Here is a 144,179-nt window from a genome sequence, read left to right on the forward strand (position 1 = left end):
TTTGAGCATGCGAAGAATGTTGAAGCAGGATGAGGAAACGGCGTTGACTTGTCTGTTCATTGAGAGTGAGGGATCCAGGATGACGCCCAGGTTCCGTGCGTGGTCCGTCGGGATGGGTGCTTTTCCAAGGGCCTCTGGCCACCAAGAGTTGTCCCAGGCAGAGGGGGAGGTACCTAAGATGAGGACTTCTGTTTTGTCTGAGTTCAGTTTCAGACGGCTGTGCGTGACTTCAATCTCCACTGGGGCGCACCGCAAGACTCCTCTGCGAACTCACTGGCCACCTTCCTCTCGGCAAATGATCTTATCCAACACTGCACTGAACCAACCCACTCTAAGGGCGCAATCCTGGACCTTGGTATTTCTAAAGCAGGCATGCTTTCTACTACTACCCCTATTCATGTAGATTGGTCTGACCACCACCTCATCCCATTCTCTCTTCAACTTTCACACTCTATAACTCTTGGCCAACCCAAGAGGGCCATCTCCTGGTTCCGTGATGCCATGTCATGACCTCTCCATCCTAAGCTCCACTCTCGACTCCATTCAAAACTGGATGTCATCTCATCAATTGATTCTGAATCCCTCCAAAACTGAATTCCTCCTCTTCTCCTCCTCACTCTCTCCTCCCCCGGTTCAATCATGGATGGATCAGATGAATCTACTCAACAATAAACCCATCATTGTCCACAGCGCAAAATCCCTTGGTGTCATTCTAGACAAAAAACTCAATCTTACTCCCCACATCAATTCTATTGCAAAATTTGCTCGCTACCGACTGCGCCTTCTTTGGGGAATCCGTCGCTTCTTCCCGGAGCAGGACCTTATAACCCTGGTGCAATCGCTGGTCCTCTCCAGACTAGTCTACTGCAATTCTCTTCTTACTGGCCTCCCCAAATCTCACCTGTCCCCACTTAAGTCTGTCTTCCATTCAGCAGCTCGTTTCATTTATGGGGCCAAAAGAAGCGATCACATCACACCGATGTTATCCACCCTCTGCTGGCTTCCCTTCCAGGCTAGAGCTATCTACAAGACCGCTTGTATCACCCACAAAGCCTTGCACTCCTCCTCTCCCCGCTACCTGGCGAATAAACTGAAACTCTCTGGAGGCTCTAGACCTTCACGCAATGCGGAGAATCTACTGCTTGAACCTCCCACTTTCAAGAAGGAAAGAACAATGGCCCAATCCTTTTCAGGCAACGCAGTAAGAATCTGGAACTTGTTTCCGCCTCAGCTCCGGACCACCGCCTCCTCCCAGGCCTTCAAAAGGGACCTCAAAGTTCTCCTCCTCCAGAGACACCTCCAAAAGTAATTCACGTCCTCTTGCTATTTGGAGGAAGACTTCCCACTACTGATATTTTCTACTTTCCATGACCATGGAAGTGCCTTCCCAGTGTTTGTCCTGTGGTTGGAGTGTCTGCCTTTTTGCAGTATTCTCCATATACTTGTGTTCGGTGCCCTTTTGTAACATGCACACACCACTTTGCCCTTGTAACACACGGTTGCTACCTCTCACATGTTTTGTTTTATTTGATTTTTTTACCTTTGATACTTGCACAAGTGCCACCTTGCCTACGTAACGCTTGTTCTTGTGCCTAGCACTTATTGCAGTATTATACCTCAAATTATACTCTGTTTTCTCTTATAACTACACACTTGTCACTTTTCCTCTTGTGCACTTTTGACTACCTCATGTATTTTTGGTTGCTCACAATTTTTACTACCTCAAGTATTTTGTTTGCTCACAATTATCACTATTACCTTTACTACCTCATGTATTTTTGGTTGCTCACAATTTTTACTACCTCAAGTATTTTGTTTGCTCACAATTGTCACTTTTACCTTTACTACCTCATGTATTTTTGGTTGCTCACAATTTTTACTACCTCATGTATTTTGTTTGCTCACAATTGTCACTATTACCTTATGTAAGTAACGTATGCTTTTGTAATCTGCTCTTTTGTAATGTTTCTCATTATGTTTCATTTCTGTTCCTAATGTGACGCGCTCTGACGCCTTCGGGTAAAGTCCGCACTATATAAAAATGCATAAATAAATAAATAAACATCCAAGTCCTCGAAATATATCTTTAAAATGTTCCGTTATCGACTCCAGCTCCTGTTAAAGTACTACTCCCACATCTCCCTTCGGAATCTACCATCGCAGTGTGTATGTGTGTGTGTGTGTGTTGGGGGGGGGGGGGGGTGTTGAGGATATTTCACCAAGTAAACCAAATTACTAATTCAACGTTCTTCAAAAATGGTCAGGCATGCCATTGTTTTAGGGCTTGCCTCCTGGTCAAGAGCCCCCCCCCCCGCGTTGAATTGGTTACTCTTGTATCCCTCCCTACCCCTTCGTTTCTGTAAATGGATTCGTCTACACTTGCATGGGCGGACAGACATGTCCTTTTAAATACCTGTACGGAGCATGCGCGATTTTATTTACGTAAGGAATTGCGTTGCTGATAGAAGTGGAGTTTAATCTGTCCGATCTGTAGTCGGTGATACTGTCCTGTAGCCATGCCGGTGAAAGTACACGTTGTCTACTGGTAAGAAGACGCAGTTCTGGGTGGAATTGCAGCAAGATGAGGGTGTGAAACGCGGCGGCTCATTAGAGAGCGAGGGTATATTTCTCTGTATTCCAAATCGAACGCACAAAATTCTGCATGTGTCAGTTTAGTAGAAAATTTAGGAATATGATTTTCATCTTAGGTTTCCAGAGCTTGGTAGGCTCCTGAGAGAATGCCTAATCTGAGCAAGATATTTTAATCGGCTGTCGAGGTGTAGTCAAGAAAATACTATAACGTTGATCCTCTGTGCAAAGGGTTCTGGGGTCAGTGATCGTGGGGCAAGCTCAAATATGTGATTACTTGGAACAAAATATCCTGTAACTATTTTGTTAGCCTTCCATACACCTCGTAACATGAAGAATAAATGCAAGTGAATCTTATTCGTGTGAACTTCGTTATTTTACGTTATGTTGGTTAATATAATCACTGCAGTCAACGTGGAAGCAGAGAGCCACAAAAATCAATCCTGGTTGGTGCAGTGGGGAAGTATGACGTGTATTTTTAGTGGTACGAGGTTATAGCCTGTGATAGAAAGCACTCTGCATAGGTCAGTCTTTATTTTAAACTTTAAACGGTTTATTTATTTTAAAGCGTATAAAACGGGCTGCAACCAAAAGCACAAAAACGTTTTAGGTTTAAGATGAAACTAAAAACGTGATTTCAAAATATAGACTTTAGTAGCACAATCAAACTATATTTAGTGTAATTTTATTTATATGCATCTATTAAAATACACAATCTAGTCAGCGTGTGACACAGCATAACCTTAAACAAGCATTTGCAATGCAATAGGTCTCGCATTAGGAAAGTTTGAGCTATTGGTCTTGTAAATGACAATTTTTTTATTGATGTGTTTGTTTTGAAAATAGATAATTTAATAGCTTTGTCATTTACAATGCCAATAGTTAGAACTTTCGCAAATGTGACACCTATAGCATTTGTAATGCAACATGTTTTGTATTCACGTGACTTAGATGTATTGATATTACAAATTACAATGGCTTTTAATTTTTTTAAATAATTAATACTTAAATAAAAGTGATTGTAATTTATAATGGCAATAGCTTAAACTTTTGTGAAGATTATGTTCAGTGTATTTTATTGTGACGAAAATCCAAGAACAGAAGTGAAATATTAACATCTTTTTGTGACATTTGTAATAAAGCTTGAAACATTGAGAGAACATATTTGAACCAGTTGTTGTTGAATGGGGCAACACCCATTCTAGGGGCCACCAAATTTGCCTCGAGAAAAGTAAACTTAACATCCATCCCAATCTAACGTAGGCATGGAGAATACAGCAAGCAGAATCCAGTTTTTTGGCATGGCACAATGCACTTTACAGTCAATGTTAACACTTAAAGCTTCCATAGACATACACCAACCAAAGTTCCGCCACAATAAGCTGCCATTGAGACATACTGCCATGAAGACTCTCAGACATCATATCAAGTAACCTTCGTGGGATCATCTTCAAGCATCAAATAAGCCAAAACACTCTACGGGCCTAAATAAGGTCTCACTGCTAACAAACTCTCACTGCCACCAAAACATTATTCATATGAATTAGAATTGAAATGGATCGTCCAGGCTTCATGAGAACGCTTTTTGGACACTTAAGAGGGCGAATGGTATGTTGGGGCCCTATTGACAAGCACTCAACTCAACAAGCAATCAGTTAAAAACATAGTTTACTCAGCGCGCAACCCTTGTATAGGTTATGAACAAGTTGTACTCAACATGCAACTTAACTGCAACCGCTGCAGAGCATACCTTATCTAAAATGATAAATCGTGCCAATAGGTTAAGGGGATATAGCAGTTGACGTGCATCGGTCGTGAAAACAAACCATATACTTTTATGCCCATACATGAAATGCACCCCTGAGAAATGAATCAACACTCTGTGGTTGGGAAACGTGCAGTCTGCTCTTGCCTGCCTGAAAGTAAGGCATGCGTTAATCAACTGAATGCCATTTCATCGGCTCGATGCCCCTGTGCCTCTCGTACCTGCTGCCACCTCTGCAGCTTTGCTGTCCTGTTGCCCAACCACAAACTCCTCCACCAGGCTGCAAACCCAGCTCTCCATCCCTGCCATGTTACTTTGTAAATGACAAAGATATCAATTTAGCGATTTAAAAAAACCAACAAATACAATATTTGTCATTTACAAGACCAATAGCTCCAACTTTTCTAATGCGAGATCTATTGCATTTCCAATGCTTGTTCACTATTGAAAGGCTATATGTCCCATAGGATACAATGAGAGATACTTTGCAACATCTTATAATTATGACTTCTCATCGGGGCAAGATGGAAGATTAAGGTTTAGGCTCTCAACTCCGAATTTAATCACACATCTTTTAGTAAAGATGGTTTTTAAATTGTGTGTTTAGAAAGTAGGTATTTTCCCATTTAACCATTCAGTGTGCCTCTGCCCGTTTGTGGATTGACTGTCTGGTTTTGAAGTGACAGGGGCTGGGGATGTGCATTCACTGTAGACAGCCACTGTGAGGATTGAGGTGTGCCTGGCCCTTCCTGGATGGCTTAGATCTAAGCTAAATAGACCTTGGCAGCATTTAGAGTAGTTTTCCTTGCACCTGAATAGGGCCTGTCTCCCTTGCACAATGCTGCCTCCGCCCGCTGTGGTCCTACTGCACCAGTGAGGACAAAACTTGTTTGGGCTGAGCTCAGAGACCCTTGCACAAAGAAGATCACCTCAAGAGAAATGTCTGCTTTTCTTTTAAGCCAGTCTGGTATCATTCACCTGCGTGTGGCTCTTTATCATCCACAAGCTAATGGTTTCATTCAACGCAATAACCGAATTTATGTAGAATGTATTCAATGGGATGTTTCTTCGAGAATTGAGATAAAGCAAGCAGAACAAAGTATGCTTTGGGCACATCGCACAACTCCCGAGTACGATTACAGGTTCAAGTCCTTTTAAACTCCTTAGGGGCAGAGAAGCTTCTTTTCACTTGTGTCCTGCTTGGATGAAGAAATGGGGTTCACTCACCAAGAGGGGATCGTCAGATGACGTAGCTTGCTCTCCTAAGCAATTCATTTCTTGCAATTTTAAAGATTTCAAGTCTAAAATTTCTGTGGGTGATTGGATCAAGATCAAGTCCCCTCACAATGTACCTAAAGGGTTATCAAAGTTCAGTCCACCTGTAAAAGTTGATGCTGTTGCAAGCTGTGCTGTAGGAGTCAATGGGAAAAGCTGGTGGAATCTCTCGCGTCTACAAACTACGAGAGAGTTGTGTCCCAGTTAGGTCTTGTTCCAAGCACTCTAGGAATTCGACTTTCTCCAAAAGCAAATCTGGATTCTGTTGATTTATCTTTGAAATATGTTCCACCACGTAGAAGTGGTAGGATTCGTGTTACTCCTTTTCGCATGGATTTATAATATGCATTTCACTATTATTTTTTATTATTGTATTAGTATTAGGATTTATGAAATCCTCTGTTCATTATTTGTATTTTATTTTTTTGGGAAAGGAGTTAAATGTTGTAGTAATCCCTCTACATAGGACCTATGATGTCATCCCCATGACAATAGAATGTTGAAGTTTGAATACTTGCTGTACTGTTACTGCCTGTCAGTATCCTGGGAGCTGTGGAGGCTAACTGTCATTAAACTAAAGGTCTACTGAATATTTTGTGTCAGCCTGATTACTTCACATATGTTAAAGGCCTCCACATTAGTTACCATGGATACTTTATCTATTATGTATTACTCCAGCGTGCATGTCTTTGTGTTTTTAGGGTGTTGTGTTACCAGGGGCGTGGTTTCTCATGGTAACTGCAGTTTAAACTTAGTGGTGCTACAGGTTAGGTAGGTTATGAAAGGCATTGTCAGAGCACGCAAGGTCTAATTTGTAAGTACGGTAGCATTTAGAAAAGCATGTTTTGGCAGCTTTTCACATTTCAGTAAAGGCTGTCCACTTGTTTGTGTAGTCAGCTTGCTCACGGTGACGTGGCATTGTGAGAAATGTGCAGTGACCACATTGGTTGCTACAAGTTTGGGTGGAATGCTGTTGATCTTCATTGTGACTGTTAAGCTGCAAAAAAAAAGGCTTTCGGGCACAGCCAGTCCTCAACATTGCAGATCTGTGAATCCTGCAACAAACCTATTTTCCTTGTAGCTGTGCATTGAAGGTGTTGGCACTCCAACTTCAGGAACTAAGTGTATGGAAGACATTGTATTTGACCAAGAGTCCTATGTTTTCTGTGTTATTAGAAAGCTGTTGCCTTGTCCTTATCAGTTAAGAGTTTCTGTATAGGTTCCTGTTTGAGAATCACCTGGTGTCCGAGTTGGGCTATAGATAATCTATGTTTTATGAAACTGTTTTATATCGCATAACACCCCACACCCCACACAAAAAAAGTTCCATACATTTTTACCATTGACAAGGGGTACTGTAAACTTGCACGACTTATGTAGTATTTTTTGCTTTTGGATTTTGTATAGCAGTTATTACCTGAGAAGGCAATGGTCTAAAGGGTGCACTTTTGCAATCTCTGGAACATAGACCTAACAGTCTGTGGTTTAGTGTGGAGCAGAGAATTCAGAAGATGAAGAAATTGTAGTCTGAAGAGTATATGGAGGACGTTTAACTTGTGAAGCTGCTAGTTGCCTTTAGAGCCAGGATGTTTTGACTCTTTACTGAAGATCAGGACAGTTTCTAGTCTAGGATGAGAACTGGATTCAAAAGGAGTGGAGAGAGCTGCCCCTAAATTGCTTATTTCGTAACTAAATTTTTAACTAAGATTTTAAACTGTGTACGCTGTTTTAGTATCAGCCACTTTAGGGAAAACAATAATTCGATAGGGCATGAGTAACAAAGCTGGGGGGCATGGCAGGCATAGTGGTTCAGAGCCCTTGCACCTTGCCATTGATGTATATTGGTTTATGCATTTTGGGGTTTGAGTTGTCAAGTTTGAACTATGTCACCAGGTGGCTTGGTGCAGATTGGTTGTTAATGGTCAGTGAGGGTAAAATTTCCTGTTGGGTTCAGGTGGTTGAAGATATTTTTAATCACTGTTTACCTGTAGTTTGGAGGTTAAGAGATGATCACTTGGAAATCCACTCTCTCCTAGAAAGCGTCCTATAGAACCTAACCAAAATACCTCCTGCTTGGACCATATGCCGGTCTGGAGGTTTAGTGGACCAATATGTCCACTGTAGGGGCCTGTGTTTGACCTCACAACCCCTCCAGTACTCCAAACACTTATCACCAAATAAGCAACTTTAGTGCTTCCCTAACTTTCTGTGGTGATTTTGCCTTTTCAAACTTGTCAACAGAGTACTTAACTCTGAACTTGGATCCCTTTCTCATGAGGGAAGTCATCCCTTTCCTACGTTCATATTACTCAGACTGACAAACCCTTCTTTCTGGCATGCTTTGACTAGTTTAACGTCAACTGTGGCTTTCTTAAGCTTCTTGCTGGCAAGACTTAATCACCAACCAAATTCGTCCTTACAAATGCAGGCGGGACGACCTAACTTCTACCATTAAAGACTTATTTGCTCCAGTAGATGCTAGGATCAAATTCTTGACTATGTACTTAAGACTCTCCTTATCAGTGAAACTAGCACTCCACAGCCCCCTACTCCTCTTCCCGCCCCTAGCATGTCCATCATATCATCTAATGTTCATTCAGTAGGATAAAACGAGGAAGAAGATTTTTGGGCGTACATGGATCAAAGATCTAGCTCCCTTAATCCACACCTAAGATCCAAGCTTATCCACTTGTGGTTCATCACACCATTTGGAACCTGAGCTTTTCAAGCTGGCCTTGAAATGGAATTCACCACAATGGTTCATGAGTGAAGATGTTTGGACTTTGAAAATGTGATCAAAATTGATCAAACCGCTTCAACGTCGCCATTGCACTAAGGCCCAGTGATGGAAACAAATGGTGTCGGTCACAATCTTTACTGCATTTAAATTTGGTAACAAAGGACAGGCCTGTGCTCTTTATTGAAAATATTGGGGCTGCTCTAATTACCTAGTCAAAGATCTTGGCTTGCAAATTGTTTTGTATTCAGCTATAATAAGCAGCCTTGGTAGTGCTGACCATCTTCATGTGCAGATACCTGAGCCCTTACCATCTAGGCTGATGATTTACGAACTTCAGACACTGTTTTGTTGATATCGTTTGTGTTCCATGTTATGTGCAGTTCACAGAAGGGAGAGGGTAGTGAGGAATGTAGGACAGCTGGATCAGAACTACACATGTTTTTCCCCATTGTTGCAAGTTCTTCTGCTGGGCTGCTTACCTATAATTCCTGCAGTATTCCTACTTGAAAAGAATTTAGTGTTGGCTTTTCAGCTGGTGATTTAAGTATTCTGTTTGGTGAAGTTGTGTGTATCATAAGATTTTGGGCATGGGCAACAATTTCCCTTGCATGCTGCCTCCAACTGTAAGGCTTTGCGGACCACCTGACAATCACAGAAAGACACTCCATGATTAGAATTCACTTTGCGCTTATCAGATCATAAAGTGTTAGGAATTGAATCCCATTGTTTCAAGCTGCACTCTAATACCCTAACAAAACGGTCATTCAGGTAGGTGTGATAGTGGGCCTACTGTAGCGGAGAAATGGTTTTTCCAGAACGAAATTGCAGTATTTGGAACTTGTTGCACAAGTTCCTCATGGTGTTGTTGATGATTTGTCTGTAGCCCATCCAGGCACGGATGTGACATTATCTTTTGTACTGGTCCAGATATGAGCTCAATCGAGGCCAGTGACTGGGCATGAGTCCACATCCTCAGATTTGCAAGGAGGAGAATCCAGTTTAAGTTATAGGAATCAAGAAATCTAAGCATTGCCCCCTCCCTTCTTCCAGAACTTGTCTTGAACCAAATGAATTAAACGAGTCCGCCTTAACAATGGTGACAGAGAATGCCGTAGAACATAGCTGTCACCCTTATTGTCAGAGCATGTGTTAAAGGCTTCCAAGCTAGTTACCATGGATTCTTTATCTGCCGTGTATTTCGCCAGCATACATGTTTTTGTGATGTGATTGTGTTATCAATCAATCATTTGTAAAGCGCACTACATACCCGCGAGGGTCTCAAGGTGCTGGAGGAGGGGGCGCTACTGATCGAACAGCCAGGTCTTGAGTATCCTCCTGAAGGTCAGCAGGTCTTGGGTCTGTCGTAGGCTCAGTGGGAGGGTGTTCCATGTCTTGGCGATGAGGAGGGAGAAGGATGAGGACCTCCATCTTGTCAGAGTTCAGCTTCAGACGGCTGGTCTTCATCAAGTCGGCAACTGCCTTCATTCCTTCGTGGAGGTTGGTTTTGGCGGTGATGGGGTCATTGGTGAGGGAGAGGATCAGCTGAGTGGCATAGGAGATTATGTTGAGGTTGTGCTGTCAGGCTACGTGTGCGAGCAGGGCCATATAAATGTTGAACAGCGTTGGGCTGAGGAAGGATCCCTGGGGTACGCCGCAAATTACCTCGGAGGCTTTGGAACGGAATGGGTGGAGGTGGATGCTCTGGTTTCTGCCGGAGAGGACGGAGGTGGTCCAATCCAGAGTCTTGTCTCTGATCACTGCGGTGTGTGCGGTGGCAGACTGTGCCGAAGGCGGCAGAGAAGTCTTGGAGGATGAGTGCTGCGGCCTCGCCTTTGTCCAGCAGGGTCCTGATGTCATCGGTGGCGGAGATGAGGGCAGTCTCAGTGCTGTGGTTGCTGCGGAACCCTGACTGGGAAGGGTCAAGGATTCTGTTTTCTTCAAGGTATCCTGTTAGCTGTCTGACGATTTTCTTGATGACCTTGGCCGGGAAGGGGAGCAGAGAGATGGGCCGGAAGTTCTTGAGGTCTGCCTTAGGTTTTTTGAGTAGGGCGTTGATCTTGGTGTGTTTCCATTTCTCTGGGAAGGTCGTGGTCTCGAGGTAGTGATTGACGTTGCGCAGGTGGGGTGCGATGGAACTGCTTGCTCTGTTGAAGACCTGGTGTGGGAATGGGTCTGACGGAGAGCCGGAGTGGATTGTGCGCATGGGCTTGATGGTGTCATCGATGCTCATGCTGGCCCAGGCTAGCAGGGAGTCGTGGTCGATGGTGTGCAGAGGGTCTGTTGGGGCTGTCAGGGTGTTGAAGCTGTCGTGGATGTCTGCTATCTTGCCGTGGGAGCGGGTGGCGAGGGAGTCACAAAGGGCTTATGGCGGCGGGATGTCGTTTATGTTGGAGCTGGGTTGGAGAGTTCCTTCACAATGTTGAAGAGCTCCTTGCTATTGTGTGCGTTGTTGTTGAGGCGGTCTTTGAAGGAGATCCTCTTGGCCGCCCTGAGGAGGTGGTGGTGGTTGCGGATGGCGTCCTTGTGTGTTGCGTGGCTTTGTGTGTAGTTGGTCTTTGGTGATTTTGCTCCAGTAGCGGCGGGGATCTGTTGGGTGCGGTGGTGTGTGGTGGGCTTATGGAAGGCGAAGTGGATGCAGCGGTGGTCGGTCCAGAGGAGTTCAGTGGTGTGGCTGACAGACGTGCGGGCTTGGAGAAGACCTGGTCGAGCATGTGGCCGGCAAAGTAGGTGGATGTTGTGACGAGTTGCTTCAGTCTGAGGTTGGCCAGGTTATCGATCAGGGTTGTGGAGTTGTTGTTGTTGTTCTCAAGGTGAAAGTTCAGGTCTCCGTGGAGGATGTAGTCGAGGAGGTGGTTGGGGTCTTTCTTGGCAGGTTGTTCGTCGGCTCTGAGGCTGGTGTAGCTGCAGTTCTGGCAGGTGAAGGGGTCGTGTGTGCGTTTTGGTGCGGCCTTGAAGCAGGTGTGGCTCCGTCCGGAGTTGAGAACGTGCTGGGGGTAGTCGTGGTGGCCAGGAGTTCTGGCTCTGGGCGTGGTCCAGGCACAGACTGGCGCAGACGGGCTAGCCTTGGGCATGCCTTCGGCGCAGCCGGTATATATTGGGAGGTGGGAGGGAGGAGCAGCTGGGAGGTGGGGGCAGCGAATGGGGAGTGGGCCATCAAGGGGGTGGGGCCACAGGGGATGCAGCGGCGAGGGCAGTGAGGGACAACTAAGGTAACAGAAGGAACATTTTTTACAAAATCGAGAGAGACGAGTGGCACAGAAGGCAAAAGGGCACAAACGAGTGGAACAGAGGGCAGATGGGCACCAAAACGAGTGGCACAGAAGGCAAAAAGGCACAAATACCGGAAAAATTAGTGGCACAGAGGCAAAATACGGAACACAGAAATTCAAGGGCACGTAAGAACAGAAGGCAGAACGGGCAGAGAGGCACGGGGGCAGCGAGGGGAACAGAAGGGAAAACCGGGCAGACACACTGGGGCAGTGAGGGGAACCGAAGGGAAAACCGGACGGAGACACTGGGGCAGCAAGGGGTACAGAAGGAAAGACTGGCAGAGAGAGCATGGGGACAGCGAGGGGAATAGAGGGAAGATAAAGGGGCATGGACCACGTACAAGCAGCGGGGGAAGACAGACCACAGCAGTCACAGACAACAATGCAGATACAGGCAATAAAATAAAAGCAATAAAGCGGAGGATGAACAAACCTACCTATGGCCTACCACTGGCCACCAGGGATGAGGTGCAGGTGGTAGCCTGCGGCTGGTGGAGGGCCTCGAACTTCCTCAGCAGTGGCAGCTGGGGCAGGGTCAGGACGCACGGGAGATTTCTTACTATATGACTATTAAGGGAATTTTATGTAATGCTACGGTGCAATTGTAAAGCACCCTAACACCTTTGGGTAATTTCTGCGCTATATAAAACTGCTTAAATAAATATTTGCAGCGCTCTGACCTCTTTTTCAAAAAAGCTTCCCAAATTGTTCCAAAAGTGCGAGAGACACAGCGTTTAACTGTGCAGAGCGCCTCATGTCTACTGAGTGAGCAACACGAATCTGAGCCTCCACCGTACACACGAGCTCACTTGCAATACCCGGGACATTGAAAAGCGTGAGACACAACCTCCGTCGTGGAATGGCCTGCCTTGCAGTGAACTGCTCTCAGCGAACCAAGCGAGGTTGAGACTGCACCAATTTTGTTGTTGCAAACATTATCCATTCAAAAGCATGAGACTCTCTCCCTGACGGGCAAAGTGAGACAGTATAAACTGGTTCAATAGCTCCAGGATCATGGACTAGACCAGCAGGGAGTGTGAAAACGCCTTACAGGGTGAAACAGGCTGACCTGTGCACGGGCGATACAAGAGTCTGCTCAAACTCTGATCAGTGTACTCTTAAGCCGGCGGCGACCTCTGTCTCCCCTCGCAGTCCTCTACCGGCGTCCCCACAAATCCCCTAGCGGACTGCAGATATATAGGACAAGACCCATCAGAAACCTTAATGAGCTGTGCAAGTTTAAGACTTACAAATGGCGGTGGTGCTCAACTGAGGCAGCGCTCTGGCAGGGTTACTATTCTCCCTTCTAGAGTTGAACCTCTTCTCCTTCTCTATTGGGTTCCAGGCCACTGTCCATCTGAATGTTTGGGGGACTATACTGTCCTCATAGAGGTACCATGCTGCACCACTGGATGGGTGTATTGTTAACCCTTATTTTTCTTGGTAACTCAGGGTACTATACCAGAACCTGAGGAGACCTGCCCGCCAGGGGGCATTCCTGGAGCTGTGAGCATCAGACTGTTTGGATGGTTCCATACTGTCTACGTTTTATCTGCCAAATTGCCTTCTCCAATATGGGTAAATAAACTAAGCCTCGAAAAATCATAAGTTACTAGACCTGAAGTTACAGTGACTTAAGTAATCTGTTCAACCTAATTATACATTTGTAGACCCATAAACTGCTTTCAAATTATGTGATCCTAGGCAAATATTTTAATTCATTGAGTCACAATTTTCTTGTCACATTTTGAAAGAGCACCTGCAAATATTCGAGTTCAGCGTGTCTGATGTACACAACATTTTTATTTGATTTAATAGACTAAACTTTTGCTCCATATATTACAAACCTAGCCACATATGTGATACACGTGACCACTGACTGCAGGGCGGAAGCAGGAATGTTTCTTAAATCGTGCTTAGAAACTATCCCTTTCAATAAATGCATACCTCAAGCATGAAGTGGTAGCACCCTCATTTGCAATCAGCAGATTTTCAATTGAAATGGCCACAATTTTCCTCTGACATGCTACCACCGATAAAACTGTATAGTGTGCAAACAATGTTTAGAAATTGAGTTTCTAAAATTGTCATTTGCACATCACCATGTAGTGTTCTGATTTGTTTTGTTGCTATTTAAATCTTTGTTTGCATCACATTTCTGAATTTCAAAACTGTCCTATTGTAATTCCTGAAATATTTTAAAATATTTGTACTGTATATGTACAAGCTGTTTAAATGTTCAGTTGGAAAAAAGCGGACACCTTATAGCCTTTTGTTTCACAATAATTGTCAGATCACTTCATAGAAACCTCTAACTGTAATAAGGGGAAAATTAAACCCCATTTGCCTTAATAAAATAAGCATCAATTAGTGAAAAGACAAACTGCCATTTGCCCTCTGTCCTTGAACAGACAGCAAATGTGTCACGAATAAAACCAATCAGTCTTTATTGCTTCATTTTTTTTTTTAAATGAACAGACCACCTGTTCTTTTCAGTTTAAGTTCAGTCACCAGCACGGAGGAGTAGGTCATATAAATAACTCGAGCGGAATAGATTGTTTTTAGGCCTGTAAACAGACACCAAACACTACTACCCGCCAATCCTGTTAGGACACTTGCTCTAGGCACACTTTCTGCCTTGCCCTGACCATGCTGTCCCTCATTCTGCCCTCTTACTGGGGTTGATCTCTTATCTCACTCCACTGCTGTGTCGGCACTGCGACCACCTATGTTGCCCAATTTATAGCGGGTACAGAGCATTCACCTTACTAATGCTTGTTTGAGTGTTGATTTGTGCGTGTTATTTTTCTTATGTGGTATTAACCATGTGTAGCTGTAACACTGTTGTAGTTAACCACTTTACTGAGGGCTGAGATTAGGTCCTCTCACTTGCAATATGATCAGCTTTTGCTTCTGCAATCGGAAGGAAAGCAGGTTGTCATTATAATACATTTTTTATAATTATGTATTTGATAAATCCAAGAGTAAAGTAATTGGGTGGCTTGAAAAAGATCTGGATTACTTCCTCGAGGGGATAGACCGGGACTATGCATTAATGTGGACAGGGGACTTTAACTGTGGTAAATGTACCTACGAAGTGGGGGAGCCCTGTGGATATTGTGACCACCTAGGAGACGGGATACCCCCACTTCCCCCACGATCTGTATGTGGAATCCATGAATAATGTGGTGCATAAATGTTCTGGCAATCTTGGAACCCACCCCTGTGGGAGGGGAACTAACCTACCAACATACGTAGGAGCAAGGTCATCCTCAACTATACACCATTTTATTTTGTTGGCTAACTGTAGCGAACTGGTGGAAAATGTACTGATTAACACCAGTTTATTTAGCGACCATCACCCCTTAACAGTATCATTAAGATTAAAACTGATCCAAAAAGAACAGTATAAGAGATTGGAAAATTATATTGAAACGCAGGGGAACAAGGGAGTGTCAATAAAATGGTCTGGAGTAAGCCCGGTCATATTTATGACAAAACTTGGAGACCAATACAAAATGATTTAGACACTTGTCTGGATAGTACTGGCAGAGCCAGGGGATCATAACTGCTTTTTATAAAATTATAATTGAAATTGCTGGCGATTTAAGTATTAAAAGATAGTATAAGGCACAAGATTCTAATCCTAGATGGTTCAATCATGAATGCTCTAAGCTAAATAGGGATTTGAAACTGGTTTTAAAGCAAACCCCTAGAGAACGTACAAGGATTTTTACTTTGCGGAAATTATATAAAAATACCCTGCAAGAAATATAAAGGGAAATCTGCAAAGGGGCGTGGGAGAAACTAATCCAGGCTGCAGAGTTAAAGACTCTTTTTTTGGAAAACAGTCACCCCTTTTTTTTTTAAAGTTAATACAACAATAAATATTGATACTGTGATACCCCCAGAAGACTGGGTTGCCCACTTTGAAGACATTTTTAACCCAGATGATGTGAAAATAAGTGAGAAAACAAAAGGAAACTTTATAATGGTAGAACCCATCAACTCTTTACCAATATCTCCAGAAGAGATTGAAGTAGCTTGACAAACGTGCGAATGGTAAAGCTGCAGGCCCGGACAGAGTACCAATCAATGTTTTTAAGCATGATATGGACTTATGAATACCCATTGTACAAATGTTTTTAATGCCACCATTGGGGGCTTTATTTACCAGCTACCTGGGTAGAAAGCATCAATGAAATGATTTTTAAAAAAGGTGATGGAGGAAAGCCAAATTGCTACCGCCCAATCTCTTCTTGACTCCACGTCAAAATTGATGGGCCGCATAATGCTGGAAAGACTTGAAATTTGGGCCAACGAGGAAAAAATTGTGACTGATGTACAGTATGCTTTCAGAAGAGGAATTGGGACGGTAGAGCAGTGTTTAAATTTAGAGTTAATAATAGGGAAGTATACTTTAGCAAAGGAAGGGGCGCTACACCTCTGTTTTGTTGACCTTGCTAGCACCTTTGATTTAGTCAATCACAGCAAATTATGGCAAACACAGAAAGGGTTAGGTGCCCCCTTGTTATAATTACATACTTATCACAGATCTATACCCATTTAACTTCTAGGGTACAATATGGAAAGAGGGGGAATGTACACCTGATTCAGTGTAAAGAGCAGCATTAGACTGGATTGTGTATTAGCACCCCTCCTTTTTTCTCTATATGTTAACAATGTAGACCCCTTTTTACAAAATCTTAGTGTAGATGCTCCGAAAGTTGGGACCCGCTTGACCCCCGTACTGCTTTATGCAGACCACGCTGTCCTTCTATCAAGGACAGCGAATGGCATACAAAACCTTATAGAATATTTTGCCCTGTACATGACGATTTTAAATTAAATCTAAAGTGAACTTTTGTAATGATGTGGGGGCGAAAAGCCTAAAAATAAACATCATGTAGGTGGAGTTTTAATTAATAGTCTCATCTTTCTCTTATTTGGGGTTGCTTTTTATCAAGAATGGTACATGGACTCCCATAACTAATATGTAATATGACATTTTTAAGATCAATAGAGAGCATTATTTAGATTTTCAGCGAAGATGGGTAATAAACCCATTTGCGAAATCTTAGCACTCTATCAGAGCAAATATGTCAGGGGCCTGTTATGGAGCTGCTATTTTGGGCAGGTCTAACATCCCCTCCCTACAGACCCAAGAAAATAAATTCTTAAAGAATATTGGCAGTCCCCAATGGGACCGCAACCTACATAATTCATAAAGAATTATCAGCTCTGTACATTAGTGACACAAATGTTGCAGAACTCACCTTTTGGCATGGCATTTGGTCTAAGGCCAAAACAAAACTTACAAAAGATTTAATTATATACTGCTAATCAGACACAGATAGAAGAGACCCCCTTTCTATACAGGAACTTAGCAAACCGGAACTTGAGCATAAATATTTAAAATAATGGAAAATGAAAGACCGGTCTGTCAGTCAACAATACACTGTCATGTCATATTGTGAATGACCTTTTGTGAGGGGCCTACAGCCGTTCTTAATATTGGTGAAAAACGTACAGCAGAGATTTTACCTTACAAGGCTAAGGATGAGTACATTACATCATTTAGTTGCTTTCCCTAGAGTGGAAAAATGGTGTCAAACTTCCAAATTGTCCTTGTGATGGAAAATCCATGCAATCCACGATGTACTTTATTCTGTTTTGTAGCTTTTATAAGGATCTCCAGAAATCTGTTTTAAAGCCTCCTTTTTATCAAACATGCTTTTTAAATATAAATATGCATTTAATTTTGTATGTAGTCTACAAAATATGAAAATTATAAGTACTGTAATCTGTTTTATACAACTTGCAGTCAGGAAACCAAAAGATTACTCACATCTTGATGCATTGCTATATGAAAATTTAGATGATTATCCCTAAATGCCGCTCTTTTTTCAACTATGTATTCCTTATCAAGGTGTTCATTTTGTATTCTAGGTCTTACTATGTATTCTTGCACCAGTACTTTAACTCCCACGACCGAATGTAGTTTGCCAATCCTTAGTCACTTTAAATTGCCAAGAATGATTAATGAGGGTTACACAGACTTTTTGATAAAATATTTTACAAATGTATTTTAAAAATTCTTTTTGTGTATTTGTATTTTAAATTATTCAGAATGACAATGTAAATTTAGGAATGTTTTTTATAGTATACTTTTATGGTGAGATTTGTTGCACCGAATAAAGCTGATTTTGATATGACCTCTCGTGTGTTTTTTTTTTTTTTTTTTTTTTTTTTTTTTTTTAACGAATGGAGAATGCTAGGCAGCCTAAAGTGAATTGGAAACACACAACATATAGTAAACTGACCATTGCTAAATAATAGCCAGTTTTGGAGGACTTTGCCAATGAGTGATAGCTGGAAGATCTAGGTTTATTACAGAAAAACTATGCTAAGCTGAGGAACTAGCACACAGACATTGTACATTTGGTAATTCAATTTGTATAATGCATTCCTGCAATGATACTGTTATAGGGTGATGGAGTAGAGTTGTACCTGCATGTGTTAAAAATCCAGATGCTTGGACAACTAGATGACGTCGAACAATGTGCATAGTGGTACCAGGAATTGCAACTTGATATGAATCCAGGGCATAGGTGGCCGGCAATGAGACAGTTGTACAGCTTGGAGTCATGTACATGATGAGGTCTGGGTGATTTAAGTGTAGGAGTGCGGTTCCAGTAACTTCCAGAACTGGGTTAAGCACAGTGGGAATGGTGTCCTAAATGTTTGTTTGACCACCAACCCACAGGTCTTTTGGAACTGTACACAAGTGCAATGCAACTCCTGAACAGCAATTCATTTTGTTTCCTTTCTATAGTAATTTTTGTATTCAAAACAAAATTGAAATGTCAATAAGATGTCTGCAGCATTACATATAAAATGTGCCAGGGCCAGACATACCATTGGTTATACAGGTACACTATGTCCATATAATCACACCTGCCTCCACCACAATAAGGACTCATGGTATGTAGACTGTGGGTTACAGAGCAAGCAACCCCTTCCCTGGTCAAAGGATGTGATGGTAGTCTTTAAAAATACTCCATATTTTAACATACTTATGCAGACAACCACTGGATCTATAAGCCGCCTCCTCTGCTATTGAGCTGTAATCCATACCCTGCAACCATTCCCGAAAGGAGACTGGGTAGGTGGAACGCTTTGGCTTGACAATGACTGGCAATGACCCGCTTGGGCAGTGTAGAAGCAATACCAGCCAGAGCGGGATCTGCACATCCTAACCCAGGAATACTCTGAAAACTACCATATTTGGCCCTTCCGAAGTGCAACCCAGTCACCTCCTGTAGTATTGAAAAGATTCTGGTCCAATGAGTGGAAATAACTGGACATTGCACTCCGTGTGACTCCAGGTGCCTTCTGCATCACGGCACCAGAGGCATCCCAGCGCCAAGGCCCTCCCTATCCTTCCAAAGTTTCTGGTGTATCGTATACTCTGTAAAAATGTTTTTGAATTGTATGATTTGCAATCTGTCGGGATGACCAACTGTCAGGCTGCCATCTTTGCCTTGGCCTAGTTTTACTTATTTAGCTCTCCTATGTCTGCTTCCTGGCGGTTCCGCCGTATAGTCATGGGGTCTGGCGTACTAATGATTACAATTCTATAAAACTGTGAGATACACATTCCTGCCAATCTCCACCATGGTAATCTTTGCTTCCAGTAAGTTATGATTGGAAAATAGGACAGGGTGTTTTCCTTGTATTCCAAAGCTTGTTGTATCAATAAATGGAGGATAAAAAAACTTGTAAATCGTACTTCTGGCTCAGTTGTGCAAAGGAGAACATATTTGTGGCTCCAAACATGCCCCAATATGGAGCTGAATATCAAAGGGTCTGGCTCTTAAGCAGCAAGATTGAGCTCACTTATACTACAACCAAAAACCATTGCCAAAACTGCTACTAATTCCTATACTATGTCCTCTCTGGTATAAGAATGAACCATCACTATACCATAAAGCTCATGAATTGCTTTTTATTTTGAAATCTTATTTTAATTTTTAGAAAAGAACATTTATCAGTTTTTTTACATATCACAACTAGCCCCCAATTAACTGTACGAAATACTCCAATAGGAGAATGGTTTCAATCGTTTGATCAGCAGTGTCTGAAAACAAGAACAGGTACGTATGAAGGTAACGTTCTGGAAACGTGAACACTAAACTGGTATGAGACGCCGAAGCCCGATGTCAATTACCTTATTAGAAGGCGTTCCCGGCTGTGCCTTTATGATGAATTGTATTCTGTCTCCTGGGGGGTAAAGAGCACTCGGTTGGTAAACTGTATAGTATCCAATCAAACAGTGATGTTTACCGATTTTAACAAAGTATCAAAAAACCTACCGGCAGAGTGGCAATAAAGCTAATCCTTGGTCTCAACTCGAATGTGGCCAATGAATGCGCCTAATGGAACAAGGTCCTGGCCGGGTTTTGGCCAGAGTGGTTCAGTCACGTGATGTGAGGAGATTAACATTCCCCGCTTGGATTGCTGGGCGATGTAGTTTCTCTCAAAAACCCGTTCTATATTGAATGATGAGGAGTGCGATCTGGACAAATCGTAGAGCATTCCCAATAGGGTGGCTGGGGAATGTGGTTATTTTGAATGGGCGAGCTTTATTGACGATAGTTATATTGATTACGAATATGCAGAATCAATTCACGCTGATCAATTCGAGCAGTTCGCTTATCGTCCCTGGTCAGCCTGAATTGCTACAAACTCACGTTCTTGTTTGATTAATAATGCCACATGTAATTGTTAAAATTGGGCAAACTTTATTTCTCATTGTCTCAACATCAAGTTTGTATCACGTGTATGAAAAATCAATAATGAGTTATAACGATGATCCTTTCATTCAGTGTCTTTTAGCAACCATAGTCCGCATGTAAGATATTTAAAGTCATTATGAACCCCCAGAAGATGATGATCTGCAGGACAGATGTTAAAGTGTCCCATGGTGTTAACTTATGTATTTATGAAACGTAGTTCTCATAATTTGTAGAATTCAGAGATCTCGTTTAATCCTTATACCGCCGTATCAAATTTGACTATTAAAAATGCTTCCCTTTTAGACTATTTTTGCTCTGTATCTCCTCCACGTTGGTCCATCTCCACATTTGCAATAACAGTCCATTTTATGTCCTTTTCCGTGTGTGATTTTCTGGTCCAATGGTTGACGAGCGGTACAGTGTCCACTTTTTTACGGATCCGTCACTTGTGTTGGGTTATTCTTTGACGGATCTCCTGACTGGTTTTCCCTATGTAGAGCATTCCACATGGGCAGGTGATTCCATAAACTACAAACTTAGTTTTGTATTTGGAAAGAGTGTCCTGTTTCCAGTGCGTTCCTTTTTGGCTGCAAATGGCGCCTTCAACAGTGCTTTCACAGCACGTACAGGATCCACATTTGTGGTGGCCTATGATAGGTGCCAGCCCCATGATTTGTCTTAAGGTGGCCTTAGGTTCTCTTTTCACCGCCGCCCTTACTATGTAGTTGGATATACTGCTTTCCTTTTTGAAGGCGAAAAGCGGCATAGTTTTAAAGCTTTCATCCAGGGGTTTAACAAGATGCCAATTTTGAGCAATGTTTTTTTTCAACATATTGGAATCTGGGCAGAAGGTAGTCACACAAACTTGTCTACACAAAGTTTTCTTCTTTTTTCTTTCTAGCAGAGTCTCCCTCGGGGTCCACCAGGCGCGCTTCATAGCCCCTTTGACCAGTTTTTTTGGGTAACCTCGTTCTTTCAATTTATCTTCCAGATTGGTAGCATGTTTGAAATATTATTCTTTGTGTGTACAGTTACGGCGTATTCTTAGAAACTGCCCATATGGCAAGTTTTCGCATAAACTCCTCTGGTGATTGCTAGTGAAAAGCAAAGATGTATTTGTCCGTTGGTTTTTTTGTATAGTGTTGTAGCTAATCCTTCGTTTTCACTATAAACCTCCACATCCAAAAATGGAATCCTGAAGGTAGATTGGGATATACTAAACTGTATATCATGTGTCCTTAAATTAAGCCAATTAAAGAAGGATTGTAATTGTTCCTCACTACCGGTCCAAACCATAAAAATGTTGTCTATAAACCTTATCCAGGTTGTGATATACTCAGAAAATGGGTTGTTATTATGAACAAATGTCTCTTCATACATGAACAGCACTGCCAATTCTGGGGCAAAGGGACACCCCATTACCACGCCTTTTATTTGAAAAAAGAAATCGTTGGCAAAAGAAAAGTAATTCTTTTTCAGTGCAAATGCAGCCAGGTCTACAATAAATTCAGTGGGTACTCTGAATGGGCTTTCTCTGCTATCTAGAAAATGAGTTAGCACAGCCAGGGCCTCATCTTGGGGAATCTGCGTGTACAACGCGGTGACATCTAATGTCACTAATAAATCTTTATCTCTTGTAAATTGGACATCCTGTATTTTAGTAATAAAATCAGTTGTGTCCTGGAGATATGATTTAACTTCAGGTAAAAATTGTTTGAGGAAACAATCAACATATTTTGAAATTGGTTCTAACAGAGTCACACCCTGAAACGATAGGGCGTCCAGGTGGTTGAGTTGGATTTTTGTGAACTTTAGGTAATACGTAGATTACTGGTGTCCGTGGATATTTATTTTGTAAAAATTCGTATTCCTTTTGTCCTAAAAAGCCTTGATCAAATCCTTCCTTTAGTAATGAAAAAAGCTGACCTTGTAGTTCTTTAGTAGGATCTTTGGAGATCTTTCTGTTACAATTTAAATAGTCTAGCTGTTTGCGCACTTCTTTGATGTAGTCGTTGGTGTCCCATACCACGATTGAGCCCCCTTTGTCAGCCTGCTTAATAGTGACTTTGGGGTCATTCTTAAGGGCTGACAAGGCTTCCTTTTCTTCTTTTAAAATATTGTATTTCAGGTATTTTCTTGTCTTTTCCATTTCTGAAATGGCTGACAACAGTCTTTTCAAAGTCAAGATTTCTTTTGGGACTTGGTTGGCAAGCGGACAAAAAAATCTATTTCCTCCATAGACCTGTCACTTCCATGGTTTTGGGATTGTTTTTATCCAAGAAGAAGAGTCGTAATCTTAGCTGTCAACAGAATTCAATAAATTCCATTTTGAGTTTAACAAAGTCCGTTTTTCTTTGTTGGAACAAAACTTAATCCTTTGTTGAGGATGCTTTTTTCTTCATTTGTCAAGATTTTGTTTGACAAGTTGTAAATAGGCGAGATCTCTAGTTATTGTAATGTTGGCGCCGGGTTGTCATTTCCCAGGGTTGGTTGTTGAACCTGGTTCTTCCTCGTGGTTTGGATTGGCCTCTGCCTAAAAAAGGCCCCTGTGAGTTTTGTTGGGTGTTCCATTTCCTATTCCTGTTTTTGCGGTTGTCCCCTCTATCAGATTCTCCTTCTGAAGAGGAAGAAGTCTTAGAAAATGAAATGGATTTTGTGACCGTCCCTGGTTGTCCGTCTGGTACCTCCTTGATTCTAATTTAGTATAAAAATCAGCTTGTAGATAAGGATAGACTATGTCCAAAGAAACGTTCTTTTGGTCTTCATCAAACTGATTATTTTTTTGATTTATAGTATTGTCCTTGAAATCCGAGATTTCCTTTTCAACTTTCTCAAGTAGTGTTTTAGAGTCTGCAATATCTTTGTTTCCTTTAATTTCTAGTTCCAGTGCTTCGATTTCTTCCAGTTCTTTTTTTAGAAATTCTTAGAGCTGTCTCTACAGTCAGGACCATTAGGTCATCCGTAAAAATCACTGGAATATTTTTAATTTGCAGACCTCCAGGGATTGTACCCTCCCTTAGATGTTGTAAAAGTGACCCTGCAGATCAGTCCTGATCTGTTTCTTTTTGAGTCGAAGTTTTGTCTGATTCGTTCTGAAACTTTGCTGTTGTACTAAGAGAAGCTGATGTGAACACTGGCGGAGCACTTAATAATTTTTTACTGTGATCTTCGCTATAGGCGAAGGTGTCTTTTTCGCTTATGGTCGGAGGGAAAGAAAAGTAAAATTAGAAAGGGACATGAACAAAAGTGAGTGCCCAAAAAATCACCACCACGAAGAGTGCAAAAAATATGATACAATAACACAAAAATCCTTAGTGACCAACAACCCATTAGTCTGAAAGAGAACTAGAGCACCCTAGTCTCCTATCACTATAGTTTACAGTGATCTTCAATAGACCTCGCGGAAAAGCTCCCGCTACAAAACCTAAATATCAAAAAAGGGTCTGGCTCAACCCCTTCGATGCTGGTGACGGAACCATTCCGTCATCAGTCACGGTTGAGCTGTGCTGATGACAGAATGGTTCCGTCACGACCACACCCTGTTCTGCATTGTCCAGCACAGGGGAGGAATTCAATCCGCAGCCATGAGGTTAAGCAGCAAGGCTGAGCTCACTTATACTACAACCAAAAACAATTGTCAATACTGCTACTAATTCCTATACTATGTCCTCTCTGGTATAAGAATGAACCATCACTATACCATAAAGCTCATGAATTGCTTTTTATTTTGAAATCTTATTTCATTTTTTAGAAAGAACATTTATCAGTTTTTTACATATGTACGAAACCGATCACAACAAGCCCACAATGAACTGTACGAAATACTGAACAATACGACACAATCACATCAAACATTCTTTATCAAACATACTACATTCATGCACATCCCTCTATAATACAACATATACAATAAACCAAACAAACAATTTATCAATAGGGAGAACTTTTTCCTACAAGTATGCGAATATATATATATTTTTATACATTTTTATGGCATTCTGATAAACTTTATCAACTTGCATGAATCATTAATCATGAACAAATCATTTCGTGCAAGAAAAAATACAAATGATAGTTTGGCTTATCTGAAGGTCTACGTGTTTCGAACCCCGCCAATGAGGGGGTTCTCATCAGGACCAAAGCCTCATGGAGGTGTAAGCAGTTGCTGGTGTTTGCTCGGGTGGAGCCTTATTCAGTTTCTCAAAAATGGTCATTTTTTGATTTAGTGCCGCTTTCTTTTTCTCTTCAGTGACACCAATCTAGACAATCAATCGGCTACCTTATTTTCTGTACCCGGAATGTATAAAACTTTGAAATTCATATCTTACAGGGCCACCACCCATCTACAAATTCTTGAAGAAACGACACCCAGAGTTTTCTTTGCAAACATATCCTTCAGGGATTTATGATCCGACTTCTACACAGGGTCTCTTTCTCGATCAGATTAATGATTTTCAGAACTAAAAAAGGCCCTTGGGTACAAAACAGTCACCTCTTTGCCATTGTTTTATTTGCACAAGAACCTCACCCAAGCCTTTTTGCACTGTCATCCGTTACAAGTATAAAGGCACATGTTGTATCTAAACATTTTAAGGACCGGGCACAAGTCAAGGCTTCTTTGACGTCATGGAGCTCCGAATTAAATTGCAAGGTCCATGACAATCTGACCCTCTACTTCAAAAGATCCCTCATGGCAAAAGTGTGAGCAGCCAAGTTCAGCAAAAATTTGTTATAATAATCTGCTAGTCCAAAGAAAGTGACCAAGTCTTCCCTATTCTGTGGAGCTAGAAGATTGACAATGGGGCTAACCAGACACTGTGTTTGATCCCGGCGTTGGTTAACCTGTGTCCCAAATAATTATTTTCTGAGAGACTAAATGTTCAAGGCATGTGGGCTGCTGAATTTATATGTTAGCATAGATCGGCCCCTAGTGTTGGGTCCGGATGTTTGCACCTTGTAGTCTTGGAAGAGTCTTCGAAGTATCACAAGATAGGTGACTCCTCCTCTGGACTACAGTGCACATGGGCATCTTCTCCATCTTCAGATTGTTTTCCTCCGCCATTGGGTACGGATGCACTTCAACAACTTCAACTTCGAGACCGCAGTTTTTCAACTTTCTAAGGCCAAAAACCTTCTACCTTCGTCGGTATTGTTTCCGCTCGGTATCCCTCGACTCAACACTTTCCGTCTTTCTTCGGTCGTCGACGCGGGCCGTTGGGCCTTTTCGACGCCACGTGGGCCTCCTGCCGATGAAAATGACCCCGTTCAAAAGATGCCCACAATGTGGATCCAAATTTCCACATAGCGATAAGCATACAGTTTGCTACAGGTGCCTATCTGAGGAGCACAACAAAGAAAACTGTCCAGCTTGTGCCCAGTTCCGGTCGAAGAAAACTATCCGAAACCGAAGAGCTGCTCGACAAGAGATGCAGCGACAGGCGCCTGAACCAGAAAACATCTTCAATGGCGAACGTGAACTCCCAGAAGCGACTGACTCCGACCTAGTTAGTGACCGCCGAGGACCAGTCGTACTCCGATTACCAGATCACACCAGGGCAAACTCGTGAGTACCAAAGCCCCTCCTCCGCTTACACCTCCAGACAAGGCTCCGGTCAAAGCATCGCCTAAAAGTCTTAGCCGAGACGACATACTGCTTCGGAGCAGAGCCGGAAGGCGGGGCTTCTGAAGACCACACTCAAGCCTTCCAGTAGCCCGGGACCGAGCAAGACCGTCGACCCGACTAATGTAGTCTATCCCAAAAAGGGCGCCGACTCAAACTGCAATCGAGCCGACCAAGCCTGCCGAGCTGAAAAAGGCTATCAAACCGAAAAAGGCCATCCAACCGTAAAAGGTCCTCGATCCAAAAAAGACCGGCGAACCAAACAAAGCTGTCGAGCCGAAGGTCGCAGAGCTGAAAAAGGTCGTCGACCCAAAAGATGCAGCAGAGCCGCGAAAAAAGGCCGGCGAACCAAAGAAAGCCGTTGAGCCAAAAAAGAGCACTCGAGCCGACAAAGCCTGTCGAGCCGAAGAAAGCTCCACACCCAAGAGTCCTCGAACCAGAGACTCACCACAAATCAAAGAATAAAGACAAACTAGTGACCGATCCCAAAACCTCAGCACCAAAGCCAGGGACAGTTGAAGAACTTTTCCATCCAGATCCAGTGAACTCACAACAACAGACTGTATATGCACCCTGATACAGGACATACAACAGTTTACAATAAGAACAAAAGATTGGACACTGAAACCCCTTCTCCTGTTCCTCCTAAGAAAAAGGACTTTGGAACATCTCCTTCTAGACCTTTTACACCTCCTCCTTTCACACCTAACATGCCTTATGTTCCATATTCTCCTAAACCCTTAGATTATGATGAAACAGAAGACATGGGGGAAGATCCTCAGGATGACTTTATGCAACATGACGATCAGAGAAACCAGGATGACACATGGATCATATGGGCCATTAGGGTCATTGTACTCACTCCAACACCCATACCTGATCCCTCTCCATACCCCACAAAGCCATCCCCTACTGACGACACTGTCGTTTTTAACCAGCTACTGGACCGGGCAGCATCATGGCGTACACATGCACACTGACCCTATTGAGGAAGATTTCCTATTTGACACCTTCCCAACATCAAAAAAGTGTACCTATACTCCCTATGCTAAAGAGTACTAAAAAATGTGCGAGACATAAAGACCCAGCCAGAGCGTGTGTCCTCAATCCACGGATTGAGAGAAAATATAAACCAGCCCCTACAAACCCTTCTTATATTAAGGCTCAGCTACCATTAGTCTCACTAGTAGTCTCTAATGCTAGGAAACGGGCGAATTCACAAACAGGTGATGCTACCCCTTCCTGACAAGGAGTCAAAAATCTTAGAAGCCTCAGAGTGGCCTCCCATGCAGAAAATACCTGGAAAATTGCCAATACTCAAGCACTCCTAGCACGTTACAACAGAGCGCACTACGACCAACTGGAGGGATTTTTACAACACCTACCAGAACCTTAAAAGGCAAAAGCAAACAACCTAATACAGGAAGGGAAATTTATCACCAACGCATCCATAAAATGCGCCCTAGATGCAGCTGATACAGCCGCTAGGTCTGTCAATACTAGCGTTTTACTACGCCGGCCGTTCCTGGCTCCGCATTTCGGGTTTTAAGAATGAAGTGCAATCAACAATACTTAATCAACCCATTAACCAAGATTTCTTGTTTGGCCCTGCTGTAGATACCATCTTAGAGAAGATGAAGAAAGATACTGAAACCGTTAAGTCCATGGGTGCACTACAGTTCCAACAATCTAGGGGCTCCTTTCGTCGCTGCTCCATTCGTGCATCAGGCAGAGGTAACACTTCCCAAACTTCCTCATCATTCAAAAGCACCATACAAGGCACATTTAACAAAAGCTCCAATAGAGGAGGTTATGGAGGAAACAATAACTAGGGCAGAGGACGTGGTGGTGACAACACCAGAGCCTCCACCGCCACTAAACAGTGACTTGTTCACACTCCCTCCAGACCATTTAACACCAGTCGGAGGGTAAATAACACAATTCCTACCAATGTGGAACTCCATCACCACAGACAGGTGGGTGAGACAAATTATCCAGTATGGTTACTGCCTGGAACTCATTTCTACTCCACCCAACATACCGCCCAAACACCGTACAATGTCCAAAGAACACATCACGCTGTTACAACAAGAGGTGCTCTCCGTGCTACAAAAGGGTGCCATAGAGCCAGTCCCACTTCAACATCAAGGGAAAGGAGTATATTCTGTATACTTCCTCATCCCCAAGAAAGACGGATCCCTCAGACCAATATTGGACATAAGACCTCTGAAACAATACATACTCTCGGAGCACTTCCATATGATCACTTTACAAAAGTGCTCCCACTGCTCCAGCAAGGCGACTTCCTCACCACACTAGATCTAAAGGATGCTTACTTTCACATCTCCATACATCCAGCTCACAGAAGATACCTCAGGTTCACAATACAGGGTCAACACTATCAATTCAAAGTTCTCCCCTTCGGGGTAACTACAGCACCAAGGGTTTTCACAAAATGCCTAGCAGTACACCTCAGACGGCAACACGTCCATGTGTTCCCCTACCTCGACGACTGGCTCATAAAAGCCAACTCATATGCACAGAGTGCCAGCCATACCTCACAGACAATCCAGCTACTGCACAGTCTAGGGTTTTCCATAAATTATCCAAAATCACATCTGCAACCCTCCCACATACAATATCTGGGAGCAACAGTAGATACCTCAGTGGGAATGCATATACAAATCCAGCGAGGATAGTCAACATACAATCGCTCATTCAAAAATTTCAGCCAAACACTCCCTGCCAGCTCGAGTGTTCATACAGCTTATAGGCATGATGGCCTCCTGCATATTAATCGTCCCTCATTCTCGCCTTCACATGCGTCCCCTACAAGAATGCCTAACCCGGCAGTGGAATCAGGCTCAAGGACAACTAAAAGACCTAGTGTTGGTAGACAGTGGCACTTGCAGCTCTCTGCAGTGGTTGAATCCACAAAACCTTTCCAAGGGGCGACTGTTCCAAGAGCCAGTTCCACAAGTAGTATTAACAGCGGATGCATCACTAACAGGTTGGGGCGCCCATCTCCTTCAATACGCAGTCCAAGGTCTGTGGACAGTCAAACAAAAGACAATACACATCAACCACTTAGAGTTACTAGCAGTATTTCTAGAGATTAAAGCATTTCAGAAATACTTGTACAACAAGGCTGTTTTTAATCCGGACGGACATGACTGCCATGTACTACATCCAAAAACACGAGGTGGGGGACCCATACTCTTTGCAGCTATCTCACCTAGCACAGGGCATATGGAAGTGGGCGATTCCACAAAACATTTATCTCCTGGCAGAAAACCTCCCAGGAATAGACAAATCAGATAGCAGATCTACTGAGCAGACAGTCAACAAGTACACGAATGGGAGATTCACCCTAAAGTTCTTAAACCATTCTTTTAAGAGTGGGGACATCCAGAAATAGATCTGTCTGCCACAAACAAACTCAAAATGCCTGTCCTTTCCCGCCAGGTTCCCACACCCTTTGTCACAAGGCAATGCGATATGGATGAACTGGTCAGGCAGATTTGCGTACACTTTTCCACCAACCCCACTGATTCCATTAGTGGCACGCAAACTAAGGAAATAGTCACTCACAATGACCCTGGTTGCTCCCACGTGGGCAAGACAGCCATGGTACACGACACTGCTGGAACTCTTTGTAGTCCCCTACCAAAGGCTACGCCTTTCGCCACAACTGCTAACACAGAACCATGGGGAAATCGGGCACCCAGATCCCAATCAGATGATCCTAGTGATCTGGCTCCTGAGGTCTTAGTGTTTGGATATCTTAACTTACCTCCCGACTGCATGAACATTATTAAGGAAGCAAGGCGTCCCACTACCAGAGCATGTTACGCAGCTAAATGGAAAAGATTTGTAATCTATTGTAATAATAATCAAATCAATCCATTGACTGCCTCCATCCAAAACCTAATTTGTTACCTGCTACATCTTCAAAGATGTAACCTAGCATACTCCTCAATAAGGCTACACCTTGCTGCTATAGAAGCATATCTTCAAAACCGACAACATGTCTCTCTTTAGAATACCACCGATCAAAGCTTTTATGACAGGACTTAAAAGAATTATCCCTCCAAAGCATCCACCTTCTCCAGTCTGGAACCTAAACATAGTACTTACCAGACTCATGGGACCACCCTTCGAACCACTTCATTCATGTGAACTATAATTCTTACCATGGAAGGTGGCTTTTTTAATTACCATTACCTCCCTTAGGTGAGTAAGTGAAATACAGGCACTAACCATTCAGGAACCTTTCATGCAAATACACCACAAAAAGGTAGTACTCCGTACAAACCCTAAATGTATGCCAAGTCATCTCCACTTTTCACATCAATCAGTCCATAGAATTACCAGTTTTCTTTCCAAACCCGCAATCAGTAGCTGAAAGAGCTCTACACACACTAGACGTTAAGAGAGCTCGGCTATATTATGTTGACAGAACAAAATCATTCAGAAAGACAAAACAACTATTTGTTGCCCTATGACATATGTAGGGCAGCTACATGGTCTACCATACACATTCACTAAACACTACTGTGTTGACGTGCAAGCTAAGCAACAAGCTGCTGTAGTCCAGGCTGTCCTCAACTTTTTCAAACCACTGCAGCTGGTACAGGTGACCACCGCTAGAGGAGAAACTGCTATACAGTCTATGCTAAGATATGAATTCAGCAGCCCACATGCCTCGAACGGAAAATGCTACTTACCAGTATGCATCTGTTCTTGGCATGTAGTGCTGCTGACATTCATATTGCCCACCCTCCTCCCTGGTGCCTGTCACAGCTGCAGGGTTACCTTCTTAACATACATTTACATGGTCATCTCTTACTGTTCTATAATCAATCTTTGCCACAATGGCGAAAAACAATCTGAAGATGGAGAAGATGCCCATTCGCACTGTAGTCCTGGGGAGGAGTCCCCTATCTCGTGATACTTCGAAGATTCTTCCAAGACAACAAGGTGCAAACATCTGGACCCAACACTAGGCGGCGATCTATGCTAAGATATGAATGTCAGCAGCCCTACATGTCTCTTTTTAGTGTGACTCTCTTTAAACCTTGTCAAAACCTGTCTTGCTGTCAAATCCTGTTCCTCCTAAGACAAACCATATACCAAGTTGTTGTCCTGATAAATCTTTACCCCAGAAATGCCTTGCAAAACGTCCTCCATGCCCACTGAAATACAGAGACTGCGGAATAAAACCTGAAAGGTAGCCGTGGATATCTAAACACTCCGAACAGAGTTGTGAATGAGGTCCACTTTGAGAAAGTGCTTTTGAGTTTTGTCTGGTGGTAAGCGGCTCGCAGGTCTAGTGTTGAACACTGCAGCTCCCTTCAGCAGAGCCAACATCTCTGCGACATTAGGGAGAGGGTACTTATCCATGACTAATTTTCTTTTAAGGCCCCTCAAATCCACAGCGACCCGAATCTCACTGTATGGTTTGCTAGCTATCACAATGGTCAGACAATTCAGTTGCTACGGCCTTTTTGCTAAAGGTACACCTCTCGTTTTACAAGCAACTGGCTCCGACAGTTCTTTCATCATTTTGGGGCATATGCATCAAACTCCTGATTTGCAATTACCGAATAGCAAATTTTAAGGAATCTCTATTTGGTAATTGCAAATGGCTATGCATGTAGGAATCTCTATTAAATTAGCTAATAGCGATTCAGAAGTTGCGAATCGCTATTAGCTAAATAGACTCTGTTCATTCCTATGGGCCTACAGGCCCATAGGACTGAATGGTAATGCATTTTCAATTTGCGATTACCAAATTGGTAATTGCAAATCCAAGGCTGCCTGTGGGCTTAAGGACCCCCTGATGCACCCCCCAAAAAAGGTAAGTGTGCACATGTGAAGAACACACATGCCATAAGTGCATGTGTTTGTGCTAGCTGGCACTTTCAAAAATGCATTTTTGTGCACTTTTCAAAGCATGCACAAATTACCATCAACTTGAACTTGATGTTAATTATAGTTTCCTACATGCACAGTTCGCATTTTAGAAAGGCTACATTCATCGGCAAACGGGATTCGCAAATGGCGATTCCCTAAATGCATTCGGTATTTAGATAATCGGAAAAAATTGCGATCACCTAAATTGCGAATGACAAAAAGTACATGCATCTGAAAAGGCCTTTTTCCATTCGCAAACAGGCCGTTTCTACGAATCGGCCCATTTACGAACGGAAAAAGGCTTGATGCATGTGCACTTTTGTGTGTGCAATTGGTGAGATACTAACTTCTCATTGACTAAATCTTTCAACTCGTCACGCAAACACTCCACCAAACCACATTAACCCCCATTCCGGAACTAGGCACCACCATATGCCATTACATTTGGTGTCACCTCTCAAACAGATGAAACGTCTTTCAACACATTACACGGATCGCTGTTTGGGTAAAACATCACATTTAAGCCTTTCTGGAGGGACCAGCTAACAATGCTGTCTCCCTTGCATGAAAGCTATACCTTCCCAGCTGTTAAATGACCCTTGTTCTCTAAATCAACCCAGAAATAGCCCAGCAACTTGATGGGCTGACCACCATATTCTAAAGGTCTTATGTCCGGTTTAAAAAGCTTAATGTTGTCCTTCAAAGTACTTAAGTATAACTGTTTTGGTACAAGTGTGATTTTTGACCCGGAGTCAAACCGCATTTTCACACTGACCATTTACGAGAGCCCCATCGGTGGAACATTTTCTTTAAAATTCTCTACTTGAAGTACAGGTTCAGCACAATGCAGCATACTTCACTTCTTCCACACGGTTGAGATCTTTCTTGGAATTGCAGCACTTAGCCAGAGGACCCTGCTTACCACATATGACGTTTGACCAAAATGGCAGAACAAGATTTGTCATTAGCTAGATGGCCAATGATTTTGCATCTGAAACCCCTTCCCTTAACAGGCTTCCTGTGATGTGAATCGGTGGACTCATTACCATTGCGGGAGCATATGCTTCTTCACCAGGCAATTTCTCAGAACGATTAGACTAGGTCTTAGACAGGCAAAAAATTATTGGTAGCCCCAGAGAAGTTGTTCCGTTTTCAAACCTCTATACAGGAAATGGAGTGGTTGACTCACTTGGCAAACACCTAAAGTCTTCTAACTTTGGGTTGTCTTTCAGACTCTCTAAATATTGAACCCCAGCATGAATCGATCATATAACCGCTCTTCCAAACTACCCCACAACTTGGAGGTTGCCGCCAACTTTTGTTAAATCAGTTATGTAAGCCTCTACAGACTCTTGCTGTTTTTGTACCCTACTGCCGAAGTGACAACGCTCTAGAATTATGCTCACCTTTGGCAAGTAATGCGTATGTAATTCCTTCAAGCATATCTTAAATTAGTGAGTCATCCTTGTCATCTAGATCAGGCAGGAGCTCAAATACTTCCTGGCCCTCTGACCCCAAACAATGCAATAATAATGACGCTTTTCGCTCTGCTGTGAGAGGTCCCTGGGGGGAGGAGGGGAGGTGCAGATGCATTATATAGAGGTGCCCTGTAGTAAATTGCAGAAGCTTATATAATTCCCTGAGCATCCCGTACCACTCTTCCACAGGCATCTCTTGGCATCAGCACCAATCTAGACCAGGTCTGCTGGTTGGTTAGCCAGTAGATGAGCTTCCTGGATTTGTTGCCAAATTCATAGATCTGATGCTACATTGCTGACAGCACTACTTTTACACCATTGAGCAACAGCTGCCTAAGAGCCTGCCTAACAGGCCTGAGTGTAGTTCGCGGAGTTTTGCTATGTGGAACTCAGCGAAGTTACGAAAAACCTCAGCGAAGTTCCGCGAGCGGCGGAGTGCAGTTCAAATTGCAGTTTGTGCTGGTATTCCTACCACTCGGGTAGAAATTAACCCAAGCGTCAGCTCGCGCTACAAACTCCACTCCACTGCACATCGCAAAGCAGAGCTTTCTGCACTCTGCGAGCCCCGCAGATTGCAGAAAACACTGCGAACGGAACAAAGTTCACCAACCAGTCCTACTAACTACCTCCAGTTCGCGCGTCCCTCTACATTATTGCCTCTATCACCTTAAGTGCATAACACTACCAACAATAGTTTTGCAGGACTTACGTTTTGGGAACATTTATGCGTTACTACAGGGTGCTAGAATTGTCACGCAAATCGTTTGACTGATATGACTGCATGCTTCTTCTCCTTTCACTACAGCTTCTTGGATTTAGCCAAATTTCTTCGTGCCACATGTAGCAAATGAAGAGGGTTTCTGGATCTAGAGTTGATGGGCCGGCCGCACATGATCCTGAAACACTCCTTGGATCTCAGACTAGGCTTCCTCTGTGACAGGCACTGTGATTTGGTGATGACCTTCAGCATAGTCTCTTACATGATGATCCTTGGTGTAGCAACTGCCCACAAAAATCAGCTCATAGGAGCTTGCACGGAGATGGCACACTTTAAAGTATTGTGGAGTATTAATGCTCAGATTTGGACTGGGTGTGGACTGTGTACCTTTGTACCATCTCTACCCATGTTGCTGAGTTGGCACCACGAGATCAGCAGGCAGCTGTGCATGAGCTCTCGGCTGGCTCTCGCAGGCTGTTTAGCCAAGCGTGCATGATACCTGTGCAACTTAAAACTGATACTGCAGTGTCCCACCATGCACAGACAATGACTAACAGACTTCAGGATTTCTGCCATTGGTAAGTGCTGCTTTCATTAGTCTGAGGGCCAGATGGACTGATGATTGTGACTATAGATGGGCTGATACGAGGTGGGCCCTGTGGGTTGGGGTTGATTGGACTGAAAGTTAGTACTATCTGAACATGCTTTCATCATGTTTTGGCCATTAATTATAAATGCACTTGACTTCCTTTAGTCCGTGATCTTGGCTTCTGCATGGGGCAGTTAATGCAGGACTACTGTAACATAAAAGGCTAAGGCCCTAATTACGATGTTGGTTCTACGCAACCGCACCGTTGCAGAAAGGAACAGCCTGACCTTAGGTTGGCGGTTCTGATCGCAGTATTACGATGCCACTGTCCATAGGGCGGTCGCAGACCTCCATTTGTCTATGGAAGCTTGTGCAGTGGGCAGAAAAGGCCCGGAGCACAAGATTCCATTGACAAATGGAGGTTTGTAAACATCCCTTCACCATGTGGCCGGTGCCTCACGGTGCCTGCCACACGGAGGTATATTTAGTGGGCACCAGAGGTGCCCCACCCCCATTGCGGAGGGTCGGGGGGAAAGGGGGCCCTGCTAGGGGCCCCCCACAACGTCGCTTTCAAGCAGCCTTTCTATGTCGGAAAGGCCAACATGGAATGGCTGTCTGAAACAGACATAATTCCGATGGCGGAGCTGATGTCATTAGACGATCATGCGGTCTGTCCGACTCACTGACTGGCTCCTTGAGCCAATCGATACCACGCTGGAATCCCCCGCAGGTTACACTCAGACCACCATCATCCTAATACGGCGGTCGGACCGTAAACCTACTGTGTCGGTCAGAAAGCCTCTGACCACTGGTTGGAGACTTTCCACCCGACATCGTAATGAGGCCCTTGCTTCATGTTGTGTCTGGATCCAATGATGTATGTCATTGGTGTCGGGAGACTCTAATATATAATGTGTGTGACTAATCGATGATTCCAGTTGCAGTTTAGATGGCTGACTGCTTGCTTTGTGCCCTTGCTGTAGATTGTGGGCTGTGGTAAATTACCCCAAAGAGGCGCATAATTTGTGTGCTTCAGTCACTAATCCATGTTCTGGGAGAGACTACTGATGAGATCCGGTTAGAAGAGAACTAAGTTAATCCTTCGCCCACATCAGAACACTGTATAAATGGTCATCAAAAAGCCTCCTCCTGTTATAGAATGATCACACCATATGTCCAAATCTCTAATTTCGTTTAACTGTCGTCCTCTATACGGAGAGTTGTGCTATAAACAAATGATTGATTACGTTAGAGAACCAAAATATATTCTACAAACCAATGCTGCCCCTTATCAGAGTTCGTTCCATTGGGTCTCTGCTCGCCATGCTGAAAACAACCCCCAAAATGTATGCAGGAAATTACAAGAGTCCATACTTTCTGTTAGGCCAATGGGATGAATTATATTTAATTTCTCAATCCAGAATAATCGTAATCTACTAAATTCACTCCGCAAACTTTTGCAGCATCACCTCTAAAACTTGAAATTTCAATTAAATTCTCTGCCTAGCCTCAGAATAGTATCTGAAATTCTAAGAAGTGAATTAATCAATTTGAAGCATTAAAGTACTATGGAAACAAATAATGCTTGTGATGCTCATTTGTGTAGTGTCTTTGTTTGGAATAGGATTAAACGTTAGTTTAGGTCTGATCGAAATTCACACCTACGTCTTTGTGGCGGAAGTGTCTAGTGGATTACAAACTTGTTTTTTTTAGTTTAGTTAATTTTTTTAAACGGGCTAAAATAGGTGTGTAAAATCTAGTGACTATTGCTTAATTATTTATTTTCTGTAAAGATGCAGGGTTGATCTTTACCTGCTAAATGATAAATAAATGTGAAAAGAATGTTGCTATCTATTTGGTGACCATTTTGGTAATGTATCTTAAGTAAGGTAGGACTGTAGCCACCTTCATTGACATTGTAGACTAAAGGTTATGTGACACATTACACAACTTTTCCAATGATGACTTTGAGGGCTCTGGACTAAGCCACAATCAGAAAACGAGGTTGATCTCGGACAGTCCTACATTTGTGTTATTCCAAAGTTAGTTAAGAAGGTAATTTGATTTTCATATGAATGGTTACTACTTATTATGCTGTTCTTAGTACAAATATGGGGTTTTCATTAAATTGAAAATGAGTCTAAAGATTTTAGCATTTCCGTTCACAAATGCGTCCGATAGCGTGCCGCTCAATGACACGTGAAACTAATAAAGGGTCACGAGAACACGCTCAAAACCTAGAATTCTAACACATTTTTGTTTATTAATAAAGATGAAAACAAAAGTAATTTTTCTGCATTTAAAATAAGCCTTACGCTGTTACTTTTCATGAGCCTGGACAGACGGGCCCTCCAGCTTTCATGAGGTTTTTAGGGCCTGCTCTTAATCCGGAAGCAACGCACGTCTGCATAAGGTGTAGGCACCACGTCAAACGAGCACAGCCCAACGGCCTTGGTTTTTGTTAGTTTTAGAGTAATTGCGCTTTTCACGGTTGCCACGAAGTTACAATCCCGCATTGATTTTGATCTGCCTGAGGCCCAGTCTTGCTGTCCAAGACTTGAGCAGCGATTTGAATGAAATGTAACATTAGTTTAACTCCTCTGCTGGTGGCGATACACTAAATGTAGGATTCTGTTTTTCTTAATGGCTTGACTGCCACGGCCATACGTGGAATTCTGCCATTTTGAGTGGAAGAGAGATGCTTCAAATTGTTTGACTCGCCTAACCTCTATCTTCTCTGCCATTTGGGAGTGTGCTTATTTGGGATTTTAGCAGTTCAGGGAGTTTTAGTAATTTAGTGGCGGTTAGTTAGAATCCCGCTCAATGATTTTCCACTGTTGCCCACTAATGTATGAATAAAGTAAAACTAATTTGAAAATGTAGTCCTGTGTGCTGGTGATTGCTCCTTTGGAGCATTTGCACTCGCACTGCCAGTTAATTGATTGATTAGCCGCAAGGACGTACCATATCTGTGCGGCTGGGGCCGTGGATCAGAGGCCCAGTGCCCTGAGGGGTGCTGTGAACCCTGATTAGATTATCTCTGTATTGTAATGCCCCAAAATCTGTCAACCGGGTAATTTTCCCTTGCTTGCACCAGGGGCTATGGCATTCTTGCTACACTACTTGGTCAGTGCAGGTTTTCCTTTCCAACTGAAAAGCTTCGTTTTTAGAAAGAAGCCTGCCAGACTGCACAGCAGTCTGGTTTGCTAACTACATCTTTGGGACGTTTACAAAGCTACCCTGGGAATACGTTCCATCTGTTTACCATTGGCTTTTTGGTTTGTAACTCACATTTTCTCGCTTTCTTTTGTTGGGTTTATTTGTTGTAGGCTGTCCAGCTTGAGTACGTCCCTTCCCTAACCTGTGTTTACAGTGTCATTCTGAGGGCTCCCTTTCTGTAAACAGGCCTTTAAATATTATTCTTACCATGTCACTTTTTCTGTGCATTCAAAGACTGAGGTCCAGTATCAGGCTTTGTATTCAAAGGGAGCTTAGTGTTAACTTTTCTTTCTCTGACTTCGAAGTGAGTGGATTTGTGAGCATCATTCTGGCTACTAGAGGTAATTTTGAAGTGTGGCGGACACCTATATTTGAATACTATGAAAACAAAAAATACCCTAGGTGATATTTCCATATATGTTTGTGCACTGTAGGCTTTTAGCAGTATAACTTAGTCTGTGCAATTTGTAAGGGTCATTTCGATTCAAGATGTGCTGTCTGTAATGGGAGTGTGCTACCCCACCATGCATACTTTACCCCATCCCACTCTAATCTTCACCACTTCACTGTACTCTACTCTGTAGTACTCGCACTACAACATTCCATTCTGCCACTTCAGTTTACCCTGCTCTATTCTGTATCAGTCTAAGGCCAATTCTCTCTACCCCTCTCTCTACTCCATGCCATGCCACTCTACGCCGTGAAGTGGGGAAGTGGACAGTAGCATCTAGATGGAGGGAACATTTTAGATTGGCTCCTCAGCAGTCACAATTTATTTTTAAATTTATTTTTTTATTCAGAACGGTTACATTTTCTCAGGAAACTCTCTGGATCTGGAACTAAATCGCTTCAGCACTTTGGGGTGCGGAGAATGTCTTCGAGGGAGCCAAGTGTTTGTTGTGTTTTCGGCTGCCTTCAAAGTGAAAGCTTTTACAGGAAAGACAAATGCAGCATACTTTCTCCGTGGAGCCTGATTGTACCCCTTTTTTCTATTTTTTATTTTAGAAGTTAACATCTCAAAAGGTATCTCTTTTTAAAAAAAAATTATTTTATTGATAAAAATGGTACATAAATGGACAAATTTCAACAATTATTACATACATGATAAGAATTTGATATATATTCATTTTTAATTACATCTTGTTAGCGGGAACGAGAAATAAATAGATAAATAGGGTTAGAAATCATTTTCAATTAATTGGACACGAACAACATTTTTATCCATTTCTATCTGTTCTCCAATTAGTTACAGGAGCCCATAGGCGTATATCCTCCTTACGCTGCCTCATGCCTTTATATTCATAGGCAGGATTCTATGTTATGAATTCCTAGAAATCTCGAGAGCCACATCTGAAAGGATGGGGGGTTCGTATCTTTCCACGCCGCAGAAATTAAAATTCTAAGTACAGCAACAGATAAAAACATTAGATCTTTCAGCCTCGCCTAAACCCAACTTAGAGTCTAACCAGTAAAATTAAGGTAGGGGATAGGTCGATGGACTGACCTAGCAGCCCCTCCATAAATTTCATTATTTCTTTTTTAACATTTTCCAACTGTTTGCAGGAAGAAAACATATTTATAATGTCAGCCTGGCTTTCATTACATCTGGGACGATTATCATTTTCGCTTAGACGATTATCATTTTCGCTTAGACCCCAGGCAAATATCTTCGCGGGTGTATGGTAAAGATTAAAAATAGTCTTGTAGTGTTGTGCGTAAAGGTTTGATGCCCGGAATATTTTTTTATTCAATACGAGAGCAAGATCCAGATCGACATCAGAATCTCCTAATTTTGTCGCCCAGTTAGACTCAACCTTCTCAATATCTGGGATTTGGTCCAATAAGCTATTATATAATATCTTAATCTTCCTACAACCTCTATTTAATAACTCAATCAGTGGAAAATCTGCTGTATGTGAAATCTGTGGCCTGACTGCCTTAATTGCCCTGGTAACTTGACCATAAACCAGCCATTGACTGTCTGGAATACCAAATCTTTCCTGCAGCATTTCGAACCCCAGAATTTCACCTTCTTCCATTAAATCTCCCAAGGATCTAAGCCCCAGCCTTTTTCCACATCAGCAAATTATTATCATTTTTTAGTTGAGGAAAGAGAAAAGAGTTATACAGTTGCAGATAGGAATTGATTTTCGGGATATTAAACCTTTTCATAATTGCTTTACAAACCTTCCATGCGCCAATCAGTGTCTTCAATCTTGTTTTTTTATAAAAGCTTCATTCCAATTCACACTGAAATACATCAATAGTCTTTTTTTCACCCAATAGCATCCTATATATCTGGAGCGGACATTGTTGATCTACAAACCCAAGTGTTATATCCGGTACAGATGTAGATTGAAATAGAGTAGTCATTTGGGTTAGCAAGCAGGCCCAATGATATAACTTTAAATTCGGCAATCCCATCCCACCCCTTTCTCTGGGCAGTGCCATTAAGTTTGTAGAACGCCTTACCCTGCCATATTGCCATACAAATCCGATAAACATAGATTCAAGTTGTTTCATGATCCTGTCCTCTATTGCTAAAGGGATGGCCCAAAATAAGTAGAGAACTCTAGGGAACATAGACATTTTAACTGCATTTACCCTTCCTATTAATGAGAGGTGTAGCACATCTATTCTTTTTAATTCCTTCTCAATATCCTTAATAAGTGGCAGATAATTCTCACTTACAATTTTCTCAACATTGGCATTGATTTTTACCCCTAAATATATGGCAGAGTCGACGAATCTATAGTCCGTTTTGGCTATATTTTTAGAACAAATAACCTGCGTTTTTGTTTCATTTAGAAGATAGCCTGACTCTTCCCCAAACAGTTTAGCCATCTGAATTAGAATAGGAAGAGTTTGTTGTGGATTATTTGTTAACACTGCAAGATCGTCAGCGTAGGCCAGTATTTTACTTGAATAACCATTGCAAATCACTGGAGCGATCTCTGGGCAGTCAAGAATACACAGTATAAGGGGGTCAATATACAGCGCGAATAGAATAGGGGAACAGGGACAGCCTTGCAGAGTCCCTCTTTTTATATGTATAACCCCTGATTTCTCGCCCATTGCTGTTACCTTAGCTGTTGGTTCTACATACATGTCTTTAAGGGCCCCTATAATATTGGGACCAAATCCCCTCGCCTCTAAAATAGCCCAGAGAAAGCTCCAGTCCACACGATCAAACGCCTTCTCTGCGTCGAGCGGGATCATAGCGACACCTCCCCCCCCCCACCCCACGGCAGCCTGGGCATCAAACAAAGATATTGCCCTACAGGTATGATCCGTTGCCATGGTGATACTAGACCGCCAATGACCCTTCCCAACCTCTTTGCCAAAATTTTAGAATAACGCTTAGTATCGGAATTTATTAGTGAAATGGGTCGGTAGGACCCGCCTTTTCCGCTGGTTTCCCCTTTTTATGGAAGATTGCTATATTTGTTTCTTTCCAAGAGGAGGGTGTTGATCCTGTACAGATAACCCCATTAAACAAATCTACCAGAAGCGGAGTTATTTCAGTTTCTATTGTTTTATAGACTTCTAAAGGTGGGGGTGTTTTCGTTGGGCCGACTTTAGGCGCCATCTTGCAGTGGGTCCAGTAGTTTTACTCCCGCGAACTGGAAGGGTATTTAAACCACCACCAACCTATTCTTGTTAGGCCACTTGCATTTATTACGCGCGTGTTCCTCAGCGCTGTAACTGCCTTTTTTTTAAATCACTGTTTCGTTATTGCGCTTTGCGCTTTTATTTGTGGGCGTGTGTGACTGTATTTGAGGGGCATCCAGGGGGTTCCTAAGCAGGGACTTACTTGCACCATAATCGGCATCTTCACCCGCATTTGCGGGGTTTAGGTAGTGTTAGGGCTTCATCTGGGCGCTGTGTGTGACTTTATCCGCCATCTTAGGTGGGGGTGTTTTCGTTGGGCCGACTTTAGGTGCCATCTTGCAGTGGGCCCAGTGGTTTTACTCCCAGGACTCCCGCGCGGGACACCCTAAGTAGAGCTGTCTAGGCAAGCGCGCAGCTGGCTCGCTGGATGTGCGCCGGAGGTGCGCCAGAGGTGCGCCTGTTGGCGCTCTGGCCGCACTTAGCGCTAGAGGCGCTGCTCCAGCACGCCTGACATACTCCAAGGAAGAACTCTGTCTGTTGAACCAATTCCCTAGCGCGGGTGACCGCTCAGCCCCTCTACCGGCCCCCCTGGTGAGCGTTAACTGCGGTCTATTGAATGTCCGCTCACTCTGCAAACATCATGCAAAGACTGCTCTTCTTATCGACTCATTGCAGCTCGATATCATGTTTCTCACTGAAACCTGGACCAGGGCGGAGAGTAATGTAGAGTTGGGATGGGCTTGCCCGCCAGGGTATTCTATCAGGCATATCCCACGACCCAATGGGAGAGGCGGTGGAGTGGGCTTTATTTTTAAGGACTCTCTCTCTCTCGCTCTCTCATCTCTAAGTCAAACCAGTCAAGGGCTTCGAGCTCATGGGCTTCTCTCTAAAAGATTTGAGTGGAACACTGGTTGCGAGGCTACTGTGCTATCGCCCTCCCACCAGTGCGACATCTGTACAAGATCTGATAGATCTAGTTTATGATCTAACATCCATGCTAGACTATTAATCCTGGGTGATTTTAATCTCTGGCCCAGCGGCCCTCATGACCTTGCATATCGATCTGTATCAAGCCTGCAATAATTTGCATCTTATGCAGCTTGTGGCCGCCCCGACTCATGTTAAGGGCCATGTGGTAGTGTGGCTCACTGGTTAGAGGCGGCAGACCCGAGAGCAGAGGACGGCCCGGGACCAGGGTTCGATTCCAGGCGCGGCAGGTTTCTGGACCAGGGTCAGCGGACTCGATAATTCTCTCGCCTCGGTGCCCACTCTGATCAGCGATCACACTCGGCAACTCTGGGCATTAGCTTGCCTCATCTTCACTAACGGCCCCACCAGACCGCCGGGGATGCCTGGTCTCACCCTGGAGATACCCATTAAGGGACCATCTCTCAGGGAAGCCAGGAAGGGTTTCGCAGCGGTCGAAGCGCGGAGATACTCCCCCTGGAGTGATTCTAGCGCTATATAAACACGCAAATTAAATTAAAATGTCCTGGACATGATCTTTGCAGCGGAGCCGCTGGTCTCGATTAAGGAGGTCGCGGGCCAATGCTGGACAGATCATGCTTTGATCCACTTCTCCATTCTGCTACCTGCTGGATCGCTGAGTAATAGCGTCCCGGTCAAGCCTAAACTTAGGAGACAATGGGCTCGGCTACTTACGGGCTCCACTATACCCACATTACTGCCCAGGGCCTTTTCTTTGGGCCAGAATGTGGAGGAGAGTTATTCAACTCTGTCATCAGCTCCTTGAATCACTTGATGGGATGATTCCAATGCGTAAGGTGAAAGTTAAACCGCAGAAAGTCACTCCCTGGTTTTCTAGTGACCTTCTCCAGCAGAGACTTCGTTGCAAACAGGCGGAACGGGTCTGGAGAAGACACTATTCAGAAACAGACTGGTTTATAAAAAAAAAACCTCCAGGAGTATAAATATCAGATTAGGTTGGCTAAAGCTAAGCTTCTCGAGGCAACATTGGCCAAAGCTGGTAACAAGTCACAAACCTTGTTTAAGTTGGTTAAAAACCTCTCCAACCCAGCCTGTGCTACATCTGCCATTCCGGCCTCACAGGAACTATGCGACTCATTAGCCCTGGCTTTTGAGAAAAAAATGAATACCATCTTGGCGGGACTCTCTGCCCCCGACCTATCTAGCCACCCTGATTTGTGCTCCTTGGAATTAGTCAGCGGAGTAGCTCGGGAGGTGACTATGGAGGAAGCAGTACAGCCTCGGCTGACCTGCTTTCCTACTCCTTCCCTGGAGGATTTCTGTCTGTTGGCGAATGGTGTATCATCCGGCTCCCCGTTAGACCCCTTGCCACACAAGTTTTGGAAGGCGTTCCAGGCAGAGCTCTTCCCTCCGCTCCATTCCATCTGTTGCCAGTCGTTGGCCACGGTCCCGGATAGCTGGAAACTGGCAGTAATTACCCCACTGCTAAAAAGTCACCTTGGACCCTTTATGTCCGACCAACTATAGGCCTATTTCACTCTTGCCTTTCTCAATAAAAATCTTAAAGAAATTGGTCACTAGGGCCTGTCCAGCTTCCTTGAATCCAACGACCTTTTGGACGTGGCCCAATTTGGCTTTAGGCCGGCCCACGGTACGGAGTCTGCCTTGGTGGCCGTTTTGAACGACCTACGCTCGCGTTTCGACATGTGAGGAGTAGCGTTTCTGGTGTTGCTTGACATGTCGGCCGCGTTCGACACGGTTGACCATGCGGTTCTATTAAGCAGGCTCCGGGAGTCCGGGGTAACTGGCTTAGCCTTGGACTGGCTGGCATCATACCTCTGTAACAGGCGACAATCTGTGGCTATGCCGCCGTTTCGTTCGGTGGTGAGAGAGGTAAAACGGAGTGCCGCCGGGGTCTGCAATTAGCCCGATTCTTTTCAACTTATACCTTCGCCCTCTAATAAGTCTGATTAAGTCATTCGGCATGTCTGTAATCAATTATGCCGATGACACTCAGCTTATTTTTTCCATCGAGGGCAGGGATGCGGTCTCCCTGGAATCCTTTCACCAATGCATGTCGGCAGCTGCGGATTGGTTGCGTCAGAACTCGTTAAAGTTTAATGGGGCAAAAACCTGAAATCTCTACTGTTCGGTAGATCGTACGCCTCGCCCTCTGCCAGAGGGACTTTGGCCTTCTTCTACCTTAGGCACAGTCACAGCGGCAGACTCAGTCCGTAACCTAGGTGTCCTGCTCAGGCCTAGTCTCCAGCTGATTCAGAAAAGGGGGTGGTGATGAACAGAGTGTCTGAATTAAGCAGACCACTCTTACCCAGTCCAAAGATCAGGGCTTGATCCATCACCGTTTATCTCACTGCACCATCCCAGCTCAGAACCTGGCTATATGCAAATCAGTCTGCCCCTGGCCCAGTGCATCATGGGAACAGGGTAGACTAAACTACCAAGCCAATTCTTCACCAGAAAGGAGACAAGCTACCGGGGACCGGTTTCTGGCATTTCAGCCGTCTTCGGCCCGGCTTGCTTGAATCCTGATGGTGCACCCCCTTTTCTGAATCATTTTTGTCCACCATAAGCGTGGAAGGGTATACTCAGATGTGAGTCCCTTGCTCATTGCACCATCAGGATTCAAGCAAGCTGGGCCGAAGACGGCTGAAATGCCAGAAACTGGTCCCCGGAAGCTTGTTTCCTTCCCAGTATAAGAATTGGCTTGGTAGTTTGGTCTGCCCTGTTCCCATGATGCACTGGGCCAGGGTCAGACTAATTTACATGTAGCCAAGTTCTGAGCTGGGATGGTGCAGTGAGCTAAAAAACGGTGATGGATCAAGCCATGATCTTTGGACTGGGTAAGTGGTCTGCTTAATTCAGACACTCTGTTCATCACCACCCCCTTTTCTGAATCATTAGTCTCCAGCTGGACGCCTTTGTTAACAAAACCACGGCGACCTGCATGCTGCTGTTACGCATGTTGCGGAAGATTCTGCCACTACTTCCTCATTCAGCGAGGACAGCAGCAGTGCGGAGTATCATCCTCAGTAGGTTAGACTACTGCAACGCACTGCTTCTGGGAGCCCCCAGTACTCTAATTATGAAGCTACAGCGGGTACAGAATATGGCCATGGTCTGCTTCGTCCTCTCTTGGCCTTTCGGACCTACACTGGTTACCGGTGCAAAAACGGATCTGCTTTAAATGAGCTTGCTTGGTCTTTAGAGCCTTGCATGGGCTGGGTCCAGTGGTACTGCAAGGTCTTTTTTCCTGGTACTCTGCTGCCAGACTTTTGAGATCCTCCTCAGCCTTCTTGGTGACTGTTCCTAAGATAAAAAGGGTGAAGATGGGCGGCCGCTCATTCAGCTTCACGGCCGCCAAGCTTTAAAACTCCCTACCTCTGGCCCCAAGGTGCAAGCAGGATCTCCTGTCTTTTAGAAAGGACCTTAAAACCTAACTTTTTCCTAAGGCAGTGTAATTGACATTGGTAGGAATGTTCTGTGGTCAAAGCGCCAGGATGCCCTTTGGGTGACAGTCGCTCTATATAAGTATGCATGCATGCATACATACATACATACATACATACAAGGTGGAAGAGCAAACTTTGTTCCCAGCGGGTAATATCCCTTAACCCCTTCGACGCTCATGACGAGCTCAGCTCGTCACGAGGTACACCTCTCGTACACTCATGACGAGCTGAGCTCGTCATGAACAATGGGTTTTTAAAAACTTCAGCCTACGGGGGGAATCTGCAACGCACCGATGGTGTTAAAAGGTAACTAGCTAGTAAGTAAGAGGGAGGGCCTCTGTCGTCTACCATTGATGTCTAACGTGCAACAGAAGCTTTGGAGAGCGCTTGTGCGTTTCTTATGTCCCCATAATATTTATATATAGCTTCTCTAATGGTCTTTCTGTTCCATCTAACTGGTCTGGTTTATGAAAAATATGTCCGATTTACTCTAGTTAGACTTGCCTTTACTTCTCCAAGCCACAGTATATCTCCGCCCTTGTAGCATTTTAAACAATCTACTATAATTTCCCTGGTTAACGAAGCTGCCAGGTTTTGCCAAACCTTTAACCAAAACGCGGCAGGGCGGGACCTGATGTAATCCTCTAGATATAATAATTTTAGCTCGTTATGGCAGACAAAGGATGAAAAAGATCGGTATCACTAATATTCTCCTAACAAATCTATTTTCTTCGACCTTGTCGCCTTTAGAATTTATAAAGCCCCAGATTTCAGCCCCATATGTTATAGTGGGTACACACTGTGTTTGATAGATTTTGAGTAGGGACAACACTACCTCAATTCTTTTTGGGTGGGGGTGATTTAAAATTGAATTAACTGCCTTTTAAAATTTGTTCCGACTATATGACAAATGGGGTGCCCAGGATCCATTGTCTGAAAATTGTAGACGCAAATATGGGAAAGTGCGAGTATGTAGCAAGGTTGCAGAACCAGAAGTAATAGCATTAATAAGACATTTTGTTAGTACCACAAAACATTAAAAAAATTTTTAAATTCGTACAAAGATTCAGGATTAGGATCGACAGGTGAAAGACAAGTCTCACAGAGTGATTGATGGAGTTTTAAAACGTTTTTTAGAACACACCGCTGTTATCAATACCTTTCCATTTGACCCTTAAATTATCTGTGGAGGATTCTAGGTTACAGGCCCCTAACTCTTTTCTAGGATCAGGTCTGGAGGCAACCCTAGATAAAACTGAGATTGGGTTATGATCCCTAAAAGTGGATGGTTTAACTTCTGCTTTAACTAAGTACTCTTCTAGTGTGGCCGTTATAAAAACGTAATCTATTGTTGAGGTGCAGCAATAACCTCTATAAGTGGGTATTGAGCTATCCCCATGGTTTGTAGCTGCAATGTCATTACTATTTAATAGATGGTCCAATAACTCAAACCACCTTTTACATGGATTGACCAGGGGAGGATAGAGGGGAGTTGGAATATTTCCCCCTGCAATCTTTGCGTTGAAATCACTACCCAGACAAATCCCTGCAAGTCTTTGATTTCCTATAAAATTACGTATATCCAAAATAAAGTTAGAGGTCTACAAAATTCATATTAGGTGTAGTTAAAAAAATCTTTATTATAAAAATTAATAAAACAAATCGAGACCCCCCCCCCGTGTGTGGATCAAGGCTTGAAAATTTGCATTTTTGGTGGGTATGTTTTTACACTGCCACCCAACGCCATGCTTACCCAGATGTTTAAATCACCCTGAGGTCTGCCTTTGTTTAGGGGGGAATGAGGTAATATTAGACATTCATACCCTTCAAGATATAACTCTAAATGTTGGCCAAGTCTCCTGAAACATAAGGATATCCTATTTATTTACCATCTTGACCCATTCATCACTACTTAGTTTAGAAGCCAAGCTGGCGACATTCCAGCTTAGCACATGTAACATTGGGTCATAAGGCTCAGAACCATCATTTTCTGAGGTAACCTCAGGCTCAGAACCGTCATTTTCTAGGATGACCTCTGGCTCAGAACCATCATTTTCTGGGATAGCCAACATGGATGTCACTGGGGCAATTTCAGTGGGTTTTGGTATAAATGACGGTCAATCTAAGCTATCAAGATCAGAGAGGGCAGAGAACCTGTTTACAAACCTGTATAAAGGAGTAATTGGAAATTGCTGCTCGGGGTTGTTTTGTAAAAGAAGCCAAGAGGCAATGCCCAAATATTTGTAGGTAGAGAGCACTAATCTCCTTTGCCGTCAATATTGATCTAACAAGTGTTGGTCGTCGGAAATTAATAACAATGCTGTCTCCCTCAATGGTCTTTTCGACGATCCAACCCAACCAACCCTACGTACCATTATGATATCATTTATATTAAACCTCCTATACACTTTGTTTAGCCAGCCAGTCAATACTTTTATTCCGCAATTGGTCCCGAGACTCAGATTTATTCTTCTCTAGTGTTGGCACCCCAACGAGAATCAGGACATACGGACACGCTGCTGGTAAGCTTAAAACCCCTTTACTTAGCTCTGCATACCTACTAGCATTTTTACTCACCATATTGGCGGCAGCTGTAGAAACCGCTTGATCGGCAATTTGGCTAGATGGATGAAGTGTGGTGGTAAAGGTTAAGTTTTGGGTGTTAGCACAGTCGGGGCGAGGTTTAAGGGGCATACAATCTTTAGCTTTACGACAGGTGTCACAAGAGACCAGAGGCTGCGTGGAAATTCTAATCCCAGGTAGGGTCTTGCCACTCAGTTAGCTTAACTCACTCTTGTCTAACACCACTAGCAGTGGCACCATGATCATGGACAATGACGTGTTAAAATGGCACTAACTGTATTATTTTTATATACGTTGATGGTAAGAGCATAGTCTCCAGATTTACTCCGTGATTTAGATCAAGCCATACATGCTCATTCGTTACCATTAGTTACCAAGAAACTGTACGAACTTCCAGTATATTCCCAGGATGTTGGCGCTTAGCCTGTAAAATAGAAGGGGTGGATTGCTCTGTACTTTGTCTTTTAGCCGGGACATTTAGTGCAGGGCTCATTCGCTGACAATATGGGGTATGCATAGTATTGACGCCATAGAGATCGCAGTTAATGGTTTGGACAATTTTCCTGGTATAGTCTTAAACCCATTGATCGTAGTATCTCCCTTGTTTATTAGTATTGGGCATGCACGAAGATAGACATGTACTTGCTGCGCATGCCCGTTAGTGAAACGGGCATTTTGTGGGGTCCTGGAGATCCTCGAGGCATAGCTCCACATAGTGTTTAAGTCAGCCATCCGCTGGCGCCATCACCTCCGGTTGCAACTTTTGCACTGCCTCCGAGTACCGACAGTTGAATGGTGTGGGGTACACTACCAGCATTATTTTGACTTTGGTATTTGCTTGAAATTCGTAGGTCCGCGTTTGTATGCTTCACGAGTATGTGCACTAGAGTGTTGCATTTAGAAGTTAATGGAGATATACGTAACAGCTTTTGCAGAGTACAAAAAATGGGTCGGGGCACGTCCCCAGCAGTGGCCTGTGTTATTGGAAAGAAATAGTGCTTACACGAGTACAACGATAACGCATACTCGTGTCACTGAGCTTAGAAGTTGCAGGCGGCATATGCAGTGAGTCGTGTCTGGTCCAGCGACCGGCAGATGTTTCTTTTCAGAGCTACTTTGCAAGGAATCATGCTGATAGCTATATCACCTTTGAGTGTTTGTGCATAGCGGAATACGCTTTGCAAGGTTCCTGCTGCCATAGCTCAAATGAGTATTTTATCCACCATGTTGAGTTATAGGTTCTAACTTTGCTGGGTTCGCCACCTTCGCTTAAAAGATGGATTTAGACTGCTATGTTTCACCATGGTTTTAGGAGACAGCTTAATGACATTTGACCCTTAACATTGTACCCTATATTGTGAGACAGGAAGATATGCTCTGACCATTCTTTTACCTGTCTGATTCAATTACATTATCTTGTTAGACGACCTCTTTACCATGAGGTCTCTTTAATAGCATCTGCCCGCAACGCGTACCTTTTACATTTTGTGTCCACTTGGTCTGTTTTAGACACCACTATTACACTAATGGTATTGGCATAGAAAAACGTGCCTACTACATGTTAGTCATGTGATGCTTTTTTATTATTTTAGAGCGGGGCTCCCTTCCCTGAGTTGTGACCAGGTTGAGGTGAGCTAGCTTGTCCTACAAAATTGGGTGAGTAGACCTATCTTCGAGTACCGCGTTGGACTTTGATGTGCGGAATGATTATAGTGTCATCTTCACACTACAGTTAAATTGAAATGATTATGATTGATTGTGTTCTCCTGCCTCTCATTTTTCTTTAGATAAGTTCCATTTGATACCGAATATCAACTACGATTGCTGGTTTTATATTGGAATTTATTTTTCTTTCTTTTCACTTACACAGCAGCAGCTTTGTTTCTCGGTCCTTAAGAAAGCCAGACATACTTGTTAGATGACAATTGGCTGAAACATGTTGATTTAATTTCGATCTAGCAGTTCTAATTTGATACCCTGTCAGTCCAGATGAGTTAATAAAGGTTATTTTCATCTGCACTAGGCAGTTTTAACTCACCCTTTTTCTCGCGTACTGCGCTACTCCCTCACTTCACTACATTGCTCGCTTTTGGGATTTTAGCATCCATACTTGCTGAATATGACAATAAATAATCCCTGAGCTCCCAGTGAGGTGGTTGTAGCCATCAGTGGGAGTCTGTTTTACCACTGGGAGGAGAAAGCCCAAATGATGAAGCATGTCACCTTTGGTGATTGAGGGCATTTGTCCTGAAAGGGATCATTCCCCGATTAGGTTCTATTTGTGAGCCACCGGTTCACCTTTTTTTCTTTGCTAGTTATAAGCAGTTACAAGACCCAAGTAGTTATTTGTGATATGTGGAAATTATAATCCCCTGTTGCTCTTCGGGATCTTTAGCGATACCATCACACGGGGTCTGTTTTTTTTTTGAGTGCTGCCCTGTAAGAATGACTGCTTAGATTCCTTGTTGGGCGAGTTAACTTAAAAGTTAAGGATTCTAAATGGTCTAAACGCTTCCATAAACTAGAAAAACTCTTGTCTATGAGCGATTTAACTCGATCGTACATTGTATCTATGATATCAATGGCAGTATCCCCAAGTGTAAGATTAGAAAAAGGTCTCGGTGTAGATTCAGTCTGAGTATATACAGAGTAATTTAGTGTCTCTGAAGATGTTAGATCAACCGGATTGCTACCAGATACTAGGTCGGCTGGAACTGTCGAACCCTGAATCCATGTAGTTAGCGTGCTGCATTGGGAGTTCGAACACGGAGGTTGTTTCCGTTTAGAACCAACTGGTTTAGCTTTTTTCCTTTTCCTTTTTGCCCCGGAAACTTCTGGGATCTGTGATAGTCACAATTGCCTATACAGGAGTGTTCCTAGAGCAACTCATAGAAAGTCTTTTATTGCCCCAATTGCCCCAATGTGTCCAATTTCCACAGTTCCCTCAGCGCCCAATACTCTTTCTCGGACCAGTAGGTGTAAGTTATGATCAGCTTGTGGTGGCAATATTAGTTGAGAGTCGCTGATATCAGTATTCTCGAATTGTAGAGGAAGGTGGCATTTTGTTAAGCCCAGGGACAGGCGCCTCATTTAGCTCGATTTCAGTGCTTACAATGTTGACTGCTCTCCAGCATACTATCTATGGACATGGTGTTACGCAGTACTGGTGCAATTTTGTTTGCCCATGTCTTTTTCTGCCCCAGACATGGAACTAATATAATGCCCCACTCACCACTGCAGGACACAGCTGATAGGAAATGTCAGAAGGGTGGCCCGACCCGGCCTCTGACGGTACCGGATGGACACAGACGGACCCACCCTTGGTCCGAGCTTCGTCCCACGTAGCGGTGGGAGAGGCTGCGCTATGAGCACGTTGGCCCCGGCTCCACCTCACTCATGGCGGCTGCAGGGAACAACGAAAACAGCGATGCACTCTGAGTTGAAGTCCACCCCAGAGTGTAGGGACCAGTGCGGATGGCGCGCATTGGTAGATTTGCCCCTGGGACCCTTGTCCCACCAGGGGTATTTGTCAGGATGGTTGTGTTGTGGCGAGCGGCAAGGAAAGACCAGGCAGGCACAGAAACTCCCATACTAATTTAGTCTAAAGTACTACTCGGATGAAACCGTTCTGCATGTGAATAGAATAAGTTTTAGGAATTTTTGCAGAGGCTTATTCATATTTAGTGCGTTTTTTCTTTTCTTCAAAATACCTCTTCTTTGAGTCCATTTAATTTGTGAAACTTCCTTTTTAAGAATAAAGTACAAAACCGCATTTCTATCTCCGTGTCCGCCTAACATATGGTGATCTCGGCCAAGTTACACTGTTTATGGCCCATTCACTGTCAAACCCAGGATAAGATGAGAGCCAGCCAGATTGTAACACAATTTAACAATTCTTGGTTTTCACTTTGTGTAAAGGATATGCTTTATGCCATCTGTAGCAACCCTTTTTGCAGAGTTGTAGTACTTTACTGTCACTTTTTATGGAAGCTTTTGTATATGTCTAGTTATACAGTTATCTATTCTATCTGCAACTCCGCCTTTTTCGGAACACATATATTTCTGGATATAAACAATTTTCCTCATTTGTCCTTGAAGGTACTAGGGTCCTGAATTGAATGGTGCAGTAGGTGCAGTAGCACAGGGGCCAAAAGGTCTAGAAAACCCACTGAACCGTGATGATTGCTATAGTTTACTACTAAACAAACGGTCACAAATGCAATTACCTTGCAGGCACTAGGGTCCTGATTTGAATGATGCAGCAGGTGCAGGGGCCAAAAGCCCTATCAAACCCACTGAACACAAATGACGGCTATATTTTACTAATATTCCCAACTCCGAACCAGATCTGGCCGATATCTCCCTGCTCCCTACAGACCATCTGCTGCTCCCTACAGACCATCTCCCTGCAGACCATCTGCTGTCCAGGGGCGGCTCTGCCATAATAGCAGAGGAACGTCGCCCCACTTCTCAGTCAGTCAGCGAAAAATGAAATAATAAAACCATATTCTCATTTTATTTTCCACTGACTGAGCCGTGGAATCTAGGGTGGGCCTGGCATGGCAGAGAGGAGAAGCGTTTGGCTCTGTGTGCTCATGTTGGTTTTGCCGGGTGTCCTTGGATGGCAAAACTGACATGCACTTGCATTTCTCAAACCAGCTGTGTTGCGTAGCTGGATGGAGAAATGGCAGAGGCTCTCTGTGCCTGAGCGAGCGTCAGACCGGCCCGCTCAGGCCAGCCCCGGCGCTTCACTCATGCTTGGTATAGCATTAATGCTGAGTCTGGACTGGGTTGGGTGCCTGTGCTTTGTGTCCTAGTGACAGCCGATGGAGAGGAGCATCAAATCAGCTGGCAGCGATAAGTAAGGTGCGTGTTGTGTGATATTTTTTAAAAATATTTTAGCAATTATTCCCCTAACACCCACCGCACCACTTTAGATGTGCGGCAGCCACCACCGCTTCTGGCCCAGTACTCCTTGTGGTGCAGTGTGAGCGCTGTCTCGTCCACTGCCGCCACACTTCCCGGCCCTTCCTCTATCCCCTCACGGCTTCCTCTTCTCCTCTGTTGGGATGTTGGCACGCCTTAAAAGTGTATGGATCACCTTTTTTCTCAGTACGTGCAGCTTTAATAAAAAGCACTCCAGTTCTATAAAGTATTTCAGTGCTTTATAAGAGCACCAGTTATATTGCATAAAGACACTTTGTTGCACTGGGGCGATTACATGGTTTGGCCAGGATCACAGGATGTTGAGCCATCGCCGAGACTCAAACATGGCTCCCCAAGTCAGCAGCTCATTCCGCTATTTCACATCTTTATTATAGTTGTCAATGTTTTATGTACATGTTTCAGATAAAGACAGTACATTTCATATTGGCGAACCCTATAGGATTTGCCTGTGCTTGTTCTTTATTACATTACAAAAAACAATTTGATGGACAGAATGTAGATCAATGTCTTACATTCACCCCAGTACAAGGCTCTGGGCCTAAATCCATAGTTTTTTGCACTCCACACCACCCTGGGTCAGATAATGGCTTTATGCAAATCAGCTCTGACCCTGTGCCCCATGGGAACAGACCAGTCCGAACTACAACAGCCATATCTTTCCCAGACCGGTCCGGTCCTCGGATGCTTGATTCCGTTCTGGGAAGGACATGGCTTTTGTAGTTCGGACTGGACTGTTCCCATGGGACACAGGGTCAGAGCTGATTTGCATATCGCCATTGTCTAACCCAGGGTGGTGTGCAGTGCAAAAAAAGATGGATTTGGGCCCAGATCTTTGGACTGGGATGAATGTGTGACATTGATCCACATTCGGTCCATCACCTGTTTTGTTTGCAATACCGCCATAAGTGCGCTGGGGATGCCCAGACGTGGGTCCCAGGCACTCCACACCACTGGAGTCAAGCTAGCCGGGCTGATGAGAGGTGTTACCTCGAAACCGGTCCGGTCCTCGGATGCTTGATTCCGTTCTGGGAAGGACATGGCTTTTGTAGTTCGGACTGGACTGTTCCCATGGGGCACAGGGTCAGAGCTGATTTGCATATCGCCATTGTCTAACCCAGGGTGGTGTGGAGTGCAAAAAACGATGGATTTGGGCCCAGATCTTTGGACTGGGATGAATGTGTGACATTGATCCACATTCGGTCCATCACCTGTTTTGTTTGTTCTTTATTACATATCAAACAATCTTGAAATGCAGATCTTCAGTTACTTTGACTGACTGACATCCCTTCAGGATGTGCCCCGTACGAAAACCTCCAACATTTGATTTTATTATAATGTTGTCTATGTAGAATGGCAACCCAGGCCATCCAAAGGGTGCACATGCTGACCAGCCTCTTAGTTCAATATTGCCATTGTCAGGGTGGGTGGAAGCATGAACGTTTAAAAATTCAGGCTGGAAAAATATTGCTTAAATATATATATCTTCGCTGATTTAGTCTGATGTGCTACTAAGATGAAACTGTTCGGCATGTAAATAAAATACATTTTTGAAGAGACTCATATTTTACATGATTATTGCAGAATGTCTTTAAAAGTGAAGGTGGCCCAGAAGTTAACTGTGCAGAACACCCTAGTTAATTGCTTTCCTTCATGTCGATTAAGTTGTAATTGGCATGTTTTCCAGGTTTGAATAGGGGGCCGCATGCAAAGGTCAGAACTACGCTTTCGGCCCCCAGACCATAGATGTACAGGGGTGTCTAGTGTAGACTGTACAGCAGTTCTGGCTTCAGTACAGCATAGCTGCTAGTAAAAAAAAAACTCCACTAGAACGCAGTTAATGCTGACGTTGTCATACACCCTTTTTTTTTCTTTACTTTTTACCATTTGCAACATGGCTTAAAAACATTGGCAAAGAAAACAGATTTCGAATAGGCAAAACCTATTGGCTTTGCCAATGCTTGTTTAATGCTGATCTGTTTTAATAGTCTACTTTGTTCCTTGTGTACCTCCCTTGGGTAAAACAATCTGATACGTTCATTTGTCTGGTTCCTGCTATTAACTGCAAATAAAGATACAAAACTGTAAATTCTTTGAAATGTGGGCTATAACTGTTGAAAGAGTAACTGAATGGTTTGAGACCTGGATGTGTTTTCGGTTTAATTGTACTGTCTGCATAAACATAAATAATGCTTTTTCCCCATGATTCTTTCTATGATGATCATTGCAGCCAGCTTTAAGTATTCAGTCCTCTAAAAAATTCCCTCGAACATCTTTCTCGATAAGCATTACTGCTACAGTCACGTTCATATACTCTGTAGTTTTAATGGAACTAATGTGATCACCTTCTGACCGTGCTATGAATCGCCATAATTCTTCGACCTTTGACACACTTTATTATGCACTTGTTCTTGCAGCCTCTTGAAATGGATAAAACTGGAGCTATACTTGTAACAGAGTGAAGGTTGCAACAATTCTGGATTGTTTTGTTTAAGTTCAATAAAAATCTAATTTCTGCCAGAGATCTAGTGTAAGGTTAGGAAAGTTGTTTCATTGTGTGACCTTTGGCATACTGTGATCATTAGAATGTTTCTAAATATTTCCAATGACGGACGTTATATTAATTGTTTTTGTTTCTTTTTCTCTCCCCCCCCCCCCCCCCCCCCCCCACACACCCACCCAATTTACTGCTGTTCCTTCAGTGGAGCCTGAGGGTACCGCCCCAAGGTAAGTTTAAATAACTTTCTTCTTGTCAACACATCTTCCTTTAAGGAACCTCAGCGGCTTCATGACCACATGTGTGAAGTTAGAAATTATGAAACGATCGAAATTATGGCAAACAAATGGCATTGTTTTTTGTACATATCTTGATTTGTGGGAGCTGCAAAAGTACAGCAAACAGAATCTAGAATAGACAATTGGTGACCTCAAATGAACCGTTTTGCACCCACAAAGAGCATGCATTGGAGAAAAAAGTATAACATTATATATTTGCAAAGGGCATATATGACTGTCTTTTAGAAATGAAACTACATTCATTTGAAATCGCCGAACTTCCGAAAAAAAATTGAATTTGAATTGGATGTTTTTGTTTCTGAATTAACATTTTCGTAATGTGTACACTTGTTTCTGTGACGTTTTGAGATTCAATTCATAGAAATAGTTTGTGGGGTTTTTTTTTGGGGGGGGGGGGGGCAGGTTTCTGTAGTGATTTTTTTTTGGGGGGGGGGCTCAGAAGACCAGGTTAAGAACCACTTATTTAGAGCACTCATAGGTTGCAGGCAAGGTGGTACTGGAAAATTCGTCAAAAAACAATACACTTGCCCACTTATCCAGATCTGCCCTCTTTACATTGTATATATAGAAAAACAGGAGTATGAACCCATCAACCTATTGGGATTGGGGTATGAGAAGGTATGCACAAAACAGTATCCCAAGGGGTATAATTGAACAAATTATTAAACAATATCTAGTCAGGATACCTATACAGTATTATCCTAAAAAGGATCAAGGAGTCATTATTTTGTTCATGATAGTGCTGAAAAGCATCATTTTATAATTCAAAGAGCATAGAGGGTGGGGGAAAAAATGAATACAAAATGGTTGCAACACTGTGTAAACAAATAAACAAGTAACAGATATCAGCCCAAAGGTATGTACAAGGTGCACGAGTGCAGTGGGTTGTGACACTACAGCAGCGCAAGTGACAACGAATACAGCGTGAGCGGCGCAAGGTGCAAATATATACAGTGAAAATACACAATGGTTTCAGATTCAATGATGGTTTCTTAGTTCAATGTTCACATGAAAAACCACTGTGGAGGGGCGCCTAGAGTCTAGCTGATAGGTCGACGGCGTTTCGATCCATATAAATGAGGATCATCTTCAGGACATGGTGGGCTGGGTACAGTGCATGGTTCAGTGAATTTCTGACCAGTAAGCGGGGGCCGGTTGGAGTCAAGTCAGTGATGATCCTGATCCAGATAGCACGTGAAGGACAGTAAAATCCTGGGAAAGCGAGTTGTCCAGGCGGGGCAAAAGGCCGTGAGGTGGCGTGGAAACGTCCACTTCGGCGTCAAGGAAATCGGTAATCTTCAAGCTGTCCGAAGGCTCATTCAGAGGAGGAGTAAATCGTCTTCAGTTCAGGAAGTCAAATGAATGGTGGTGCTCCGCTTTCTGTACAGTTTGCAAAATAGTGTTTGAATCATGGTGGGCAGTGCTAGTTTGTCATAGGTTTTGTGACCATAACTAGGCAAATGTCAGTGGTTTTGCACATTTGAGCTAGGACTAAAACCCTGTTTCAAACTTTCTTTTCACTGAATTTCTGTGTAGTTTAAATGATGTACTTCTTTTCAAACCTCACTTCCCCTACCCCAAACTAGGCCTGCGGGCAAGCCCTGCTCCCAACTTGCTACAGGTGTCTATCCGCCCTGCTGTGCACAATGCAGGTAGGCCACAGGGCTTGGCCTTTGCCCAGGTCCTTCGCTAAGACATCTACCACAGGCATAACCCCTATTGCTTATGGTCTTTGCAGTAGATATTCCTGCTGTTTGCTATTGCTTCTCTGCCATTTTCCTAAAGCAGTTTGTTCAGCCAACTGATCCACCCTCTTGTTAAAGTGAAAATGTTTGTTAACTGTTTTGAGGAAAAAGGCAGGGTTTCTGGTGTTAGACAATCACAAACTGACTGGTCTGTCTTTTTCCAAACCTGTGAATGTTGGAGAAAGTCCAGGCTTGTTGCTAGGCGTGACTAGGTCTGTAGTCTGGCAACTGGGATGCAGACCCAATGTACTTTTTAAAACTCTATAAAGTTTTACCTCCAAATGTTTGTGTTTGAATCCAGGGCACACCAGAGAGGATTATTTAGGTTAATATTTTATTTATTTTTAAACTATCCATTTTGCTTCATTACATATGCCTAACCGCTACCATCAGTTTATAGTTACTTCTGTGTAACACGGACATAGATGATTACAGCATTGAAAGTGTTTGACATGCGTGATAGAAAATAGAGTTATCAAGTTGGAAGAAGCTCATGGATAGACGGAAAATAGAATGAGCCAAGAGTGCCTTTTCTTTAGATAAGTGTAGAATCTTTATACTGACCCATGGACGCCTGAGGTCCTTATAAAAGAACCCCTCTTACTGCTTAAGTAAAAAAACAAAAAAACTTGTGTAAAGCTAACTGGAAATATGGAAAAAATAAAACCAAAATAATGGAAGCATGAACACTGATGCAATCGTACCAATCATTGATCAAGGTAAGTACTTCCATTTTAAAACAAAATTGTTTATATATTGTTTTTAAAGGGAATCGTTGTTTGTGAACATATGCTCATTGGTCCAAATGGAAACGCCCAGATACCTTTTTGCATCTTTATAATTTACCCTTAAATTTAGTGGCAGAAGTCTGGGATAATATTGATTAATAGACTGCCTTTGATCCATTTATTCTGTAACCTCCCACCCACTCCCCCCAATATGGCACTTCTAGTTATAGCCAGTAACATTGTTTACACATTCAGTCTATCTGGTGTCCAATCAGGGAATTATCGTCCACGTATAACTTAATCTTTGAGGAACCCAGGACCGGTTTTGACACTATTTTCGGCCAAAGGCTCAATTTAAAAAGAGCAAAAGAATGGGAGAAAGTAGACAAACTTGGTGAGTTTCTTTATTGGGGAAAACAAACTAGTCGATTATGGTTACCAGAGCAAAACTACTGTAATAGTGATGCAATTGATTTTGAGAGCTGGGCAGGAAATGTACATTTTTCCAAGATTTTAAACCAGAACTTTCAGGTCACAAGATCAAACGCTTTTTCTAATAGAGGAAAATTGAGCAGAAATTAGATCTGGAACAGGCGTGTGTGCGTGCGTGTGTGTGTGTAATTGTATTTATGTAGCACTTACTACCCCTGGCGATAAGTCAATGCGATTTTTCGGTGAGTAGCACGCTACTCTGGAACCCATAAAGGATTAGTGGTGAATTAGTATAGTAAAGTGTGTGTTGCGTGTGTGTGTTGCGTGTGTGTGTTGCGCGTGTGTTGTGTGTGTGTTGCTTGTGGTGTGTGTGTGTGTGTGTTCTGCGATTTGCCGACATTGAAACTGGGTAACCAGGTTACAGTCCCTGCATCGGCCAAACATCTTCGGGCCAATCACTTAATTTCCCAGTATCTAAAAAAACAATTGTGTTCTTGTGCAATGTAACTGGTGCTCATATCAAGTGCTGTAATACTTGGGGTTGAGTTAGCGCTATATAAAACAACATAATTAATATCTGCAACAGTTTGCTTTACCTCATTAAAAAAAAAAAAATCTACAGTGGTGGCTGGAGCGTGTAATGATGCAGTGATCAATGCCCAAGTAACAGGGGTAGTGAAAATAAACAAAACGCCCAAACATTGCAGTTGTTAGTAAATGTTCAGTAGGGCTTCTTTACTAGCAAAGGGTCACTAATTGCTGAAGGCTTTTCCTCCCCACTTGCGGAAGTTAATGGGGTGGTCTTCAGAATAGTTTAATGCTGCCGCCGCCAATCGAGTCCCCGGTGTGATGGATTAATAAATCAGCCCAAAAAACTGAGGTGATACTTTGATCAATAGAACAGATCCAAGCAGATGGGGGTGGACATTATCTCCCATCAGTAGTCTGAAAAGATCTAGGTATCGCAAGGTACAAATGAATTCCAAACTTGCAGGGCATGAGAATGTCGGTGCAGGTTGCTCGGCAAGAGTACCAGAGAATGACAAGATTCTTAGGGGTTGCAGTATACGAGGCCTTTTTAGAGGTCCTCCATGCTAATATTAATCTCAATACATATAGAAAAAGTAGAAGAAAGAACATGAAAAGGTAGAGAACTAAATCCATCAGGTCTATGGTGTTGTCCCTTCATGGCGCTGCAATCTGGCACCATTAATTACTTCTCACAGGAGTCGGTTCTGTTGTCCTACATCAGCTGGAGCTCTGCCGCATTAACCTTGATTTTGTTTTTTTTCAGTATCAACGGCTCAAGGCGGAACTGGAAGAAATGTTCCCAGGCAAGCTGGCGATAGTAAGTATTTTCTGCGGCAGCATCTCTTAAAGGCAAGATTTAGTGTAAAGCAGTTCATCAGATTAAAATGACATTTAAAAATTATTTTTTTTTATTTCTTTTAATGGCAGTGAATTGGATTCGGTGATCATATAGATTATGAACATTTTCTGAAGCAGATTTAAAATGGATACTTTTAGACTATTTAAGATTCTGGTGCATACGTTTTATTAGTGGGAATGATTAGGGAATATATGTTGGATTATTTTAAATGTACGCTTTCTACAGAGGTCTGTAGTTTCCAGGCCTTTAGTGAATTCTGGGTGCTCCTGTTATTTAATGGGCTTTGTTATTTCATCGATTGAATGGACTTCGTTATTATTTCATAGATTGTGTTTAAATTTGATACCACTTGTGGATTCTTAACTGCACAAACTGAGCCCCACAAAAGGATATTTTAAGAATGGTTGGAGGGAAGGTACACACTGGAGGAAGACTAATAAGTACTCAAAAAAAAAAAAGATTGTGGTTGTATCCGCCAGCTCATGGAGTCATGTAGAAAGATTGCCACAAGTCTTACATGCATTACTTTATAATGCATGTACCTATATGCTTAATTAAACACAATCTTGATAGTCTCTCACCAAAAGTGGTGGTTCATTCTTCTTTAAAGTGATCGTTGCTCTCTAGTCTAATGCCAAACATTTCACCATCTCCCTTCACTTTATCAAAGGAATGGAACTGCCAATTTCCCAACAAAAGTTAGAAAGTACATAATTTGGTGTTCCTGTAGATGATGCAGGTTCTGTAACTTAGCAATGTGGCGTGGACACACCAGGGTGTCTGTTTGCTTTAAATGCCCATTTTCATTGTTTGCGCCAAGAGCACCTTTTAAAAGGTGCGTCCAACGCAAACAATGAAAATGTGCTGCATTATGGGGAATGCGCAGTCACTGGGGCAGCCGTGAACTTGTGCTGCCCTGGGGCCTGCGCATTCCTGTGAAAAACAGAGCAGCTGCTTTAAAGCTGCTCTGTTTATAGGTCTCGTCGCAAAAACAGCGCATAAGCGCTGTGTCTCGCCAGCTCGCTCAGCTGCTGTCTCCTGAGAAGCTTCAAACACGCATGCGCATACACGCATACACACACACATCCACCTTGTCTCCTCCGAAAACAGAGCCCCACCAATACGAGAGCCGCCCGCCCCCACAGATGCGCACCTACGTCTTAGCCACAACAGGCCCTGCAACTTATGTGTCATATACTAGAGGGATGTACATAGCAGAATAACTAAGAGAAAAGTAGCTCCACTGAAAAGGCACAGATTTTCTGCGGCTCATTCCATACTTGCCAGATATCCATATTTATACTCTGAATACAACTAATTTCATTACACGCAAGAAAAACCATCCACGGGTTGGAGTTAAACACCCCAATATCTCTACCAGTCGTTCAGACTCGAGTGTGCCCTCCCGTTTACAAGGCCTCTAACTGAATGCACACAGTCACCCTGTGCGGCTGACTGCTGCTGTCAACATTCCAGTAATTTCCCAACTGCAATGGAGCCTGTCATGGCGGATCGCAAAACGGAAACAGTTTCTTTAACATGTAGAAGGCTATGACCACGAGGCAGCAAAAGCCCAGCCAAATATTTAAAATGTTCCAGAGTTTAGTAGTTCCTTAATTTAAAAGACTACATGCTAAAACCTAGCTCAGTTTTATCAAAAACAAGATGCTCGCTTCGAAATCAATAGACCAAATTACATAAGTCTAAAGGCTTTCTGGTTGTAAGATGTAAGCTTCTGGTCAGATTCCTGTGCAATAGGCACCTCTGCTGTTTACTCAAATGTACTAAGCAGCAAGGCTCTGCCTATGCGAGAATCTTGCACTGCGATGTTGTTCCTGCTTCAGACAAGATTCCTGAACCATTAAGCAAAATACAAAATTTAGACATATTTGCCCCCCCCCCCTCCCCCCCAACAGATGCGCACCTCTAAACTCTCCAGCAAACGGGCCCCTTATGCCGTTGCTACTCCGTTAATCTTGTGGGAAATGCTCTTCACCTCGCTGATCTTCAATTGCCCACTATCCCGGCACCTCTCGCCCCCCTTCGCATGCCGCCCACTGCCTCGCCCGCTCTCTCCTTTGCCCACTATACTGCACCCACCCCTCCCCCACCTCGCCTCACACTGTCTAGGCCGCACCTCTTCTCCTAACAATTCCCCCAAGCGCCCATGCATGCACATACACAAACACACACACACACGTGCACCAAGGCCCCCCCCCATCTCTCACATGCATACACACAAGCGCACCCCCCCCCCTGCCGCCCCCCTACAAGTAAGGGCACTTACTGCCACTCCGGAGATCTGCAGCCCCGCGTCACTGCTGCTCCTCGGGCAAGGCAATCGCGGGTGCGGGCTTCGCGCACAAAGCGGAAGTCCCGCCCCCACCATAGCTTTCGTTTTCAGGACTGGCGCGCGCCGTAGCGTCCTCCTCAGTGTCAGCAACTCATGGCCCCTCGAAGCTTGTTATATCTATATGCCAGATACTGCTTCCCTGGCAGTTGTTTACTAGCGATATCTACTATTGGTTGTGATCTTTCCAGAGTATGTGGTTTGAAGTGGAGTCAGTTTGGCTTGCTCGTTTCCGATGCAATCTTAATAAACCTTACTGCCCTCGCCCTAGTTGAAACTACTACTTTTGTTTACCTAGCCAGTGTGTATCTGCCCTCCACTCAGCAGGTTTAGGCTCCCAGAAGGGAACTGTCGGCAACACACAGGGATGAGCAGGCTGTCCAGTGTCTTGTGTCCGCCCCCCCCACCAGGCTGTTCCCCATAAATGGAAAATACATGTACAAATGTTAGCGCTGTTGGGGAGAGGCTGAGGGGGTAGGATTGCAAGGAGCCACTGCCAGCGTTGCTCAGTGGGACTATGCAATACGAGTGGTGTGCACATGTGTATGAGTGCTGTGTGATCAGTATGCAAGGTGTGTCTGCTTAAGTGCTGTATGGGGGTCGTGCCTGTGTGAGTGCATTGTGAGCAAATTGTCCGAGTTTCATGCCTTTCCTGTATGCTGCAGAGAGACCTGCGTGCACTCTGTGTGAAGAGTGAGGCCTGTAGAGGTGTGGGTTCAGGGTGAGGAGGTGTCTGTGCGATTGTTGTTCCTGTACTTTACCGTCCTTTGGAATAAACCTTCGTCAAGATAGCTCCGTGATCAGGCATCATATTCATCCTTTCCAAAGGCTGATTGAAGGCAATCATATGCATCCTTAACTAACTGTATTGCAAAATTTAGGATGTGCTATACGTCTGCTTCATGCAGTTTACGCTTGAGCTGTGGACCTTAGGGAAAGTTGCGCACTATTGTTGCTGCGTAGTTGGACAGCGTATGATTGGCTGGCAGCTGTGCTATAGGACTCTGGTAAAGTGTGTCAGTTGCTCTGCTGATAAATGTCGGATGTTGGAAGGCATGCGCTCCATTTTTAGGTCGAGCCAAGCGAGCTGTGAGCCCGTGCGTGAGGTGCATCATCAGAGCTGTGTGAATAATAACAGCTGTGAGGCCGTGGCTGAGGTGCATCATCAGAGCTGTGTGAATAATAACTGCGTCAGCCCCGTGCGTGAGGTGCATCATCAGACCTGTGTGAATAATAACAGCTGTGAGCCCGTGCCTAAGGTGCATCATTAGAGCTGCGTGAATAATAGCTGTGAGCCCGTGCATGAGGTGCATCATCAGAGATTTGTGAATAATAACTGCGTCAGCCCCGTGCGTGAGGTGCATCATTAGAGCTGCGTGAATAATAACAGCTGTGAGCAACAGCACTCTTGCACACTCAAACTGCTCACCAATTCAAAGTATGCTAAAAAAAATTATGCAACGCATTGTCATACACAATGCCAATAACTCAAACTTTAATGCTGCGAGACCTATTGCATTCCAAATGCTTGTTTACAATGCTGCCGGCTCCCGCCTGCACTTTCAAAGGGGATTGGAGATCCCATTACAGGGGGGTGCAGTCACTGACTGCACCCGCCTCGAAGAGGATGTCTGGATGGTCCATAGGGCCCCCTTTTCTGCCTCCAGGGGGCTGCTATTGGGGTGCGTAGACAATGCATTACCTTTTAGGTGGCACGCTGTCAGTGCGTCTCCTGACGGCTTCTTTGCTTCTGCGCCTGTGTCTGTAATACAGCGCAGGCGCAGAGGCAAAGGGCTTCCCTCATTTGCATGGGGCACGCCCTCATGCAAATGAGGGAACGTCCCCTGCAGATTATGCCGACGCTTTATGTTTACAAGTGCTATTGGTATTACATGGCCACTTCTGTACTAAAGTGCCCCGGGGGCACTCCAAGTGGTCGCAAATGCCCACTTTATCCTCTGGGCACTCTATGGAATACGGCCCCAGGTGAACATTGAGGTCTACCCATTTTTTAAATTTATTTTATTTTAATAAAGATGAACCTACTACATATTTGTGATGATATGTATTGCAAATTGGTTTAATGAAATAACTAGATTAGGTTTTATCTAATCAGTTTGCCCCTTGCCAGCACGCCTATGTATCGGACTATTATATGCTAATCTTTTGAATCACACATGCTGTTATTATGTTTGTGTATGGGGAAGATACATTGAAGCAAGGTTCAAATACGTGATGACCATTTGCTTTTCTTTATCTCAGACTGGAGAGGGTACTCCAACATCAACAGGGTGGTTGGAGGTCACAGTTGAAGGTCAACTGGTACATTCCAAAAAGGTACGTTTGGCCTGCTACACACTAAGACTTGATTTTTCTTGTTGGGCGCAAAGTGTCGAATGCATGTATTTAACTTGCCTTCTGACTGGGTGAACACTGAACATTGAAACTAAAATGGTTTGCTTGTTTGTTGTCTGCAAATGCAAGACCTGCAGACAGCCCTGCCTTGAAAATAACTTGTTTACAATAAACGAACATGGTGGCAGCATAGTTTGATATAGAACATAACCCTTTGAATTATAAATTTCTAGTCTATTGCCAACTCTTGATTAAAAGCTTGTGGTAGTGTTAAACCCTGCAAACGCCCACGCCCCGCTAAGTTTACTTTTTTGGTTTTTCAAATTGAGAATTCAGGCAGAATGTGTTTCACCAGTATTCGTAAGCAGTTGCTTGATTACTTGCTTACCATGCAGATAAAAGAGAAAGCCCTCAAACTAAGGGTACAAGGCTACCTAAGCCAAACCAAAGTATGCTCCCCTCAGTATATTTAAAAAAATACAAATCTAGGTTTTTAAAAACACACTTACAAAACTCTCTCACCCATGTTAAAGTAGTCCCCAACTCAAAAGAATAGCAGAAATTAATGTCAAAATACTAAAATTATACTTTTAAACTTATTTTAATCTGATAAAAATCTAAAATATAGCAATGATTAAAATCTAGTACATACCACCATTAAAACATATTTTGCACAACACTAAAAGGAAGAATTCGATCACGCGCCACTTATATGGGGAGAAACATGGCGGCAGCAGGCTAACTGCTGCGTTACTCCGCTCCGAGCCCTAGCAGAGAGTCGCAAGTAGTATGCATAAGGGGAACTAGGATCATGTTAATATGAGTTGAGAGACTCTTGCTTTAGCTTTCGGAGGAGTGTAAAGTTATCCAAAACCTACTTACAAGCTTTTCTTTCTCCTGCTTCCCGTTTTTTGTTTGACCGGCATCGCAGTGCTGCGGTCTTTCTTCCATTTTCATGTGCCTCTGTCCAAGGGGCGTGCTGCAGTCTGGCCCGACAGACCCCGGCGTTCCACTGCCCTCACCGACGCAGACTGAGCCTCTGGAGAGACCCACGTATAGGTGTTTGTGTCGCCGCTGACTTGAGTAGCTCTGCGGGTTCGACCACAGTACCAGCAACAGCGGAGAGTGGAGCGGTAAACAAAGCAACGGCCTTTGTGGCAGAGGTGAAGGGGAAGGTGGAGGGGGTGAAACGGAGAAGTCTTCAACATCAGTTTTGGGGCTTGGTGGGCCGAACCTACACAAGCTGTGCCCCAGAGAGGTGGCGGTTTAGTAGTGGTTAAGTTTAAATTGCCTGTTAATTTGCGGCCCCCTCCACACATCTCCACAGCTGTGGCTCCAGCGGCAACAGCAAGTCAGGAGGTGCGGGGCAAAGGTAAAAGCAGGGGGAAACTGATTCACACCAAAAAGGAGGAAAAAGGGATTTGACAATTGAACAGGTTGCCCAAGCCTTCCCAGAGCTGAAGTCAGGGGCAGTACCCCTGGATAGTGCTACACCCTCAGACAGCTTTCTACCAACTAAGACTTCATCATTTCTTTCAACTGAGGTGAAGGCTAAACTGTCAAATAGGAGTAATAAGGCTGTTAAGTCCGTGCTCGACCCCAGCTCAAGGATCACGCCCTCTCTGTGCTCTTATTTTAAAGTTGTCCCGCAGGTATTGGATTTGGGTCAAGATCTTTTCCCCCTAGCGAGCGACTGTTCAGCTCTACCTGCCACTCCTGGTTCATCTGGGAATCGAGCACTTCTGGATACTTGCACCCCATCATCACCCGGTCTCGCGTCAGACCTTTGATCAGACCCCCCCCCCCCCCCCCCCCCACCAGTCTTGGCATCAGATACCGCACCAGCTCTCCTTTTAACTTTACCTATGGAAGAGACCCTGAAGGCATTGGATCCCTCGGTGGAGGTGTGGGGTGAATCCCCAAGCTGCACTATGCAGAATAATTTTGTTAGGTTACCAGCACTACAAACTTGCCCAAACCCAAGCGTTTCTACGTTAGAGGCACTACAGGATCCCCAGACTAAGGCTGGGAGTGAAGCGGGTAACCTTACTCAACCAGATGATTTAAGCAGGCTTGGAGAGCAAGATGCGGCTATCAACTCGGGCAACAGGGTAGGCGCAGAACTAGTGCCAGAATGCTAGTAGGGTCAAACTCGGGAGGTGCACCAAAATCTAGGTACCTCTCAGCAAGTAGATTCTGGCACTCCTTTCACAGTAGAGAGTCGAAGCGATACTATCACCACTGCATTTATCTCCGTTTCTTCCTTACCGCGCATGTTTTCTAATCTATCAGCTGACATTAAAAGGGGGTTTGAAGAGTCCGCATCAATCCAGAGAGAGATCAGAAGCTACTGTGAATCCTTAGATAGCAAAATCGATGGCCTCACCTCAAGAACGGGAGTCTTGGAAGAGACGTTGGCTGGGCTATCTTTACACCTGGATGTTGCAAAAGACGAAATATTGAAACTCAAGAAAGAGGATTTTGCATTGGAGGAAAGGATGCAAGTTTTGGAAAATAATGCAAGGCGCAGTAACATCCGAATCTTAAATGTGCTGGAGGGAAGCGAGGGCTCTGATATTAAACGCTTCAGTATGTCTCTCAACCTGGATCAATTCGAAGAGGAGTTATCTAAAGACATCCAACGAATACACAGGGATCCTTTCAGACGTAACCCCCAAAGAACTAAGCCAAGAAAGATCCTAGTGAATTTTCACACATATTCTATCAAGGAACACATCCTAAACCTAGCCCTTAAGCAAAAATCCCTATCAGGAAATGGGTTCATCTTTCAGATACGGTCCGACCTATCTAGGGCCACTTTGGAAAAACAGTGGGAACTAGGTAGGAGGATGGATGCGTTCAGGAAATTAGGTGCAACTGTACAGATGGGTTTTCCCGCCGCCTTAAAAATAATGTACAATAAGATGTATAACATCCGCTCAGTACAGGCGGCGGATGAGCTACTGTTGTCCTTTGGGGGGAGTAAGGGTGGTTCTGACTGAAGGATAGCGTAACGAAGGGAATAAACTAAAGCCCTGCATTTCTTTCTGCTTTGTCCCTACCCTTTCAGCTTGGCATATGGCAATAAGGTTAGGCTAAATAGAGGGGTTAAAAAAGGAATAAAATAAAAAATAAAAGCAAAGGAGGGAACCTCTATAAATAAGGGGAATCAAGTTCAAGGGAAAAAAATAAGTTGTAAAAACCAAAAATATATAATGGTACAACAACCTAGTTCTGAATAATTTAGACTTTGTCACTCTGTAGGGGCTTGGGTAGGATAAGGGGTACCACCAGCCGGATCTGTTCCGGTTAGATAGTACAAGGGTTTCTCATGGGAGGGCGGTGGAGGGGGGGTAGGTTGGGGCACGGGGGTGAAGGGGGCAGGGTAAAAAAGCATAAAATATTCCTCATTTCCAGATTGGTTTCTGACAAAAAAAATTTTACAAAGCAAGGGCAGTTGTTTTACTATTGGTAAGAGTTCGAGGCAGTATTTTTTCTCTATCTGGTTACAGCTGACTGGGCACGACACATGAGCAATCTCCGGATTCTCTCCTGGAATGTTAATGGCCTGTGTACCAAACCAAGAGCAAATAGGATCGTACAGTATCTGAGAGACTCGGATGTGCAGGTCATTATACTCCAGGAGACACATGTAATCGAGACTGAGATACTTGACTTGGTCAAGAAGAACAGGTGGATAGACGTTTCAGTATCCACTTCACAATCGCTCAATATAAGGGGTGTGACTATTCTCTTTAAAAAAAACATTAACACAAGAGTAATTTTGCAGAAGGTAGATCCCGGAGGTAGGTGGGTTATTACCACAGTAGATATAGGGGGTGCACGCTTGTTAGTGGCTTACTACGGGCCCAACCGAGATGATCCTACAGCTCTGGAACTTCTATTTTCTCAGTTACTACACTTCCTGGAGCCGACTATCATAGCAGGGTATTTTGACATCGTGCTTGACCCCTTTTTAGATAAGAGCCTGGGGAGTAGGTGTGGATATTTGGAGGGTAAGAGCAGGACAGCAACCTGGATTTTCGTTTCGGAATTACAAATACAGTCCTCAATCTAGAATTGCCTTTTTTTTAAAGACGCAAATTGGTTGATGCTGTTAAGTGTGTTGGCTACTCGCCTTCGCATCTGTCAGATCATTCCTCAGTATATTTGGTTCTTGAGGGAGTTATTAAACCCTCTTCCATATCTTGGTCTTTTGACCGATCCCTTCTCTTGTCATTGGAAGATGTCACATTTTATTAAATCTGAAACTCGGAAGTTCATGCAAGAAAATATCGGCTCTGCTGAGCCCAGTATAGTATGGGATGCTTTTAAGTGCTGTCTGCGTGGCATAATCAAGAACAAGGTTGTATACAGAAGGAGGCAGTACGCACAAGAAGTTGCGTCTATTGAAGCTAAGATACTCACTACGCAAGTTGAAATAGAAGCAGGTAGCAATGCTTCTATACCTAATCTATTACTGCATGAGAAATTGCTTGCACATAAAGGGGAAATGACTTCCGTTTGAAATCAACGCATCCAACAGAAATGGGAAGCGATCAAATTAGCCCACTTCGAATACGGAGAGGGGGCCAGCAAACTATTGGCCTGGAAGTCCAAAACCGATCAGGCACGTAATAATATTGAATTAGTTACAACTAATGCTGGGACTTTCTCGTCGGACATAGATATCAGAACAGCCTTCAAAGAATTCTTTCAAAACATATATCAGGAGGACAAGAACATCTCCCTAAAAAGCATAGGCAAGTGGCTGAATGGTATCTCTTTACCAACACTATCCTCAGAACAAAGCACCTCTTTGGATAAGGTGATTACAGAGGAGGAAGTTGCGAAGGCTATTCAGGGTAGCAAGGGGGGAAAGGCTGCAGGCCCTGATGGCTTGCCAGCCGAGATCTATAAAAATTTGGTGGAAGAAATATCCCCTTTCCTTGAGGTCTTATTCAACCAAATTTTACAGGAGGGGGTGCCTCCACCAACAACCTGGAACAATGCATCCATTACGCTTATTTTGAAACCGGGTAAGCCAGCTACTAATAGATTCTGAATGCAGAATATAAAATCTTTGCATCCCTCTTAGCAAAAAGGTTGGGCTTGGTCGCTCCAGATATCTTGCATCCCAGTCAGAAGGGTTTTGTCAGGGGTCGCCAACTCTTTGAACTAACTTACGATTTAATTGGCGCCATAGGTATGGGGACCATGGACTCCATGCCACTGGCTATCCTCATGTTGGATGCCACTAAGGCCTTCGACAGGGTCAATTGGTTGTACCTGTCGGGGGCCTTGGCCAAATTCAATGTGGGTGAGGGTTTTCGTGAGCAGTAAAACTGTTGTATCATAGTCCTACTGCCTGTGTACTGATAAATGGGGGCTTATCTGAACCCTTTGCAGTTACAAGAGGAACGCGGCAGGGCTGCCCTCTATCCCCTTTGTTATTCGATCTCTATATTGAGCCTTTTTGCTCATAAATTAAGAGGATAATACCATCAAACCTTTTATTTGTAGAGAATGGGAAAAAAAGGTGGCCCTTCACGTGAAGAACGTAATGATCATGACATCCGAGATTAGCACCGCGTTTCCTGCAGCCATTAAGTTAGCACTGGAATTTGGAGAAGTCTCAGGATATGAGGTAAATGCCTCGAAGACTGAGATAATGGTGTGGAACGAGTAAGTATCGGGATTCAATGAGCAACTTAGTACAAGTTTACGATATCGGGGGCTAAACATCGTCAAAGATATTTATTTGATCGCTTCCTCGAACTTTGCTGCAGTTGCAAAAAGAATGTCGAAAGCTAATGGGAGCTTGGTTGCACCTTCCCCTTATTAGGTCGAGCAAATCTAGTGAAAATGTCTATTCTCCCGAAGGTTTCGTTTTTATTTAATACAATCCCACTTTACTTTGACCCATCTTGGTTGGCTAAGTTACAGGGCGATATTACCTCATTTTTCTGGAATAAGAAAAATCAAAGGATAGCGTGGAAGAAAATCAGGCGCCGCAGGGAGAAGGGGGTGCTGGCAGGTCCCGATTTGCAGATCTATTCGTAGGCATTTCAACTATCACACGCACAAATGCTGCTAAAAATGCCGACAGATGAGGGATTGGGGAGTATGTTTCCTTATTGGGTGAAGGTGTAGGGCAGTTGGGTTTCTTATTCAAATTTGGGGACCCCAAATTCTTTAAAAATGTGAAATTGAAGGTGCTGCAGGGCCTGGCAAGAACTTGGGCTAAGTTGAGGTCTTCAATAAAATTAGGGTACTACTCTAGCAGATCTCCAATATGGGATCTTCCTGTGGCTCCTGGTTGGGTGGGTGACACTCTAGCACTCTCACTAAGAGGCCGGAATAGTAGCTTGGGGGATCTATTTGTGGAAGGGACCCTGCTTCCTTGGGAATATCTAGTAAACCAGGTGGGGCCCAATCTCTCTAGATTCAAATATTTGCAAATATCGAGCTGGGCCCAAGCATTTACCACCCAAACCCCACGCTGGAATTATTTGCCACTAGGGGGAGGTTGTCATCTTGAATCTCTTTTGTTGGATAAACCACCTGTAAAGAAAGATATCTCTATGGTATAATCTAATTTTGGAAGAAATTGATGGGGAATTCATCTTCCCGAGCTGTTGTGGGGTTCTTTGATGCCAGGCCTGAATGTGAAAGATCTGTGGCTAGGGTCCTGCAACGTTTTGTGGGACTTGGTTACATCAGCCTGGCTCTGTAGAAATCATCTCTATACCCTACACAGTGCATATTACTCTCCACAGAGGTTGTCCAAGTTTTCCCCGGGGGGGGCTTAGTGGTTTGCGCACAGTGTGGCTTAAAAGAGGCCTCTGATGTGCATATGTTTTGCGACCGTCCTTATCTGGCATCATTTTGGGACTCAATAAGAAGCAAGCTCACATCCTCTCTGGGCTTTACAGTAGCGATCGACCTCCGCCTTCTAATCTTTGGAGTCGTGGACCAGACTCGAAGTCCAGCCAAGAACCTTCTGTTTTATTCCATCCTGGCGACTCGTAGAGAGATTTGCAAGCGATGAAAGGATGCTTCCGCTCCTTTTCATGACTGGCGTACATCAATCCTTCAAATCTCGAAATTAGATCTTGCCAGCGCTGGAAGACCAGCATTCTGGCATTTTCTCGACTGATTCCACTTACCATACCGCCCTCACCCCCCCCCCCCCCCCCCCCCTCCTCTCCAGGTCCGATGATTACGTAGCCATGGTACAATCTCCCTGCTACGCCATTTTGTCTCTTCCTGTGGACACTTTGGCAGGTAACAGCAATGGTGGAAATTGGCTCAATGGTTGGTAGCTGCTAACTGGGTAACGGGGTGCTCGGATTGGTATGGAATCCGTCGTCGCTGTGGGGAATAGGTTATCTTTCGATACTTACTATCCCTGCCAGTCCTGACTGAGGCAGCACAACTGTATTCTTTTGTGCCTTTCTCTCTTGTTGGGTAGTTCAGCAGCTTGAAACCATCAAAAAAAAAAAACACTAAAAGGAAGAATTCTATCAGACCAAATGAGCCTTTTTGACATCTACACTAATCTTCATCAGGCACTTGTGAAGCGTATTTCTCATAAGAATTATCAGTGACAGCAGATAATGACAGTGTTTCCTTAAGTTTTGGTGGATAATTTATATGGGCTCCACATACTTCAGGACTATATCTTCCTTACTGATAAAACACATTACAATATCTGCAAAACAAACCGAAAAACAATTCAGTCCATCATTAATAACATGAATAACATCCAGACACATCAACTAAAGCAGACCGTTTCTTTTTATATTAAGGAAAAAAAAAACTAAATGTGTAGCCCTGCAATGGTATGCAAATCGTTATGTACAATATTACTATGTGCACGGTTTATATTTTCATCCCGTCTATTTTAGGGAGTATACCACCGTTCATCCTTCTCATACATCTATAATTACAGCAGCACCCCACAACACACACTTTTTCACCTTACCAACCAGACTGAGTCAGTATCTCAAATTCTACACCCTCATAAATCCTGTCCCACCATATAGGAATCACTAAATTATTAGCCAATAAATTAAAAACCTAGCACTCCACCTCAGGTCTTTTTAATATTGAGAAAATATAACCATGGTCCTATGAATAAGGGCTCTATATCACGTCTTATAATAATAGTGGTAAATATTATCTCTTTTCACCTCCTCTCACCTGGTCTCAAAAAATACCACAAACGATGGATTGATATGTTTTCCAAACGGGTAAGGCCTCATATGTTGGACATCTCCTATCCACTGGTCATTCTTAGGAGAAATAAGCTTTATGTGCCTGGTGACATGTAAAGAAGAGTACAGGTCTAAAAGACACACTGTTTGTTCTGATAATTTCTTTTTTGTTTCGCAATATGTTCCTACATGCTTATATGTACTAGGCCTTAATCATAGCTATGTTATTTTTATCGGATTAAAAGTACATATATTTATCTGATGACTACTAGCTGCAGATTGCTTACTTTGGAATATTCCCCAGGGGCCAGACTGGATCTGTTAATGTTTTAATGTTTTTGCAGTTCCCTTGCGCACTGGTAAGGGACCTCATTTGGCACTGTGCGGTGTCGCCTGCTTCTAATGTGCTGTGCATTTTACCTATTGAAGGAGTGCCCCAGCATGCTGACCTCTCTTTTTTTGTTTTCCACACCATCAGTGCAGTTCCAGACTACCTCACCTCAGTCGTTTTTTGACTGACCTTTTTTCGGCCATTTTGTCGAGTTTCACCTTATTTGGAGTATGCGTCTGAAAAAAAAAAGCTGGTTTCACACCTTGTGCCTGTCACTGGCAAATGTCTGTGACAGACCCACATTTGGTGTGTCTGTGCTGCTGGAGTAGGACCACGACTCAAAGGCCTGCTAGAATTGCAGGACCATGAATCAAAAACCCATTCGCTAGCAGACCATTAAGCTTATGGCCACTATCCATTAGATATAACTGCTCTGATCACTGACTGCAGTCCTATCCACTATTTCAGATTTCAGGTAAGTCCTGCAAGAAGAAGTTGAAGGATTCTTCGACTTCTATGCACTGGTCCATTCATTGGACAAGGCCTGAGAGAAATGCCTCCAGGGCCTGCTCCCAGGTTGTCCATTTGGAATCACGCCTGACCTTGTGTCTGCTCTGTGCTTCCCTGAGTTTGTGCAGTGACTACCCATACCATGTCTGACACATCCCTCCTCACAACTTTGTTTTATAAGCCATTGACCATCTTGTTGGGCGGCTGGATACCTCCGCAGCACCCATAGGTTCGGAAGTAACTGACTAGGGCTCTGCATGAGGGTCTGCCCTCTGCATCAGTTGGGCCCTCAAGATCTGTTGGTGGATCCTGATCCGCACCATTCCATTGTGATTACCGACTCTGACAAAGGCCATACAAGTGTCGCTTGACGTCTGTTCCGGCATTGACCAGGCCCACACAGCCTGAAGAGGAGATGGAGTCCTAGTTCCCTGAAGGACACTTAGAGGAACACCAATGGGATCAAAGTATCTTAATGGCTGTACCAACCCTCCCCATCCCGTCTCTTTCCATCCTCATCGGAGGCCATGGCCAGAGTCACCTGGCATGAGGACTTGGCCAATGCCAGTGGCTTCGACACCTCACAAGACACTGGCCGCCTCTCTCCTCCTGCAGTGGCTACAGGGAAGGGGCTTCTTTTGCGAAGGTGGTCCGGAGGGCGGCTGAGGTCATGGACCTCCAGCTGCACATGGTTGAGGTCGGGGCCAATTTCTTGAGGTGCTTCAACCCAGGGTACACCCCTCAAAGCCCTTACTCCCCTTCAATGAAGCCCTCACTAATTGCCTGCTCAGGGCCTGGGACAAGCCCTGCACAGGCACTCCTGTGCACAGGACTAACTCCTGCTGCTATTGCCCTGCTCCCAGGGACCCAGCCTTCCTCACCCATCATCCTACCCCTGAGAGTCTGGTTGTAGGAGGCTGGCTTAATATAGGGTGCACACATGCAAGTAGTGCACCTTCAGTTATCCAGGCAACCCTTATGGTAATTTAGTTGTCTTTGAACATAGAAAGTTCTCAAAGTGGTAACTGTGGAGAGCAGCCTTCAGGATTATCTTGAGTGTTCAGCATCTTGTTTTACCTGTTTAATCCTTAGTGGAAGTTGTATGAAAAGAAACCACACCGTCATTTGCAAAATAAGTATATTTATTACACATACAATCACTAACCCATTGGTATCTTCTGTGGCGTACCCCAAGGATCATCCCTCAGCCTGACACACTTTAACGTCTCCATGGCACGGCTCGCCAACATTGTGCGATCGCACAACATCAACTCATACACCGACAACGCCCAAATGATCCTCTCCCTCACCAAGGCCCCCACCACCGCCAAATCCAACCTCCACGAAGGAATGAAGGCAATCGCCGAATGGATGATGAACAGTCACCTGAAACTAAACTCTGACAAGACGGAGGTCCTTATCATTGGATCCACCCCCGCCTGGAACGACTCATTGTGGCCGCCTGCACTGGGAGCTGCACAAACTACCACCAACCACGCATACAACCTGGGCGTCCTCCTGGACTCTGTGCTGTCAATGACCCAGCAAGTAAACGCGGTCTCCTCTTGCTTCAACACCCTCCGCAAGATCTACAGACTGTTCCCCAACGGAACCAGAAGGACGGTCACCCAGGCCCTCGTCAGCAGCATACTGGACTACGGCAACACTCTCTACGCAGGAACCTAAGCTAAACTCTAGAAACAACTACAACGCATACAGAATGCCTCATCCTCCACATCCCCGCCACAGCCACATCACAGCCCACCTGAAAGACCTGCACTGGCTCCCCTTCAACAAGAGGATCACCTTCAAGCTCCTCACCCACGCTCACAAAGCACTCCACAATACCGGACCAGCATAACCCAACGAACAACTCACCTTCTGCACCCCAACGTGCCAGTTTCTCTCCGCTGAACTCTCCCTCTGCCACCGTCCCCTGCATCTGTTGAGCAACTGCCGACGGCAGATAATTCTCCCACCTCGCCGCAAAAAATCTGGAACACCCTCCCCATCCACCTACGACAGAACCAAGACCTGCTTGCCTTCAGGAGACTCCTCAAGACCTGGCTGTTATAGCATTAGCAGCCCCCCCCCCCCCCCCCATCCCCCCTGCGCCATGAGACCCTCACCGGTAAGTAGTGCGCTCTACAAATGATTGATCTCCTACCCAGAGATATCAACACAATACACACATATACTTAAAAAAGCAATTGGGCAAGTAGCACAATATAGATCTCAAACCATATACTAATAAAGTGAAATATGAACTGCAAAGTGGAATGGAACTTGGACCAGAAGATTCAGAGGAGCTGTAGACCAGTAACCACCCAAGGTATTTATCCAAGAACCCCCATGAAGGCTTTGTGCAGAGTGGAAACAGTTGCGTGCCCAGTGGATGTCGATGGTGAAGTCGCGGTTGCAGTTTTGAAGATAAAGAACCCTTAACGGAGAACCCCGAAAAACTCCCTTGGAGGGCTGAAGGTTGGAGAGCCATGGATGCCCCGGAAACAAGGTTACCTACACAAGGGAAACCACGTGCGTAGGGATGAAGAGACATCAGAGCCTGCCATTAACGACAATGGGAGTCTTTGAAGCCTGGAAGAATCCAAAGGTGGATTCTGGAAGTGAAGAACCTACAAGAAGAGACGACTGAGTCTATGCCTCTGGGAGGTGACCAGGAGGTACGAAGATATAATGCCCACTGATTTCTGGAGGTTCAGAAGAGTCAACTGTGACCTTGTTTCTGCAGCTGTGAGGACCAAGTGATGCTGGGGAAGACCAGGAGCCGTGCATGAATTGTCCCGCGTCGGATGTCTATGACTAGGTGATCAGTGTCTGGCTTGAGCACCAACGAAGCCTTGGTTGCCGCAATTTATGTGAAGAACGAAGACAGGCAAACTTGCCAGCATCAGGAGAGTCCGAGCAGGCCCAAGCAAACAGGGGAGCTTACTGAAGCAAATGAAGACCCTTGAGAGATCTCTCTTGCCGAAGGCACAGGAGTCACAAGAGGACCTCGGGCAGATCTCCAAAAATGGAGGCCCAAGATGCAAGGACTGCAGGGAGGACACTGATCTTCAGGAAGTGAGGTGCTAGAGATTCTTGTATCCCGAAGATCTCTTGAATGCAGAGCTAACAAGCCTTGGCAATGGCAAGTCAACGCGGTGTACATGGGTTTGGTGCCTGCAGTTCTGACAAGGGATCCAGCCCTCAAAATTGCAGGGAAAAATGGTCAGGCTTAGGATTTTCAGAACCACAACCCGTGTTGCTGAGCCTTGCGAAGTCCGTAGGACGACCGGAGCAGCGGACCGGTCAGCTATGTTGCAGTACCTGCAGATGCAGGGGAGTGACTTTAATTCCAAGGGAGATTTCTTTGGATGTCCTTGATGCCCACAGGTCTAATGGAGAGCCTGGATGAAGCACAGGCACAGATGATGCAGAAGACTTGAACAACCAGACCAGGAGTCTTCCTTGTTGCAGTCTCTGTTCCAGTCGAACTCAAAGTGTCCTATCCAGACGGATAAAGAATGATGTAGATTCAGGGTTGAATATGCTCCCATGATTAATCTGAGGACCCAAACACAGGGGAGCCCTTAAATACCTTACGGAAAGGGTTGAAAGCAATTTGGTTTCCCTCCCAGAGGAGGGGCTGGGCAGAAGGGGGGGGGGGAAATACTCCTCTGTCCTTTGTCCAGTTTCGTGCCAGAGCAGGAGCTAAGGGTTCCTGAACTGACTCAAACAGGAGTATGCAAGTGGGGCACCATCTGGGGCATTCAAAGCAGTCTGGTGGCGCTTTCCAACGCTCCCAACCCTGCATAATACACAAAGTCCTGTGACAGGAAGCCTATTCTACCTTCCCCTGCTCGAGCCTGGCTCAGCAGCAGGAGGTGATAATCGTGTCTGTGGTCTGCAGCAGTACTCTAGTTTGCTGGCAGGCCTGAAAGCCTGTTACCAGGTGTACAGGGGAAGGGTCCCCTAAGGGGCCTCCAAGTACATGGATCATACTACCGACACTGGAATCCATGTTGGGGTATGATTCCAACATGTTTGATACCAAACCTGACCAGGTTCGGTGCAGCCAATATATAGTTGGGCAACTCCTAATGACTGGCCACAATGTCTTAAAATGGCTGACTGCAATTACGAAGCCTGGAGAATAGACTCTGGGGTTTGTAGGGGTGTCCTGCTCATGCAGGGGTATCCTCACACTCATAACCAAGCATCCTACCCTCAGGACTGAATAGCCTGCAATGGGGTTGACTTCTAGGTTTTAAGTGCAGTGACATTGGATATAAGGAAACACATCTATTGTGAGCGATACAAGCACCAACTCACACAGGCTGCAATGGCAAGCCTGTAGTCCATGTAAGTGGACTCCCATGGGTGACTGAATACATGCTGCAGCCCATGGGAGACCAATGGTGTACCTATGCCTTGGGAACCATATCATACAAACTTATAAGGGTACACCAGTTGCCAATTGTGGAGGTACTAAAGTACTTGCCGTGTCAATTCAGGGGAGACCGCACAATTGCTGGGTTCCTGATTTGCAGGATACCAGCAGCCTAGGTTAAAAACACACCAACATCAGGCAAGAAGTGTGGGTAACCGTGAAAGCAGATCCTACTTTCCTACACTGATGGTCCATGCTTCTACCTCCAAAACAAATCCTGGGGTGTTCTCTACCACAACTGGATAGGAAATCCAAGAGGTGGCTGGTGGAAAAAGAAAATCCTCTTTTCTAAGCTAGTCTTGCACTGTGGCCTGTGTACACTGCATGCTTATTGGGCCAATAATCCATACTGTATGAGATGAGTTGTGCAAGTGCTGCCTTTGGTCTTGGAGGATGCCTGAGCAGTGCTCTCTCAATCTATTGCTGTCGGGAGAGAGCTGCAGAAAAGTTCACAATCTGGTGCAGATTGGATACGACCAATTCATTGGGCAGAGTCATTGCTTCCATGGTGGGAGGACTATTCGCTTTTTGGGGGATGTCCAGGCAGCTCTTATGGACATGCCCTTTGACGGCACGTGTTTTGGCAACACAGTGGATTTGGCAGTTGAGGACTTCAAAGAAAGTATTGGCACTGCTAGGTTACCTACTCACCATGGTCCCATGACAGCCACGTTCTGCTTTCTGTCGGTAAGCCAAGAGCACTTGGTTTACTGTGCTCCATTTTGGCCTTAACCGCAGCCCATCTATGGTAGTAAAGAGTTTGTCTTCTCCCTACCTTGATGACTGGTTTAAGGAAGAATCGCCCCAGGCAGTACTCGCAGCACCAGACTATGGCAGAACTTCTGCAATTGCTGGGGTTCACCATCAACATGCCGGTCACACCTGACTATCTCACTGAAGCTCTTTTTCATTGGGACTGTCTGGCTGCAGTGCAGTTTCAAGCCTAGCCTCAGGCTCTATCCTGGATTACAGTGAGACTGACTTGAAGACAGCTGTTTCTCATTGGCTCCCTGCATCTTGATGGTAAAGCCTGCCCATTGGCATATGCGGGCTGTTCATTGGGATCTAAAGTCCCAGTGTGCACAGCATCGGGGGAATCCCTCCGACTTAGTCCATATATCAGAGGAAACTGTAAACATTCTGCAGTGGTGACTCCGACCACTATCAGGTAACCGGCAAACCCACCCCCTCCCTCCACCCAAACCTCTCAGTAGTGACAGATGCATCACTTCTGGGTTTAAGGAGGGCCATCTTTGGCAGGAGGAGATGAGAGGAATCTCGTCTCATGTGGAGAATCCGCTCAACATCAGTCTGTAGGAAATGAGGGTGATTTGCTTGGCATTGAAAGCCTTTGTTCCTTCCTTCATGACCAAGCGGATTCAACTGTTCACGGTTGTTGTATTGCAACAAATTGGACTGGGTGGGATAACAGGCCCTGTTCGAGAGGCCCTGTGTCTCTAGACATGACTGGATTGCCAGGGCATTTTCTTGGTGGTTCAACATCTGGTAGGCTCTGAATGCCAAACTACACGAAGTTCACCATCTGTGTCACGTACCACCCCCAGACTGAGAGACTATCTGTGATCTAAGATCTCTTCAGAGATTGGCGAGAGCCTTAGTTGGATCTTTTCATCATCGCAGAGAACACACGTCAGTGCTTCAGTGCATTGGAGTTTCCAAGGCGGCTCTCGTCTTCAGGCATTGAGTACTCCTTCCGCCGTTACCACTCCTGCCCAGAGTTCTCCCGAAAATCTGGAATAACTGCGTCTATGTAATTTTCTTGCCTTCGAATTGGGCAAGGAAAGTCTGGTGTCACGAACTCTTAAGAACAAGCATCTGTCCTTCGATGAGGCTGCCCCTTCAGGAGTATCTTCTAGCACATCTATTGTGCAGGGTGCTGTCCCAAAACCTGCGCACTCTCAATCTGCTTACGTGCAGATTGAGTGGCAACTGTGTTTGATCTCCCTCTGGAAGTGTCATTTTGGCAGCCTGGCGTGCCTCAACAAAAAAGGTATTCCTACAGATGGGAGAAATTTGTGGTTTGGTGTGCTGCAATATATTGATCCTCTCTCTGCACCCTTGTCTGAAGTCCTTTGCTCTATCCCTTGCCCGGCAAGGCCTTGCTTTGGGCAAAGTGAAAGGGTATCTTTCCTCCATCTCGACCTTTTTGACATTGCTGGATCAGTCCTCCCTGTTAGTCCTCCATTGTGACTCATTTATTGAAAGGTTTGCAGCACGTTTCCCCCTACACCTTTCATTATGCTCCAATGGGATCTTAGTTTAGTTCCCACTTTCTTATTGTGGTCACCATTTGAGAGTGCATGCACAGCTGTCCTCTAGCACGGTTTACCACAAGTTTTCCTTGTGGCTATAGGTTCTGCCTGGAAGGTTAGTGACATTAATTGGCTTTCTCTTAACCCCAAGCCCTACCAGGCTCCCCGCCCACACGCACACCAAGAAACCGCTTATCTGGAAAAAAGGTAGGATCAGTGCCGCCTCCTTACCCACCAAGGTGGATCAACATTTTCGTGGGGCGGGCTTTGAAAGGAATAGGAGAGACTCCACCTCCTGGATTCAAAGAGTTTCTGTGCTATATAGGTTGTATCTAAAGACTTTCGGGGGGGACTAGTGCTTAATTTGAGCCAGTGGTTTCCGGTGCCGGCACTGGCACTTAATTGTCATCACTGGCTCTAGAGACAGTCCACCACATGGTGGCGTTGTCTGTCAAATTGTGAGATGAGACCACTGTGTTGAAGTCCAAATATTTTTAAATGAATAATATCTGCCACTCGCACCATTAATATAGCTTTGGGTGGCTGGAATTTTCCGAATTGTCACACTTGTAGGAGCCCGATGGTTAGGAGATGTGTTGGTACAGTCATTGGCAGCGCAGGCAAGGGCAGTGGGGGGAGCAGGCTGCAGTGGCCTCCAAGTAGTGCCTGGCACTTACTTTTTTACAAATTAACACCCGGGTGGACTATCCACTCTTTATTGGATTTGCGGGTGGGAAAAAAGGAGAGGCCCGCCACTAGTGCCATCTCCAGTTGGATTGTCCTTTGTATGAATCTGCATGCAGTGGACTAGGAATGCCCCGAAGGGCTTGCACGCTCATTCCACCAGAAACAAAGTAGCAACTACTGCGTTAACTAGAAGTCTCAGTCCTGGATGTCAGCGAGCTGGTAAACAGTCTAAATATCGAGTTTTTAATTTCAAATCTACAAGAATATAGAGTTGGAAATATCATAGGGACAAATATCGAAATCAAGAATATATATACTACCCGAATATCTATCTGAAGGTAAGAAATATAGTTTTTGTAAATATCGAAGTTAGTAATATTGATAGCAAAAATATTGATGTTACTAATATAGATATTAATATTAGTGTTATGTATTTTTGCTTTTATAATTTTTGTTCACTATTGTACTAGTTTTAATATATATATATATATATATATATATATATATATATATATATATATATATATATATATATAAAATACATTTTTAGAAGTTAGAAATAATATTTTTAAATACATTTTACATTTTAATTGTTGTGGGTTTATAGGGCAATAGGGTGGGATGTAATCTAATTGTAATTAAGTAATTATTTAATTTTTGTTTATTTGTATTGATTACTTATGTTAAATAATAACTAATTGGAATTTTTTTTATTAATTGCTAATTCATTTTTATTGATTGGTAATTATAATTAGTGTATTATTGAAGTGTGTTGTGAGGTTATAGGGTGGGAAGTAATTTAATTATAATTAAGTAATTTATTTTAGTGTTGAGTATTGATTAGTTTATTGTTAATCCATTATTAATTGGTAATAACTTTTTAATGTATAACATAATTTTGATTATAATGTATTGGTATTTATTAATTTATTATTTGCTAAATGTTAATACTTAGTATTGGCACAGAAAATTAATTTTGTTTTTATCTGGTAATGCATTTTAATTGTATTCAATTGTATTTATCATCCATTTAATTGTTAATTATTAATTGGTAATTATTTGTAAATTATTTATTGGTATTAATATTATATATTGTTACAATTTGAAAAAAAAATATTAAGTTATTTTAACCCCTACGCCATCCAACACTTTCCCTACTGTTGCACCCTCTGGAGTTTCAATAGTAAATTTAACCCCTACGCTATCCAACACTTGCACTACTGTTGCACTCTGGAGTTGTAATAGTATTTTTTACCCCAACGCTATCCAACATTTTCCTTACTGTTGCACTTTCTGGAGTTGGAATAGTAATTTTTACCCCTACGCTATCCAATATTTACTGTTTTAGTTAATGTACTGTATAATTAATTTTTTTAAATTGTTATATATAGTTTTGATATTTTTATTTATATTATTGGTGTATGTATTAAATTTTTTTTAAATTATAATTTCGAATAATTATTTGTAAATAAGTTTATATATTATATTTAAATGCATGTTTATTTTTTTACATGTATTACTCATAATTGTAAACCTATTTTTTAACTATTTTAATTCTATGTATTTATTTAATTTTACATTATTTTTAAACATTTAAAAAAAAATTTAATTGAACAATATTTTCTTCGATATTTTTGTGCTTACAATAATGTAGATAGGACTTCGATATTCTTGACATCGATATTCCTCCTCCGATATTTTTTCTGTCGATGTCAGACATGCCAGCCAACTACATGGGCATCACTGCACCCATTTGCCAAGCATTACTGTCTGGGCAGTCTAGTTTGAGATGGGCATTTTTTCTGTTCTGACTTTTTGGTCTAACAGATTTGCAGACCCACCCAAAAGGAGGGATTGCTTTGGTATGTATTCTAAGGTAAGGAATCTGCGGCTAGAAATCTCAGCTGAACAAGTTACTTAACTTTGGTAACCCTTATCTTAGAGACTCTATCTAGTTGCAGCTTCCTTACTGGATTACCCTCCTCCCATCTGCTTCAGATCCTTCAGGACTTCATGTTGGCACACTGGTAATCCAGCTCAGTATGGCTTTGTGCTTCTGCTGCAGAGTATTTGCAAACTGAGGACCATGGCCTTGGGTAGTGCCTTAATAGGCAAATCCAATTGTTGCTTCCGGTGCAGGTAACCCCACGCGGAGCAGATCGGAGCGCCTTCTACGGGCACAGAAGGGGAGTGTTCCAAAATTTGCAGATCCACACTGATGCCTGGAGATTAGTCTGAGGTAAAGAATGTGTAGCTAGTTAGTCTCTACCAGATAAGGCGTTACTGAAGGTAAATAACTGCGTATATACATATATATGTAATATCATTTATTCTTTTTTTACACCTACTAGCAGTCACCAGTTGGTAGGTATATTTAGGGTAGAGTTTCTATCAAAAAGTCAATTTCCAGGTGGCTATATCTGTGGAGCCGCTTGATGAATAGCCTTGAAATTTCCCCCCAAAATGTGTCTGGTACTTGGTATGGAGTTTGCAAAAGTTTCCATGTGTTTCGTGTAGCAGACGCTATAAAAAAAAGAGGGTGCTCAAAAAAATGTGCTTTTTCCCTCTTAATTCCCATAGGACCTTTAAACAAGCCTACAGCTCAAACAGCTGGAAGTAATTACACCAAATTTAGCAGGAAGCTAGTTGTTGGCACCCAGTTCATTCTTTTTGTATTCTTGTGTAAATATGTTAAGTAGTTTTGGAGATATTAACTGGAAAACATGTTTTTTTGGGGACCCAGATTACCCCCAGATCCAACAGTCCTCCTGCTGTAATCTGATTAGCTGCCAACACTTCAACCAGGATGTGTTTGCAGCCATCTTGGGACTTGACTTGAAGCAGAGTCCTAAACACAAAACAAAATAAAGGGTGGGTAGTGTAGGAATACCCTGACCCCCTAGGAGTGGTGGTAGGGTACCACAGGGACCACACCTGGTCTTAAAAGCATTTTTTAAATCAAATTTTGCCTTGAAGTCACAGGTGGATCGGCTGCAACATTGGTTGGAGGTTCGTGATCTCCCGCCTGCCTTTCAGGAAGCCCCTGGGTGTGCCAAGTCCTGGGGGCATGTAAAAAAATTGAGGGTGCAAGGGGCTTCCCTCCTAGTTTTTATAAAACCCCGGGACCACCACCACCCCAGGGTATTAACAATTAAATATGCAGAGGGCATACGGACCCCCTGCAACCCCATGGACCGCCACCTCCCCGGGGCTATGTACAAACAAATGAGGGGGGGGGGGTCATGCAGCCCTTAGTCCCCAAGTCTATATATACAGAATTTGCAGGCCCCTCGGTTCCTGTGTAAAAAAAAAAAAAAATAAAATTACATTGCGATATAGATAATGAAATCACCCTGGGGAGCGGGTCCTCTTGACCCTTCTCGCCTAAGTACAAAAAAAAGAATGTCTGGCCCCTTGGGATGTGGTCCCTGGGTCACAAATCGGCCCACGAAAGGGAGGGGCGGGGCATGAGTAAAAAAAAAAGAGAGCCTGGAAAATCGCTGTAGACCCTTGCCTCCTTTCACCGCCACTCTGCAAACGTCCTGCCACACTAGTAGTTCAGAAGTGATTTCCCCTGGGCTCCTGAGGGTCTTTGGGGACCCACTACCACTCCTGTTACTTCCAGTAAGTTCCACACAGCAGGATTACTGAGAAGTCGTCGGAGGCCACACACCCTTTTTTACACCACTCTACAAACATGCCTCCTGGCGCACTGCTGGTTGGGGGATGAAGTCCTCTTGTATGCTAATGGTCCTGGGGAAGGGGGCGAGAAGCCCTTCTGTTGCCTCCAGTAAGTCCGACATAGCTGGTCGGATGCCCCTGCTCCTTTTCTCCACCACTCTGCAAACACGACTACGAGTTTTTAGAAATTCACTGAAAACAAAGGTTACAGGACCGTCCTAGTTAAATAGAATAAAAAAAAATTAGAAATTCACTGAAAAACACAAAGGTTCCAAGGACGTTATAGTTGGGCTCAGATTTCACTTGTAGAAAACCATAGGAATTCAGCAGTTAGTTATTTGAGCTAGCTATAACTTGCTCACCCACAATGCACTGCATATGACCTCACATACTACATCACTCATGACCTGGTCAGTGACCTCTCAAATTACATCCTGCACAGAACCACTCATACCGCCATACAACGTCTTCTATGTATGCCCACTCACACACCCGCACAACCACTCACTCCAGTACTCACACACTTACTTAGTCCTCCATAGAGCTACTAACACACTCACTCGTACAGCAGTTCATATACCGACTCACTCATACAACCATTCACTCACCCATACAGCCACTCATACAACTAGTCACTCACCCGCACACCATTCATACAGCCACACCCTCGCCCATACACCCTTTTATTTACTTAGTCACTCAAGCACCCACTCACCCAACCACTTATATACCCATTCACTCATCCATACATGCACTTACCTAGCTGCTCACTCGCCAAGTTTTCCACACACCCTCCTCTCCAATACAGCCACTCACACATCAACTCACCTACCCAAGCACCCACTCTCCCTCCCCTATACAGCCAGTTACACACTCAGTCACTCATACACCCAATGACTCACCCATACAGTCACTGACATACTCCCACTACAGCCACTGTCACACCCATACACACAGATTCATACAGCCACTCGCATAATGTTAGTAGTATTACTCAGTAGTAGCGCACCTAGCATACTAATTTAACTTTTGTAGTAGGTTAGTATATATCTGTAGCAAACTCTTAAACACTTACTGAATGATGTTATCAGCGATGTCCTTTGAGATGTCGCCAGTGATGTCATTGACCATGTCATGAGTGATGTAATATGTGGGGTCATAAGCAGTGCATTGCGGGGGCATAAGTTATAATTTGCCCAGGTAACTATATAACTGCTGAATTTCTATGGATTTGTATGAGTGAAATCTGAGCAAAACTAACGTCCCAAGTGAAGTTTGTAATTGTGTGTGTGTGTGTGTGTGTGCGTATATTTGTGTTGTAAAGACGTGTGGTAAAGGCATTGCGTTGTAATGGATGTGTGGTAAAGGCATACAACCTACTCGGAGGTATCAAGAAAGCTTGGAAACACTTAATTGTAGGACTGTTACTGTACTGTTTTGCACAATTTCCTGTATTATTTAGGTCGAGCTTCGCTTTGCAGGGCATGCGCTGCACGCTTTGCGAGGCATATTGTAGTAGGGACCGATGTGGAAGTGCCGTGGAAGCTCTGCCCATATTTTTCATTGGCTGGCGTCATTGTCCATGGTAAATGCTGGCTTCTGATTGATAATGAGGCTTCTTTCTCCCTCCTTGTTACCGCCCGGTCTCCTTTTGGGAACGCCCATCAGGGCTGGATCTTTCCTTGCGGCGTTATTCCTTTTCAGCCGGGGTGTGCTTTGAGGTCACTTCCTGTTCTACGGAGCCTTTAATTAGTGTCCCTCCACTGATCGGGCTGTAATCAGGCGCGCAACACCCATTGGGCTCACCGGGCTTCAGCCCCCCCCCGTCGCCTCCTCTGCCCGGGCTAAGATTACACGCACTGAAATGGTGCAAGAAGGCTGCGCATCCAATCGGAGAATGTGATTTTTTAAATGCTTTCTGAGAGGCCCAGCAGCCCGAGCCAGACAGCCAGCCTCTGAACAGTTTCAGCGAGTTAACCCCCCTGCCCCCACCTCTTGTTTTCCTTTAGGGTGGCTCAGAGGCGAAATCTTTGCCTGAAGGCAGGGATTTCACCTAAGCACTTGATGGGTTGTGAGAATGGGGTGTGAAGATGTGCACAGCAGGGGGAAGGCATGGCCAGTTAAGGTGATGCTTTTCCTTTGTAAAGGAATTTCTGCTGGCATCTTAGCCCAGGGTGTGCTGTCTGCACTTGTATAGATGTGTATTCCATACAAGTGCACAGACAGCAAACCCTATGACGCCAGCAGGAATTAATTTACAAAGGAAAAGCTTCACCTGCAGTGGCCATCCCTTTCCCCCTGCTGTCTGTGCATTTGACCCACATTGATCTACACAGTGAGACCTTCGGGAGGGGCTGGATGCCAGGACACAGTGCTGCTGATCAGCCATACTCCACAGTATAGTATCAGAAGAGCAGGCAGCAGTTTTTTGTGTAAGTTCCAGTAACTTTAATGCATTTTTCAGCACAGCATTACCTACTGCCTGCATATCTAGGTTACTGTGAATGTTGTTCTTGACTTACATACATAGAAACGTCAAAGAGGACAGTCCCCTCCAATTATGCAAATGTAGTGTAAGTTTGTAGTGTTCATTTTTTTTGGGGTGCTAGTGGGTAATTTTAGAGTTCAGGGTGGGTGTGGGTTTTATGGTGCCAGTGAGTAATTTTATGGTTCAGGGTGGGTTACGTGTGGGTTACGGATTGGGGTGCCAGGGGGTAATTTTAGGGTTCTGAGCGGGTATGGGTTTTGGGGTTCCAGGGGGCAATTTTAGGGTTTAGGGTAGGTATGGGTTTTGGGGTGCCAGTGGACATTTTAGGGTTCAGCGTGGGTGTGTTTTGGTGTGCCAGGGGTAATTTTAGGGTTCAGGGTGGGTATGGGTTATGGGGTGCCGGGGGGAATTTATGGTTCAGCATGGGTATGGGTTTTGGGGTGCCAGGGGTAATTTTAGGGTTTAGGGCAGATGTGGGTTTTGGGATGTCGGGGGGCTATTTTAGGGTTCAGGGTGGGTATGGGGTGCCAGCGGGGAATTTATGATTCAGGGTGGGTATGGGTTATGGGGTGCCGGGGGGGAATTTATGGTTCAGCATGGGTATACGGTTTGGGGTGCCAGGGGTAATTTTAAGGTACAGGGTGGGTGTGGGTTTTGGGGTGCCATGGGATTAATTTTAGGGTTCAGCGTGGGTATGTGTTTTATAGTGCCAGGGGTAATTTTAGGGTTTAGGGCAGGTGTGGGTTTTGGGGTGTCAGGGGGCAATTTTAGGGTTCAGGGTGGGTATGGGTTATGGGGTGCCAGGGGACATTTTAGGGTTCAGCGTGGGTATGTGTTTTGGTGTGCCAGGGGTAATTTTATGGTTCAGGGCAGGTGTGGGTTTTGGGGTGTCGGGGGGCAATTTTAGGGTTCAGGGTGGGTATGGGTTATGGGGTGCCAGATGGGAATTTATGGTTCAGTATGGGTTTTGGGGTGCCTGGGGTAATTTTAAGGTTCAGGGTGGGTTTGGATTTTGGGGGGCAAGGGGGAATTTATGGTTCAGCATGGGTATGGTTTCTGGGGTGCCAGGGGTAATTTAAGGTTCAGGGTGGGTTTGGATTTTGGGGTGCCAGGGGGTAATTTTAGGGTGTGGGGTGGGTATGGGTTTTGGGGTGCCGGGGAGGGATAATTTTAGGGATAGGGTGGGTATGGGTTTTGGGGTGCTAGGGGTAATTATAGATTTCAGGGCGGGTATGGGTTTTAGGGTGTGAGGGGGTTAATTTTAGGGTTCAGCGTGGGTATGTGTTTTGGTGTGCCAGGGGTAATTTTAAGATTCAGGGTGAGTATGGGTTTTGGGGGGCAATGCATCAAACTAACAAAAATGTGTGCTTTAATTGTTGTCCAGTTTCAAATGCAGAATTCACCACATTTTTTTCTCAGCTTGACCTGAGCATTAACCGATCCTGATTATCTGCCATTTTAGCTCCGCCCAATTGATTTACATTAGCCACGCCCCTTCATCTGCCATGTTAGCCCCCCCTGAAATTAAGACCTAGTTGCGCCCCTGGCTGTAATTCAGGTATCATGTGTTGCGCTTTTCCTATAACTTTTAACCTTGCTGAATGGCTGAGCTGTGACACATTATAACAATGTGAAAAAAGCGCTATTACAAATACATCTCCCATCGGAGTGCTCACAACGAATATACCCATCTTCATTTTATACTACAAGAGTGCTGACAGGCACAACCTATATCTTCAACTTAATTTTTCAGTATATTTTCTTAAGTAACGCATTGATATTAAGCGCACAACAGCGACATGTCCGCAGGAAGTCTAATTTACTGAACGATCAACGCACAGTTGATCGTTCAGTAAATTAGACTTGATTTGAAGGTTGATTTATGGCAGGTAGGCAACTAGAGTACGCTAAGAAAGGCAACATTGCCATCTGCTGGAACGACACTGAAAACACTCTCAAATGAAATGTCAAGATTGGTGTCCCAAAATTTGGGCAGTGCAACAATAAGAGGGGAGCGAGTTTCGGGTTCGCCACATTACAAGGCTAATCGTCAAATTGGGCTGTGATGGATAAACAGAACAAGGTTTTATGTTTTCTGCTGCAATGATTACGTTCTGTAGTTCACGCAACATAACTGATATTTGGCACAGTTCTGATGATGCACGCTACTGACCTCTATAATGACAGGAAGGTCTTTACCCCCTACTATTCACCTTTTCATGCTGCTTTAGGGCTTTACCCAGGACTTTCAACCCGTTGTATGGCTTAGTTTTTTAAAAAATAGCACTGTGCTGCATTATAGTGCTATGAGAAGTGTTTTTACGTGCCCAGGACTAGCCACGTTAAGCCACTTTCCTTTTTCTTTTTAGCTATGCTGCCCTGTAGTTGTGCTGCTGTACAACATGGCTAAAAGACATTGACAAAGCCAATAGCTCACATCAGCGAGACCTATTTGCTTTGCCACTGCTTGTCTAGCATTAAAATGTAGAAACATTTCGTTTTTTGGGGGGGAATGGAGAGGGGGTTGATTGTGAATTGTGTGCAGGTTACTTGCCTACCAGAGTAGTTGGATTCATAAAAGCTACAAATGCCTCAAGACTGTGCCATTATATTGCAGCTGTTCTCCATGACAGCTGATGGAGCAAAATCAGACGTCAACTAACATTTTGAGGAAGAAAAACAAATCTGTTTGTTCAACTATATGACCACCATCATTTGTATATTTTTTATTGCGGGAGGTTTTGCTATGCAGGATGCTTAAAGGTGATGTTTTCACCACATTTTTGAGTTCTTATTTTAATTGAGGTGTAAGAAATAGAGGTATTCGTTGAGGGTGAAGAGTACCCTTCTCAAGTAATAGCCGCAATCCTTGTCAAGGTCAACGACTAAAGTCACTGAATAAACCGGAGCTCAAACACATTGTTGCTATGGCACAGAGCAGACCGGTTTAATTTGAAGGCATTGTGTAAAGTATTTATGCAGTACCAAAATAGTAGACACAACACAAGAAAAGTTGCAAACCAGGTTAGAAAAAAGTCAAATGTAATAAATAATATATTAGAATGATAAAGTCCAATAAGGAAACCAGAGTTATGAATTTTTAAAGTTAAATTTAAAAAATGGCACTAAATGCATTGGGCGCCAACAGCAGTCATCTGGTTGCGCTTGACACCTTAGGCGCAAGGTAGGGATAACTAATGGAGCGCAGGTTGGATTCAGAAACCAGGTTCTACCTGGTCTTACATTTTACATTCAGGTTTGTCTTTCAAATGGAAGTAAAATTCTGGGAGTCAGAATATGACCAAAGAGGGCTCCTTGGTGTTGGATTGCTTCTGGATGAGGTCCCAGTGAAGCTTGTGGCATTGTTTGATACGAAAGCTCCGAGCAGGAGAAAGTTGAATTTCATGCCCAAGCAAGGGCCCCGCTGACCTTACTTTTAGCACCTTCACCCAGTGAAGATTTCTACCTTCACAAATGCTCACTTTGTTGGAGCTCCGATGCTTCCAGCGGGGCAAAACTGCTGGTTATAGCTGAAGTAGGTCCGCAAGTCCAGATACATTCCTCACGAAATCCCACTGAATGGGGATTTGCCTCTGCGGAAGAGCTCTGAGCGGGAGCAACCTAAATCTTTGGCCCAGCAGCAATGCATCATTTGATCTGCTTGGCAGGGTGGTTCTGGTTCCCTGGAGGATCTTGAAGCAAAATTTTTAAAGTCCACAAAATACAAAAGATAATAAGAGTAGTACATTTTACCACTAACTAAGGGTCTAGAACATTTGAAACATTACTTGAGCAGAGCAAGATTCACTCAAGGAAAGGCCAGCAGCCGGGTCCAGGGCAGATCTAGTTGTAACTGCTCAGCTGGACAGATGCAGAAGTAGGCCTCTTGTATCGTATTGTATTCCTGCAGCTTGAACAAGAAGTCATTCTTATGACACCTGGAGCACGTCTTTGTTCTAGAGAGCAGGTCTAGTCTTCTAGGGACTTCTTAGGATACAGACACCACACCCTGTTTTGTTCCTCCACAGGCCCTGAAAGTGTTTAAAGGAGGGTACTGTGGGATGTTTCATTTATGCCCAGCACCAGGCAGTGGTAGGGCGAAACTCCTAGCCACGCCCTACCTTTTTGGGGTAAAGGTTCCCAAGGGAAACCCCCTGTTAACTTTTGTGGCATTTCTTGTGTGCCCTACTGCAAACAATCCCACAGTGCCCCTCTCTTTCTAAAATTAAGATAGCAGATTTTTCTTAACCTGTGCAGAGCTTTTGTTCATATCAGAGATGTGGCCATGGAAGCGAGCATCCCCTCCTATGTGGTAACTCTAAACAATTTCTGGTGGCTGCTCCCCTCTCACTCTGAATGGTGCCTGGCTGAGGGTGGGGCAAAGGAAGGGGGCAGGCTGAGATATTGGCTGCTTCTGATTGTGACAGGGTAGGCCTCAAATTAAGTTGTTTGGCTCAGCCCAGTTTATCCTGCTAAGGGAACACCTTCCACACACAAAGCCTTTTGTCTCTGCTCTTGGAGCACAGGAATGTTCATACCTCATCAAGGGGGCTATTCAGCTGCCAAGTGATAGAGCTCAGGCAAATGTGCTTCCAGATGCTTTAGGGCAGGGAAAAGGTAGCTTTGTAGAATTATGTTTTCTTTAAGTTAGTACAAATTCCATTCTTCCATTACATTTGATAAATGACAATTAAAAGATTTTTTTCAATTATATTTCTAGTTATCGAATCCGAATTAGCATTATTGTAACGTAATGTTGCATCCCTATACAAAAAACACCCAGCCTTGCCACAGTGAAAATGGCTTTTGAAGCTTTTTTATAATGTCACCTTAAACTTTTACATGTCTTACTTTTAAATAATGTGCACCCTGCTTTATGGGCAAAAGGGGTGAGTTAAATATTTAAAAGGAGGGGTTTGTACTGTCAAAGGGGTTATTCTGAACAGTCAAATTTACAGTTCAAAACGGCAATGCCAGGCTTAAAATAGTAAGCTAGGCCTACAGGCCTGTGTTGACTGTCACTGCTTGTGTGTAGCACAATGGGTGCTGCAGTCCACTAATGACATTGCAAGCCCCAGGTACACTTTGTACCATATACTAGTAGCTCATAGGTAAGTTTAATGTACCAATAATGGGTATACCAACATATTGAAAAGGGGAGCACAGGCACTTTTCCTCTGATTAGCTTTCGTAAAGAGCAGAGTTCTATAGCAAGCACAGTTGAGGCAAGACCACATCAAAGATAATAATTTCCTGCATGAGGACTCACTAAAGAAACTTTTATGGGGACAAATACTAAATGTTTGTCTGTTGGATGGGGGGAGTTGGAGTATTACAATTAGGGCTGGCTATAATTTTCCTGGAACAGGTTATGAAGCCTTAATTGTCCACTGTCCCATATATCAAAAAGGAATTAGAGCTGAGCTGAAGGAGCACAGGGTTCAGGATGTGCAGTGAAGAGGAAAGGTGGGAGTGACCTTTGGAACTTAAATGGTTGAAGAAGTAGTGTAGAATTTTCCTAAAAGCACACGTGTAATGAGTGAAGTTCATCTGTCTAAATTTCATATGGTATTACTTTTGGATAAAAAGACTAAATTCATGTATTTAGTTCAAGTTGCTATGCCTATGTTTAATAATAGTTAGATTCAATTAAAAATGAGCACTTTAAAATGGTTATAACAATACTTTTCCTTAACAAAGTGGGCCACACACAGGTGGTGATACCTAGAGTACTAAGATTGCAGGAAATTCATTTTTAATTATTCGTTTGAAACTCGCTGTAAACAGGCTTTCCCCGGTTCGGCTACCTACTGATCGTTTGAGCCAGTGTAAAATCACTTGCAAGGTCCATTGTATTTTAACTATATAGCTATTTACAGTTGTTTAAGAGTCTTTTTAACCACAATTCCCCTAGTGAATTTGAAAAAGTATTTGAAGTGAACTATTTGAAAGGGACGTTTATCTGTGCCAATTATTGCCATGGGAAGATAGCTTTTTGATTTTTGTAGGCGTAATCTGGCTTTAAGAATGATCTGAATGTCTGCGTCCATTTGCACCTTCGGCAGCTTTTTTGAAAAAATGGAAATGGGAATTATTTTGACCAAGAGGTGTGTTTTTGTGCCTTATGGCTACTGTTATGACAATTTGTGGTCATCTCTTCTGTCCCTGGCTAGAATGGCGATGGATATGTCGACAGGGATTCAAAGATGCAGAAGATCACAGCAGCTATTGAACGAGCCCTGAAGATGTAAAGTCTGGCCATAGAAGGCCTGACTTTTAAACAAAGGTAAGTGTGGCATTCTTGCAATAAGTGTATGTGTTTGTGTATGGAGTGTCACTTAAGGGCTGTACGAAAGTCGAATTCCATGTTCTTGGTGGGTTCTCAAGTCTAAGTACTTCATGCTACTTAAACTTTATATATCATGTAAATAAAGCTACCTGTTTACACCCTTGAGTCTATCTACAACATATTTTAAAAGCGGCATTCAAAGGGTGAAAGTGACCCCTATGAGATCACAAAAGCTTAAACTGACCTGAGAGTGAAAGACAAACCAGAAGTGCCAATAACTTGTCATAAACCACTCAAGTAATTTATAGTAATTCAAATGTCATAATCTAGAATAAGGTGAATATTGGAAAAAAACAAGAAATGTATATTGTGCATCCTGTAGTCTGCTTGTCTCCTGCTTCTATTAAATTATCAGTGTCCTGTTTTATTGTATTGACTGAATGATTGATTGGTATTTTCCCAAACTTCTTGGAGACAAACCATTGTCCCCACATGCTTAGAAACCTCGGATGATTGAAAATTGGAAAAAGAGAAATGTCTAGGACAAATTATTTTTAATAATGTCTTCTGTGTCAGGACATTAATCTAATCCAGTTGCTAAAAAATGAGTGAAGATACACCCTTCAGCTAAAATGAAGACTTATTGATCTGAGCTTGAAATGTAAGATTGAGCTTCCCATCAGAAGTGCAGTACATGTGTGTGACTGTTTTTCAAGTAGCACTTTTCGAGAGTACACATGTCTGTTCAGAACTCTCCCCGTTCTCCGAACCCCCCCCCCCCCCCCCCCCCCCCGACCAGTCAGATTTACCAACTCCAGGCCAAATCTGGAGAAAAGCAATGTGGTATAAATTGCCGTTTTACTTTATTCTGTTGGCCATAATCTACATGTTGCAAAGTCACCCTGTGCTCTTTGCTGACTGATGCTGGTGGTAACTGATTTTGACTGACCCTGGGCTTTGCCTAACCAGGCCCAGGGCCAGTACTGAGCTGAAAGGAACACATTAGAATACAGTTAAAACACCCAAGATACACTGTTATGATGGGGTACCCCTGTTTTTGGCATGACCTACCCCATAGGTCCCTGTTAAATACTATGGCAGGGGATTGAAACAACTACTTTGAAGTCCCCAGTACCCTGAGGCATGGCAGTTTAGAGGCCAGCAGCTTTTTGCAGAAGCCGAAGGTCAGTTTAAACATTATACAACAAGAACAAGAGACTCATTCCACTTCATCCGGACAAAGTACTATGTAAATAAATTGCACAATGTATTTCTCAGTTTATCAATATTCCATTGTGAAAAGCTTCACACGCTAAACGGAGGATTTTAGCGCCATCAGCGAGACAGAGCGGCTCACCTTCTTCTTTTCCCGGCACCAGTCTACCTCTCGGCGCACCCGCTTCGCGGGTGCCCCTTCGCCTGTTTGAGGAGGGAAAGTCATCTCTTGCCGGTTGCGAGGAGCGTTGAGGCAGTAAGGCGGTAAGCGGCACCGGGCGTGTGGCTGCAGCGGGGCTGCGAGCGTGCAGGGACTTCAATTCCCAGAAGTCCCTGCTAGACCGACGGAGAGCTTCCGGTCCGCTCTCCCTGCTGGCCCGCCCCCCGCCCTCCTGAGGCCTCAAAGCACCAGTTTCCAGCCCAAGCGAGTGGGACACCATTGTGAAAAGCTTCACACGCTAAACGGAGGATTTTAGCGCCATCAGCGAGACAGAGCGGCTCACCTTCTTCTTTTCCCGGCACCAGTCTACCTCTCGGCGCACCCGTTTCGCGGGTGCCCCTTCGCCTGTTTGAGGAGGGAAAGTCATCTCTTGCCGGTTGCGAGGAGCGTTGAGGCAGTAAGGCGGTAAGCGGCACCGGGCGTGTGGCTGCAGCGGGGCTGCGAGCGTGCAGGGACTTCAATTCCCAGAAGTCCCTGCTAGACCGACGGAGAGCTTCCGGTCCGCTCTCCCTGCTGGCCCGCCCCCCGCCCTCCTGAGGCCTCAAAGCACCAGTTTCCAGCCCAAGCGAGTGGGACACCATTGTGAAAAGCTTCACACGCTAAACGGAGGATTTTAGCGCCATCAGCGAGACAGAGCGGCTCACCTTCTTCTTTTCCCGGCACCAGTCTACCTCTCGGCGCACCCGCTTCGCGGGTGCCCCTTCGCCTGTTTGAGGAGGGAAAGTCATCTCTTGCCGGTTGCGAGGAGCGTTGAGGCAGTAAGGCGGTAAGCGGCACCGGGCGTGTGGCTGCAGCGGGGCTGCGAGCGTGCAGGGACTTCAATTCCCAGAAGTCCCTGCTAGACCGACGGAGAGCTTCCGGTCCGCTCTCCCTGCTGGCCCGCCCCCGCCCTCCTGAGGCCTCAAAACACCAGCCTACTCCCGCAGCGCGGGACGCAGCCCGGGCTAAGACTGGGCAAAGACAGGGCCGTTTTAGGCCGTTTTAGGCCGTTTTAGGCCGTTTTAGGCCGTTTTAGGCCGTTTAAGACCGGACCGGGCCACACCTCTTGGATTTTTTTTTTTTTTTCCTTTTTGAGCTTTCCCTGCTAGTATACTTGATTTTTATATATTTATTGCAATATCTCTTCCTCACAATGTCATCACGTGAAACTAGGAGCAAGGCAACTAAGATCCCCAAAAAAGCAACGGGCACCTTAGATGACTTTATCACCAGGACTAGCCTCTCCATTGATAATGAAATAACTAAACTCCAGCACAAAGTATCAACTGAACTCGAATGTGCTAGGAGGCTTTCAACTGAATTGGCGCTCAGGAAAAAATCTTCCCTAGGCAGCATTGCCTCCTCTAAAACTCCTGAACGCATTTCTGGACCAAAACCAATCATAGCCCTAGTCGAGGTGCATTCAATAGCAGAGGAATCAACTCCCTCTACCTCCCATGAATCACATGGGACTTCAGCTAGGGCCGAGTCAGGAAGCCCATCACAGTTGACACTATCAAAGGAGAGTGCTGAGGTCCTTTTAGATGGGGCGCCATGTAAGTCATCAGAAGAGATGATTCATAATGTAAGCACACCATCCACCTCTAGGAAGCCAGAGGAAGCAGAGTCCCTCAAAAACAAATCACCTATTAAAGCACCATCAAAGCACAAAAGAAAGCGCAAACATCTAACCGCTTTCGCTAGGAAAAAAGCTAAAGTAGCACATAGTCATAACATCAAGGGTGGTACTTTAAATATTCCTATTGTAACATCCGAGATCTCCTTACATGATGTAGCATCAGTAAATGCAGACAATACTAACAACAGCATAGTTGAACAAATTTCCATTGCTATGTCTGATCATTTAGGTAGTGAGGGGCAAAGAGTCTCCTGTGACACAGTAGAACAAGACGGTGGAAGAGAAGAATTTTTAAAAATAGTATGGGAGACGCTTAAGAGATTACTCAAACCATTGGAAATTAGGTTAACTGGAATTGAGAATCAACTTCTTGAGGTTGAGGAAAGTGTTATCACTCTTTCAAGCATAAGTCTCAACTGTACTGAAGCACCTAGGGTCACCCAGCAAGTTCCAGTCCCCGTCCCGGTCACATCAAAAAATTCACATATCAGTCCATTGGACATGCAGCAAAAAAAGGTGGGGGTAGCAAACAATACAAACACTACTCCATCAACTAGCACTAAAACCCAACTGAATCCAACCCCCTCAACTTCTACAGCTGTAAATACCACTAGCAAACCTATGCAGAAAAACCAGGTTCACACTAACACTCTTCTACCACAAATTCCTTCTTCCTCTCACTCCTCCAATCAGAGTGTACTAGCTCAAAATAAACCTCAACTTAATCCCCCTGCCTACCCCTATACTACTCCTGCAGGCATCCAACCCATGCCTGACAAAACCACTGCAAATGTCATTCATAAGCTAAACTACCAGTTTAATCACACTCGCAATAATTTTAGAGGAGGGTACATAGATCTACCACCAGACGCTAGTACATTTGTAGCTGTTCTTACAGGGGTGCCAGAACTGGATAGTCAATATGAAGAAAACTTCCAATCGCTAAAAAATAAAGTGATTTTTTGGCTAAACAAATATAAACCCATTCCAAACCAGATGAAAAGTAAGATCCTTATGGTTAGGAGGGTACCATGGGTAGGGCCATCTGTAAAATCAATCACGGGCGATTGTATTGTCATATCCTTTGAAGAACCCCAGAGTGCTGAACAAATTTGCAATTGGAAATCATATGGTATGAATCCACCTATTGAAGCCAGACCTCTATCATTTTTTTATCCTCCACCAAGACCTATCCACCACGGCCCCAATTGGAACCCTGTTAATCAGTATTATGGCAGTGCTCCCAACTTGGCTAGACATGGTGATCATAACATGTGGTCTGGTACTCCAAACTTAGGCAGATATGGTGATTACAATATATGGTCTGGCATCCCTATCTCCAATAGATTTAACTGTCTAGATGCTGTGGATTGACTTGCCACTGTGCCATACTGCATTTATGAACTATATGATGCCTTTTGTAGATTGAGCGAAGGTTATCCCAAGCCTGACTTTGTTTATGAATTATATGATGCCTTCTGTAGATTGGTCATTGGCTATCCCAAAACAAAAAATGTCGTACACTTGCTTGATGATGACCTGTCTAAAAGGAATATGCTGCATAGGTCCAAACTAGTACCACAAAAAAACGGAATCATTCAACATGTCTGAGAATGTACGCTATTGCACAACGGAGGGTGGTCGGGATGGGAATACAACTACTGCAGCCAGAGGAATAGTAAAGGTTGCAGAAAAAGTCATAACAAATTTGCAAGTTGGCAACCGGCCCAATCAGTGTGTAGTTAATTCCAGCCCTGCCAACCGGAGTACTGATCCTTGCTTACTTATCCTATCGTGGAACATCGCAGGTGTTCATAAGAACCTAAAAGATCCTGAGTGGGCAAATTACATTGACACCAGTGATATTTGTCTACTGCAGGAAACCTGGGCCATAGAAGTACCTCATCGGGTAGGATACAAAACCTTTGGCATTAGGGCTGTTCAGTCTGACAGAGGAAGACCATCAGGGGGTCTACTAATTTGGCTAAAAATCACCCTGGCCATGCAGGTGGAAATTGTGAACACAGGTTCTCCGGACATTTTAGCCCTAAGGGTCACTCCTCCGTGTGGCATTGAATGGTTCATCGTCAATGTCTATAATAGACTGACCAGTCACTCAAAGGTGTCAGCAACACTTGAGGCACTGGAACTCCTGTTGAAGAATGTAATCGGAGATATCCCGGTCATTTTGGGAGGAGATCTAAATTGTAACTTTGAACCCGTTCTGGGCATCTCTGAAGTGTTCGAAGATGAGGATTCAGCATATAATATTCCCCAGCTTGAAACCACCAAATTTGTCAAATATTCGACATTGGCCAGCCAATTACTAAGACTTTCTGCGGACCACGGCCTTAGAGCAGGTAATGGCCGACTCCCATCGGACCTGCAAAAAAAACCCACCTTCTCTAAAGCTAAAAGCAATTTAGATTTTGTACTTGTTTCTCTTAGCATTTGGCACTTTGTGATAGATCTGGAAGTTGTAAGCAGGGGGGAAAGTGATCACTACCCATTGGAACTTTACATCAACAAGAATATGGTTAGTGACACCACTTTAACTACAACTGAATCTACCCAAGTCAGCTTATGTGAGGACGTCCATATACACAATAATGGACGTGCAGTAAGATGGCCACGTGTTTTGGCGGATGGTAATGCCTTAGCATTGGTTTATTCTCTTTTTGAACAAACATTTGCACATATAGTTGACCATGCCTTCCTACCGGAAACCTTTGATCATTTCATTGATCTACACAAAGTCTTTTTTTCTGAACTAAAAATGCTTTTATCAAAAATGCCGAAAAAGAAACAGCAAAACCACAGAATGGCCAACCACGGAAAGTTATGGTATGGTCATTCGTGCAGAACTGCCAAATCAAATCTGTTGCTTGCCATTAAAACCAAGTCCAAAGAAGAAGTAAAATCTGCAAGGGTGGAATACAAACGTATATTAGAAACATCTAAAAAACTCTGGGAGGAATCAATTTGGGCTGAAATGTTACTTGCTGCAAAAACCAATGACAATGTTGGCTTCTGGAGACTGGTGGCCAACGGGGGGCATGCTGGGAGAGCCGTGAAAGATGTATTCCTGGATGAGATGACCTGGGTAACCCATTTCACAAACCTCTACAAACAATTCGATAGCGAAAGCCAATGGAGCTTAAGGTCCTTTTCCCCTACTGAACCCCTCATCTTTACATTGGAAGAGACTGTAAGGGCGATCAACGACCTTAAAAATTCTAAAGCCCCTGGCCCGGACAGAATACCGGGGGATCTCTACAAGCACGAAGTTGATGTCTGGGCCCCTTATCTGAACCGTTTGTTTAATGCCCTATCGTCAAGTTGTAATTTCCCAGACAGCTGGCGGGCAGCGGAGGTTGTGTTAATATTTAAAAAGGGGGATAGAATGATACCGTCCAACTACAGACCAATTAGTCTGATGGACACACTCCAAAAACTATACGCCAAACACCTCCTGTTCAGAATTAATGACTGGCTTGAAGCTACGAAGATAATTTCCAAATTCCAAGCTGGCTTCCGGAGTAAGACCAGCACAACAGACCAAATCTTTCGATTTTGCTGTCTGATTTGGAAATATGTACAGTTGAAAAAAGGTCATCTGTATGTAGCCTTCGTTGACCTGAGGGCTGCATTTGATTTAGTCCCACGGAGTTTACTTTGGAAAACCTTGCAAGAAATTGGGTTGCCGGGATGCCTTCTAGCCCAAATAGTTGAGCTGCATGCTGATAATTTTGCTAACATCAGGTGGGGCCCCAACGGCGAGTTGTCTCGCAATATTCCCATTGAACGTGGGGTTCGCCAGGGATGTGTCCTGGCCCCTACCCTATTCTCCCTGTTTATTAATGATGTCCCTGATTATTTAAATGCTTGTGTTAATGATTCACCGCAGCTTAATGGAGTAAGGGTGCCTGCGCTGCTTTTTGCAGACGACACTATACTTCTATCCCAAACAAAAAAGGGCCTTCAGGCACTCCTTAATTCTTTCAGCTGCTATTGCCAGACAAAGGGCTTGGAAATTAATGCAAATAAAACAAAATGCATGTCATTGAATCCCAGTATGCCAGACAGAGGGCTTTTGACTCTGAACAACCAAAAACTAGATACTGTGGATAACTTCTCCTATTTGGGTGTTGTACTAGATTCCAAGCAAAGTTGGAAACCCCAAATTGAGAAAAGTAAAATAACATACGCCCAAAATGTCAAACCAATCTTATGCAAAATGAATTCTAGTACAAGCAAAAGTGTAACCCCGGTTTTAGAACTTTTTAAATTTAAAATACAGTCTGCTGTACTATATGGAGCAGAGATATGGGGCCCATGGGCAAGGAATAGCTTTCAAATTATGGATAATAAATTCATGCGGGCTTCTGTGAGGGTCCCCATTAGTACACCCCTTTTACCACTCCAACTGGACTTAAACTTTAGGAGAACAGATCATTTAGCTATCTTAAGGCCATTATTATTCTGGGTTAGGCTTTGGACTACCCCCGAGTTGATAGATTACAGAAATGGCCTGCAAGAATTGATGTTGCTTGATTCTTTTAACTCCATCACTTGGCTAGTGCACATTAAAAAATGGCTTACACTTTTGGGCCTACATTCAATGTGGGAGACTCCAGACAAAATGCCTACTTTTTCTAAACTAGTAGTCAAGCGAGCTTTCTGGACCCACATTAGCAGGGAGCTAGTAGATGGAGTTAGTGCTGGTTCAGCAGTCCAGGCTTTTCTATTATTCAAGGACGAGCTTTGTTTCGAACCATTCCTGGACGAGATAGAGCCACCCATTGCAAAAACTCTTTTCCTAAAGTTCAGATACGGGATACTCATGCTGAATTACAACACTGAAAGATGGGCACAAAAAAGATTGGGAGCCTTGACTGTTAAAACCAAGTGCTGCCCCATGTGCTCCATTGACTGTCCCGAGAATGAGGTACACATGCTCTTCGTTTGTAGTGCATATACGAAACAGAGAAAGAAATGGTTGAAACCAATGTGTAACCTTCTGGGGACTAGGTCCTGTTTAATAGCCTTTAGGATCATGAAAAGCAACTCAACCCAGTTTATTGTATTTAGTATGAGTAAATTTCTATATTCTGTTTACATAATTCGAAAGAAACAGGGACATTGTCTTTGAGTTGGAAAGTGTACACGTTTTCTTAACCCTTGCATTTGTGATAATTTTTTAAACATAACTTTTTAATGAAATATAATGTGTGATCTTCCATGTAAAAATGAATTGTAAAAATGAATTGTAAAAACTACTCCTTGCCCGTACAATAACTCTTTTTTAAAAAACTGTCACATTAATGTTGATTTTATATGTTTGTACGTGACTTTTATGGCCAAAATGGCCGAAATAAAGTTATAAATAAATAAATATTCCATTGTCTTTATTCCGTTGATTCCAAACAATTTTCTCACTTTTCACCCCTTTTTTACTCCTGCCACATGAGGCGGTATTTGTATAGTAAAACTTCTTCTGAAACAGATATGCCTATCTGGGCCTTTTTCCGAAACATGCTGTATACAAAAATCATCCTTGATAGTGGATGCCATAGACCCAATGCATTTCAGGCTATCTGCGCCCTTCTTCAGGGGTTCACTAAAATTGTAAAATATTCACTATATTACTCGAAACAATCGTTTTCCCTCGAAGCGCGCTATTTGCCAAAACACATCGTGCACTGAGACACCTTCAACAACAATATTCATCATCCCTTATGCCGCTTATCCTAACCCTCCCCTCATACATCATTAAATGGTGACTTTTACTTCAACTAAAAGTACTTTCGTGTTGTTACCCCTCAAGTACTTGATATCGGCGTGTGAGAGAAACAGACGCCATGAAGGAGTAAACGAGGCAGTTTTATGAAGGTACGGAGGACTTCAGTACACTGAAGATAGTTGGAGTAAAAGTCACCATTTAATGATGTATGAGCGGAGGTTTAGGATAAGCGGCATAAGGGATGGTGAATATTGTTGTTGAAGGGGTCTCAGTGCATGATGTGTTTTGCACACATAGCGCGCTTAGAGGGAAAACTTTTGTTTTGAGTAAAAGTACGCCATGGATTGTTTAGTTTTGAAATCCGACTACATTTGAGACCGTTCCAGGAATGGCTTTAACAGCAATGGTCACAGGCTACAGGGAGCTGGGAGGACTTTGTGGTTGTCACGCAAATAATACATCAAGAGATGGCGTGTTGGAACAAGAGAAACATAACACAGGGAAAATCATTCACACAACCAGCTCCATCAGTGACCATCACAACGGATACATCCTAGCTGGAATGGGGAGCGCACATGAAAAACCTCAAAGTAAGAGGTTTGTGGAAGCCTCAAGACAGTCAAACACATCAACTATCTAGAATTAAGAGTCTTCCTAGCGTTAAAGGCCTTTCATGAGCACCTATACGAAAAGAGTGTTGATTCTAACAGACAACACCACAACGATGTTCTACATAAACAAGCAAGGAGGTACTCACTCAGTGATCTGTCATCACCAGCACAGGACATTTGGAAATGGGCTATTCCGAAACAAATAGACCTAGCAATACACCTCCCAGGAGAGGACCATGTGGAAGCGGACCGACTGAGCAGACAGTTGTCACCATCCCACGAATGGGAGATCAACCACCAGGGTTTACAGAAAATATTCAACAAATGGGGGACACCGCAAATAGACTTTTTTGCAACACCGCACCGTGCAAAATGCCAACACTTCGCATTGAGACAAACGTGCAGTCAATCCCTAGGGAATGCCCTATGGATAAGTTGGTCAGGGACATTTGCCTACGCTTTTCCACCGATACCACTGCTACACAGGGTACTGAACAAGTGCAGAGCCAGCAACATGATGCTGATTCTAATCTCACCACAGTGGGCCAGAGACGGACCTGGTTCTCACAAATAATGGAAATGGCGCAGGGCCCAGCTCACACGTTCCCAAAAAGAAAAGATCTGTTAAGCATACAAAACGGAAAGGTGTTGCACCCAGAGCCGGAGAGCCTCAACTTGGCGGCATGGCTCCTGAAGACTTAGTTTGCACACCTCAAACTGCCAGAGAGCACTAGAGCAGTATTGCGGGAGGCATAAAGACCTACCACAAGAAAATGCTACGCAGCCAAATGGAAGAGATTCTCGCAATGGTGCACCAAGGAGAAACTTCAAAACAGGAGAACAAAGGAATCCACAGTATTAAAATACCTAACTCGTCTACTGCCAAGCAAGCGAAGTTGCACCTCTCTGAGTGCACTTGACAGCAATAGTAGGGTACACAAGGGGAGAAACAGGGAGAAGTTTCTTCACCTCACTAGTGGTAAAAAGTTTCTGGAAGGGGCAAAAAGAATAGCCCACCCTAAGAGGTTACCACTGCCAGCATTGAACCTCAAGGTGGTACTGGCGCAATGAATGAAGGGGCCGTTCGAACCCATGCACAAGGCCACACTCCATATGCTCACGCTGAAAACCGCATTTCTAGTGGGGATCACTTTACTACGAAGGGTAAGCGAGCTGCAAGCACTCACATACAAATACACAGCAACAGGATTGTAATGAGAACGTACCCACCCTTCTTACCAAAGGTGGTTTCAAGGTTAAACATCAATCTATACAAATTCCAAGGTTCTCCCAAAAGCCTACAACACACGCAGAAAGAGCATTACACACACTGGATGCCAGAAGGGCAGTAATGCAATACATAGAACGGACGAAGGAGTGAAGTAGACTAAACCGCTTTTCGTCTCCTTCGCCACCAGTTTTCTGGGCTGACCAGTAACCAAGAACACTATTGCAAGGTGGATTGCACAAACAATATAATACTGCCACAAGCAAGCGGGGCAGGAATTGAAAGGCACTACACAGGCTCACTCAACAAAGAAGTGAGCCACCATAGCGTTCCTAGCAAGCACACCTATTCAGGACATCTGCCAAGCAGCAACGTGAACGTGGGCATCTGTGCACACATTCACTAAACACTACTTTGTGGATATTCAAATGAATAAGGAAGCTCTAGTGGGACAGAAGGTCTTACAACACATATTCAGGAATCAGAGCTCCTCTTCCACCCAGCCACTACTGACCTAGCAAACCACTACAAAATCTATGCACAGCATAGTGAATTCCAGAAAGATTCACGCTGCAAAATGAATATTTTCTTACCGGTCTGTATAGTTTTGCAGCTTGTAGACTTTCTGGATTCACTAGCGATCCCACCCTCCTACGCCAGAAGGAGCCAAGAGGAATGGGTTTCACAGACAAACACTCAAACAGGAACAGAAAAAAAGATGGCGACCGCAGGAGGGAGCTTCTGCCGGAAGCACGCAGACAACACGGAGGACACCAAATGGTGGTACTTCAACGCCCACCCTACCTGGGCCGAAAAAAGAAAAAAAAATGAAAATATGACAATTCGGGACCCAACCACGAGATGGCGGAATAATGCACAGCTTAGTGAATACAGAAAGTCTTCAAGCTGCAAAACTACACAGACTGGTAAACTAGTCAATTTCACGACACTCCACTGTACAGCACTCAATTCTACTGTTCGACACCCCAATATACTGTACAACATACTGCTCCGCAGTACTTCACTATACAATACACCATGCCACTTAACGCTTACTCCACTGTATGCCATGTCAGACTACTGTTCCACACTAGTCTACAACGCTCCTTCACTGTACTGTACAAAACTCCACTTAACGACACTCCAATAAATGACACTCCGCACTACAACTGTAAACACATTTTTATTTAAAAAAAATAGAAGCCATTAACAAAGAATGAAAAAAACAGTTTGAAGATCATTTATATTTGGAAATAGTATTTTTTTCTCAACAAACCCAACTTAAAATACACAAACATTACAAATTGTTAAGTTAGAATTATAACTTTAATTTACCCACCATCTTCAAATTACTGTAAGTCGTGTACCTCCGAGAAAGTCTTGTCACCTCACTCTCTACTCTACATTAACTATAACTCTTGCCTTTTCCATGTACTGCTTATACTCTTGTATACAACATTGCTTATAGCATGTGAAATTTTAGCAACACTTCCAACATCTCAAATGATGTCATCATTCACAACACCGTGCATGGTAGAGTGATAAGGTATGGTTGATGCTGATTTGTTAGGAAGCTGAAAGGAGTGTATATAGAGGTGCTCTACTTCCAACAACTTAAAGGTGTTGGATAACTTGTAAATGAAAGCTTTAGAATTTCTAAAGCTTCTGTTTGTTTGGTTGGTTAAAGGAAAAACTGTTTTCTTACTATAATTATGCTTTAAACATTGTTTTTGTAGTATATATATATTTACAATTGGGATATATATATATATATATATATATATATATATATTTTCGAGGCATATGAGCTGCAGATTACATACTGTGCATAGATCGCCACCTAGTGTTGGGCCCGGATGTTTGCAGTTTGTTTTTGTCTGCAAGAGTTCTTTGGAAGTCACAAGATAGGTGACTCCTCCTTTGGACCACATTGCGCATGGGTATCCGTTCCATCCTCAGATTTTTTTTTTCCCCCATCGAGCTCGGATGTGTTTCCTGCGCTCCTGTTTGGAACCGAATTACCATCGGCACGCTATCCTCACCCAGTTTGACGGTATTGTTTCGATCGCGCTCCCCATCAACGCAATTCTTCACCACTTCGAAGTCTTCGATTCCGGCCGTCGACTAAAGCCTTCGGGCCTACCTTGGCCTTAATCTCTGGCTCATGGAAAGGACGCCATTCAAGAATTGTCCTCGATGTGGGTCGAAGTTTCCCCACACAGATCTACAAGAGGTGTGCAACCTTTGCCTCTCACCGGAGCACGAGGCCAAAGACTTTTGTGCTAGTGCCTCTTTCGGCTCCAAAAAGACAATTTGAGACCGAAGAACAATGGCTCGCTTGTCCGCTTCGATCCCTGACAACATCTTTGAAGAGGGCGTCGACGTGCCAGAACACCAGCGGGCCAAAGAAAGTGCCAGCTCCTCTTATGCCGAAGACTCAGACGTCGAAGACTCAGACATCGAGGACATCACTCCAGCTCAACTGGTCGTAAGTAAGACAGTCGACCCCCAACCCTTCCTCGACACCCTCAAAAAAGGCTTTGGTCACACCCTCCCCTTCGGGCCTGGGTGCACACTTAGACTGCTTCCCACGCCCTGCCTTCGGGCCCGGCAAAGAAGCCTACTAAGCCTTTAGGCGGCTCTGGCTCGGGACAGCCTATTTCCAGTGCCAATCCCATACAGAAGAAAAAGCCATCTTCCTCCACCATGCCGACCACTGCTCCGACACCTAAGCACCCGGTGCCGAAGACTGGCACCAGGTCATCTATGCCAAAACCGCACTTGGAGCAGAGTAAAAAAACACCTAAAGGTCCTGACTCGCACGCTTCGGAGCCGAAAATACACCCGGAACCGAAAAAACACGTTCCGGTAAGACATTTCGAAAGGTCCTACTTCTAAGCCAAAAGACTCTAGACCAGCTACTGAGTCGGTGCTAAAAAAACATCGAACTGGAAACTTAGACGCCGAAGGACCCGCCCTACACAGAAGAGCTTTTTACACCAGCTCCTACTCAAAAGACTCTTGTAAAGGATCCCAATACTGGCCAACTAGCTCTTGGCTCCAAGAAGAGACCACTAGAGGCGGCTGCTCCTCCTCCTTCAAAGAAGAGATATTGCAACCTCTCCATTAAGGGTCCCTTCTCTACCACCTCCCCATACTATTCCTCCCACTACACCACCTCCACCACTTCATTCACCCACACCATCCACTAACCCAGATGATGTAGATACAGACTCTGACACAGGTGGGGGTGCACATGACCCAGTCGGGACCAATAGTCCCGCTCAGTCACCTAGTCCATGGAATGATTATAACACCCCTGATGTGCCTTACGTCCCCCAAGACGATGCATATCCTTCCAGGCCTTCCCCACCAGAGCACACAATAGGTTTTACCCTACTAGTCCAGAGAGCTGCCCAGTATCATGGGGTTGACTTGCACACCGATACTGTGGAGGAAGATTTCCTATTGGACACTTTTGATAATACACAAAGGTCAGCTGCCTTTCTGCCAATGCTTAAAGGGGTCATTAAGCACACAACAGAGGTATTTAAAGATCCTGTCAGGGCTCGGGTCCTCAACCCTCGCAATGAGAAATACAAAGTTTCCCCTACAGATCCAGTTTACATTAGAAGTCCAGCACCACTAGATTCTTTAGTAGTATCTAATGCATCAGGTGAGGCCTCACCACCAGATAAGCTAAACTCCTTGACGCCTCTGGTAAGCGCACAGTTTCACAGGCAGCTAACCTATGGCGCATTGCCAATACTCAAGTGCTATTGGCAAAATATGACAGGGCACATTATGATGAACTAGAATCCATAATGCAGCATCTACCAGATAAATATAAAACCCGGGCCAATGAATTCATACAGGAAGGTAAAAATATCACCAATACTTCCATTTGTTGTGCCCTAGATGCCGCAGATGCTGCCTCAAGGGCAATTAATACTAGTGGCTACGTATTATAGACTTATAGCCTGCCGTAGCGGGCTATACTGGCTATTAAAGGCCAGCTGAATCGTTAAAGGCCCGAGCCGAAGGCGAGGGACTTTAACGAAACAGCGGGACTTTAATAGCCGTATAGCCCTGCTACGAAGGGCTATAAGAAAATTCTGCCACTAGAGGGCAGAATGTTCTAACAAATTAAACAGAGGGTTCTCGAAGCTCAAGGGGATATAAATCCCCTCTAACTTCGAGAAGCCTTTGTAGAACATTGGAATGTTGCTCTGCGGGCCTTTACCGGCCCGTAGAAGCAGAGAGCACTCCATTGTCTGCAATGGAGCTCCCAACATTCCAATGTTCTAATTCAGGTTTTAAATCTGAAGTGCAAAATCCCATCCTCAATCAGCCATTTGATGAGAAACACCTATTTGGCCATAATGTCGATGTATCTTTAGAGAAAATGAAAAATAGACACTGACACAGCCAAATCTATGGGAGCCTTGCAATTGCAAGCTCCCAGACGTTCTTTTTGTCGCTCATCATATAGAAGCAACACAAGAGGCTACGCCTCCGATAGCCCCTCCCCTTCCTATAAAACCCCTAGTCAATCCACATTCACTAAGGGCTACCAAAGAGGGGGTTATAGGGGTAACCAGGGCAGGGGCAAAACTAACAACTCTTGCTCTGCCTCCACCCCTACCCAGTGATTTTCCTCTGCTTCCCTCCCCACCATTCCACTCCTGTGGGGGGGGGGGGAAGACTACAACAATTCCTTCCTGCCTGGACCAACATCACATCAGACAGGTGGGTGCTACAAATTATTCAATCAGGTTACTGTCTAGAACTAACCTCTACCCCCCCCCCCAAACATACCACCCAAACAGCGTCCAATGTCCCATATCTATCACTGCTAAAGCAAGAAGTAATATCCTTGCTAGAAAAAAGTGCAATAGAACCAGTTCCTCTGCACCAACAAAACAAGGGAGTTAACTCCCTATACTTTCTTATCCCAAAGAAGGACGGCTCTCTAAGGCCTATTCTAGACCTCAGACCGCTAAACATATACATATAGTCAGAAAGGATCTCAGCGGGGATAATGGATTGTGCTGTAAATGTTTCTATCGACCGGTTTCCGTAATTTGGCTGGGGCTGCAGTACAAAGACAACCGAGATGGCGGAGAGCTACTTCTTTTCTCCAGGAGGTGCAAACTAAAGTCATCGATAAAACTTATGATTACGAACCCCTCTTTGCCCAACAAATTGATGCTCTACAAGCAATAAACAAGGATACGGACACAGCAAGGCATTAGGCACCCTACAATTTAAAGACAGCCTTTTCGTGGAGTTCGAGGCTGCAGCTTGTCTTCCTTTCATGGAGGTTACAACCAGTATAAGCAATTGGGACAAGAGCATCTAATGAATGTTTCACTTATGAAAAAATAAACCTTTGTTCCTGGTGAACAGAGTTGTAACTGCTTTGTGGTGGATTGTTTGTGTAAAATTTAAGGTTATAGGTACTATTTCGACCCTTTCTCGAACGTACTGTTGTGAGAAAGTGCCATCTTTCTTGCATTGGTATGCCCCTGCTTTTTTCGGAACTGCTGATGCGCTTTGACTGAGTGTGCCCTGGTTCCTGCCAACCAGGTACCCAGGGCCTGTGTTCCTTCCCTAAAACGGTGTTGAAACTAAAACCCAATTGGCACCTCTGGCCACCTGTCAGCCCCTAGTAAATGGTACCCTAGGTGCCCAGGGAAGACCACTGAGGGCTGCATCACTGATTGTGCCACCCTCAGGGGCCCTGTACCCTGGCACCCACACACTGCATTTGCAGGCTGAGTGCCTAAGTACAGAACTAAAACAAGAGTCGGCCTGGCACACATCCCTGTGTGCCATGCCCACAGAACCCACTGCCCTGGCATACTTCAGTCTCCCCTCTAGCTGGGTGTCCTATGCCAGAGGTGAGGGCACAGGCACATGAGCCCTGTGCCCAGGCGCATGAGCCCTGTGCCCCTACAGTACCCAGGGCCATTCCTGGGCACTGTAAGTGCAGTGATGCCATTTAAGAGTATATGGTGCATTATGAACTCCACAGCACCATAATGGCTACACTGAAGACTGACCAGTTTGGTACCATATTTCTCAGCACATTAAACCCGCACTGATGCCAGTGTGGGATTTAATGTAACATGTGCGAGAGGGTGTCTTAGAGATGCCCTCCAAGACCCGGACCTACAATCCACGTCTGGGCTGAGTGGCTGCAGAGGCTGCCACACAGCAGACATGTTGCTGGACCCCTGGGTGGAGAGCCCCCGCTCTCCTGGGCCTGCAACAAAGCACATCCTGTGCGAGGTGCTATGTCTCCTCCCCCAGGATGGACCGGGGGAAGCTTCAAAGGCCTACCGCCTCAGAGCTTCTCCAGACCATTTGCTGTACCCAGCAACCAGCCTCCCACCAGTTCTACCCCCACTTTGGCGGGAAGACTGGCAGGAAAAACTATGTCCGGAAGGGGATGTGCCATCCTGTGCCAACTCCACCTCTCAGGTGGAGGAGGCGAGGTGAAGCACGACCCTGGGCTCCAGTCATCTTGTAGATGGGGAGTCCTGCCCAATCCCAGCTAGGCTCCTGCCCCCCTCCCACAGGAGAGGAGCAGGCTAGGGAGTGTGCTCACCCCAGGACAGGGACCCATTGGTCCCTGCCCTTGCCCTACCTGTAACTCCCCTAAATGTAGTATTTAAGGGCTCCCTGAACCTTCCAAAGAACCAGATACCAAAAAGATCAAGAAGACCCGCCGCGCAGCTGCTAACAGGACAACAACTGACTTGGCCCCAGCCCTACCGGCCTGTTGATCCTGGAACCTGCTCCTGCCTAATCCCGGCGACCTCTGCGGACAGCAACCTTGGGACACCCAGAGGACCTGCCTGCCTTGACCCTCTCGAAGTTTGGGACTTCCTACAGCAGAGGCTCTGCTGCAACAACCCACCTGGTGCCAGCCAGGAAGCTCCGGACCAGCCCACTCTGCACCAGCCAAGCCCAGGCCGGGCCAACCCAAACCAAGACCACAAGGACGTCCCACCGCCAACTGGGACCCTAAGTCCAGTGTACAAAGACCCTTCTCAAAGAACCAGCCGACGCCTGCAGACTCCGAACCAGGGGCCACCCCAACCGCGACCAGCTGAGGGTAAGCTTATCCGACGCCCTCCTGTACCTCCCTTTGGGGTACCTACCTGTGCTCCAACATCCCAACTTACCTCTCGAAGTGCTGGTCACCCCTGGAGCGTCTCCGTCCCCGAGCCTGCAGCCTTTGTTCCCTTTTCAGGATACTCATTGGATAACATTGAGCGCCTGACGGCTCAAAAGCACCCTGCACCCAGCCGCCGAAGTGCCGCTGGCTGTGTCCTCTTTGTCCTATCCTACTGCCCCCACCCCCTTGCCCTGAGCAAGTTACCTGGAGCCCAGCTCCCAGAACAGCGTGGCCGGCTAGCCAGCAGCCACCAACTGAAGGCCCCCTTTCCCTCATTAGATACCATTGGGCCTACCTACCTCTGCACCCGGCCGCCCCTGTGCCGCTGAGTCTGAACTAACTGTACTTACCTGACCCTGGGGGACCCCTGAGTCTATGCCCAGAACCTTAACCTCACCAACCAAGTGCTCGCCTGGAAACCGGTAACTCACTTAACTGCCATTGGATAACATTGACCCATTTTGACTCTAACATTTTCTAAGTGTGAAGTTTTGAAAACTGAAAATATTCCTATAAAATCAGCCAAAGTCCCAATTCCGAATTACTCACCTGTGATCAGGAGAGAAGCCAGTACTGTACCTTTCAGCCCAGTACTGAACCGCAAAAGTAATCCCTAGCGGGTTTACTAGTAATCTATATTTTCTCCATAGAAACCCATTGCCTGCTTTTCTATGAAATTTCTTCTAAGTGTCTACTTTTGAAAAACTGCAAATATTCTTTAAAAATTGTACGAAATACCGAAACGCAATTATCTACCTGTTTTGAGTTAAGCCCCCAGTGCTGGCCCTAGGAGATTAGTGCTGGGTTACAAAAGTAACGCAATCGTACTTCACCTGCAACCTGAATTTCCTCCCATTGAATAACATTGTCAGATTTACCTTGAAAAGTTTCTAAGTGTGAACTTTTAAAACTGCTTTATATTCCTGAAAATACCTCACAGTAACTAAAACGGTTTTGCTAATCTGGTTTCAGCTTAGACCCCCGGATTGATTCTCAGATCTAGTCCTGGAGCTACCAAAGTAATCCATAGAGTAATCAACTGTACTTATCGATGAAAAACCCATTGAACTCCATGCTAGACTGTTTCAGAACTGTGTTGCTTACTGTTTATACTGTAACTATTGTGTGCACAACCCTTATTGCTTCCTTGCAAAGTAACTACAGGAGAATACTTATATCGAGAAAAGGTTATTTTTATAACTGCTGGTTCTAAAAATAAAACAACTATATCTTTGGATATACAAACAATTGGCCTGGAGTTCAGCTCTTGAGTGTGTGAAACCTTTGGCTGACTGAGTGTGTACAACAAATGCTTTACACTGTCCTCTGGTACTGCCTTACTGCTCGACCAAGCTACCACTTTGGAGAGTAAGTTCAGTTCTGACTTTAACCTCTGTTATACCTCTGGGGTTGGTGGACTCTATACACTCTATACTTACTTCTAGTCCAGTATATATAGAGCCACTTTCTCACAACTCACAATAATATGAAGCATAATTAATGCCATATCACATACAAACCCTCAGGAGAAGCATGTTCCTGCTATGTGCAGTATTGACTCTACACAATACACTTCATGGGTAACACAGCTCATGGTGACAAGCAACACCATTTAGATGTGTAACCCCAATCTATATACAACTGTTTAGAGAAAAACAACTTTCTCCAGACATTCAAGTCTTGTTACTTAACTAATACCCTACCAGGGTCAGCCTTTAGCGTTTATCAAACCCTTCAAAGCTAGCGAACCTCTTGTGCGAAAAAAACAGACATTAGTAGAAAAGTGGGAATGATAAACAGTGTGTGCACTATGCAGACAGTTTACCCTGTACCACAGTGTTTGCAGGCAACAAAACTCTCATGAGGAATATACCACAGATTATTATGCAGTATCTACTGAGAACAGTGTTAACTCTATACAAAACCTCTTCACAGAGAGACTGCTCACTGTAATCGCCCAATTTGAGGGTGCTAAATGTCCTACTACCCACACCCTTTATACTCTGCTGAAAGTGTTATGGCTTAGCAAGATTATGTAAAGGTGTAAGTACCTGGTGCAACCAGTTGTCTCCTATATAGAAAATATCATGCTGAGATGATTCCCTTAAAATACTCAACGGTGTTTACAATACTTAGTATTTACTACATACAATCAATGCACTGTTACAAAAAGAAATTCAAAAGAAAAAAACTTGTGTGCCAGTCTACACACAAGATTAGTCTTGTACACAGACATTCATAACGTGCTCAATACCTTCTCATCCCAATGACCCATTTGGAGCATAAACCTTTTGTAAGCACTTGCCCCTTTTTGGCAGCAAAGTGGTTGTACAAAACTAGGTACAGACCTAGGATGATACCTGCCTGCCCTATGCAAAGTATAAAACAAACTAACACACACTGGATGATGACTTTGCCCTGAAACTTTCTCTGTAGACCCAAAAAACGTGTCCAACATATTTGTTACAAGTCATCAACTGTCACCTGTAGACAATTACTCCTGAATACAAAAATTTAGAACATGCTCAATATAGCTACACACATGACGCATTGGAAGCATGTGTTTTCTAAACGCATCTATTAGCTGGACACATGTTGTAAATAATTGGGTAGAGCAGTATTATGGTACCTACCTCCTAGGTAAACTATGACACAAACTAACTCATTGGATGATGTCATTAATGTTATAGAACATGTCTTGACTGATGTGAATATTTGTCCTACCTAATAATATATAGCACCCTGCCTTAGGACACGATAGGCTTGCTGTAGGGGAGACGTGTATATATTAAAAGGGAAGATTTGGGCTTAAAGTTGAGTTAGCAGTGTTAAAGCTGTACCAGTCTGCAGTGGTTTGCATGTTGTCTGATGAGGGTGGCACTTTAAGGGCTGCAGCCCTAGTGGGACACTTTTGACTTGCAGGCCCTGGGTACCCTAGGTACATATACTAGGGACTTATGAGTAAGTCATGATATACGAATTGGGTATAAGCCAATTAAATGCATACTTCTAAAGGTCCTTACACTGACTAGGAGGTCTGATTAGCCTTTCTCAGTGCACTGTGTCGAAATACCAGTAGCATCAGTCAAACCTTGGGGGTGATCCTGCAAAAATCGTAATTTCCATATGTATATATGCTTCTGGCATTAATTGAGGAACTCTATCACTTTCCACGGTTTCAGTCTTTAAAATGTATAATAAGTCACAGGAAATTAAAGTAACGGACAGCAACACAGGGAGAACTCCTGCTATTAAAGAAGGGGTTTGAATGGGCGATTGGGCTGATAATTTAGCAGTCTTTCTTACACATTAAATAAAAGAGCTCTTAACAGAATTTACCAGATTCTAGATATTCTATGCAAGGCTTTGTATAGACTGGGCATACTAGGAATCTTCCAGCTTGGCAAGCTCAATAGTATAACGAGCATTTACAAAGCCATTAGGTCTCGCCTTTACAAGAGCTATTGACCTTGGTGTACAACATGGCAAAACACATTACTAGGAGTGCGGTGTTGTGGAAGAGTGCAGAGTCTGGCAAGTTGGGGTGGGGTGGATTGGGGTGGGTTGTATTGGATTTGGGTGCACTGCACAATTGTGGTAATGCATCATTTTAGAAATGTTAGGCCGGCCTTGACGAATTACGAGGCTATAAAATAGTGACCTACCAGCAAACAAATAGTAAGCAACTGGCGGGATCGAAGTCCTTTTTGTTAACTACACTGTCTCGCAAACGAGACTAATGCGCAAGTGCATGCTTTTTTAGGCTTTACACTCAAAATTATTTTCCTACCTCAGTTGTTATATAAAACTCAAACTCTACCATAGAAATTTCCCAAAAAGACAAATTTAAATACTTCAACTATAAACGTTTATTTGAAATAAGGCACAACTGCATACAACACTTATGAAATCCGAAAATGAGGACGTCTTCTATTTCTCAACATAGGTCGTTATTTGTTAGCGGCACATCTCTGCCCGATCTGGATTGGCATGTTAGACCACAAGCCCCACCCCCTTTAAATAAGTGGACCAGGCTTATTCAACTACTCCGCTTCAATACAAAATGTTGTTACTGTACACTAATCTACCATAGCTTACTATTCTAAGAGCCACAAGGGTTCCTTTAGATCTGTCTGTTGCTTGATGGAACGATGGAGTAACATTTCCATCTCCTATGACACCAATAGTTCTTAACTTTTACTTCAAGCCAGGTATGGCTGATTAAAGCCTTCAGAAAATTGAATAATTCTAATCCATGCCGAAGGGGAAAATTGTTCAAGCAGGAGAACTACTCGGCAAGGAACAATGTATACAAACAGCAGCTTACACTTTGAGCTTAATTTGGGCCACATGGGCTGGGAACCAGAGCGGTCCAAAAGATGGAGAAAATGATGAATCTGTGGAACACTTTTTTTTATAATAACCAAAGAGGGGGACGTTCAGGTTTATATAATTGAGTCCATGACTCACTACCAATAAGGAAACCCATAGCATAAGAGGTCAACGTAGTGAAATCTCTTGGCTATGACCACATATGGCTCCGCTGCGACTTGTCAATTTGTACACAGCATTAAAAAAATGTATATAAAATTCCGACCAGGCGGAGCTTCACGCCAGTGAGAGTGACCGCTATGTTTGGCAGATGGGACCCGTGTTGACGGGTCTCTGGCGAGCTGGGAACGATGATCCATATATGGTGGCCATGCGCTCAGATCAAATACAAAGTTGTTGGATGGAAAGAAGTATTAGCCAGAATTGAAGCTAACTGGAGTTGAGTTGGTGTTCGATCCTACCACAATACTGTTTAGAGCCCTCAATGCGGAACATAATTACCCAATGACCACATTAGGCAAATTGGCTTCATTTATTATTTGGCAGTCAGAAGCTGCCACCCGTGGGTCAATGATGGGTTTAAATTAGGAATATTTCTATGCCATGTTGAAGCTTCCTGTACGGGTACCTTATAGACCGAACACATTTGGAAGAACATGGAAGCCTTTTAAGACTCACACTAAACGGGAGGAAGCCCTTGTAAAGGGCCTACATTTCATGCTGAAAAAGTGGCTCATCTCTTCCTCCTCTTTGATGCATCTGTGGCAGAATAGCACAATACAAAGGAGGAAGAGGCGAGATGAGGTTAAAGCTTTCTTTATGTAAAACGTGAATAGATGTTCCTTTAACATCAGCTTCGTAAGTGAAGATGCAAGTTGGTAAGTGTATTTGTATTGTGCATCAAATTAAAAGTATGTAGTATGTACTGTAAAACCAAATTTGTTTAAAAATAAAAAATACCTGTCTCTAGCATTCTAAATTGAGAGCCGAAGGTTTGTGTTATCACCAAAGGTGAGACTTTAAGCATGTGACGTCACACCCGCAACAACTAGGATTTAGTGAAATGGCAATCTAGAATCTAGGTGGACACTGCTCATGATGCCTTTATTTCTTGCTCCACAGTTCAGTCCGTCTTCGCTTCCTTCACCTTGGCCGAGCACTTCATGACGGGGACGGCTGAAATGTCCTGCGGGGCACTGCACTCTCCCGAAGCATCTTGCAGCATGTCGCCGTGAAAGAGGCTACACACGTTTTGAACTTTGCTTGCAATGGAACTCGCCACCCTTCTAACAATCGTTCCTCAACACCATTACTCAACCCAATCGGAAAATGTGCAACTCATTTGTTTCAAAATAGGATTTAATTGCTTCTGTATGACATGAACAGAGTGAGACCTCCCACCCTGTTGCATTGTGGTACTGTTAGTTGAAAGAAAACTTCCCTGGTGGTTCTTTTACGCATGTTTAAGACGCCTAGCTGTTCAGGAGCTGAGCTATTATATATATATTTTTGAAGGTTTTTAGAATCTGTTGGATAAACCATTCACGATAAGAACTGTTAAAATGTTGCATTCAACTTTTTGGAAATTTTTAACAGGTTATACGTTTGTAACTGATTGGTGCAGATGACTGCTGTTGCCACTTTGCGCCAGATTGCACACACGTGTAAAGGTCGCTATCTGTTTCTACAGACTGATTCGTTTCCTATAAGAGTAGTATGTTTTTCCTTTTTAGAAATTACATTCTCTGTGCCGCTTGGATGAACAGCACTGCAGGATATTTTCTGTTATGCGGGCTGGTAGATTGTGTGTGTAAATGAAGTGCACTACAACAATACTGTCAATTGTTTGTGTTTTATTTCTGTACGCTCCAAGAATTAGGTTGAACTTTTGTATGTGGTGGAAATAAAAACCATGATGACTTAATTTCTCTGGGCTGGGTCTCAATCTTTGAAGTACAGGATCTACCTTATTGAATTTCATTGTCTCCTCAAGTCTGAAGACTTGTTTGAAACTGGCATTGAAGGAAGGAGTTAAAATCAAATGTTATGCACAAACTTTGTACCCAGCTGCCTTGAGAATGGCACTTTCGATAACAACCCGTCACTAACCGCTACATCAGAGCACCGGTGTGGTTAAAGCAAGTCTAGAGTGAGATAAAGGGAGTTCAGATTGTCTCCCTATTTGGGTTGATGTGAATTAGGCCGCACTCTTAGTTCAGACTTTTGCACAGTACATGGTCATAGGCAAGTATATGGAAGTATATTTTGCACAGCATACAGGTTAATTTGAAAGCCTCCTCCAATAAACAGCCCAATTGGTATCTGATCCCAGCCTTTCTGCCTGGTGCTGCGTCTCTTCTCTGCTTGAAGAGGAATGGGCTTATGCATGGACTCCACTCACATTTCTTTAGCTGGGTTGTGCTTTTGCAAAACGGATTTAGTGGACTCATGCTGCAGGTCAATTTTGGCGAGGGAGAGTGTGGTCAGTTTTCCAATTCAGCCCAACTCTTGTTTTGCGTTCGAATCAAAGCTATAATTTTACCAATCCCCATGTATCGGCCACAGAGACTTCCCCAATAGAAATGTTACCAAGAGTGACTGCAGTGCAAGTTTTGCCCCGAGCTGAATTGGCTTTTTATTGATCAACATTCATCAGGCAAAGGATTGATGAAATGAAGTGTATTTTGTTATTTATTGGTTTAGGTACGGAGTAAATCCTTGTCCAATCTCTCCTCTTAGCACTCACTTATCCAACCACTGGCTCATTCTTGCATGAGCCCTCTGACAACCACAATAAATATTAACTGCACAGCATATGCACAATAAATTAAAAGAATACAAGTAGAAAAAAGATAACTTGCAATTTTCATCACACAGCGACTGTGCTAAACATTGCATTGGATTTCGGTCTTGTAGTGGTTTAGTACATAGTGTGATTTTATAGTTCCAGCATGGCTTCCACATTTAGAACTACTATGTTGAACATCTTGGAACAGTAAAAACAATGAAACTGTACATACAACAGCTTTCTGTAATGATTGCCTGGTTTAGTGCAAGTGTCAATGTAGCAAGCGGCACCCTGCAGATGAAATGGGCTACAAGCAAGTGGACCATTAGCATTGCCTGGGGCTGTAGCATCCTGTTGAGAAAAAGTAATATAAAAAGAAGAGGGGAAAAATAAAAAAATGGAAGCTAATGGACTGTCAAACCGGCCCTGGCACTGAAATGCACTCATTTTCATGTGGATGTGCACATGAGATCAGAAAATAACATTTAGCGAGCAAGAGTCAGTCACTGATGTGGTCTGAACGCTTCCATTCAGGAGACCATATTGCATGGGGCAATAGGAGTGTTAATGACACCAAATAGACTGACAGAGGGATGACCCAAAGGCCTTTTATTTATGTATGGATTTATCTTCACTGACAGAATCATGATTAAAGTGACATTATCATTGGGTATGATAGTAAGGTTATACGTTGGGTTAAAACCTCAAATTCACTAAAAGTTTAAAGTGGAGTTCTATTTAGGGGAAAATGTCAGTTGAAACATAACCCTCTAATTGAGCACCTGCTGTCCATTTGTGGTCGCGTTGGTTGCTGCTTTTTCTCCGTGGACCCTCAACCTCTCGCCGGACCCGCTCCGCGGGTCTCGCATCGCTGCTTGGCCTCTGGAGAACGTCGGGGGAATTTGTGCTGTGTTCTAGGGCGCTGGTAAGACTTGCAGGGCTGCGAGCAGTGTGGTCAGGGACTCCGCAGCCGGGCTATCAGGGACTCCTGGGATATGGAGTCCCTGACCACACTGCTCGCAGCCCTGCAAGTCTTATCAGCACCCTAGAACACAGCACAAATTCCCCCGACGTTCTCCAGAGGCCAAGCAGCGATGCGGGACCCGTGGAGCGGGTCCGGCGAGAGGTTGAGGGTCCACGGAGAAAAAGCAGCAACCAACGCGACCACAAACGGACAGCAGGTGCTCAATTAGAGGGTCCCAGAGAGGTGGTGGAAGCAAGGGCTTTTAGGTCCGTAGGTGAGGGGGCGGGGCTTGCAGGGAGAGCGGCCCAGGTGTTCGCAGCCGGGCTATCAGGGACTCCTGGGGTATGAACACCTGGGCCGCTCTCCCTGCAAGCCCCGCCCCCTCACCTACGGACCTAAAAGCCCTTGCTTCCACCGCCTCTCTGGGACCCTCTAATTGAGCACCTGCTGTCCATTTGTGGTCGCGTTGGTTGCTGCTTTTTCTCCGTGGACCCTCAACCTCTCGCCGGACCCGCTCCGCGGGTCTCGCATCGCTGCTTGGCCTCTGGAGAACGTCGGGGGAATTTGTGCTGTGTTCTAGGGCGCTGGTAAGACTTGCAGGGCTGCGAGCAGTGTGGTCAGGGACTCCGCAGCCGGGCTATCAGGGACTCCTGGGATATGGAGTCCCTGACCACACTGCTCGCAGCCCTGCAAGTCTTATCAGCACCCTAGAACACAGCACAAATTCCCCCGACGTTCTCCAGAGGCCAAGCAGCGATGCGGGACCCGCGGAGCGGGTCCGGCGAGAGGTTGAGGGTCCACGGAGAAAAAGCAGCAACCAACGCGACCACAAACGGACAGCAGGTGCTCAATTAGAGGGTCCCAGAGAGGCGGTGGAAGCAAGGGCTTTTAGGTCCGTAGGTGAGGGGGCGGGGCTTGCAGGGAGAGCGGCCCAGGTGTTCGCAGCTGGGCTATCAGGGACTCCTGGGGTATGAACACCTGGGCCGCTCTCCCTGCAAGCCCCGCCCCCTCACCTACGGACCTAAAAGCCCTTGCTTCCACCGCCTCTCTGGGACCCTCTAATTGAGCACCTGCTGTCCGTTTGTGGTTGCGTTGGTTGCTCCTTTTTCTCCGTGGACCCGCATCGCTGCTTGGCCTCTGGAGAACGTCGGGGGAATTTGTGCTGTGTTCTAGGGTGCTGATAAGACTTGCAGGGCTGCGAGCAGTGTGGTCAGGGACTCCATATCCCAGGAGTCCCTGATAGCCCGGCTGCGAACACCTGGGCCGCTCTCCCTGCAAGCCCCGCCCCCTCACCAATTACCCTTTCTATATTTCAACGCTTGCTCCACCTCTGCGCGGGAGCACGCGGGAGAAGCCCGGGACAAGGGCGGGACCGTCTGTGGCCGTCCGGGGCCGAAGGAGGCTGGGCAGGGCCATTCCCCTGATATTTGTCTACCGGTGCACTCTATAGTAAGTGATATCTAACTACTGTACTTTGCTGGCGTATAATAGTGCAATGTCTGCCTCCACAAGTAGTGTCAGTTCGACAACTCCACCGGTTGAGACTGGTCCATTGGCTATTGGTCCACTGGATAAATTCTTTTTCAATCGTTCATCTCTATCCATTGACAAAGAGATATCACTGGCTGAGAAGCGCGCTGAGCGCAGACTATCGATTGAACTACTCAAAAACTTTACGGACAAGCACACTACTCAAACATATCCCACCTTGGTAACACCATTATCCTCGGTAAATCTCCCAGTCGTAAATGAGCAATTTGAGGTACCCACAAATGTTGCAGATAAAGACAATGCTACTGAACTGATCTTATCCAGTGGGAGTGATATTAAACCTACGCTGCTTCTTGATTCAGGTGCCCAGGCTGCCTTGGTTCAACCCAAGCACGGATCTAAAAGGAAAAGAACTACCATACCGAGAAAATGTAAATTTGTTGTGAAACCCCCACAAAAGCATAGGAAGTTACATAAAACTATGTGTACTAGAGAGGGTGCCATTGAAGCAAGTTGTAGCACAGAAAGTGTACTGAATGGGAATGTTGTTTTATTGGATAGCCCAGTCCCTGCTAAGAATATTGCTCCTGAGTCAGGCCCCCCAACTGATGACAAGCTTCCATTGCTTACAAACCTGATCCCTGAGCTAGAAAAGCTGCTCAGATCAATTCTTTCCCCGATAGAGGATAGAATTGCTAAGCTCTCTGATCGCCTAGACCATTTCGAGCAGGCAACGTTCGACAACTTTTCTACAAAATCATTGATTAAAACTAACGCTAGGATGGTCGTAAGTGTCGAGCACCAGGGCAACACCAACCATACTACCCAAGACAAGGGAAAAAGGCCACAAACTAATCCTCCATTACCATCCAAGTCAGGTAGTGCATCTGTAAATAGAACTTCCAATCCTACTGAATTAGTACATCTAGGCTCTGCTCCAAATCCTCCTAATACTGCGAATCCAGTCCAGTCTGTGGTGCTCCAACCAACAACAATACCAGTTCCTCCTTCTGTAGTTGGGTCAGGGGTTAATGTATGTTCCACAACGGGTAAAGCTAATGCACCTACCCAACCAACCAACAACCAGATGGTGCCAAATAAACCTGTAGTTGGGCTAGGGGTTAATGTATGTTCCTTAGCAGGTAAAGTTACAGCACCTACCCAACCAACTAACAACCAGTTGTTACTAAACAAACCTGTACCCCGCCCCGTTTCTACAGTTCCCAAACCAATCCCACCACCCTTGATAAAGCCACCACATAGGAAACCCCCAGTGAACCTTACTCCAGACTTTCCCCTACGTAGCCGTCCTCATAAATGTTCCACCTCTATCTGTAGGACAGAGAAACCTTCCAGATGCTTAAAAATAAGATCATGCACTGGTTAAGGGAGAATCGTCCTCTCCCTGGAGACGTCGATGGGTTAATCTTAGGGGTTAGGAGAATAGATTGGATAGGGTACACAACTAAAATTCTGGGAGGGGATTGTATTGTGGTTAACTTTCAAGATCCAAGGGTGGCTGGATGGATAACTAGACAGGGATGGGGTACAAACAAGGGAGGTATTGGAATTGTCGATCTCACCTTTTTTTACCCCCGCCCAACCAGTGTATTGACTAGCCTGCTCAATGAACCCATAAATCATCCCACCCTACCGTGGCCAATTATTCCCACATCAGCTCCACCTCCACTGTTCCAAAACTATACTACATGTATGAATTATAACCCCCCTGTCGGATGGCAGGATCAGTTTGGGTTGTTGACAAACTGTGCACGATTCGTGCAGTAGTATTGGAGGGTGTATCAATGAATCTAAAGGGAGCTGTGATGATCATGATGTTATTGCGGGTACAACCATAACTGTTGAGAAAACTGGAAATGGGAGTCTCACTGTGGCCGGAGGCGATGGGCTAGCAAATACAAATGCTAGTGTTGGGGAATTATCCATACCAACAGCAAACGCTATCGGTTTTGTGAAGGTCGCCAACATCATTGAAAACCCAACGGCTCCCCAACCATGTTCGAAAATTAGCAATTCCGGTGGGATCGAGCTCAGCTCTGGTATGTTTCTATCCTGGAATGTTGCTGGGTTGGGTAGCAAGCTAGACTCTCAATCTTGGGTAGAATTCATCAATGGGTTTGATGTATGTTGTTTCCAAGAAACTTGGGCTTGTGACCCCGTCTTTCTCTGTGGCTATTTAAACTTTTTTATACCAGCCACCAAAGGTGGAAGAGGTTGACCAATGGGAGGTCTTACTGTCTGGATAAAGCAGGACTTGGGCATCTCTATTAAAATGTTGGATTTGGGAATTAGCGATCTGCAACTGTTAGGAATCTCATCAGAAAAGGGGGTTTTAATGGACTTGTATAACGTCTATGCAAGAGGGAGTAACTCAGCTAACTCTTCCACTCTAGAGGCGCTGTCTGCTGCCTTAGAAACCAAGTCGCAAGATAGCAGGGTAATATTAGCCGGGGATCTGAATAGGACTTTTGAACCCCTTGACTGTACAAATGATCCCTTAGGGAAGGATGAGGATAATCTTTGGGGAGTACCACCTTTATCTCTAAATCCCATCACACGGTGGACAAAGGACATCCTGTTATTAAATGCTATTTGTATGGAGCATGGTTTAAGAGCCCTGAATGGGAGAACCCCAGGGGACAAGGAGGGCAGTTGTACTTTTGATAACGGCAACAGTAGGAGCAGAATTGATTACGTAATATGTAGTCTCCAGCTGTGGCAGGGGGTTATTGATATGGCCATTAATCCTAGAATTGAGTGATCACAACCCCCTTTGTGTGACCCATAGGTGGTGGAATGTTGGACCTGAAAACTTGCATTTAAGGAACGACCAGATCCCAGTTATGACTAATGATGGACGTAGGCTAAAATGGCCAAGGGTACTGGCAAATGATGAAACAATGACCTACATTAACCTTGTGGTGGATAACGCAATTTCTGCCATGGAGGCGGTAGATTCCACAACCCCCGGGGCTAGGGACATCACTGATATCCATAATAAGCTATTTTCCCTCCTAAAACCATGTTTTCTGACTAAGACCAATAAAGGGAGGAAAAACCCGGATGTTGGTAGATGGTACAATTGCCAGTGTAGATCCGCACGATTGGAATTGGGCCAAGCCATTAGAAACAGGGACAATGTTGCAATTAGAGTGGCAAGGAAAGCGTACAAATTAGCCATTTCTCAGGCAAAGAGGAAATGGGACGAAGATCATTGGGCTGAGTTAAAAGGGGCTTCTAGTAGCAAGGATTCCAGGCTCATTTGGAAAATCATCAAGTGGGGTAGAGGAGGTAGCCCCGCAAGACCCGATAACAACGTAGCCGAAGAAGCCTGGGTTGAGTACTTCAGACCACAATATGCTGAAGTTATGCAACCCGGGGTAGGGGAGGGCATACTGCCAGTCTTTGCAGCTGACAATTTGTTCACCCACAAAGAAGTTGAGAATGCAATTAGTTCGGTAAAATGCGGGAGAGCACCAGGGATAGACGAGATACCCCCGGATATCTCCAAACATGACATGAAGAGGTGGGTGAAATATATTTTTCTGTTAGGAAACGCCCTAGCCAAGGGGGGGGGGGGGTTCCCGAGTTATGGAAAGGAGCAATTATTATTCCCATTTATAAAAAGGGAGATCGTTCACTCCCCGCCAACTACAGGCCCATAAGTTTGATAGCAACCGTGCAAAAAGTAATGGGGAGAATGGTTACAAATCAGCTTATGGACTGGGTGGATGACAATAACGCTCTTTCGCCATTCCAGGCAGGATTCAGGCGAGCAACCAGCACTATTGACCAGGTCTTCCGCTTTACTATACTGCGGTGGAAGACGGTCTTACTTGGTAGGGGCTGCCTGTATGTCGCATTTGTCGACCTACGGGCGGCGTTTGATTTGGTCCCCAGGTTCAAGTTATGGCTGGTCCTGCAAAAACTGGGGATTCCTGCTGAACTGCTCACCCTGATCATGCGTTTGCATGAAACTAACTTTGCAAGAGTACAGTGGGGTGGGAATGGCGAGTCAACTTCGGACTTCCCGGTGGAAAGGGGGGTCCGACAAGGCTGTGCCATGGCACCCTTACTATTCTCATTATTTATTAATGGGATTGTTGAGCGAATGTTGGAAGCAAGCGTAGATGCTCCATCGTTAGCGGACGTCAGGGTCCCGATCCTGATGTTCGCTGACAACACCCTGATCATGTCAAAAACCCCTGTTGGGCTACAGCGTGCATTAAATATATTTGATGTTTTTTGCAAAGAGCACGGCCTAGAAGTAAATGTGGGGAAGACGAAACTAATGGCCTTCTCCCCACGCCGTAAAATTTATCCTAAGGTAACCCTGAAAAATAGCAAGCTAGAGACTGTCAAAGAGTTTACATATTTAGGGGTACAGATAGCAGAGGGACCTGGTTGGTCACATCACTTGGAAAAAACGGCCCTAAAACACCAACAACGATCAGGAGCATTGCGGGGGGAACATCGCAAATCTAAGACGAAACCGATCAAACCTGTCCTTATGGTTTATGACGCCAAGGTCTTAGGCGCGACCTTATACGGTGCAGAGTTATGGGCTTGGGACAATCTCTCGACCTTACAGACATCTGAGAACAAGTTTCTCAGAGGGATCACAGGCCTCCCACAGAGCACCCCCCTATTACCACTGTTTCTGGAGTTGGGTAGACGTCCAATTAGTGATAGAGCGCGACTGCGCCCTGTCCTCTATTGGAGACGTCTATGGACAACTCCCGAGATCAGGCAATATGCTGAGGGTTTCCTTTCGATAATCAAGGAAGATAACTTCCACAAGATAAAGTGGCTAAAAAATTTAAGGTCCATGTTATTTAACCTTGGGTTTTCTAACCTTTGGACCAATCCACTTGGGGAGGTCTTCCCTAGTAAGGAAGCCCTCAAATTACAATACTGGGACTGGGTGGGCAGTAATTTGTTGAGGTGTTAGGTCTGACTCTATGGCGGGTCGCTTCCTGGAGACAAAAATCTATCCTATTTTAGAAAATTATTGGGATACTATTACGGTCCCAATGGATAGGAAGCTAGTCTTTCAGGTTAGATCTGGTTCTATTCCCCTAAAAAAACTAACCGCAGGTTGGCAGAGGTCGACCAACATGTTATGCCCAGTATGTGAAACAGCTGAGGAAAGCCTAGGCCACTTTCTATTTGCCTGCAAAGCCTATTCTTCACCTAGGAGGGTATGGCTTACACCTGTATGTAAAAACCTCGGGACACGAGATAGTGCTGTGGCACTGAGAATTTTGTGCACATCAACTCAGGAGTCGATAGTTATTGGGGTAGCCAAATATTTGGGGTGGGCCTGGGCAATCAGGCGGCGATCTCTGGGGGGGGGGTCCAATTAATCAGGTTTTTAGATTGTTTTATAAAATCCAAATTTAATGTGTCATATATGTAAATCTTTTTATATAGGTATTGTATGAGCCTGCACAAAATGCTTACATGAATTTGTATTTGTCAAATGATATGTTTTTATTCTGTCATGTTCAATTTTATGCTGTGCTTTTATGAGAATTTATCTCGAATAAAGCTTGTACAACCATAACATTTTTAAACAAAACTGTTTTACAGCTATAGTCATCAGAGCATATAACTTGTGCCCCCACCATGCACTGCTTATGACCTCACATTACATCACTCATGGCCTGTTCAATGACATCACTGACCTCTCAAATGGCATCCTTGATGACAATAAATTAATAGTTTGTTATACACTTATCAGAGTTGTAGCTAAACATCAAGGTATATTTACACCTAATTTTCTATAGTGTCTTTACTGCGAATTAGTATGAGCTTTTCCAATACGCTTGCCCTCCTAATGGGTCTTGGGTGTTTTTAGGGAGTGACCTCTTAATGAAGTTATGTACAAGACTAACTCTGTGCAGGTGAAATTTAGTGACTTGTGTCTAATATATTGCCTGCAAGAAGTTTATTTGTAAAAGCTTTCCAACAGGGAGAAGTTTGTATATAGTAGATGCTTACTCTTGTAACGTTGCCTTGAATGTCTTTATTATTTATTATTATTTTGCATTTGTACTGCGCAATGGCTACCCAAAAAGGGTTTCCCGCCGCATCTTTGCTGTTTACAGATGGAAAGGGTCCTATTTATCGAATAACCAAGTTTTTAGCAACTTTCGGAAACTGAGATAGGTTCATTTCTCAGTGAAATGGGGAGAGGGTCTTGAGGGTTTGGTCTTTGCATGAACATTTCTGTATAGGACTAAATACAGTACACACCAGGTACTTGACAACTCATGTATGCCTGATTGCCCACAGAAGGTTTGCTTTTTTTAAAGGGTTTAGTAGAAGGTGAAGGGTAATGAGGCCATCACCACCTAATAGGCCTTGGGTGTTTAGAGTGAGTGGGCTCTCTGTTTCAGTGTGCAAAATCCTTTAACACCGTTAGCTACTTTTCTATCCATGTTTGGTTTATAACTTAATTAGAGGTCTGCTATCTGTGAAGGTTTTCATACAGGGGAAAGGTCTGCTTAGTAGGGGTTTCGTCACCTGATGCTTCACTGTCGAAGGAGATTAAGTCTAAGAGTTAAGCACATTTTGAATACTGCCTGAAGCCAAGTGCTTAATCATCTATGTGTGGTTGATTGCCCACATAAGGTTGCCTATTCATAAATTGTGGCGTATAGCACCAAGGTTGTGCATAGGAGCAGCTTGTTTTACCTAATGGTGTATTGTGTGATTGGTAATTTATTCTTTATATAAATCAATGCAGTTTAGTACTTTCATATCAACATTTCTGTGCTGATTTATGGAATAATTTGCCCAGTAGCCACTTGTATTTTAACAGTGAAATCCTTGAACATGTCACGAGGGATGTAAGGTCATAAGCTGTGCATGGCAGGGGCATACGTTCTAGTTAGCTCTGATAACTAAACTTGAGTGTACGAGGCATGTGGGCTGCAGAATTCATATCTTCGCATAGATCGCCGCCTAGTGTTGGGTCCGGATGTTTGCACCTTGTTGTCTTGGAAGAGTCTTTGAAGTATCACAAGATACGTGACTCCTCCCCTGGACTAGAGTGCGCATGGGCATCTTCTCCATCTTCACATAGTTTTTTTCCGCCATTGGGTTCGGATGCACTTCGGCAACTCCAACTTCGGGACCGAAGTTTTCCAACTTTCGAACACTAAAACTTTATACTTTTGACGGTATTGTTTCCGCTTGGTATCCCTCGACTCGACAACACTTCCTTTTCTCTCTGGTAGTCTACGCGGACCGTTGGGCCTTTTCGACCCGTTTAAAAAATACCCAGAGTGTGGAGCCAAATTTTCACACAGCGACAAGCATAGAGTATACAACAGGTGCCTCTCTCCAGAGCACAACGAAGAAAACTGTCCAGCTTGTTCTCTGTTCCGGTCCAATAAGACTATCCGGAACCGAAGACCTGCTTGACTAGAAATGCAGCGGCAGGCACCAGAACCGGAAAACATTTTTGACGACTAACATGAACTCCCACAGGCAGAGGGCTCCGAAGATCTCCAAATAGTCACCATAGTGGACCAATGACCAGATCACACCGGGGCAAACTGTGTACCAATGCTCCTACCCCACCTCCACAAAAGGCTCCGGTGAAAGCATCGCTCAAAAGCCTTATCCGCGACCGAAACACCGCTTCAGAAGCCCCACCTTCCGGCTCGGCTCCTAAGACCACACCCAAGCCTTTCAGTACCCCGGGACCGAGCAAAGCCACTCAACCCCAAAAGGTCGATCCCAGTAAAGTCGTCAATCCGAAAAAGGCCATCGAGCCAAAAAAAGCCTACGAGCCAAAGCAAGCTTTTGAGCCGAAAAGGCCCGTCTAACAGAAGGTCGCTGAGCCGAAAAAAGCTGTTGACCTGAAGAAGATAGCCGAGCTGGAGAAGGTAGCCGAGCTAGAGAAGGTAGCCGAGCTGGAGAAGGTAGCCAGTCGAGCCTAAGAAGGCTTCACATCATAAAGACGTCCAGCCTAAAGAGACACTTGACCCGAAAAAAGCTGCACAGCCGAAAAAGGCAAAATCTCCGGCGCCACAGCCACGGACGGAGGAGGAAGAACTCTTTCACCCAGATCCACAACAAAGACTGTATATAGACCCTGAAACAGGACATCTATTCTACAATAAAAACAAAAGCAGACTGGACACTGAAGCCCCTTCTCCTGTTCCTCCTAAGAGAAAGGACTTTGGCACATCCCCTTTAAGACCTTACACACCTCCTCCTTTCACTCCCAACATGCCTTAAGTTCCATATTCTCCTTCACTTGTAGATTATGATCATGAAGAAGACATGGGGGGAGATCCTCAGGATGATTTTATACCACCTGACGATCCAGGGAACCCAGATGACACATGGAGTGACCATAATCACCCTGATGACAGATTACACACAGCCCATACCAAATCCCACTCCATACCCCACAAAGCCGTCTCCTACCGACGACACTGTCACTTCTAACCAACTAGTGGACAGAGCAGCTCAGTATCATGGTGTCCACATGCACATTAACCTTATAGAGGAGGATTTCCTATTTAACACCTTCCCAACATCAGAGAAGAGTGTACGTGTACTCCCTATGTTAAAAGGTACTAAAGCATGCACCAGACATCTTTAAAGACCCAGCCAGGGCGTGTGTCCTCAATCCACGGATTGAAAAGAAATATAAACCGGCCCCTACAGACCCCTCTTATATCAGGTCTCAACTACCATTAGACTCCCTAGTTGTGTCTAACGCTAGGAAAAGAGCAAACTCACAAACAGGTGATGCTCCCCCCTCCTGACAAGGAGTTAACAATTCTAGAAGCATCAGGGAAAAGAGTGGCCTCTCAGGCAGCAAATACCTGGAGCATTGCCAATACACAAGCTCTCCTAGCACGCTATGACAGAGCACACTATGACGAACTGGAGGGATTACTACAACACCTACCGGAACCCTATAAGGCAAAAGCTGATGACCTAATACAGGAAGGGAAATTCATTACGAACGCATCCATAAAATGCACCCTTGATGTAGCTGATACAGTCGCTATGTCTGTCAACACTAGCCTGGCTTAGAATTTCAGGTTTTAAAAATTAAGTGCAATCTACCATACTCAATCAACCTATTAACCAGGATTTTCTATTTGGACCTGCGGTGGATACCATCTTAGAAAAGATGAAAAAAGACACTGACACTGCTAAGTCCTTGGGTGCACTTCAATTTCAACAGTCTAGGAGCTCTTTTTGTCGCTCCTCTATTTGAGGCTCAGGCAGAGGCAACACATCACAAACTTCTTCATCATTTAAAAGCACTACTCAAGGCACCTTTAATAAAGGCTCCAATAGAGGAGATTATAGAGGAAACAATAACCAGGGCAGAGGACGTGGTAATAACTCCCGAGCCTCCACTGCCACCGAACAGTGACTTTCTCACACTCCCTCCAGACCACGTAACACCTGTCAGAGGAAGATTAACACAATTCCTACCAGTCTAGAATGCCATTACTACAGACCGGTGGGTGAGACAAATTATCCAGTATGGTGCTGCCTGTAACTCAAATCTACTCCACCCAAACACCGTCCAATGTCCAAAGAACACATCACGCTGTTACAACATGAGTTGAAATTCATGCTAGAAAAAGGTGCCATAGAGCCATTCCCATTACAACATCAAGGGACAGGGGTATACTCTATACTTCCTCATTCCCAAAACAGACTTCTCCCTCAGACCAATATTGGACCTCAGACCTTTGAACGAATTCATTCACTCAGATCATTTCCATATGATCACTCTACAACAGGTACTCCCACTACTCCAGCAAGGCGACTTCCTCGCAACATTAGAATCAAGGATGCATACTTTCACATACCCATACATCCAGCTCACAGGAAATACCTCTGGTTCACATTAGAAGGTCAGCACTATCAACTCAAAGTCCTCCCCTTCGGGGTAACCACAGCACCAAGGGTGTTTACAAAATGCCTAGCAGGAGTTGCAGCACACCTCAGAAGGCAACACATCCATTTGTTCCTCTACCTCAACGATTGGCTCATAAAAGCCAATGCGTACGTACAGTGTACCAGCCATACCTCACAGACGATCCAGCAACTGCACAATCTAGGATTTTCAATAAATTACCCAAAATCACATCTGCAACCCTCCCACATACAACAATATCTGGGAGCAACAATATACACCTCTGTAGCAAAGGCATATCCAAATCCAGCCAGGATAGCAAACATACAATCTCTCATTCAAAAATTTCAGCCACAACACCCCCTGCCAGCTCAAGTGTTCATGCAGCTTATAGGCATGATGGCCTCCTGCATATTCATTGTCCCTCATACTCTGCTTCAAATGCGCCCCTTACAGGAATGCCTAGCACGCCAGTGGAACCAAGCTCAAGGACCACTAAAAGACCTAGTGTTGGTGGACAGCCGCACTTACCGCTCTCTGCAGTGGCGGAACACACAAAAACCTTTCCAAAGGGCAACTGTTCCAAGAGCCGGTTCCACAGGTAGTATTAACAGCAGACGCATCACTGACAGGTTGGGGAGACCATCTCCTTCAATATACAGTCCAAGGTCTCTGGACAGTCAAACAAAAGACTCTACATATAAACCACTTGTAGTTACTGGCAGTATTCCTAGCAATGAGAGCTTTTCAGAAATACTTGTGCAACAAGACTGTTGATCCAGACGGACAACATGACAGCCATGTACTATATCCAGAAACGGGGGCACCAACTCTCTGCAACTATCTCACCTAGCACAGAGCATATGGAAGTGGGCGATTCCTCAGAACATTTATCTCCTGGCAGAACACCTCCCAGGGATAGACAACCAGATAGCAGACCTAATAAGCCGACAGTCACCAAATACACAAATGGGAGATTCATCCTCAAGTTCTCCAACCATTCTTCCAAAAATGGGGACATCCAGACCTAGATCTGTTTGCCACAAATAAACTCAAAATGCTCCTTCTTCGCCGCTAGGTTCCCACACCTGTTGTCGCAAGGCAATGCGATATGGATGAACTGGTCAGGCAGATTTGCGTACGCTTTTCCACCAATCCCAATGATTCCATTAGTGGCACGTAAGCTAAGGCAACAGTCACTCACAATGATCCTGGTTGCTTTCACATGGGCAGGACTGCCATGGTACACAAAACTCCTAGAACTCTCAGTAGTTCCTCACCAAAGACTGTGCCTCTCACCACAACTGCTAACGCAGAACGATGGAGAGATCAGGCACCCAGATCCCAATCAGATGAACCTAGCGATCTGGCTCCTGAAGTCTTAGAATTCGTATATCTTAACTTTCCTCCAGATTGTATGAACATTATCAAAGAAGCAAGGCGTCCCACTACCAGAGCATGTTACGCAGATAAATGGAAAAGATTTGTTATTTATTGTAATAATAATCAAATCTTTCCATTGGATGCCTCCATCCAAAATGTAATCTGTTACTTGCTACACCTTCAGAGATGCATGTAACCTAGCATACTCCTCCATAAGGCTACACCTCGCTGCTATAGCAGCATATCTTCAAAACGGACAACATGTGTCCTTATTCAGAATCCCACCTATCAAAGCTTTTATAGAAGGACGTAAAAGAAATATCCCTCCAAAGCATCCACCTTCTCCAGTCTGGAACTTAAACATAGTACTTACCAGACTCATGGGACCTCCCTTCGAACCACTTCATTCATGTGAACTATAATTCTTAACATAGGTGGCATTTTTAATTGCTATTACCTCCCTCAGGCGAGTGAGTGAGCTACAGGCACTAACCATTCAGGAACCTTTCATGCAAATTCACCACAATAAAGTAGTGCTGCGTACAGACTCTAAATTTATGCCAACAGTTATATACACTTTCCACATCAATCAGTCCCTAGAATTGCCAGTTTTCTTTCAAAACCCACAATCTGTAGTTGAAAGAGCCCTACACACACTAGACGTTAGAAGGGCTTTCTTATATTACGTTGACAGAACAAAATCATTTAGGAAGACAAAGCAACTATTTGTCACTTTTTCACCACAACTTAAGGGCAATCCCATTTCCAAAGCAGGAATAGCCAGATGGCTAGTTAAATGCATTCAAATATGCTATCAAAAAGCAAAGCACAGGGGCGTGGCCAAGATGGCGGCGGAGTAGGACGCCTTTTCGTGCCGCTCCGGCGCTGATCCAACATAGCATCTAACAGCACGATTTTGGGGGCGCCCACGAGCCCCTACGGTGGCGGAGACGTTCGCCTAGCAGAGCGGCGGACGTTGGCGGGGTCCCCGGAGCTGTGTGACCCCCGGAGCACCTGCGAGAGCGTCCGCAACCCGCGGCCTGTGAGACCCCGGGCTTTCCAGCCATCGCGGCCCGGCGTGGTCGAGGGGCGGGGCCCTAGATCCGCCTGCAGGCACTGGAGCAGACGGACGGCTGATCGGACCGGAGCTTGGACGAGGGAGGTCCTATCGACGTGACCCGGCTCATACCCCACCACGCCTGGGAGAGGTGGAGCACCGACCCCTGGCCAAGCAGTGACACTTGAACAGCCGGTGGCTCCTTGCTACCGCCATCGACTGGCCCTCCCCTCGCGGGTGGCGCCAGCGGCCTGCTTGAACTTTCGGGGCCTCAGGCCGGGCTGCTGCACGGAGCCGGACAGCGACGGGGCACAGGAGAGACTCTATCGCTTATTGGTGGCGGAGGCTCGGAGGACCGAGGCGGCAGATCGCCAGCTTCCGGGGACTCCAGCCTGGGATACAGGAGACGCTCACAGCAGGCCCCGCTACTTTCCTTGGCCACGTGGAGCCGACACAGGGCGAGGTGTACCGCCATGTCTACAGTGCAGCGCAAACGAAACCAGGGGAAGGACAAGGCCTCCCAACAACCGGCCTCCCCTGGAGCGAGTGGGTCCTCAAGGCACTCTGATGAAGACGCCCCGGCGACGAAGGCCTTCATGTCGGAGCTGTTTGCCTCTATCAAAGACGACATTTCGGAACTCAGGACGCAACTCGCCTCCGACCTGCGGGAAGTGCGGAGGGACGTGGACGGCATAGGTGAGAGGGTGGCGACCCTGGAGGACAGGGACCTGAGCGTGGCCACAGACGTTCATATGCTCCAGCAAGATATAATCCGCCTCACCGAGCAGAATTTGGACCTCCAACTGCATACGGAAGACCTTGAAAACCGCTCCCGTAGGAACAACATCCGTATACGGGCGGTGCCCTGGGACGGTGAGGCGGGAGACCTCCGGGGTTAGGTACAGGAGCTGTTTCTCCAGGTCCTAGATGAGGCGGACACGACGGAGATACTGATGGACAGAGTGCACCGGGTGGGCCTGCCACGGCGAGGGGGGGGCCCTCCCCCCGACATATTGGTGTGCGTCCACGATTTTCAACTCAAGGAGAGGATACTGCGAAAGGCCAGGGCCATCGACACTTTGCAATTTCGGGGCCATCGGCCACAGCTATTCCAGGACTTGGCCGCCTCTACATTACAAAAACGAAGGGACTTCCGACCTATCACAGCGTTCCTGAAAGAGAGGGGGATCGCCTACTCCTGGGGGCACCCTTTCAGAATAATTTTCAGGTGGCAGAATCGCCTGGCCCAAGTACGCACACTTCAGGCGGCAAAAGAGCTATTGGGATTGGCAGATGTTCCATCATCGCAGGCCACGGCGGCCTCTCCATCTCGACGGCGCCGCCGTTTGAACTCATGGCACAGGGTGGGGCGCTCCCCCGCCGGTTCCCCTACTAGACAACGTCCGGACCCTTCTACCAGCCTGCAGGAACGAGGGGCAGCAGTCGCTTCGGTGGCCTCGGCCACGTTAGCCGCTTCACAGCTCAGCTCTGGGGCGGCGTAATCCCCAAAATGGCGGATCGGCGCCGGGAAGGCTCGAGCCTTCTGATCGAGGGTTTGCAAGTACTCTGGTGGGAGACGACCTCGATTACGGCCAAGGGGAATAGTGGTTTAATTCCTCTAGCCTGTCACTTGATTAGGGGCTTCCTACGGACTTCGGCCTGCTGATCTTGTTGAGTATGGTTTTTGCACTTTTTTGTCCATTTCTGTACAATGTTCTGTGTTGGTTCGGGGGGGTTTTGGTTGGGGGACTGTTGGGGTGGGGGAGGGGGGGCCGTGACGGCGGGCCTTTGGGGATGAATGCAGGGAGTGAGTGGTGGAATGCGCGCCATGCTGTAGAGGGGCTGACCCTACGACTGTTCTGGAAACGTTTGGGAGCACGTGGTTGGGGGGAGGGGTGGAATGAGGGTTGGGCGCCATTTGTATTTCTGATAGCAAGCTCTCTGTGTGGTGTCTACTATGCCGATTAGTATAGGCACTTGGAATGTTAAGGGCTTGAACTCCCCTCAGAAGAGACAGAAGGTCCTGAAATATCTTGTAGACCATCACCTTAATGTTGTGGGGCTGCAGGAAACCCATTTAGCTCGTAAGGATGAACTGCGGCTCCGCCACAGGGCGTACCCCATTGTGTACAGGTCCTCCGCTGTCACGAAACACCGGGGGGTGGCTTTAATGTTTAAGGCGGCGTTGCATTTTCAGCCTGTGGGGGTCCGCAACGATAGAGAAGGGCGGTGGTTGATGGTCAAGGGGCACGTCCAGGGCAGGTTGTGTACATTTGTGGTGCTCTACTTGCCTAACTCGGGCCAAAATAAGTACTTGCAGGAGCTGCTGGAGAAGGTGGGGGACTTTGCGGAAGGGCTTGTATTCATGATGGGTGATTATAACTTGGTTTGGGATGGGGAGATGGATAGCTCGGGGGGACGGAGGGCGGACACGGGGGTCTTCTCGGGGAGTACGCAGAGGGGGGTGGAAGAGATGGGTCTGGTTGATGGTTGGAGGTTTTTTCACCCTGATGTGAAGGACTATACGTTCTTTTCCCATGTACATCACTCCTACTCCCGTCTGGACTACATCTTCCTTAGCCAGTCACTTAGAGGGAACGTCTTAGATGCCGCCATTCTCCCGATCTCTGTTTCGGATCACAGTCTCCTAGTGCTCACGCTTCGGTGGTCGCCGCCGGACACCGCGAACCGGAAGTGGTACTTCCCGGCCTCGGTGGTTCGGGATGAAGTATCCCATCAGGCCTTGCGTCAGGCCATCCGGGACTTTTTTGATAGCAACCCCCCCTCGGACACGTCCCTAACGACCACCTGGGACGCCTTCAAGGCGACGATCAGGGGGACATGCCTAGGCCTCAACTCGCAATTGAACGCCTTACGTAGGAAGGAGAGGGAAGCGCTGGAGGCAGAGGTGCTCGCGCTCGAGAGGGAACACAAAGCTAATCCTTCGAGGGTGACACTGCGTCCACTGACGGCAGTGCGGGGCAAATTGAAGGCGCACTATACGAATAGGGCTGAAATCACCCTATTGCGGCTAGGCCGGCTCTCCTACTCTGGGGATAACAAGATTGGCAGACACCTTGCCCGGCAATTGAAAGATAGGAGGGAGCGTGAATACGTAGGTGGGATTAGAGACTCGGCGGGAGTGCTCCAGCACAATGACGGGTCGAAGGCTGATATCTTTGGCCGCTTCTACGCCGCGTTGTACGCGGGGGAAGAGCTGGACGCGGCTGCACAGCGTGCATTCCTACAGCGCTTATCGCTTCCGCAGGTACCAGGGGCCTGGAACGATTTACTTGATGCTCCGGTCACAAGGGAGGAGGTCCTCTCTGCTATTAAAAACCTGAAACTACACAAAGCCCCCGGCCCCGACGGGTTCACCGCTGTCTTTTATCAAACCTATGCAACTGAGGTGTGTGACTTCCTGGTCGCCCTCTTTAACGACATGGCTGAATCTGGGGTGAATTCTGGGACCCTTGCGGAGGCCGTGATCACGGTCCTGCCGAAGCCGGGGAAGGACCCAGAGCAGTGTGCCTCATACCGCCCCATAGCCTTGCTCAACATCGACGCTAAGCTCTACTCGGCTATATTAGCGAGCCGCCTGCAAGACCTGCTGCCGTCGATTATCCATGCGGACCAATCGGGCTTCATCAAAGGCCGCCAGACGCATGATAACACCAGGAGGGTCATCCACCTTATAGAGAAGGCGGACAGGTTCCGCATCCCAGCGGTCTTGGTGGGGCTGGATGCGGAGAAGGCCTTCGACCGAGTGGACTGGGGCTTTCTATTCCATACGCTACGGGCATTTGGCTTTTCCGATCGCTTCATCGCGATGGTGAGAGCTAACTTCTGCAGCCCGCGATCCCGGGTGGCGGTGAACGGCCATTTGTCGGCCTTCTTCCAACACTCGCGGGGCACTAGGCAGGGATGTCCCCTCTCGCCCTTGCTGTTTGCTCTCAGCATAGAACCTCTGGCGTTGGCAGTCCGGGGGCATGAAGGGGTGAAGGGCATCCCGTTCACTGGGGAACAGCACAAGATCACTCTGTTTGCAGACGATGTCCTCTTGTCGGTGGCCGACCCCGCTAACTCCCTCCCGTGTGTACGTGATATATTGCTGGAATTTGAGGCGGTGGCCGGCTTCAAGGTTAACTATAGCAAGTCGCATGTCCTGAACCTGACCCTCTCTCAGGCCGAGGTGGCTCGGGTGCAGGCGACGACGCCGTTGGCCTGGGCCTCGGGCTCCCTACTATACCTGGGGGTTCACCTCACTCCTACAGTGGGCGGCCTCTTTGCGGCCAATTTCCCGTCCCTCATGGCCAGATCGCGCGCGGACCTGGAGAAATGGAAGCCTAGATTCCTGTCCTGGCTAGGACGGGTACATGCTGTCAAAATGGTCCTTCTCCCCAAATATCTATACCTGTTCCAGGCCTTACCAATCCCACTGCCCTCTACCTTTTTTAGCCACCTCAAATCGATGATGTTGAAATTTGTCTGGCAAGGTGGTCGGGCGCGGCTTTCGTTCACACTCCTGCGTCGCCTGCGGAATGAAGGGGGGGTAGGCCTTCCGGACTTCAACCTCTACTACAAGGCGGCCCAACTTAGAGTTATGGTAGAGTGGTCGCAGCAGTTCTCTGACAAACACTGGCTACATATGGACCGGAGTGTGGCAGGCCAGTCCATCTGGGACCTAGCATGGAAGCCGAAGCGAGACCGCCCGGTAAACGCGTACATTAGTACCCCCACGGGGACTACGCTGAAAGTTTGGGACACACTGGCCGGCGACGAGAGATGGACGACCTTTCCATCCCCATTCACCCCATTGCATTTTAATCCAGAGTTCCCCCCGGCGCTCGCCGAGGGCCCCTTTGATGGTTGGAGGGAGGGGGGATGCCGGGCATTACTCCACCTGTTCCATGGCCCCGACCCCTTGACGTTTGAGAACTGCATGCGGGACTATCAAGTGCCGCCAGGGGAAAGGTACCGGCATTTGCAACTGCTACATTGGGCCACTTCGCCCGCGGTGCGAGAAGCGGCGACGAGACATTTATCCGATTTTGAGGCCTTTCTCCTGAAGACCTCTGCCATGAAGGGGGCTATCTCCTTTCTATATCAGCTGCTGCTCCGCTCGGCCCTTTCCCCTAGACCGCGCTACATGGAGCAATGGGAGGAGATGGTAGGGAGGGATATCACTGACGGAGAATGGTCGGCGCTTTGGAAGGACATGACGCAGTTTAACCACTCCATACTCCTGAGGGAAGCGCATTTCAAAACTCTAACGCAATGGTACATGGTCCCGGCTCGACTGCATCGCATTTTCCCGGCGGCCACGGACAGGTGTTGGAGGGGTTGTGGCCTTCTGGGGGATTTCCGCCACATTTGGTGGGATTGCCCGATCATTAAGCCCTTCTGGGCCGAGATCTTGTCCCATATTAAGGACATTCTGAAGTACCCTATCGATGACTCCCCCGAATTCGTTCTACTGGGTTTGAGAGACCCTGGCCTGGAACACCAATCGCGAGCCGACAAAAAGATCTTGTGGCTGTGCCTCGGCGCGGCCAAGCTCACGCTGGCCTCGGCCTGGAAACGTAAGGAGGCCCCGGCGGTTTCCCTTTGGCACTCCAGACTGTGGAGACTTTTGAGTCTCGAGAGAATGGCGGATATATTTATAGGCAAATACAAAAACTTCAAGCACGAGTGGGGCCCTTTGGTAACCTTTCTTTCTGCGGGCTTGCCCTCGGCTGTGTGCCCGGCATCTTTAAGGAACTTACACTTATTTCAGCTTTAGAGTGTGCTTGGTGAATGATTGTGATTTGCGGGAGGCGCCGTCACGGGGGGGGGGGGGGGGGGGAGTTCTTGGGGGGAGGGGTGGGGTGTTACATTGGGACAGTTACGTCGCCGAGATGAGGCTTACTTGAACACTGGAGCGCTCTTGGACTATTCGCTGGCTGCATTATTTGAGCTACCCCTTGGCGGGGGATTGCTGCGGGACTGCCGACATTACCAGCACTGATGACTTTTTGTTTTCATGTCCTGCCTCATCTTCTTTTTCAGCCTTCCCACTGTGTGGGACCTTCCATGCGCCCACTGTGATGTCTTTTGTTAATTGTTATTTTTTTCTCTGTATGCAAAATAAAAATTTTACAAAAAAAAAAAGCAAAGCACACTTTAACCGTTCCCCCTAAAGCACACTCAACGCGTAAAATGGGGGCATCCATGACATTCCTCGGAAATATTCCCTTAGAAGACCTATGTAGGGGGCTTACATGGTCTACCCTACACACTTTCACAAAACACTGTGACGTGCAAGCCAAACACGCTGCTGCAGGACAGGCTGTCCTTAAAACTCTATTTCAAACCACTGCAGCTGATACAGACGACCACCGCTAGAGGAGAAACTGCTATACAGTCTATGCTAAGATATGAATTCAGCAGCCCACATTCCTCGAACTGCAAATGCTACTTACCAGTATGCATCTGTTCTTGGCATGTAGGGCTGATGACATTCATATCGCCCACCCTCCTCCCCGGTGCCTGTCACACCTGCAGAGTTATCCTTTACATACATTTACATGGTCATCTCTTACTTTACTATACTCCATCTTTGCCAAAATGACGAAAAACAATCTGAAGATGGAGCAGATGCCCATGCGCACTGTAGTCCAGGGGAGGAGTCACCTATCTCGTGATACTTCGAAGACAACAAGGTGCAAACATCCGGACCCAACACTTGGTGCCGATCTATGCTAAGATATGAATGTCAGCAGCCCTACATGCCAAGAACAGATGCATACTGGTAGGTAGCAATTGCCTTTTTTTTCGCTTAAAATGTTAGATTTTGCCTGACATTCTCACCTTACATTTTTAAATACCCATAATTTTCACAGTACCCTTTAGTTGTTTTCACTGAAGTTGAGTAAAAAAAAGTAAAGTATAACCTTCCTATCATTCCCAGCCACCACATCAATTTAACCTTTTTTTTGGGGGGGGGGGGGGGGGGGATTTCTACGGTTCTTTTAACGTAAAGTATCATCTTAGTAGTTCACCTACACACCAAACTATAACATTACACTTTTATTTTTTGACAGAACTTCTAATATTTTTTTTAACAAAAAGTAAGATATTACATTGTAAGAAAGCTTCAGTGTGTAGAGAAACTGCTCTTCATGAAGGCTGGTGCACTGAGTGAAAGCTTTTTATGCTAGTGTTTGGTGAGGGAGTGGCCTCTCTATAAGCACCACTACAGTGGATGTACTGTTTGCATAGGTTTAGATCAGGGAGTAGTCTCTGTACAAAGACCCCTGCACTGGGCGCAATTGACATAGTAGGATTTGGCAAAGTAGTGGTCTTCATTTTTTTTAGTTTTTAACTTTTATATTTATTTTAGGAAAGCTCTTAGATAACGTTCTTAACTTATTGTACGATTATATAATTTATTTTAATTTGATTTTCTCGAGCTGGAAACTCGTAGCAGATTATTCAAACAACAAGGCAGTATGTTGGTGATAGTGTCTCTTGCAAGACCCTCACAAGTGTCTTGCAGGAGAATAAAAAAGCAAAATTAGCAAGTGTTTAGTATTGGTTGCAATAGTGTTTTCTGCTTAACTTTGACTTTTTATAAAGCAATGAGCTTATGATGATTGAAATTTGTTGTGTTAACAATTGATTGCTTTTGAACTTCGCCGATCCCGTGGTACTCTCACGAAAGACCCGCAAGCATTTACAGCCAATGACAGGCTTCTGTGGGATCAGAGAGCGGGCTGTACTTGTGGTTTCAACTCTCAAGGGACACTTGCCAGATCCTTTTTTTTATTTTTATCTTATTTTTTTTTAGATTTATATAATTGCTTTAAATTTCAATATCAGTTGAAAGGTTATCTGACCAAGACACATAATTATAATGTCTGCCCTTTTCTTTAGTAATATTCATACTGTTGTATTAATTTCCACCCCTGCAAGCTGTCCGGGGGCAGGGGGTGGGGGGCGGGGGGGGGGGGGGTGTTTTCTCAGGAATCCGCATTGTGTTTGGTTGGAATGACTGCCATTATATATTTACAGAAAGACCGCGCAGGTTTTGTCATATCTGTGGTTCAGTTCAATGCAGAAAATATTTTTTATTCTGTCCTTTACTTTTGAGGGTCTTTTATTCGCTTATTTTCCAATTCATAATCGGAAAATATTAGGAGGTGATAGAGAGGAGAGAAAGGACAGAGAAAAGGATACTTTTCCTACAGGTGAAGAGTCCCTGGTGTGGCAATTTTTTTAATCTGCTACCAGGTGAGAAAAGTGTGATCCAAGCAGGTTTTCGTTAATGTATGCAACAACTTTTCACGGGCATCCATAAAGTACACCCATGGGACAATGGAGATGTGGCGCCACCTACGAGCAATTATCCTGCACCAAATTCTCAGGGCCGAATTGCAACACAATGCTCAGGAAACATCAACGTCTATCTGGAGCATCTGCTTCTCCTGCTATTAAGCCACAAGCTCCACCACATGTTCTGCAGCAGGAATCCGACATTCTCTTAGTACAGCACCATGATAATGTATTGCACACTTACAGGCATACAGTTAATACATGCTGCAGTGATTGCAAGTGTAGGAGTGTAATAAAACCGGTGTGGCTGCCAGTCCACACATGTTAAAATGAGTTTATATTTTAAATGTGCCTTTATGCATGTGTGCGAGGGTATGTTTGTGTGACAGTTTATCTATAATAGGGCTTGGTGACTGACCAGCGTCTTGAAGAGCTCTAGCAGTGTGAACAACTTTTCATAGTATGATAAGGAACTGTGAATTTATTTTCAAAAGCAAGAAAAAGGCAGGCATAGTTTTTGATATAATCTTATACAATCCCTCTTAATTTTTGTTTTCTTTACACTTTATAAAGTTTGCGCACATATGGAAGAAGCACATACACCTGATTTGTACATCTATTTCCTCATGTTTTTTTTTCTACTACATTCTCGGAGTACAGGTGCCCCCAGATGGTACTGCCACCCCTGAGCCAGCATGGTCAGCTTGAGTCCCCTCCATCCATTGTGAGGCGAGAACCCCTCCCATTGGGACCTCTGTGATCATGGTATACCAGGACCTTGCATTGTCTTCAAATTTTCATCCCATCCGAACTCGCCTCATGCGGATTAGCCCTGCTGTTGACTAGTCCCTTAAGTCTTTAGCCCAGCTCTCCACATTGGGGGGGGGGGGGGATCCGAGCTCATCACCTGATTACAATTCTCCGCTTGGCCAGCACCATCCCAAGCTGGAGAAATGTCCTCGTAAGCTTTTCCCCTTTGGGTCTAGGGAGGAGTCCCAGAAGTACCTCCTTGATGTAGTAAGTCCGTATCCATCCAGTAACTTTCCGCAAGCGGTCTAGCACCGACCCCCAGAATAGCTTCAATTCCGGACAGTCCCAGGTCATATGTAAGAAGTGGGCATCAATATAACCACATTTGGGACAGTGGGCAGGGCGGTTCAGGTGTATTTTGTGAATACTCGTGGAGTCTGGTAGGTTTGATGGACAACGTTGAATTGGGCGAGTTTAAATCTTGATTTGGAGCTAACTTGCTTCACCCCCCTCATGTACACTTTTCCACACCAAGTCTGTTAAAGGTTCCTCTGCCATCGCATCCCATTTAGCTTGGACTGGGAGAGGATCCAGTTATGTCCTCTCTTAGTGCCCTATAGATGTGGGAAACTATCCTACAATCCCCCGTCCATGTTGAGTGAGCCTGTAGAGTAGCAGATATGGGCGGCTCCTGTGGGAACATTGGCCACAGCCGAGGTTTTTAAAAATTGGAGGTACTGCCCCCAGCCCAACTTAAACACAGATTCCGCCTCCTCTCTAGTGAGGAACTGCTGACCAGAGTATAAATACCCCATCATGAGGCAGCCTCCCTCTGTCTATTTAATGGACATGGTGTGATTTATACGTTTAAACGGTACCACTGCCCACAGCGGGGCATAGGCACAGGTTTCTTCACGGTTTTAAATGCATCTTCCCAGGTTACAGCCACATGCCTAACAATGTACGGGAGTCGTTCGGACACCCTCGATCCCAGCATAAGGTGGTCAGGGAAGTGAGTCCCCCGGTGGTTGCTCTCCAGTAACCGCCTCTCCCAATTGTTGTTCTCGTCCAGCTAGTGTATTGCATGTTGAAGCTGTG

General features: G+C 44.8%; 1 long non-coding RNA gene across 3 annotated transcripts; it reads left to right on the top strand.

The window, feature by feature from the left end:
* Positions 1 to 2,420: 2,420 nt before the first annotated feature.
* On the top strand, positions 2,421 to 118,334 carry LOC147692455 (uncharacterized). Of its 3 annotated transcripts, none has more exons than XR_015300033.1 (6): positions 2,421 to 2,545; positions 56,236 to 56,260; positions 60,529 to 60,582; positions 65,237 to 65,311; positions 94,142 to 94,254; positions 117,533 to 118,334. It is a non-coding gene; the product is annotated as an uncharacterized LOC147692455 (long non-coding RNA). The 3 variants fall into 3 exon arrangements; XR_015300034.1 differs by lacking the exon at positions 2,421 to 2,545 and adding an exon at positions 2,606 to 2,620; XR_015300035.1 differs by lacking the exon at positions 56,236 to 56,260 and having other exon boundaries at positions 2,438 to 2,545.
* Positions 118,335 to 144,179: the final 25,845 nt, after the last annotated feature.

This window comes from Lissotriton vulgaris, chromosome 9 (genome assembly GCF_964263255.1).
Source record: "Lissotriton vulgaris chromosome 9, aLisVul1.2, whole genome shotgun sequence".
NCBI classification, from domain to species: Eukaryota; Metazoa; Chordata; class Amphibia; order Caudata; family Salamandridae; genus Lissotriton; species Lissotriton vulgaris.